Source organism: Vanessa cardui, chromosome 14, assembly GCF_905220365.1.
Source record: "Vanessa cardui chromosome 14, ilVanCard2.1, whole genome shotgun sequence".
In the NCBI taxonomy this organism is placed as follows: Eukaryota; Metazoa; Arthropoda; class Insecta; order Lepidoptera; family Nymphalidae; genus Vanessa; species Vanessa cardui.
Genome location: NC_061136.1, coordinates 7,155,549 through 7,299,727, shown reverse-complemented (window position 1 = coordinate 7,299,727; position 144,179 = coordinate 7,155,549). Strand labels below are relative to the sequence as shown.

General features: G+C 31.8%; 3 protein-coding genes across 8 annotated transcripts; 2 read left to right on the top strand and 1 right to left on the bottom strand.

The window, feature by feature from the left end:
* Positions 1 to 38,543: 38,543 nt before the first annotated feature.
* On the top strand, positions 38,544 to 43,507 carry LOC124535339. The gene is made up of 5 exons (XM_047111530.1): positions 38,544 to 38,811; positions 39,486 to 39,778; positions 40,274 to 40,432; positions 42,222 to 42,355; positions 43,101 to 43,507. The coding sequence occupies exons 1-5, from the start codon at positions 38,709 to 38,711 to the stop codon at positions 43,258 to 43,260; spliced, it is 849 nt and encodes a 282-aa protein (XP_046967486.1). The 5' UTR covers positions 38,544 to 38,708; the 3' UTR covers positions 43,261 to 43,507.
* Positions 43,508 to 43,747: 240 nt separating this feature from the next.
* LOC124535441 lies at positions 43,748 to 67,161 on the bottom strand. Its single transcript, XM_047111655.1, has 32 exons — positions 66,735 to 67,161; positions 65,455 to 66,514; positions 65,113 to 65,353; positions 64,883 to 65,000; positions 64,550 to 64,804; positions 63,868 to 64,454; positions 63,644 to 63,798; positions 63,329 to 63,514; positions 63,134 to 63,257; positions 62,816 to 62,969; positions 61,551 to 61,774; positions 61,214 to 61,427; positions 60,379 to 60,575; positions 59,635 to 59,799; positions 58,753 to 58,959; positions 57,347 to 57,551; positions 57,042 to 57,228; positions 56,669 to 56,846; positions 56,358 to 56,579; positions 56,107 to 56,274; positions 55,943 to 56,041; positions 55,795 to 55,866; positions 55,356 to 55,459; positions 54,718 to 54,767; positions 54,451 to 54,649; positions 53,456 to 53,668; positions 53,161 to 53,302; positions 52,655 to 52,799; positions 51,886 to 52,064; positions 51,577 to 51,798; positions 44,201 to 44,284; positions 43,748 to 43,939 (listed from the first exon to the last, which is right to left on the bottom strand). Exons 1-32 carry the CDS (start codon positions 66,742 to 66,744, stop codon positions 43,778 to 43,780), a joined length of 6,528 nt encoding a protein of 2,175 aa, XP_046967611.1. The 5' UTR covers positions 66,745 to 67,161; the 3' UTR covers positions 43,748 to 43,777.
* A 7,334-nt stretch (positions 67,162 to 74,495) lies between these two features.
* On the top strand, positions 74,496 to 137,422 carry LOC124535155 (protein held out wings). Of its 6 annotated transcripts, none has more exons than XM_047111249.1 (8): positions 74,500 to 74,856; positions 109,044 to 109,177; positions 127,030 to 127,146; positions 127,582 to 127,722; positions 128,204 to 128,324; positions 129,143 to 129,475; positions 132,121 to 132,238; positions 134,446 to 137,422. In XM_047111249.1, the coding sequence occupies exons 1-7, from the start codon at positions 74,730 to 74,732 to the stop codon at positions 132,195 to 132,197; spliced, it is 1,050 nt and encodes a 349-aa protein (XP_046967205.1). In that variant the 5' UTR covers positions 74,500 to 74,729; the 3' UTR covers positions 132,198 to 132,238; positions 134,446 to 137,422. The 6 variants fall into 6 exon arrangements, 5 of the variants coding, with proteins under 5 accessions (XP_046967206.1, XP_046967207.1, XP_046967205.1 ...); XR_006966784.1 differs by having other exon boundaries at positions 74,502 to 74,856; positions 130,072 to 132,238; XM_047111250.1 differs by lacking the exon at positions 134,446 to 137,422 and having other exon boundaries at positions 74,496 to 74,856; positions 128,204 to 128,309; positions 129,131 to 129,475; positions 132,121 to 133,442.
* The last annotated feature ends 6,757 nt before the right edge of the window (positions 137,423 to 144,179 follow it).

Below are 144,179 nucleotides of genomic sequence, written 5' to 3'. Positions count from 1 at the left end.
TTTTTTTAAAGTATTATTTAAATGAATTATTTATTTTATTTTGGTACGCGGGAGACGATCTAATGAATTCTATCAACAGCAACAGCAGCCTGTAAATTCCCACTGCTGGGATAAATGCCTCCTGAAGGTTTGGAACATATTCCACCACGCTGTTCCAATGAGGGTTGGTGGAATACGCATGTGGCAGAATTTCTATGAAATTTGTCACATGCAGGTTTCCTCACGATGTTTTCCTTCACTGCTGAGCACGAGATGAATTATAAAGACAAATTAAGCAAATGAATAAGCGGTGCTTGAACTTGAACCAGCGGTCTCAACTCTAGAACACGTTTTCCCCAACGGTTATCGGTATATCATCATCATTATTGTCTATATATGCCAAGAATTTATGGTTATAATAGTTGGAGAAGTCAAAGTAACAAAATGTATTAGAAATACTACGAATATAAAAGAAAAAATCTACAAATTTCAAGAGTAATCACGACTAACTAAATACGAATGGCTTTTACAATAAAAAGAAACATATGTTGCGAAATAAACTTGCCTTTGATTTTCACCATTTTCCTTTCAAAGTCAGCGTAAATTACCACGCAGTTTCACAGTCACCGTAGGAAATAAACTTCAGTAAACACAAATTTTGTTCATTTACACATTCGCAGTAAATAAAACTACTCCGATGTTTATTTGAAATTCCTATATTGTATTTCAATGTTAATTAATCATGAAAAATATACATGAAATTATCTTACATATATTACAGTAATATAAGTTTTAAGTCGTGAATAAATGAAGGGATAATGTTAATATTTCTTTTTAATTCGACGATGAATCAACATTGTAATAACTTTAATCGATGAATCCAAAATGTTGTTAAAATTATTATTTTATATTACTGGAAGCATTGCTATATATCCATAGTTTGCCATAAATAATTTTCTTATAGATTTTAAGCTTTAATTAGTAGAGCTATTTTGTTGGTTAACTATTATAGGGCCAGTTTTAATAACTATCGATTCGAATCATGACATGAAATTAAAATAAAACTTTATATAACATAAAAATAAGTTAGTAAGTAATGATATAAACAAGATAAATAATAACACAATTTATTTCGAATAACGAAAGCAAGGTCAATGCACTTTTCATTGCAATCTATTGTTGAAACTATTACCTACCTGCAATAAACCGTTTTATGGAGCTCTGTCATCCTCAATTACATTTGATAAGTAGTAAATAGACCGCAATAAAGTAATTTAAAAGTAGACACGTCTTTTGTCTGCAATTTTTTTCATTGAGCCAATTTTGCTAAAACTGATTCTGACGAATGAAGAATGAAGATGAATGAATGAACTTCGATAACTTTAAGAACGAATTTTGATGTTAAATATCATCAACGTTCTCTAAGAACAACATACTTTACAGATTGACAATTATTCATCTAAAAATTGTTATTATAATGACAAGTACGGATCAAACGCTGGACTGTATAACATTCGAATTATGTGGTGGTAGAGCCAGTAAGTACCAACCACCCATCATAAATACAATAGATTTGGTGATTAAAATTCAATAGAATTAGTGATAGCTATTTTTTCCGTTTTAATTAGAAGGGTCAATGACCCAGTGTACCTACAGACACAAGAAGCAAATGTAGGCGATATAAAGATTTGTTTTACGGTGCCAATGTCTATATGCGTTGGTAATAATCAGGGCCGATTTCTTCATCCGTCTACCTACACAATAAAAAATATTTAAAAATTATAGAAAAATAACCTAAAATGTGTTTTGTATATCAGCATCTATTTCTACAAACAAATTTACTGAAAGTGGAGCTTGAGACTTCTCTAGCTCGCTTGAACTGAGTTACATTACAAAGTTAATTGAGTCGTTTAAAGTAAACTATTTGAAAGCTAATTTTGTTAAGTATGCGTATTATTTAATATTGTATTTGTAGTTATGATAGATTTTAAATGAAATAGTATAATAATAGATATGAACATATGAGTTTGAAATTGTTAATAACACCTATATACATATATAATATATAAAGTATAGACCAGAAAATCTACCTTTACAACTATCTGACTATTTTTTTAAACGTTGAACGATAGATAGCCAATATATAAAACCTATATATTGATCATCATCGTTGTCAGTGCCCAAGAAAAAAATATTTTAGTATCATTAAAGCTCTCAAAAGGATTTTTTAATTTTCATTCTACAGAATTGAATTTAACCTATTATTATATAGCATATTCAAGATTACCAACGGTACGAATTGTGTATTTTATTAAAAATAATGAGAAAAAGTTTCAATAGTTACTCTTTTTTAAAAATAATGTAAAATAGTGTAGTACGTAATACGTTCTACATTATACATTTTCTCAGAGTGATTCAGGTCGTGTACAGCAAAACTTTGAGATTGATTAAACTATTAATCAACACAGCGAAACGTTGGGCAGTCTCTTAACACATGTTGTCTTCACGACGGTTGATAAAGTAATCTATTGCTGTACACGCAATCTTCCTTTTTATCGACTTGCACGAACATCTGCTTAGACAGACAAAACACGCATACTTGCGAAACGCAACTCTAGATAGTACGACATCCCGTATTAATGATTATAATCTGAATGTTTCGTTCTTGCCTTACTTAGACACGCATACGCAAAAACTTCGGAAATATTATTCAGCGCAAAATAAATACTCATTTAAAGAGAAAATGAAGTCGAGTTTGCTCAAAGAAAATTGTATAGATTATTAGATAATTTTATTGTTATTATTTTATTTTAATGGGTAGCAAACGAACCTGAGGCTCATCTGTTGAAAATAACTACTAGTCGCCCGTAGACATCTACAACGCCAGAGTTTCCAAATGAGTTGGTAGTCTTTAAGAAATGTGTAAATTCTTTTCATGGAGGTTCCCAAGTCATATCGATACGAAAAAATCTCTAACGAAAGCTGGTTCCACAGAGTAGAAATAAGACCAAAATGCATTAAAAATCAAACTAAAGTAGATTTTCGAACATCAAGATGTTGCGGACGAAACTTCGAATTCGGACGCGATTTAAAAAAGGTGAAATTTAGTAGACAGAATTAATGGAGACAATTCCTTGAAAATCGCAGCTCTTACTGTAGAGTGATCCAATATTTCTGCGCAAAGTCAAAGGATCAAGCTGCTGGGAATAGGCTTTGGCTTCAATAATTCGTCTGCTTCATATACGGTCAAATAGAAGAATGTAGCACTGGGGAGCTCTCGCCAACAGATAGGGTAAAACAGTACCCCATGTGAGGCTGAAATTGTCGAATCTGACTCGGCCCCACACCGACTCCAGTTCGATTCTTTAACAAATACACGATTACAGGCACAAGTTGGTTCCGTTATCGTGAACGTTCTACTACGAATCTTGGCACTAATTGCTGATCTCCAAAATGTCATTAACATTTCACTTGGTGGTCGGGCTTTATGCAAGCCCGCCTGGGTAGATACCACCCACTCATCAGATATTCTACCGCTAAACAACAGTACGCAGTATTGTTGTGTTCCGGTTTGTAGGGTGAGTGAGCCAGTGTAACTACAGGCACAAGGGGCATAGCATCTTAGTTCCCAAGGTTGGTAGCGCATTGACGATGTAAGGAATAGTTAATATTTCTTAAAGCGTCATTGTCTATGGGTGATGGTGACCACTTACCGTCAGTTGGCCCATATGCCCGTCCGCCAACCTATTCCATAAAAAAAAACATGCAGAAGTAAGTGGTGTTTCACAAGGCTGTGTAATATGCGAATTTTAAAAGTTCCATTCCATAGGAGAAATACGTGATTTGTGTTATACGCGATCGAAGACCTTCGCAACAAACAGACAATAATACTCCAATTAACTGTACAGATACCAGTTAATGCTACACTGATTTAGTCATTTGGTTTTAGTTTTTATTAAATTTGATTTGGCATCAGTTCAAATACTACGTTAGTGGAATTAAATTATGGTTTCAGCAATTACAGCCGTTTTTAAACCGCGCAATGGACGATCGCCAATACATGTGCTTATAAACACCATTTTACCATTATAGGCATATTATTATTATAACAATATATGTATACTATAACGATAGGCGTTCTGATATAATTTGTGAGTAATCCTATTGCGGTAAATTATTAAAATAGTGTTTTCTGTTCATTTACTGATTTCATTAGTATTAAATTATTCAAATACAATTTTTGGTTTTGTAATCGATGGTGTTGTATATAGTTCTGTATGTCGTAGTTTATATTTGCAATTTGTGCAAACATTACTTTCAGTGGGTCATTGACCCTTTAAATCATCAGTTATTCTACCGCCAAATAACAGTACTCAGTATTGTTGTGTTCCGGTTTGAAGGGTGAGTGAGCCAGTGTAACTACAGGCACAAGGGACATAACATATTAGTTCCCAAGGTTGGTAGCATATTGACGATGTAAGGAATAGTTAATAATTCTTAAAGCGTCATTGTCTATGGGTGATGGCGACCACTTACCACCAGGTCGCCCATATGCTCGTCCGCCATACCATAAAAAAACAAAAAAAAACCGATAAGGCCATAAAACTTGTACGCTATATTGATCATGGATGCAATTACATTATATAATTAAATTATATTTTATTCTAAATATTCGTAAAATCAATATACCACATTTGCTTATAGGTGTTAATGATTCTGATTATGTACAAAATAATAAAAGCCTTAAGTTATATTACGCAGAATCAATAATATTCTTTCTCCATAAAGAATAAACTTGATTTTAAAAATATATCTTGACTTCTTTAAAAGCAGTTTATTTTCCTTCTAAACCACATTTTCTCGAACATCAGCCGATCTAATGCTACGCCCAATTACTCGATCGGTTTTAATTGCACTGCTGCCTGTGACGGCGCCCATTCTTTTAAAACACGATTTATTTTTTGTTTCTAAACAAATACATGTCTTGAACACAGTTTTTTTTGTCAATACTGAACAAAGCTACATTTAAATTGCGTTTTCGATTTTTAAATCCGTAAGTTTTAGTTTTTTTTTTTTATAATTGGGTTCTTTAATATTCAAATTTAATCTGTTTATTTTTTTAAGCGTTTTTGACGCAAACTATTCGCTAAAAAGACACATTGGCGGGAAAGCGAAGATATTTTTTTACAACTTTCCGAAACCGTTCTTTTCATGAACGCCTCAGATTTCTATTATACACGTAATTGCTTTCCTTAATTACAGTTGCCTAATTGTCGGTATTCTGTCTGGTTCATTAATAATATTAAAATTATTCTTTCATCAAAGTGAAATTGTGATATTAATGAATAATATGTATGTATTTTAATTATTTAATTAGGAATAAGGTACGTGTGTATGTTGGGTGTATTACTAAAATAATAATGAGAGTTCTCTGTAACATTAACTACAACAATCTTATTTTAAATACATCGTCATTAAGTACGTCACAAATAATCCAAGTCTAATTATTTTCGATTTATTTCTAAACGATTTAAATACTATGTGATTTAATATGTTCAAAAATAGAATATTAAAATATATTAGCTACAAAATTTATACTGAAACGCTGTAATAATTTTAAATACAACAACAGCCTGTAAATTCCCACTGCTGGGCTAAAGGCCTCCTCTCCCTTTGAGGAGAAGGTTTACACACCACCACGTACGTACCACATTTGCTTATAGGTGTTAATGATTCTGATTATGTACAAAATAATAAAAGCCTTAAGTTATATTACGCAGAATCAATAATATTCTTTCTCCATAAAGAATAAACTTGATTTTAAAAATATATCTTGACTTCTTTAAAAGCAGTTTATTTTCCTTCTAAACCACATTTTCTCGAACATCAGCCGATCTAATGCTACGCCCAATTACTCGATCGGTTTTAATTGCACTGCTGCCTGTGACGGCGCCCATTCTTTTAAAACACGATTTATTTTTTGTTTCTAAACAAATACATGTCTTGAACACAGTTTTTTTTGTCAATACTGAACAAAGCTACATTTAAATTGCGTTTTCGATTTTTAAATCCGTAAGTTTTAGTTTTTTTTTTTTTATAATTGGGTTCTTTAATATTCAAATTTAATCTGTTTATTTTTTTAAGCGTTTTTGACGCAAACTATTCGCTAAAAAGACACATTGGCGGGAAAGCGAAGATATTTTTTTACAACTTTCCGAAACCGTTCTTTTCATGAACGCCTCAGATTTCTATTATACACGTAATTGCTTTCCTTAATTACAGTTGCCTAATAGTCGGTATTCTGTCTGGTTCATTAATAATATTAAAATTATTCTTTCATCAAAGTGAAATTGTGATATTAATGAATAATATGTATGTATTTTAATTATTTAATTAGGAATAAGGTACGTGTGTATGTTGGGTGTATTACTAAAATAATAATGAGAGTTCTCTGTAACATTAACTACAACAATCTTATTTTAAATACATCGTCACTAAGTACGTCACAAATAATCCAAGTCTAATTATTTTCGATTTATTTCTAAACGATTTAAATACTATGTGATTTAATATGTTCAAAAATAGAATATTAAAATATATTAGCTACAAAATTTATACTGAAACGCTGTAATAATTTTAAATACAACAACAGCCTGTAAATTCCCACTGCTGGGCTAAAGGCCTCCTCTCCCTTTGAGGAGAAGGTTTGGAACATATTCCACCACGCTGTTCCAATGCGGGTTGGTGGAATGCACATATGGCAGAATTTCTATGAAATTTGTCACATGCAGGTTTCCTCACGATGTTTTCCTTCACCGCTGAGCACGAAATGAATTATAAAGACAAATTAAGCACATGAATCAGCGGTGCTTGCCTGGGTTTGAACCCGCAATCATCGGTTAAGATGCACGCTTTCTTACCACTGGGCCATCTCGACTCAAAAATAGAATATTAAAATATATTAGCTACAAAATTTATACTGAAACGCCGTAATAATTTTAAATACGAAGCTATCATATTTATTATACTATAAAACGAACATAGTATGAATTCCTCTCGGGGAGTGATCACGTTAATAATAATTTATAGTTCATACCAGTAGTTTAAAGATAACTTACATAGTCGAAATTCATTCAAGATGCCGTCCCAGCATTGTGGTGTATAGAGAAACCGCTTCAGGCAACGTTGGTAAGTATTTGCTTGGTGGCAATTGTTCACAGCGAACTATGTGGATAAGGGATAACCGTACATGTTTATCGATCGACGAATATTATGAATTGTAATATAAATCTTTTCAAAAATTTTACTTAGTCACATTTATATTGTGGCTTTAATTTATATTATACTAGCTTTTACCCGCGGCTTTTCTCGTAGAATATGAATATAGTTACATATTAACTTAAAATAAAATATTTAACCCCTATTTCACAGCTTTAGGGGTAAACTCTCTAGTAACACTCCAAACTAGTGGGTGTCATGATATGATATTTTATAAGTGTAGATCAACAGCCTAAAATATAAGTTGTGTTGTTCTAGTTCTAAAATGACAATAATTTCATTGTAACATTTCATCCCCCTTTCCAACCTTTTGAGAGTCGAGATAGCCATGGTTAGAACGCGTGCATCTTAACCGATGATTGCGGGTTCAAAACCAGGCAAGCACCGCTGTTTCGGTGGAATATGTTCCAAACCTTCTCCTCAAAGAGAGAGGAGGCCTTTAGACCAGCAGTGGGAATTTACAGGCTGTTGTTGTTGTTGTTGTTCCAACCTTCTACAACACTTTTTTCCAATTAAAAGGTAGGCTATGTCCTTTCTCAGGCTCTAGACTATTTGTGTACCATTGCATTTAAATCGGTCCAGTAGATTGGGTGTGAAAGCGAGACAAACAGACAAGTTACTTTCGCATTTATGATATTATTATGGAAGCATGAATTTTTAAATGAGTCAAATAGTGTTTCTTATTAAGGTTTTTTGTAGCGATTTCAAGAAGTGTGAAAGGTGAATTAGGGCTATTAAAACTATTTTTTAATACTGCTGTAAGTATTCTAGTCATAAATGACGTTTCATAGTACCTTTCAATTTTACAGTGTACACTGTTAAATTAGTAAAAAAGTCACATCAAATAGTTACATGAAGTTTCGTTATCAGGACTGGCATCAGGAATGCTATGAATGAGTTTATTTTATTGTGAAGCGTGGTAGAATTCATATTTTTTAATAATGTAACAACGTCTATGAACATGTGACATTTAAAGATTGACGTCAACTAACATAATTTTATTTTTATCAATACGTAAAGCTGAAGTGTTTGTTTTTGCGCTTACTTTCAGAAAGTCAGTCTAATAGAATATCTCCTTAAGAAAACGCGGAACATCTCGTGATATATAAACTTTTTACAAGAGTAACGATGAAATTTACTACTGAGAGTTGTAGAATGTTATTAAAGAAAGTTATTGAGATAGTAGATTTTGGCATCGTCGCAAACACGATTCTTGTTGAATTAAACCATAAGAAGGCCGTTTTCCACAGGTTTAAACGACAAATGGGCAATGGGCCAACGATTCTTTGATTTCTATTCGCTAGGAGTACAACGAGTTTAATTGTACCAACTCATTTTTAAATTGTGATTTCAATCGTTTCAATACGAATACTCTTCGTTTTAATGGGTTTATAAAAATGATTCACTTTTATAATACTTCACTTGCATGTATACTGATGTGAGAAAATCGATAAGAATTTTTTTATTACAATTTACTAATAACATAACTAAAGTAAATTAAGTCCTGTAAATGTCGCTTTTTTTGGAGCTTCTTTTTCCATGCGACTCCAATTCGGGGATCTACATTTTCAATGATCTGAGACTGCCAAACCCTCTTAGCCCATCTTAAAAATTACAAACAAACTACTAAATGAGAGATGATAACAATGAGAAGATACGTATGATGAATTCTGTAATAATTTTCGAATACCAATAAGACCGAGATGGCCCAGTGGTTAGAACACGTGCATCTTAACCGATGATTTCGGGTTTAAGCCCAGGCAAGCACCACTATATATATATATATGTATTTAATTTGTTTTTATAATTCAAAGTCAAAGTCTCGTGCTCGGCGGCGAAAGAAAACATCGCGAGGAAACCTGCATGTGTCTAATTTCTTTGAAATTCTGCCACATGTGCATTCCACTAACCCGCATTGGAACAGCGTGGTGGAATATGTTCCAAGCCCTTTACTTAATGGAAGAGGAGGCCATTAACCCAGCAGTGGGAAATTTGCAGGCTGTTACTTTACCTTCGCAAAAAACTCTCGGGACACGGTATCAAGAACAGACTTTAAGAGTAAATAGGTTTTAGTTAGATGAAGTATTAATTTTTTTTTTGTTTGTGAACATATATTACTTACAAGAGTATTAGCGTTAAAACGAGTGAGGGAAAATAAACACGTTCTTAAAACATATATAAGAGGAAAATAACCGACTTGGCAAACAGCTCGGTTCATTCTACACTGAGCCATTTATTAGCTGTCATAAATTGCTTCAGTGGGTTTACTCAGTTTCAATTAACGGACAGACTACTGAGGCGACGTGGACGCGTTTGCAATTTCTTTAAGTATATCGATGTATCGGTATTATTACATTTTTAATTCGATATAATTAAAATTATGTACGATGTAGCTAATGTTGTTAATCCGTTAATACAATTAAATTAGAACGATAAAATTATTACTTAGTTAACGTTAAAACTGTTTCATATAATGTTAGGGCAAGCGCAAAGCTTTTTACTATTAGTATTTTTTTTATTTTCAAAACAGAACAGTTAAATGGTTCTTTCAACTTTTCATTGACTATGAAGATTTATACTTAACTATAAATATATACCTATGTATATGTTTCAATAATAAATAAATTACCATCATCGTTCGCAACGCTAACTTGTCAGGGTCTTTGATTGACAAATGATCCTAACACATTATAAGCAAAAACATAAACATACTAAAATTACATATATCTTTTAATAATATGACAATATGCGCTGAACAGTATATTGTGACTTATAGTACAGAAGCTAGCGTTTCAATTTTGATGATGATTTACTTTCTTTTTTGTGCAATTTATTATTTAATTCTTTAATATCAAGCATACAAAACTTAGGCAGTAAGAAAATGTGTTGGATTATCTTTTACAATTTGTAAGCTACAGCTAAGCAGACCCACCACTCGTAGAACGAGAAACACTTTCATATTGAACTTATAACTAAGGAATTGCTTCACAGAAAAATATTTTACTCCTTACAAATAAACTTTGGACAAATTTCTAAATACAAACAATAGGTTGGAATATTATATATTTTTCTGCCTCGCACAACCACTTTGTGGTACTTGCTCGTAATTTTGCCTATGTGCTTGTAATTTTAGTAAAAAGTTTTTTGTATCTTTTTTTATAATATATATTAAGTTGATGGTAGGATACTCATCATTTATTCTGATGCAAAATAGCAATACCGTAGTATTGTTGTGTTCCGGATTAAAAAGTAAGTGAGCCAGTATAACTAAAGGATGTTGGATGTAACACCTCAGTTTCCAAGGTTAGTGGCAAGTTAATCATGTAAGGCACGGTTAATATTTCACACAAATTCGCTTACCATGAAGTAGCCGTTTTGCAATTTTACACAACTATTTCACATACAATTAAAAAACTGTTATAAACCTAATATTATAAAAGCGTTTTCTGTTTGGCTGTTATTATACCAGAAACTAGTTTTCCAATACATCACTTCTTGATATTTCACGGTAATGCTCTGCGATTATTTTTAACATCTTAAAATCGTTTGGTACTAAAATCAAGAACGGTTTACGTTATAGTTTTATTAACTGACTTCAAAAAAAGAAGGTTCACAATTCGACTATATTATTAAGTTAGTAAGTACTTAATGACTAGCGCTATTCGCACCTTCTCCTCCCGCTGCAATCGCCGCCGGGAGGAAAGGGGTTCTCTGAACCCCGGAACTCCTCTAGCTTGAAAGCCCAAGGTGGGTCAACCGTCGGGGCGTCATGTTAGAATGCGCCATGTCGGAATACCCACTAAAAACCGCTGGTTGTTAGTGGGTACTTCGGTGCCTTCAGCGCCGGCGAGCCCCAAATACTCCCCACATTATACACATACATAGCGAAAAAAAAAGATGTACTTAATAACTAGATTTTAATGTATGTAATGATGATGAAAATAATGTATATGTAATGATCTAAATGAGTAGTAGTAATAATAAAGTTATTAAACAAAAAAAATCGTTAATACATCTAAACATTCTTATATACATTTTAAGTCTGCAAAATATTTTCCTTGAATCGTTTTATTTAAAGAAATAACATTTTACTCGGGAAGGAAATTGCAACACCAAGTTTAAATACCTGCGAGACAAGCGTGCGATTGTTTTGGGATTACTTTTATGAAATAGCAAATCGTAATCGGCACAGTTGTATTATTAGATCTCGTCTCATAAGATGAATCTCTTATTTGCTAAACAATAAAAGAAAGGATATAGGATTTAGAAAACTGTGATATACGGTGTATGTCTTATATACTTTGAGCTAACTATTATAGAGCTATTGAGTTATTAATACTTTAAATGTGATATCTCTGTCTATCTGTCTATTTGTCGCTCTTTAATGACCAAACCTGAACCAAATTTGATGAAATTTGTTAGGAAGCAAACTTGAACTCCAAAAAAGGACATAGACTTTCTTTGCCTAACACATGACAATCGACACCCTAAAACGCGGGCAAAGCCGCGGGCGTATACTAGTTATGATCTTATGATATAAGTGGTGTTTATTATAAGACTATCTGGTTAGGTAACACCCTCTCATCAATGATTCTTCAACGGTCTGGTTTAAAAGTAAGTGAGCCAGTTTAATCACAGTGTTAACGCCCGAAGTGTTATCGGGGGATCAATTAATGAAGTGCTTTCCACCGTTCATGTGACTTTTACAAATTTGATCGACTTCGTAAATCTTTTCTGCACTATACAAATAATCTAGCCCGCGCGATTCAGAAACGTGGATAATTTAATTAGCGCCATCTATCGGATAAGGGGTTGTAACAATCTAAATACACACACACAATAATATAGCGTTTTAGAAGTGATAACGGTGCATTTAGTTTTAAGATGTGGCAACACAGAATTAAATTACATTAAATGTGAGAAAAGATTTTCATCTATTTATAAATAACTGCGTATAGTAACAAAGCTTAAATATAATTTTATAGGAATTAGGTAGAGCATCAAAATAGAATTACATAATCCCGATTAAAACCTCAATAATGTTGTTGGTAATCCAATCTGAAATATATAAAATAAAACAAAAGATATTTTTATGAAATGGAGTGATAAGAGCTTATGGTTTTTTAAATATAAAATAATAATTAATCTTATTGTGTGTATGCACAGTATGCTATTAAATGATTGCCTTTATTTTATGAAATATTAATCTCATAAATATTTTACATATAAAAACGAATAAAATAAAATTACTCTTGTTGCTAAATTAATATACTATGAATACAAACTTGCTTCAAAACACAATTAATATAATTATACTCTATAAAACGATAAATTATTAGAACTAAGAGTATAACATAACATACCAATGAAATGAAATAACCTATTACTTAGTAAAATGTATACAACCAGAGGTTGGGCAAACTAAATCAATTTGCGAGCGACCGGCGCTACCGTGCACTAATTGATTTACTTTGCAACAAGATAGGTAGCTCAATTAAAAACCGTTACCGTTAATTGACAATAACGAAGGCTAATACTAAACCATTTTGATCACACGTTTCGGAAAATCGATTTTCGTTTAGCTTGATTATTATTATTAGTTTAAGTTAAAACGACCTTATTCGAATTTGTTCTCATTTAAATCCACTGTTAGAACATTTATTCATTAAATGCATTACACTTGTCTATTGAGAATCGGAGAGTATTACGTCAATTGAGAAGAACTAGAGAAAAAGATTAAGTGGAATTTAATTAGTATTTTACAAGTGTATTATTAAATAAATGAAACAATACAGGAAGTAAAATGTCTTGTTGTATGTTAATTATTTCAAAATATCCTTTCTTCGGAAAGGATTTTAAATGTAGTTGCCAAAGTCAACTTTGATCGAAAATTTTGGAACAAAGCGATCACACCGAGCACAAACTTTCGAAGAGTTTCTGGCAAAACTAATCACCTGGTGTATGACGAGTTTCTCAGAGGCCCGGCTTGTCTTCGCGGCGGAAATGAGAAACGAATTGTGGCGAAATCGAGCCGAGTTGAAGTGTATTGAAATAAAGAAACGTCTTACAATATTATCTTTGGTAACTATCGTTTTATTATTAAACTATTTTTAAATCAAACTTACTTTGATCTCATAATTCATACTTTAAGTTTTATTTTATACTGAATTTTCATAAGAAGTATTTAAATTAATTATGAACGGTACAGCAGTGCAAAGGCTATGTGGCGAAAGAGTTAAAAACTTAGCAAACTTCACGTCAATATTTGATGCGAAACCACGAAGTTTCTCTATGGCAAGAAAGGGCCTTTGAGAATAAACCTTACAGAGTTTTGTTATGGCTAGTTTCAGCAAGCAGCTAAGGGGCTATTTAAATGTTTACTAAATTATGTTTATTTAGTGACACTTGTTTCCAAGGAAAATTATACATAATTAGAGCTAGCTCACATCTGATCAAGCGTATGCTTGCGCAGGTTTTGCACGCGGCGTACACTTGATGAAACTTTGAGAACATGATCGAGCAAACGCACCTCTACACGACAAAGCGCGTAAATACATGTTAATAATTATAATTTATCCGTGAGTTGTTGAATTGCTCAAAATTGTTCTCTACATAATATTGATCTGCTATGAATATTTTGATCATAGATCTCTCATTAAGCTATTGATATCAAACAAATCATAAAATCAGTATTGATAAAAACTAGTGTAAGTTATGTCGTACTATATTACATTATAAACAAATAAATACCATACCTACCAGACTATAACTACAAATAAAACAAAATTTTATTTCTCACTGAAAATTCCACGAGTTCTCATAGGATTTTTTTTTAAATATATTATCTTACTACTTCAGGGACATGAAAACAGTTATACTCTGTTATTTATACAGCGGTGGACTACGGGAGATGTAGATAAAACATTATGGACCGAGGTCGTCGGAAAATTGATGACCTATGATTCAGTCGAGAGCTGGCTCGAATTTTTATTGAATTCGAGCTTTCTGGCATGAGCTCAAACACTACGTTAGTAATATTAAATTATGGTTGCGCCAATTACAGCCGTTTTTGTACCACACAATGGCCAATAGCCAATTCATTTACTCATAAATGCAATATAAGTTATAATAATCGTTCCGTAACGACGTGCGTGCATAAAGTATGATTACTATCATTAAACTGTTTGTTGTTCGGTATTTTGTTGCTTATTGGAAATAGTCATTGAATTAAATTACGGTGCTGATTACAATGTCGCTGCTCGTGTTACGATTAATTACGCAACACACGTGTACGTGTACGCTTTCATTCGCCATAGAAATGTACCATCGATCATATACGTTTGTTTAACCGTTAAATTGAAGGACCGTTAGTTTGTGATAAATATATACATATGATACGAAAACGGAGCATTCAAGTTACAACAAATCGCATACCATTTCAAAAGCTAATGCTATATTAATTTATATTATTTTCCATGAAATATAATTTATTGTTAAATTTAATTTTTTATATACATGTAATTAACTAGTCGTCGGAGAGTGCAACAGCAGACAGAGATATTTTCGCATATATAATATTAGTTTAGATATATCTTTTCACAAAAGTATTCTTAAGTTTAATTATATATATAACAGTTGAATTTGAATAAATATATTTGGAACATATCACAAGCTCAAAGCAACTAGTTAAACTTAGAACAACTCCTTCATATTGAAATAAGTAAACGAACTGCTTAAAACATATAGGAAAATTTGTTCAAAGAAAGAAAAGCCTAAGTCACTACGAATATCATAATATCAAACTTCAAAATATTTTATGTATTACAATATTACATAAGTTACTACTAGTGCCACGCGGCTTAAACAAATTCCAAAAAAATTCACTTATATATCGTAGTTTGATTTTATAAAGGTTACTCAATAAATGGGTTCAATGACATTTTTAGATCACCTATTGAAATTCGGCGACCATACTACAAATTTCATAGAAATTCTGCCACATGTGTATTCCACCAACCTGCATTGGAACAGCGTGGTGGAATATGTTCCAAACCTTCTCTTCAAAGGGAGAGGAGGCCTTTAGCCCAGCAGTGGGAATTTACTGGCTGTTGTTGTTGTTGTTATACTATATACGATTCAACTTTATGTAAACGCATTAAGAAATACAACGTGTATTTATATTTAAGCAATGTGAAGCCAGTGAATCAACAGTTTTTTTTTTATGTAACACCGTCTTAAGAATAATTTCCGTCAGATATTTTTTCACGGAACCAATAGAGTTGATAAGACAAGAACAATTTATCAGGAGACTACTTGGATGGTGGGCTTTACTTGTTTATCTTGTTGAATTGCCTTTTGTTTGCCGTGAAGTGAAACTCAATTGATTTTGAATCGAGTGATTTCCTGATTTTCTATAATAAGAGTACGTTCCACGAAATTAACAATTACATTGAAGCTTCCAGTATCAACAAAATCGTTGCAACCCAACGTAACTGCAATAATGATTTCAAAGTCAAAGCTTTACAAAAATAAATAAATATACCATTCAGCAACAATAATCTATAGTTAAATAAATAAATATTAATTTAATTTTGACTAAAGCAAAGTATAAAAAACCTTATAATATTTGTAAAGATTGATGCTTGACAATGTTTAGATTATATTGAAACACGCTTACAAACTATTCCTTAATTGAATCTGATATAAAACGACAGCTTAACTAACTAACACCTTAAAGTACTTAGTACAGAAAAAATCTAAACATCTGATATTAGTTAATCGCCTCTGAATCTTATTGTATTAATATACAATTATATATTGTGACGCTTGTTTATCAATATCATTATATTAATTTTAAACAAGACTGTTTATTATATATACGCAGAGAATTATGGTAAGCCTCCTCTCACATAGTTCGTAGTGAACAATCTCCTACAAGCAAATACATAGCCGCGTTGCCTGAAGCGGTTTCTCTCTGTACTGCAACCACTGGAATGACAACACTCGCCGAATTTCGAATATGTCAGCTAAGCACAAACTATGAACATAATGCGGCTGAACAAAATAACGTTAAGATGCCTGCATGTCTATGTTTATATTGTATTTACTACCGTCGTAGGAGGCGTACGAGTCGTATCGAATAATTGCTTATATAATTTGCAGGGGCATGGCAGCGCATGCCATACATTAGCTAGTTAATGATATTATTAGTTTGACGTCTACGTTTTCATAGAGTATATATTAATATACTTGTAAATGATTGTGAAATAATAATATTATACTAATATAAGAAAAACAAACCAGTTTTTTTTATTGCATAGCATGTTTAAAATAATATATAGCATATTATTAATGCTGGGGAAAGTCCTTCTCTTCTATTGCTTAAAGGCTTAAAGCGTATTCCACCACGCAGCCAATTTAATCCACTTCACATTCTCACGAGGCATGAGGTGATAAAACACATAAACAATTCAATATTTCTTACCGCCTGGCCACGGGAAATTCGCGGACGCGAATATTCGCGCGGTACGAACGGCGAAGCGTCTTGCGAATGAAATAAACGTATAGCAATGTACATGCTTCGCACCGCGCGAAATTTCGCGTCGGCAATTTTCCCGTGGCCAGGCGGTTAGTTGCATTGTAACTCACATTACACGATTTGGATTCACATTTTCTTATCACTAGATCATCTTCAAAAAATTAATTAAAATGATTTCACCCACACGAAATCTTCACATATTCAAAGTTCAACTAGCAAATAAATCCATCAGTATAATATCAAGGTAAATCGGAGATTATGAGCTCGTCTTATAAATCAATAAAGTATACGGTTTTAAAGTTGCCATAGACTTTGGAGTTTGTATTACTTGTTCATTAAAACATTTAGAATAATTAAAACGATATATTTTTTCGTTTAAATCGCATCCTCGCACTAATATAAACAAATATGTTTACTAACTACAACTTTGCTGTAAAATACTTCAATAACAATGCTGATTTACACACGATTCATAACATAATACCAAACCTATATTACATTAAATTATTATTATGTTATTTACATGTAATTTCAATTTCAAAACCTGGGTGTATAGCTTTGTGCACTCGCATATCATGTATCCTACCACTACGCAGCAGTATTTAGTATTATTAAAATCGAACTAGTATAACTACAAGCACAAGGCATACAAAAACTAAGTTACAGATACTTGATTAGATTTAATAGTATACAGAAGAAAGATGATAAAGATACATCACGATCTTTAGCAAGTCTGTTCATTTAAATAAAGACGATTACCATTATCGCTTATGTAATTCATTAGTTTTCATATTAACTCCAAAAAATGTATATCAGGCAAAATTTTACAGTAGAGCTCGCTGTGAATCACATTGGAATTGCTTTAGCTCAACACCCACCGAGTTTGTAAAGTACTGATTGTATACGCTAGACTAAACAAACTTAGTCTATTCTTCCAACACTCATATACTGGGAGGAGGTTCTATTCTGCTATATTAGAAACCACATAGCAAATCCCAATAGCTTTTCTAAGACCTGCTTAACTCAAAAACCTTTAAGTAACTTATGTACAATCATATTTTTTATATGTCATATTAATAAAAAAGATTATCTTTAAAAATAAATTAATAACTGTCATTAATATTTCAGAGAGGTTCTAACGAAACCCTATACATCTATATCTGTTCGATGATTTAAAAGTTGTGGTAGACTAGTTATCAATCACGGCTTCGCTCTCCTTTTGGGGGTTTATTTGTAATAAAACTCCTTGGAGTTCCTTTCTTGGAATTCAAATATATTTCATACCAAATTTCTTCAAATTCGATTCAGCAGTTCGGTAGTGAAAAAGTGACAGACAGACAGGCAGAGGCACTTTTACATTTATAATGTTAGTAGGGATGATGGAATAAATAAACGAATGTAAAGATAAAGATACATAAGCCCTAATGACAAAAACATTATGTTCCTTTTCTGGGCAGTCGTGCAAAAATCTTTTGTGACTTGAAATATTAATCAACGATCATTTGCACTGTTTAGAAACAATCTAGTTGATAAAATTTACATAAAACCATCGAAAAATTTTGAAGATTTTTTTCACAGACTTCTCCTTCAAAACTTTTGTTATGAGAGTAATTAATTCAGAAGAATGCAAATTTTTCTTTTAATCGCTTTTTATCGCCGCAACTTTTATCTACTTTGTTTGAATTACTTTGGCTTGAACAGTTCGCGGCACTTTACACGAAGATTCTTATAACAAATTATATTTTATATAAAGTGTTCTTAAACATAAATTTGAGTAAATCAAATTAATTATTTTTATCTTATACGCAGAATGTTCGATATTTGAAAAATCAATATAGTTTAGCATTGTCATTATGTTTACTAACGAAGTGTTACATTATTTAATATGTCAACTAATGTGTGTTTATGATGTGATATGACGTACAAAGCGGCTGAAATCTAGCTTCCTCTGAAGCGGCTGATTCCAATACACCTTCAAATTGATCCATTAAAAGTTTCCGAACTGCCTTTAGCGCAAATTGTTAACGGTTCTTGACTATCGTATATTGAACGGTAGAATTAAGTATTATACTAAATCGTATCCTAAGATTTAAGAACAATATCATCACGAAAATTCTCCACTACTGGGCACGGCCTTCTATATCCATTTCGACGGAAGGTTTGGAGCTTATTCCACCATTCCTTTCAACCGAAAGTTGGTGCTTTTGCATTCGGAAGAATGCCATTAAATTTTCACCACTGCCGGATTTGAGCCCGTTATATTGGGTTAAAATAAATTATACCAAATTACTGAATTGAGTAAAGCATACGCTATAATGCATTCAATAAAGAGTTTACATTATGAGAATTAACTAATTGTGAATTAAAATCATATAACGAATTTTAATAATTAGGTATGGGAATGATTATAATTGAAGCTGACACTATTAATAATTTCTTAACATGTACAATTAATCTAAAACTAGCCAAACTTGATTGGTAATGGGCTAGGGCACGTAGCTGGTCGGACTGAAGACCGTTGAGGCAGAACATTTCTCGAGTGGTGACTACCAAACGGAAAACGCTGCGTTGGCAACCTTCCCTACAAGGTGGACGACCTTTATAGGGTTGCGGAAAGCCTATGAATCTGAGTATCACAAGACCGGCTTTGGCGGAAGTCTTTGGGAGAAACTTTTGTCTAACAGTAGACGTCTTGAGATGATGATGATGATATATAAGTACTTTGCTAATCATAATTGTATGTAATCGTTTGTGCCGGACTGTGAAAGACTACAGTTTAATACATATGCAAGCAAAATAAAAGGAATACAAAAAGTATGGAACACGGACAACAAATGATTGTACAATTTTATTTTAACATTAGACTTAATGAACCACTCTGTTCTATTTCCATCTTAAAAAAGGAAAGGATTTAAAGTGGTAATGAACGTTTGTTACAAAAAATAATCCTTTTCAACTGTTTCTTTAAAAATGTTACAGCAAGTCTTAACATATTTGTAAGATTATTTGTCATTGTTCTTATTAAAAAACATCTGAAACATTTTATGAACTGTATAATATTTATTGTTGGAATATGAACTTCATATAAACTTCTAAGAGAATCTTTTTGAAGTGCGTTTTTTGATATATTAGGCAAAAAATAATTAATTTGATGCCTATTATAAAATTTCCATTATATTTTATTTTTCAAGTTCATAATGTAGTACGATTCAGTAAGGAACTTGGGTCTTGTTATTGACTGCAATATGTCCTGGGTGGCCCAAGTCAATGATGTTAGCAAGCGGATACACTACACTTACCACTCTCTTAAACGTGTCCAATACTTTCTCCCTTTCAGTACAAAAATTATGCTAGCGCAATCTCTTCTTCTACCAATCCTCGACTGCGCTGATGTGTGCTTTTTGGATGTGACTGAGGAGCTACTTAATAAATTAGAGCGTCTTCAAAACCATATATCTGCATTTCGTACTCAACTTAAATGACTCCCTATCCGCCTTCGCCGTGATATGCACATCCTTTCAGTCCTTTTTAATATTCTTAATGATCTAAATTCTCCTGCTTACCTTCGCTCCCGTTTCAACCTTCTTCCTCTTCCAACACGTTCCAGACGTTCCTGTATTACTTCAGAGTTAGAAGTGCCTAGATATAATACAAAGCTTCTACTTAACTCCTTCACGGTACGTGCAGCAAATCTCTGGAACAGTCTTCCAAAATCCATATAAAAGAGTCCAAACATCAACCTTTTTAAAAAAAGAGTAAAAGAGCACTTTCTCTCACAACTTTCATAAATTTGACAAATTTACTATTATTTTTTTTTATTTTTACTGTAGATATATTTATAATATTTGTGTGATGTAGTATAAGTATAATAATTTAGTATATATGTATTTATTATATTATATATATTTATGTAAGCGTTATATATATTATATTGAAATTGTTTCTGTTATATAATATTTCTAAGAGTATCTAATGTTGCACTATTTATACCTGCTCTATAACACTATCTCTTACAGCTGTGGGTTGGCTGGAAGAAATTTCTTTTAGAAATAAGCTCGCCATTGTGAACAAAAATTTCATGTATAAAAATACGATGTAAAATTTCTCAGTGCAATAAAGAGTATTATACAAAACTGTCTGTAGTCCGTGTTAAGACCAAAACATACGTTTTTTATTTATTGCAGCTACGCTAAGTTCATTAATTTGTTTACTAGGAGTATTAATTAACACATCTTTACATAAGGTCTATTTTTAATATTATACCTAAGTGTGAAGTTGTTTTTAAAGCTACGTTATATCATATCATTTAGTGAAAACCTAACCTTACTTGTTAGGAGTTAATCAATACAGCTGAAATGTGAACTGACTCGGTGCAATATTGATGCAAGTTGGATACAAAACTTTGTAACTAGGACGGAAATGTTTATTGAAACACGAGTTTTTTAACTTCGCTGTATCGACATAACAATAACACACTCGGCTAAATTTAAAGATTACAACATCAACTAATCTAGGTCCTTAACTTTGTGTTATACCAAAAGGGTTGCCATCTTCACTATTATTAAATACTTATAAATTTAGATTTACGATAATATCATAAAGATAAATGGATACAGCCGCAACATAATTTCCTTTTCATCAAATATTTTGAGAAACAATTATTATGTCTGTACATTCATAACGAAATAAGATATATTTATCTTTAGTATGTGGAATATGTTATCAATACAATATTTAAATATTTTCACTTAACATAACATCAAGCCCTGGAGTTCTCTTGGAGATACTCGACGATGTTTTATCAAGCAAATCTCGTAATTTATGAGCAATAAATGTATTTTTTACGTCAAGGAACTGCGCATATATGCTTGCAGAAAACACTAACACGAAGTAAACCATTGTCTTATAACACATTCCACCATCAAATAGTTATATTAGATAGTGTTTTATTCCGGCTTGAAGGGTGAGTGAGCCTGGGTCTCTACGGGTAAGGCTGTATCCTCTAATACAGCCTTTTACTTCGAGTAAAATGTATATATCTCATTTGTCAGTAAAACATGAAATACATTTATTTTTAACACTAGTAATGCGCCATATTAATTAAACAGTGACTAATTTTTTTATTTACCCCTCCTTTTGAGCTTATCATTTAGCTTATGCTACGTCTGGGTACGATAATAGTCCAAGTTGTCAGGATCGCTGCTGAGAGTTTTATATCACTATAAAGCATTAATATGTTCTTGTTAAAAAACAACTGCAAAACAATAAAAGAAAATAAACATACCATTTAGTCATGAGAACAAAAAAACTCTCAAATCACCAGCAGGACAGAAGCAAAGTTAATAAATTTTTCTACTCTGTTGTCATCATGAACCAACAAATAAAGTAGTCGTGAAATTATTCTGTTCTCGTTCCTGAAGCTATTTCAAAAGCCAAACGCGGAAAGAAATTAAATCGGATGGAAACTGGAATGAGAGCTGGCGAATAAATTCCAATTCTAACTGTAGGTTTATGCTTTAAATATCTGGTTTAATGAAGTACCGCCTCTTCTCGTGCTACGTAATTTTAGAGTTTTAACAAATATATAAATGTTAAAATGAGTGTAATTTTTCAACGATAAATAATTTGAAATGTTTGAATCTTCCATAAAATTTACATTATAAAACTGATAAGCATCAGGCTTCCTGATGGTACGCGGTCATCTTCATGGACAGTATCCTGTTTTAGAAGGTCTTAACGAGTTTTGGGCATAAAACTTCAAATATTGGATGGTACTTGTATATGATAAATTGTAGTCTTCAAGATAGTTCAGCACTTCTTCTATCTGCACCACACCAGCCTTTGATCTTTACGTTTTTACATCTTAACTACTTAAATGATTATTAAAAAATCTAAGATGTTTTTAGGTTTACAGGACGTAGGGTTTCTAACACCAGAATGTATGAATATCAGACAAAGCCGTTGTCGGAAGCAAGTTAAAATATATTGAGAAATTCAATATTCAATGCAATATGTTTATATATTTCAGTTTGTGAAATTTCTAGTTACCTGCCGTCACATACAGTGTGTCAGGCTTAGAATACAGAGCAAAATTGACTCCATTAAAACTTTTAAAAGCCCTCGTAGCTTAGATAATTTAGCTACGGAACGTGTTGTGTACTCTGTTGAATTTACGAAAATGTATGAAATAATGAATTCAGACTTGAGAGATTTTAATGAAAATTAATATTACTGTTTTTGTTGATCAACTTAAAATCAAATCAATGCAAAGATTAAATAATTACTATGGTAAAAATGTCTAGCTATAAAAACTTGAAAAAAAAGGAAATTTAAAGTTGTAGTAAGACGTATTATGCAATCATTTCCGCTTTTTTAATCTACTACAACCACAGGAGGAATTCTATGTAAACAACTATGACATTGAACTGACGCTATCATTGGTCGAGATAATGAAATTCTTAATGGATACGCGAGAAATGCATACCGTTTAGAATCTTAGCGAAGTATTTATTGGAACTGAGTGAATTAGTGTTGATTTATATATAAAGAAACACAAATCATGAAGTCGTTCAAGTGCATAACATAGTAGAGCTATAAGTAATTTTTTTGGAGTATGTAAACCAGAAGATTATTTATATTTACTCCCCCACAACAACATGCACGGCCTGTAAGTTTCCCACTGCTGGGCTAAAGCCATCTATTCCTTTTTGAGGATAAGGTGTGATGGATTCAAATGTGGCAGAATTTCATTGCAATTAGATACATATAGGTTTCCTCTCAACGTATTTCCTACCACTTAGCACGAGACACAAATTAGGCACATGAAAATTCAGTGGAGAATAACTGGGTTTGGACCCACAGGCCACAAGCAACAGTTAAGATGTACACATTCTGGGCCATCTCGGTTCTTATTAATTATTTACTCCTAGTTCGATTGCAATAGGATCATGTAATAATAAATCAAGAATATCTATGCTTACGAGCAAATGAGCAGTCTGCTGAGGAAATATACGTTAAATGCTGATCAGGCATTTAATTTAACGTTGCACAATTCAATGCAGAGCTAAATAGACTCCATTACAATACTTATGATTTGTATATTAATAAAAAAGTACTAAAACAAAAAGGGAAATGCTAGAAACTCAATTGAATTTGCTGCATGAATTTATTAATATAAAAGAGGAAGTACGTAAATGTAATCATATGTAGTAAATATGTATTTATATTCAAAACATCCACGAAAAATACATGATAATATATTTCTTATATGCGACTAGACAATAGTTTTTCTGATCAGCTTGTATGCTTTTGATGGAATTCCTCATCGTTCAATATCGTGAGGAAACCTGCATGTGTCTATTTTCATCAAAATTCTGCCACATGTGCATTCCACCAACCCGCATTGGAACAGCGTGGTGGAATATCTTCCAAACCCTCTTCTTAATAGAAGAGGAGGCCTTAGCCCAGCCGTGGGAAATTTACGGGCTGTTACATTACTTTACTTTATATAATTTTTGCCACACATGCATGTGCAAAAACTTTCTTTGCCATTTAAAAATTTCAATTAAAAAAAAATACTAAGAACAAAATATTCCATACACGTTGTGTTAAAAATTAAGTCCCTTATTTCATCTAAAGCCACTACTGCTATTGATCAAAGAAAATTATATAGAACAGCAAGCTTTATATTATTTTAAAGTGAACACCAATGATGTAATAAATATTTTGAAGTCATTAAATATTAATGACCATGCTGTAAAGTAAAAATAAAGTAAAGCAACAAATAAATGTAAAGTTATAGCCTTGAGATTTTACGTAACGTATTTCGGGAAGCATGACGCAACCGATTTTGCGCTGATAGGGCTGTTAATGTGAACTGGTATAGATACAATAATTAAGGTTTTGAATCCTTAATTAGTTTTTATTTTTTATAAACTGTATTGCAATCAAGCGTGTAATTATTTGCTATTTGATTTATTGATCATGGTCGCAATGGTCAGTACAAGTCATCTCCTCATAAACGTATTATGTGTGATTCGGTCGAGGATTTGTTGTGCGCACATAATAACATTAAGCCAAATAATTTACCATATACCACATCAATTATCGTGCATATTACTTTTCACAGTTGGTTCCATTTAATTCCGATTTATCCAGTTGCAATCGCGCGTACAAAAATCTATGCTAACTTCGATAGAAATTGACACAGATAAGTCCTGACAAAGTTCGTTCGGTAAGTCCTGGTAAGGTTAATGCCGCCTAGAATTGCATGATCAATCGAGTTAAGAAAATCAATGCATTCGATTTTTTGATACCATGTCCCTAAATGTAATGACGATGAACCCACTGATCTCGACGAGGTTAGTCAAACAGCATATAACAGTAAAGAGACATCCATGTTTTATATCAAAGAACGTTTTGATAAAAACGAAGGCCAACTTTACTAGATTTTAAGTCGGAAAATTCGTTTTTATTGAAAATAACGAACGCAATCAATTAAATATTGACGTTAATTTTAGTTGGACGTTTTAAATTCTTAAATAATTAATTAATGATCGCTTTGTTTTAGGTAATTAATAAACAATCTACAAAAAAATACTACAAAAATTATGTTCATAATCGTAATAGAAATGTACCTGAGATTCAATCAGCAATTGACCATGACAAAATTGGTAAAGACTGTGAGTCTGATTAACTTACCGAGTAGTGCAGAACAATAGAATATTGGGAAGACACAGCATTTTAAGTGGAAGTGCATGCAAAGTATAAACATATTTGCTGGATTTTGTTGAGAGTGAACGCAAAGATATGTAACTAAGAATCAAAGATAATTGACCAAAAATAGTATGTCATATTTTATTTCAAAGAATATGAAATAATACATAATTTTTCAATTGAACGTATGAAACACAAATTAAAAGTACTTTTTATAATCACATAATGTGAGGCAAATTCGTAGCGTGGATTAATTCTGTAGCTTCCGAGAGGCGGCTGTTTCCAATACACTTTCAAATTGCTCCATTAAAAGTTTCAAAACTGCCTTTAATGCAAATTGTTAATGCCTTGGTGACTATCCAATACCGTACAATAATAAGAATGCAGTCAATATCGCTGTACTGAAAACAAAAATTAATAACAGGGAATACTCATATACTTTTATATAAGTACCTAATATATATTTTAATCATACTTAGAGATGTCTTTTTACAATATATCAAGTCACATCATAAATAACTAATTTAACTGTCATTAAAATTACTGTTGTTGGGGATTTCGTAAAAAAATAAAAACAACATTTCGAGTATTTGTATCAAAGTTTTTTTTTTATAATAAAGTTATAGAATAAAATGTAAACAACACGGGCAAATATTTAACTTAAAAATGAAATGAATCCAAAACAACAGTAAGTAATAAATACTGCGTAACCTGTATCATAATCTGGAAGCAATCAATCAATCTAACCGAAAAAAATTGTTTTGTTTAAATTCTGATGTCTGCTAATTAAAAAGAGAGCTTTCTTTGTATGCTTATACGTCTCGTTTTCTGTTCTCTATTTTCAAAAAAACTAAAGTACCATGATAAGAGAGAGACAAAAGAAAATATTCGTGTTCTCTTCCTCTTATAACCTGGAATCATTCAAAGGAGGCGTGAATAGGCATCTTACAGGCAAGCATGGCGATTTATTCTTCCTGACTGTACTGACCGTCTTCTCTTTTGAACTCCACTACCAATTACGGTCAAGTGAAGTGAAGTCATAGAAAACGTATCTTCTTCATCTCTTTCTGCGTCATGTATACAAAAAAAATCTGTAAAAAAATCTTTTAAAAAAATACACAATTTAGTTTTTATAGTATTTATTTTAAATTATCACTTTTAAGTTATTTATCTGATCTCGCAACCACACTATATACTGATTATTGTTACAGAGCATACCTTAGCGAACTCCAATGTAGCTAGCATATTGTAAAATATTATATACATCTTATCAAAGACTATCTAATTGAGATTTAGATAGTCATTTTCAATACTTTTCAATAAAATAATGTATTCCTAAGCATACTATAAAAATATTTGCGATTTCTGAAAATATGGATTGCAAGTTCCCTCAAATTTATCATCAAAACGTATTTTTAAATGTATTTTAAAAATCAATTAGCTATACCGATACACGTTTTGTTATGTTGGTAGAATCAATGGATCCGTTAGATATACATACTAGTACTTATAATTATATCTCTTTACCTGTAAGAGTTTCGAAAAATAATAATAACTCTTTTTTTCTCCGTAACTTTACAATTTTTCCCCTTTGAATCCCCGATGCAATCACGCTTGAAACGGAATTGCTAATGTAAGCGATCGTGCCATGGCTGCTACTCAATGCAGTTTAAATACTAACTGGATTCGAGCAGGTATCGGTGGTAAAGGTAAGCCGAAAAAACCTTTGTAGCTATACTACGGATATTTCGTTGCGACCCGGAAAAATAACTCTGTTTGTGTTTATTGGAGAATATTTAAACAGTCAGCAATATTGAAATAGGCGACATTCGATTGTTGATCGATGATTCTTAAAGATTGTTTTCCACTAATTGAATTTAATATGTTACTTAAATACATTTATTCTCTATGAAAATCAACGTATACACCAAGCTTCTTTGTCATCTAATTATTGATTATTGTGCTAGAGTTTTTTGTCAGAGATTTGAATAAATTAAATAGCCTAATAACAATAAATTTTTGTCTGTATCTTAAATGAGCGTCACATGTTTAACTTCATTCGTAATTGGTCAGAAAAAAAGTTGTCTATCAAATGGACAATTTTTAATATTGTTAATTTTAATCGTTCAGGTAAATATTTAATTGTCAACCGTCCTTTAATTCTGGGATTTCTAGAAAAAATCGTTTCCAATGCAACTCTAAATTGCTCTATCAAAAGTTCTTTAACTCGTTTCGCCCCAAACTGTTGGTGTTCGTCGACATCCGAATGCTGAATACTGACAAACCAATTGACATCTAATAACATCGTAAAGCAATCGAAAAAAATCATTAAACAGCATTAATTTATTTTGTCCAGCTCAAAATTGGGCATATACCAAACAATTACTTTAAAAATAGAATAGGTAACAGTCTGCAATTATTAAGTAGGTCATAGTTGTGTTTTATTTAAATTTTTATTAAAACGTGAGGTCCAGTCGGCTGTTCATGTATGCATTGCACTAGAAAGTTTTTTTCGGAAAGGTATGCTGCAAATATTTTTCAGGTATCGGTACCTATCCACAGATGAAAATAGTATAACCAATATGAAAGAGAAACTCATAGTTGAATATTCCTCCAATACGTTGCAATGATTTTTTATTAATTATTTTATCTAATTTCGACGAAATCAATCTACGAATACTACTTATTTTTGACATCTGTCCTTGATTGAACGTAAATATAAAAATAAATATATAATCTAGTTATGGAAACGAATATCAGGTCTTATGGTATATGTATACAAGCTGCGAAATCGGAAACTAGCTATTATAACTATAACTGTACTTCTTATGTTTATACAATGCGTAAAGAGCCGACGGTCACTCAGACACGCGAGCTTAGTTTGAGCAACATTGCCTATATCTTAATTGAACATTGTTTTTTTTCTAATTGAATGCAATGAAACACAAAAAAAATAGTAGTTCTATTTTTTGTAAATTTATATATTTATACATACATATCCTAAACTCTCCGCCGAAATCAAACTTCTTTATTCAAAAATACTGGATTCCAATTTGATCATAATATCCTTATCACTTACCTCTTGTTCTCATATTTCTGGTAGCATTTGGATGTCATATTGCAAGAACTCTTGCGCTTTTGAGTTTACGAATCGACACAATTTGTCATATCTTCGTATAATGTTGCTCGGGTAAACCTTTCTGATTAAGTGCTTCTAAATAGGTTTTGACCGGCGCCACAACACGCGGCCGAACATTACCATCTAGTAGAAAAATGTTGCATCTAAAGTAGTACCTCAGTAGCTCAATCTTAGTAATTATGTACGTTAGAAAGTTCCAGTAATTATTTCATTCGGTTTGAGCAAAACATAAAATACATCAACAAGCTACGCCCACAAATTGTATAGCATGATTTTTTTCACGAATATTTGGTTTTGCCTTCGATGCAGAAGCATGCCGAGATGATACCCATACATAAGGAAAACATAACTTCTTTGTGCCAGCCAAGCAACATTTCAATCGTGCAAATCGTACACTTTCATCTTTCAAATTTCTGAAACCACTCATGACAACTTATCTCATCTAACGTAGACTCACCACCAAATCGATGCGCCTACTAGCTTAGGGCGATTTCTTCAAATTAAAGAAGTATGTATAATGCGTGTTCAGCGTAAAACTTGCATTTCAACTTTGCATAGAGTCACTAATAATTTATGATTTTATTCTGACTAGATAATCAAACTTACGATATAATTTTCTTTATCTGAAAATTATATCATAACGTTTTGGTGGGGATATCTTTGTCAAACAGCGGATTGTAACCTTACGTATATTGAGTTCTGCTCAAGTACAACACACACAATTACAAAATTCCAATTGGTACAACAACCTATGTTTATATGTGGAATATTTTACAGTAAATACAGGAACACCCTTTAAGTACATTATTATGGATTTTTGTAACTTTTTGGAATTTCCTAAACATACCATAATCGTCAGGCAAGTTTGTTTGTTAAAGATTTTTTTCGGCACTTGATTGCAGAAAAGAACAATTTTAGAAAAAAAATGATGTCTAACCTGTATTACTGTAAAATTTCATCCTAATTTATTTTGTAGTTTTTTTTCGTGAAAGAATAACAAACACACATACATCCTCACAATTATTTTTTTTTATGGTATACGTTGGCGGACGAGCATGTGGGCTACCTGATGGTAAGTGGTCACCATCGCCCATAGACATTAACGCTGTAAGAATTATTAACTATTCCTTACATCGTCAATGTGCCACCAACCTTGGGAACTAAGATGTTATGTCCCTTGTGCCTGTAGTTACACTGGCTCACTCACCCTTCAGACCGGAACACAACAATACTGAGTACTGTTGTTTGGCGGAAGAATAACTGATGAGTGGGTGGTACCTACCCAGACGGGCTTGCACAAAGCCCTACCACCAAGTAAATTTTTCGCATTTATAATGTTAGAACGATAAACATTATAAAACATATTTTGTAACTTTAAAATCAAAGCTTGATTTCATCATTTGAGTTTCGACGTTGAAATGAACAGTTGAACTTTGTCAGAGTTTACCTGAACTAGCCAAACCAAGTAAAGAAGGATCTTCGGTCTTTGACTATTAGTTTATAACTCATTATTCACAATAAGCAAAATCTATGATCGAAATGGATTTATTTTAGTTTTACATAGTCACGCTATTCTCATGTTTGCACAAGAGTAGGTCTTTTTACAAAAAGGTGTGGCAAATATCCTCAAGGGGAAATCTACTGTTAGAATAGAGGCAAATATCGCAAATAGTCTTGGGGCAAAATTCTTGATAAAACAGCTAGAGAATATTTACAGCTCACCCTTCAAACCGGAACACAACAATGCTGAGTACTGCTATTTGGCGGAAGACTAACTGATGAGTGGATGGTAAGGCGGGCTTGCACAAAGCCCTACCACACAGTAACAGTAATATTTTTTGAATTAGTCTAGATCTACCAATCTTAGAGTTCGGTACCTAAAGGGACAGAACCCTATTACTAAGATTCCGCTGTCTGTCAGTTTGTCTGTCCGTCTGTCATTAGGCGAGTTTGACAGTTGAAATTTCTACAGATAATGTATTTCTGCTGCTTCAACAACACACACTAAAAAACAGAATAAACAAAAAATATTTTCGTGCTGCGCGCCAGTTTGACTCAGACTTGGTTGTTTTTTATGTAAGTAAATACTTAGATATAATTTAAAGTCGAACTTAATCTGTTAACTGAAAGCAATATACAACATTTCTAAAAAAATCTCATTGTCTCCACTAGTTGCAAGAGGTAGTTGCCTAGGTAATCTTTCGCCCAGATATCGAAATATTGTAATGTGTTAAGTTCCTTCTACATTAAAATTTCCTATTACATTGAAATTAATTAATTATGCACATAAAATAATATTTCAAGTTCAGTTTAGTATACTTTATTACGAAAGCAAATAATACGAAAATTCGTTTGAATTGAAAGTGTACCAAATCGAATAATTATAAACTCGTTTAGGATTCAAAATCTCAATATTATAATGGCCTTATTGTTATTAAGCGGCTGTGTTATAAATTAGCTGTGCTATTTATAGGTCGTTACGTTATTTTTCAAATAACTATATTATTGCTTTAAAATATAAGAGTACCCTCAGAAATATTTTAATCAATCATAGTAATCCTGCATCTTACGCTGCCTCCATCTGTACCCAGCTCCTTATTCCAGTGGGATTATATCGTACCATATATTCCATGTAATTCTTCTTATGTGTTCTATTCTATTTAATGCACACATTCAATATGAAAACCATATTAACTTAATTATAATACATGAATTATCTAATTTTTGCAGTAGTTTTTTTAGTACATGCCAAGTTACCCAAGTTATTGCGTCTGGTATTTGTCGTGTTAAAGTTTAAAAAATAAATAAACTTAGGAGTAAATGAATATGGACAACAGATATAACACGGTTCGGGTACAATGTTTAGAAGTGTATTTTTTAAATTCGGAGCACAGAGATAATTCACCATAGAGGTTTCATCACTCATTGGTGGCTAAATTTACTCTTGTAAAATATTTGGTGGAATTAAATTCAAATGTTTGAAATGCATGAACATATTACTCATTGCGTTGTAGTAGAGTTTTATGATTAAGAAAATATTAATATTTTGTTGACTAACCGATTTCAGATACTAGTTCACAGCCATTCTCGACGGAGCCTTACCAATTGAGCAGAACTTATTATGGCGCACAACATTGTACGCGAACAAAGACCGGATAGATAAAAATGATCTAAACGACTTTTGAAGTTATAAAAATAATACAATTATCGTCTACGAGGAGCCAGAGGTTTCCTTATATATCATATAAGGAAACCGTTTTGTATTTTAACAGAACTGTAACTGATTGAATTGAATTGAATTATGCAAATCATTGAAAATTATAAAGATTAATTAAAAAATATAAAAGTCATCAACTCTTATGTTCTATTTCTTAAATAATAACATACCTTGGGAACGAGTTGCCTCCAGTCCGTTGTAAACAAATATGTGAATAATTTTAAATATAAGATATACCAAATATAAAATAGAAAAGTTCCGTTGAGTTACGTTTTTTTTTTTTTCCGACGGTTCTTCTCAGGTCTGAAGTGTTTCTTTCTAATGGTAGATTTTTTTCGTGACGATTAATAAGTGAGTGTAAAGTTTCTTTATATAATTAAGACTTTTGATTATATGTATAACTTGCGCATAATATCTATTAGATCTAAATGTGCTTATAAATAAACACAATCCCACATACTATCTCGTAAGTAATTTTCTGATTCGAGTAAGTATACACTTAAATTATAAATTCATGCAATGTGTAGTGTGAATATGTTTGCGAGTTTATATCCTCCTTATTATTGCCACACATAAATCGTTAACTAAGACCAGACTTCGTGCACTGAGTTATGAGTGTTGCTTAAACTTTTACTGCATTCAGTTAGCTTAATACTTAACGACCTGTGCAAGACGTTATCTAGACACACTGCCTTAAAAATTAAAGGATTATATATTAATTTAATAACTTTAATAAATTAAGATAAATGTAAAATTTTAAACACTTTTTTAACGTTCTATTTGGAATGATTATTCTACAATCACTCAGTTTGTTTTGGGCTTTATAAAGAAACACCTATTTGTGTGTGTGAGAACTTTCGGGCGTGCGTGTGTGTGTTTGTATGTATGATATTGGCTAGAAAAATTTAGAAAAAACAAACAAAGACAAATCTAATAATTGGCGACCTCCGTGGTCGAGTGGTGTTTACGCCGGTTTTCATGGGTACGTCATTTCGAGGTCCCGGGTTCGATTCCCGGCCGAGTCGATGTAGATTATCATTAGTTTTCTATGTTGTCTTGGGTCTGGGTGTTTGTGGTACGTTACTTCTGATTTTCCATAACACAAGTGCTACTTACATTGGGATCAGAGATAATGTATGTGATGTTGTCTCATATTTATAAAAAAAAACCTTAAATTTATTAAATATGATATGTAAACAACAGGCGTAACCAAAGAACCTTCTAGTTTTTATTCATTGGGTCGCCTCGGCTTGGAACATAATCACCTGAAACTTTAGGATAGTCAGAGATTACATTTCTTAGATAGAGTTGCATAGTCAATAGCCTTTGACTATAGTTCGCAAAGATTGATTACTATTAGCAGACTGTGTTCAGTTCGTAATAGGTAGAGTTAACTCCGCTGAACTACTTGGGAGCGATGTCAAATTATTTCATTTATTCACGAATGTTGTCCAACTATACAGTTGGGCCTTGTTGACATATTTAACTTTATGTCGGCAATGTCTAAAGTAATAATACTAATGTCAAACAAGAGGGCTATGATCTGTCGGATAAAGTTTGTTGCATGTTAATATTAAAATACTTCAAAGTTAATGTTTGTTGATTGTCATAATCAATTTAATATAATATTTGTCTCTCCTGTACTTCATCGAGAAACTATTAATATTGGTAAACCCCATTAGCAATGTTAAGTTTCCAAACCTCCGTGATCGTACTCTATACGGTATGGCTATATAGAGACCGGCTAGCGAGCGGTATGATCATATTTGCGATACTGTATCCCGCATTCTCGATTTCTGGAATTTTTAGCGGAAAGTCGATTCGATATTCGGTAATTCGAATTAAATCTACACTAGCGCCACTTTGTGATAGGTAATACGACCAAATTTTCAGTTAGTACTGTATGATTTGAAATTCTGTTAGTCGAAATCGAAAGTAAAAAATGTCATTTACCTCGATTTCATACGTCAAATTAAAGATTATTTATATGCGACGGAAGACTAGTGAAAAGTGAAAATCAATGTTAATCTATTCAAAACTTGTCAAGGGACCAAATAAAGTTACGTTAGCAAAAGTTTTTTTTAAACATTATTATGCTTAAGGAAATAAATTTTATTTTTAAGCATAAAACAAATGAAATCATGTTTATCTCGCAACGACGAATCATTAATAATGTATTGTAATGATGAAGATCTGACAATATCTAGAAAATGTACGAAATCCTTTATTAATAGCTTCAAAGTAAAGAACTTGATATAGGGTTTACAAGTTACACCTTTTTCACGTTTAATAAACAATTTCTGATTTTTATATTAAAGGAATTCGCTAGGGCAAATCAACATAATATTAATTTATTATAACTCTACTTCAGATGCATTGCTTACAGTTATACTAAAATTCAGCCACCAAACAATACCCATTACAGCCCACAATGTCTCGCTAAAATATATACAGGAATATATATATATTTGCGTAAAAAGATATCGTTTACTACAACTAGATTTCATAACAAACTTTACAGACAAATAAAATAATGTGTATATAATACATAACATATATATTATACATAATCTATAATCATGGTATAGATTTTGGAGCAAAAATGGTTTCAATTGATCCATAAAATAAGGCGAGTTCAGAGAATTCACAAAAAATCACAAAAGTTGAGTGAATTAGATTAAAAATACAGTTCAAAGTTTGACCATCACACATATAAGCTGAAGTTAAACAAAAACACATAAGTGTCGTAAACCTACAAGATGTATCCTAAAAATGATTATTTGCCAAAAGCCAAAAGTTTTTTCGAAAGTACATTAGAATCTTCTCATAAATTCTTTTAAATATACTTCATTCAAGTAGGCTTTTGCTCTTACATTTAAATCGTGTTACGAGAGTAACCTTAGCCTTCAATACGGTGTTATGACATTTGATTCTTCATCATTTATATCACATTATTATTTCATATTATGAATATATCGAAGGCTATACAGAGGCTATTGAATTAATTTTATTATATACAAATATTATTGTAATTAATTGATCAATAATTTGTAAAACTGTAATTAATATTATTTTATATGGCATAGCATTTAATACTGGCATGTAACACTATTTCTTATTTTAAATATGATTGAGCTGTCATTATAAAACAATTGGAGGATAGCAGGGATTCTAACAAAAGATAGAGAGATTGAAGTATCATTGTAAAACGATAATATTATTTTGGCCATCCCGAACTACTGAAATTACAATCGCTTTAATATCGTCTTAACGATACATCTTACACATATTAATAATAACTTATGTACATGACATTTTCCAAGAAATCTATTGATTAAGAATCGAGTCGGGGTTGTTCTTCGAGCTACATCTTTTCAAATGTCACTGGCGATCGACTGTAACGCTCAATTACACGAGCGGTTTTAATTGCAGCGCTGTTTGTGATAGCATCCTTCTTTTAAAACGCTACTTATTTATCTTTTCCTACTGAATAAACTCAATGCTCTCTTTTAATGAGACTCCTGTTTTCCTAAGTAATTTCGCATTAACGTTATTGATTTAAAAATAAAATGTGTTTAGTCTTGATACGATTTCAAGCGAACGTTAAGTGTTGATTTATTTTATTTCCAACTAATACCTTTGATTTTGCGTGCGTAGGGTTTTAGTCTATCACAGATTCCTTATTTCATAATGGATCTGGACTTTTTTTTTCATACTGTTGAAAAATATTATCAAAATCCATTGTGTAAATTTAAAGATCTAAGCATACATGCATAAGCGATGCAAAAAATCTATTTTCATATTAAAATCAAAACTTAGTGTTGGATACTACACAAGTTTATTTTTATACGCGCCAAAACATAACAAAAGGAAAGTTTTACTCGCATATTATACTCAAACTTATATTTTTTTCGTATTCAAGGAACTACTCCTTGAATACGAAAAAAATATAAGTTAAAACTTGAAGTGAACGCTTATTACCAAAATCTTCAAAGTTTTAATATTCATTCGTGCTCAGTACCATGCATGCTATTATACAAGGCATAACTCGTTCTGTAAATTTTCTAAGCTACGAGCGCTTTCAAAACTTTTAATGGAGTCAATTTGGCTTCCAATTGGAAATACCCAATGAACCGTATGTTATGAAAGACAGGAAGCTTCGATTCATGCAAACATAAGTATGTACTTCTAAACCGAATCTTTCAAAATTCCACACTGAATGAATTTTTAATAAAAGTAAATCCTTTTAGAACCGCTGCATAATATTATACAAAATATGTAGGCAGGTAGTAGGTTTATATAGAAATATTATAATCATAATTATATCTTCCTAAGCGAATCTACACCGGTGACTCAGTAGGAAGACTAATGTAATTTCAGTACCTTATTCGGGAGGGGCAAAATAATATTATCGTTTTACAATGATGCTTCAATCTCTCTATCTTTTGTTAGAATGCCACGCTATCGTCCAATTGTTTTCTAATGACAATTGACAGCTCAATCATATTTAAAATAAGAAATAGTGTTACATGCGAGTATTGCTATGCCATATAAAATAATATTAATTACAGTTTTACAAATTATTGATCAATTAATTACAATAATAATTGTATTTAATAAAGTAAATTCATTAGCCCCTGTTATATTCATAATAGGCAATAATAATGTGATATAAATTATGATATAGAATCAAATGTCATAACACCGTATTGAAGACTAAGGTTACTCTCGTAACACTAGACATCTACGCAGGACGCTATTAGGTAAAGTGCGCAAGTGCGTGCGCAAAAACATGTACGTTCTATATTGTCTCACTAACATAATCCGATCGAAAGGCGACCTGACATGCAAGAGTAAAGACCAACGACTTTAAGTGCTTTCCAAGCCATGGAACCAAAACCAAAGAACTCTGGATCTACGGGCTATTTAGACACTGGAAAAATGAGGCAGACGAGTGATGAAATGATCAGGTGGTTAATGACCTACAAAATGACTAAATCAATCCTTTTTTTTATTAAGTATTTAATTAAACTGTTTTTTTTTCGACAGTTTCCACCAAAATGGAGATGCATTTTAATGGAAATTATTTGATACCTCTTATAGAACCAGAAGCCCTGATACTGTACATAATTATGGAAAATAAGTTTCGGGAAATAGAATTCGCTGAACTCTTTAAAAGCCTTTATATTTAATGTAATTTAAAAAATCCTCATAAAATTTTATCCAAATTCCAAAAAGTTAGAATCAATTGGGAGACGGGGTTTTACTGCCATGAAACGAATATTTTTGGCAGTCCTAAAAATTTTCGGTAATGACAGACACTCATACCCGAAACTTTTTAATGGAATTAGAACAATGATTACATAATATAGGTCATTGTTCCTCATAGATTTTTTTTTTGTTCATTAAATTGCAATAGTATAGCCCGGTCAGGGCCGTAGCCAGGATTTCATTTCGGGGGGGGGGGGGGGGGGGCGTGCTCCAGGGAAAAAAAGGTACAGGTTTATTTTAAAATAAGCATAAATATATTAAAATTATACATAATTTATACACATTTATTTAAAAGACAACCGATGACTTCTTTTATGTTACAGGGGGCAAACGAGCACAAGGCTCACTTGATGGAAAGTGATTACCACAGCCCATGGACCGCTGTGCTTTAATTAGTGCAACATATATTTTTTGATAATACGATAGCGGTTAGCGAAAAAAATTCGAGGCAGGTTTGAACCCCCAAATTCCCCGCCTGCCTACGGCCATGTGCCCGGTTGTACATGAACTTAGGCAAAATATTCTGTTAAACATTATGCAACATAATATGTTGGTTAACTATACATGTTGTATAAATTCAACAGTCCGTATCTTTGGTAAAATAAAAAGTTTAAGATTAATTAATTGATAATATGGTTTTATTTTGTTATTACCATGACGTAACTTTGACATACAATACCATGTTGTTTAACACTGCCAGGTTGAGGTTTCTTTCTAGGGTTTATTTACAATTTGAATGTTTTTGGTTCTTCGGTGGTAGTTAATGTGTTTTATTAATTTCAAAGATAATTAATTTACACTTACTTCTCCAACTACTCCATTAATGCCCCTTGAAATATTAGAAATCAGTCTTATAACTCAAACATGTAGTGGCAACTTGCACTAATATGAGTACCGTCAGCACTTTACTTGTGCCAAAAAATAAAATACAAGATCACAACACCCGTCCTTAGTGTTCTTTTCGCCAGATGTTTTTACAGATATAGTAGAGCAGACTAACGTACCTATATATAAAACCAATATCAACCGTTCTCTTAGATTTACACAAGACGAATTGTGTGATTTAACATGCCATCGTAGGTCGAGTACTAACTCCATTTATTATATATTTTCACAGATTTTCTACGAATATATCCACATGTGGCAACATTTTATCGACAAAGTTACTCAAAAGCTGTTCAACTAATTTAGTTATTAGTTTTATATGAATGAAATGCCAAGTTTATGTTTCGTTACTGGCAATGGTGAAATTGCCGACTAGACTATCATATAAGATATATTTTACTGTGATAATATTACCCCCAACTTTTTCCATATTATTCCTGCCAATTTAATGTTTCATACGTCCGTATCGAAATCTGTGATAGTTAACCTGTCGAATGTAAATATTTAATCTGTGATTTTTATTCAGCCGTCTATGTTGGTCTATAACCATAGTCCATTAGTCTCTTGTTAGTTGTCACAAATGTCAAATCATAAAATTTAAATAACAATAATATAAAGCCGAGTCGTTATTAGGATAGTAATAATACTTGTTACTGTTTTACTTTCAAAACGCTTAATCTCACAAAATGCCTTACAGTAATATACATAGATTTCTATTACGTTCAGTTGCAAGTCGTGGAGTGTTATCCTTTCACGATACTGAAGAAATATTATCTAAATCTTTTCCTGGTAAGTTGCGAGTTTGTTGAACAGTGTACTTAAATTTTATTTTAATGATAAATACATTTCTCTTGCTAATTTATATTATATATCCGGCTTTTTGGCCAACATATCTATTGCTATGCATATATAGCAGATAAATAGAAAATACGTTTTAGTTTTTACAATATGTGCAAATACGTTAAAGCTCTTGATAATTTTTGACCTGATAATCTTTTTATTAAATATTTTATCAAACGAAATCAACACGATTTGTACTAACTTAACATTTTTTTCCGTAACACTTTTTGTTTAGCAGATACTTTTCTGAAAAAACCGTGTCCTTGAGGCAAGTAAAGATTTATTTATACGCTTTTATTTAATTTTATTTTTAGTGTACTTGATTAGTTATTGAATTACGATTAAATTTTGAAAAATGCTCACATTCATTATGCTAAATTTTTTCTGAAAAACAATCTTATTTAAATCAATCTTATTAAACATTGTTGTTAATTTACACAGATACTAGTGTTCCGACATCATTGCCTATGTTCTATTAAAAAATAATATTATATAATTAGATTTTGTACCCTAAAGCCTCAGGAATAATCTAACTTTTTACCAGTGAGATTATTTTTCAATTTGAATGAGATTTTCTTAAGATTCTACATACAAACATAATAAACATCATTTTATTGTTCTAGATGTGACTGAATTTTCAGTTCATGATTTAGTTAAGAGTATCAATGAGAAATTGAAACCACTCAAACAAATGATAAAGATTGTGGATGATGAAACAACAATGCAAAAGAACTTAGTTTTTATTTCTTTGGGATATGACATAGCCACCAAGACCCAAAATATGTTCTCGTCAGAGCAGCTGGATTATTTCAGGATTCTATTAGAGCAAATAATGACAACTGAAAGTCGACAAGTAACAGCAATTCAAGCTATCAACTTAGCTGGAAAAGGAACTGTAGCCATAACAGACGCTGAGGTAACGCTTAAAATGAATACAGATCTTACAATTTTCATAAACAATTGTAAAACTCCAGGTTTTCCATTGTTAAACTAAAATTTCAAATCAATTGATAATGTCATGTAAAGTTATATAAAATAATTATTATATGATGGATTTGTTATATGAACTCAGTATATGTGAAAAAATGATTTTGATGATGATAAAGTTAATTTATATAAACTGCATTTGCTTACCACATGTATGATGATGTAGATTAAGATATACTTGAGTAATATAGATAAATCATGTTTACCAAGATTTAAACTTTTAACTTTTCAATATATATGTTTAATTAATAGATTTGGGTCTTTCTCTTATTATATGAAATTGTATGAAATGAGCTGAGAATTTTATTTTATATTTTATGTGTTAACTAATACTTTAATCTATTGGTGCAGTTGTAAAGATAAAAATGTGTTCATTCCTGTATAAGTAAAGCCTTGCATATAATATTATCAAATGTTTTTTCAGTCTTTGCTTCTTACGTGGTGCAGAATGTACTACTTAGAAAAGATCGGCACCAATTATGCAATAGGACTTCGAGCTATTCATGAGTTTGAAAGGTACTTTCAAGAGAACATGCCGGATACAGTTCAGAATTGCTGCCTTTGCAACCAAAATGTATTTAGAGTAAGTTAAAATTAAAATATATAAATCTTAATATTAAATTATATTTTCTGTTGATACAACGGTTTGAAATTATTATGAAGTCAAAATAACAATTAAACAAAAGCTGCTTACAACACTATAGTTAATGCTTATGACAATACATTGATAAAGTACTTAGACCTTGAATTGTTAATAATAAGTGGTTGAAATACATATTATAATCAGTGGTTTTAATTATGGATTCCTGAAAAACAAGCATAAAATAATAGTAAATGTTGGTTTAATTGTTATCAGAACTTTGATAACAATTTCCCCAAGTAGTATATCAATAATATTAGTTAGTTGAAATAGTATTTATAATAAGGAACTATTTATCAAAAACTGTTTGAAGCTAACATAGTGGAGCTATGAGGAAATTGATATGTAAATCTAATCTTTTAATACATACATACATACATGTATGTATTTAAAATAGCTAGTCCCGACTGACTGATTCAATATAGCTGGGCATTAACTATTAAAGTTAGTACCTTGAAATTTAGTTAGTAGGATTTTTTTATTGAGAAGACACCCACTTGAAAATTCTACCACTAAGGGAGTGAAAAAGTAGTTGAAAGATTATATAGAAGTCATCTTTTAAGGCAGAAAGAAAGTATTTTTGGTATACAGAGTAAAAAAGTGTAGGTATATATTTAAGCATTTCTGGATGCTCTAACCCAAAGGCTAGAATACACCAATGTGGTATAGAAAGAGGTCTTAGATTAATGTAATATTTTAAGTTAATCTGTAATTATATTCATCTTCCACACAAGCAAAGCCGCGGTCAACTGCTAGCTTACAAAAAATTGTAAGAACAGGAACCAGTCACCAGTTTGTTTTGACAACTCAGAATATGCCATTTTTCCTTTTATAATCTACAACAAATTTAATAGGACTAACTGAGCGCGCTTTGATTTTAAAAAAGAAAGATATTTTTATTGTGTAAGTTAGTTCTTATTACATCAGCTATCTACCTGATAAAATCGGTCCAGCCATTCCAGGGATTAGCTGGAACAAATAGACAGACGGAAAAAAATGTACCATATACATTTGCAATTAGTAATAAGCGATTATTTTAATACTCAAATTTAGCCACTCAAATTTTATTATATGTATAAATAAATTAAGCAGTATTTGTCACAATCAATTTACTACAATTATGCTCAAATAATACTTTTGATATCTCTTATACCAAAAGTATTATAAGAGCATAATAATTATAAAATATGCTAATCAATTTCATTTTTAAACCACCACAGTCAAGGAAGCTTCAAACCTTCTCAATAATAAGGAGAGGTCATTGCCCCAAAGTGGGACATTAAGATGCTGTTACTTTTTACTTTGATTATTTCTAGGCAGTTTTTATAAGAACAACATTTGAGTAGTCATTACGATAAAATTATACATTAATCTAACATGCCATTATCTGGCAGTGTAATAACAGAACTGTTTTTCATTATATTTGTTCAGACAGATTTTCTTATTATTTTTGTTTGACTATGTGTGGCACATTTTGACGCAGTAGACAAAAATCAAAAATATTACCACACATTTTTGCTGGATATTTTTTTGTAAAAAGTAAATATGTAGCTAATGAATAAAATATCTAATAACTAGCCAAATATATTTACAATAATGTCAAAAATTATGTTTCAATTACCAGTAACACATTTAATATACCTAATCTATATCACCTTTAAAAAATTTGATAATGCAAAAAATTTGATGAATGATGAATGCTTTTTTTTAAATATAAGTTTAATATTTTTAGGGCTACAATTGTCCTGGATGTGATGAGGCAATACACACCAACTGCTTGAGGAACTACTCAGACAAACATCACAAATGGCCGTGCTGCAAAGCTGACTTTCATGAAGCCCATCTTGAGCGACTTAACTGTCAAGGGTAAGTCTCTTTAGTATGGATATTCGTATTCTGATATTAATTGAAGGTAGAGATAGAGAATCCATCAATAACAAGAACAACAGCAAGAAAAGCTTGTAAATATCTCACTGCTGGCCCTCCTCTCCCTTTGAGGAGAAGGTTTACAACACATGGCACGCGTTCTAACCACTGGGCCATATCGGCTCTTAAAAGAATACATTAAATATTTTAAATTAAGTGCCTAAAAAGGTAAACATGCATTATTAATTTAATCAATTATTTGTTGTTTCTTCTATTTAACCGTCGAACTTTTAACATAATGTGTAATACGTCTTTACGATAGTTGGTCACTGTTCAAGGCATGTCTCTCCACAGCCTCTACATATATGCATTAGAAAAAGTGAAATAGGCATTTTACAAAAAGTCTTAGTGTATGTGAGTCAAAAGTATAGACAGTAAAAAAATACGAACTAAATTATATATGTTAAGTTTATTTTATTAAAAATAATTATTTTAGCGTGTTAGGGTGCGTCTTTGTGAGTAAATAGAACAAATAAGTAGGTAAGTAAATATATCATTAAAGCATTTTGTTAGCAATTAATTATTTGTTAAGTACATCATAAGATTTTTGCAAAATATTTTTCAATAATATGACGACGTAGTTTTATTTCTGATGATTTCTTATAGGCTACAGGAGGATTAAATTGGGCTTTTTATTTTCTTATTTTTGTAAAAAGTAATAACATTCCTCTCGTTTCATTTTCAGAATGTCCCAAACATTAAATTCAACACGTCGACAAACTCAGAATGAACCAAGAAACATTAGTGACCAAACAGTAGAGATAGATGACAGCGATCAAGAGAATGAGCTCACAATTGTAGGAATATCACAGTCTAAGAAGAGAAAGAAAAGAACAATTAAGTGACGGGAATAATTTTTAGTAAGAAGAGAAACGTCGAATTTCATTTAGGATTATATTTATCGATTTTAATACCAGTGTTGCCATTGAATAAGCTTATTAAGGTGTTTTATATAGCATCTCTATTATTGTGAATACTGATTTCGGCAATGATATTCTAATAAACAGATATGTTATATCCATACTAAACAACAGAAAAAAGTGTGCAGCGCCGGGGATTTTAGTTTATTTTTACATTTCGTTAAAAGTAAAAAGGATAGCTTGATAAAAACAATAAGTAAAAGGGATAACTAGATGTTTTAATTACGCAAAACGTATTACTACGTAATTATGATGTATTATAACGTATTACTACGTAAAACGACTAAAGGCAAACGTCCCAAATAGGACGTTTTCTAGTCTTCACTATTTGCGCGTTAATAACATATCTGTTTACTACAACATCATTGGATTTCGTTAAAATAAATATACTATTTTATATGAATTAAATTCAAAAGAATGAAATTTCAAGTTTTATTAAACATTAAATGGCTAAATAAACATTTTCAACTTTCCTTCGAATTAGTTTCGCAGATTTCGGATAGAAATCGAGTAAAAATTTCCATTCGTCCAATTTTAAGTACACAATGTCGACAACGGTTCGGGCTCGAAACGAGAAATGATGCGTTACACCAACGAAGAGTCCCTGTAACAATTTAATTCGAATTTCAAAATTATTATTATTTTTAGGACTCTGAAGCCTATAAAGATACCACCATTAAGGTACCATCTACTAATCGACTATCTTACTGCCAAACCTCAATACTTAATATTGGTGTGTTCCGAGTGAGCGTACTGGTTGGTGGCACATTATTATTATTTTTTTAAATTAAAAAGGTTTTATATTTTATTCATGTCTAGCAAAGAGGTCAGTAAGAGCCGTTCAAAGATAAGTTGGAAGGTTTACTTGTGCCACTCCGAAACTGTCTTCTGGTCCCAATATATCGTAAATAGATTCTGTCAAATTCTGATGAACCGTCAGAACTTCGACCTGCAACAGATAATGTAAATTATTTACTGCGAAAAAGATTAAAACGTATTGTAACGTACATCGAAAAATAGTAATATACACTATATTTTTCTATTTATTGTATAATGAACAGGGCGAATTTTGAGGACGTAAAACTATACTAATTTATTTAAATAAAAGATACATAGATAAGTAATGTTATTAATGTACCGTATTATTTGTAAAACATCAATGCAAGAGAAAAGCAAAGAAAACTACAAAGATAAAACGCAAACATTTTTGTTTTAGGATTATTTAAAAAGCATAATAGTATTTTCGTTTGCACCCCTGCATCAAATATTGTACCGCCAAGCTGATTGTAAATTTCCCACTGCTGAGATAAGGCCTCCTCTTCCATCGAGGAGAGATTTTGGAGCATGTTCCAATGCCGGTTGGTGGAATGCACATGTGGCAGAATTTCGATGAAACTAGACACATGCAGATTTCCTCACGATGTTTTCCTTCACCTCCGAGCACGAGATGAATTATAAACACAAATTAAGCACTTATATATATATATATATATATATATATATATATATATATATATATATATATATATATATATATATATATATATATTTATCCCGCAAACAATTGGCCGTCCACTGAAGGCGAAAATGCATTTAAACTGGCGTCCACCTGCTTTTGGCGTCCGTATACCGGACGCCACTTTTTTAGCCGGTGGCACTGAGGTCCTATTCATCCTAGCTAGCCGTAGTACAAAAATCGACGGAAGGTAAAAATCGCTTAAAATAGTTGAAATAAAATATTGGAAAGTTCCCGAAGAAATCACCGCGCAGGTGAGGCGCTGCCGCAGCGCGTATATCGCACACAGTATATCGAGGGGAATTCCTGACTACGGATTCGCTTATTTGGCGTCCAAAATTGCGACGTTGCCATCTCGCTCATTTCACTTACGATTACCTATTCGGTGCTTGATTATTGTTTGTTTTACATCAGTGTGTAGAAATAAACTGTTATTGGAACTTATTTAATGTTTATTAAATATATTAATAATGAATATATGAATTCCCGAGGACTTCGTGGAAGAAAAATTTTAAATATTTTATAATAATTAATATTTATATTCATTATTCATAATAATAACATAAAGTATGTCTGTCTGTCTGTTATGTTTTCACGCTTAAACTGCTGAACCGATTTAGATAAAATTTAGTATGGAGACATTGTAGAGAAGAACATAGGATAATTTTGTCTCCAAAATCATACCCTAATGAGATAAAAAAGGAAAGTAGAAAGAAAGGATAGTTTCCACGCCCAATAGCTGTAAACAGACGTCTAATAGCTGTATACGGAGGCAAAATAGCTGTATACGGACGCAAAATAGCTGTATACGGACGCCCAATACCTGTATACGGACGCCAAATAGCTGTATATGGACACCCAATAGCTGTATACGGACGCCCAATAGCTGTATACGGACGCCCAATAGTTGTATACGGACGCCCAATAGCTATATACGGACGTCTAATAGCTGCATACGGACGCCCAATTAAAAAAACATAATCAAAATAAACTTTATTTAAGTACGCTTTAACAAACACTTTTGAATCGTCATTTTACAATTAAGTGAAGCTACCACCAGTTAGGAAAGTAGATTCTACCGAGAAGAACCGGCAAGAAATTCAGTAGTTACTCTTTTTCAACATTTAAAAGATAATAATACAAAGTCGTTTTAGTTAATACAATTATATAAATTAATATATCCTGCTAGGAAGTCAACAGGTATTACTTCCACGCTTTTTTATCATCTATAAAATCTTGTTTCGAATAATATCCTTTTTTTACCAATGTATTTTTTACAAACGATTTGAATTTACGAAACGGCAAAGTTAAAAATGTCTGCGGAATTTTATTATAGAATCGGATACCTTGCCCCAAGAAGGATTTATTGACTTTGCGGAGTCGGAAACTTGGCTTTATAAGTTTATCCTTAGTTCTAGTGCACGTACAATGATGATCACTGATTTTATCAAAGTGATCAATGTTGCTGTGAATATACATAATATTGTTGTAAATATACTGTGACGGAACAGTGAGTATTCCTACTTTGTTAAAAACATCCCGAAGAGAGTCCCTAGCTCCATGATTGTAAATAAACCGGATTGCTCTCTTTTGTAAAATAAAGAAAGATCCAATATCTGCAGCGTTATCCCAAAGTAATATGCCATATGACATAATACTGTGAAAATAACCAAATTATACTAGATGAGCGGTATCAACCTCAGTTAGTTGTCTAACTTTTCTAAAAGCGTTTGTTGCAGAGCTGAGTCTTCCTGTTAGGGATGATAAATGAGGACTCCACTGAAGTTTGGAATCCAATTCTATTCCTGAGAACACCGTAGTATCGGCTACATCAAGACGATCACCGTTTCAAGATATCTTATAATTATGCTTTCTAACATTGGGTAGGGTAAAAACTACACATTTTGTTTTTTGAGCATTCAAAACTAAATTATTTACTGTAAACCAATTGTGTATCTGTGATAACGCACCGTTCATGTCGTCATAGTCAGTTTTTTTTTGTCAACCTTTAAAATCTGTGAAGTATCATCAGCAAACAACACTATATCACAAATACCTTTAACATAGAAAGGAAGATCATTTATATATACCAGAAATAGAAAGGGACTCAAAATTGAACCTTGTACCGATAGCCGAGCGACAGTGATCTTGAGGCCATACAGTATTATTTGAGGTGGAACTATGTGGCTGCAAGCTACCAACTATAAAATGAAAGCACTGTTCCCAGTAAATTCATTTTATTATAAGTAGTATAATTTTATTATTGTAAATATAAAATTTGGTAGGTAGACTTTTATGACATACAGAAAAATAAAACACAGGAGATAGCAAATACAACAACAAAATAATATGATAGAGAGGACATAATTATTCCGATGAAGTTTTATGGGCAGAGCCACTTGTGCTAAGAGCGAAAATGAGAGACACGATCATATTTACGCAAACGAAATATTAATTTAATTTAGAAATTTTGAAATCGCCCAAGTTTTTCGCTGATCCTCCGTGAGATGTGTATAACAGTCGTCGGCGTAATCCAGGATAGGAAGCAAAAGATTCGTATTTACATATTATAACATATTAGGCATCCGTATATGTATAAGCCTTACGAATATTGGAACAAAATAAACGTTGAACTGTTTGTACAGAACAGCGATAGGAAAAGAAAGAGACAACAAACCTAAAGCTGGCAACGTCGCACTTCCAAATACAGTCCATCCTGTGAGGACGCTAAGTAATCGATGCCATAGGTAAATTATGATCAATATATCTAGGAAGCCTTAAATGTATCATCATGGTTAGGGGTTCAAAAATGTTTGGGCATGACTGAAAGACGAATATCGCGGATTTTCTTTTTATCGGAAAACAACGTATCTCAAGGACCTGGAAATCAAAAACCTAAGCAGTATTCATTATGACATGTTAAGTAAAGTAAGGGGAACTTGGGGACGTCGTAATGATGCACCACGTGCATGACGCCAAAAAGGTTGTAGGATGTATATATATATATATATATATATATATATATATATACATATATATATATATATATATATACATCCTACAACCTTTTTGGCGTCATGTACGTGGTGCATCATTATGACGTCCCCAAGTTCCCCTTACTTTACTTAACATGTCTTAATTAATACTGCTTAGTTTTTTGATTTCCAGGTCCTTGGGATACGTTGTTTTCCGATAAAAAGTAAATCCGTGATATTCGTCTTTCAGTCATGCCCAAACATTTTTGAACCCCTAACCATGATGATACATTTAAGGCATCCTAGATATATTGATCATAATTTACCTATGGCATCGATTATTTAGCGTCCTCACAGGATGGACTGTATTTGGAAGTGCGACGTTGCCAGCTTTAGGTTTGTTGTCTCTTTCTTTTCCTATCGCTGTTCTGTACAAACAATTCAACGTTTATTTTGTTCCAATATTCGTAAGGCTTATACATATACGGATGCCCAATATGTTATAATATGTAAATACGAATCTTTTGCTTCCTATCCTGGATTACGCCGACGACTGTTATACACATCTCACGGAGGATCAGCGAAAAACATGAGCGATTTCAAATTTTCTAAATTAGATTCATATTTGGTTTGCGTAAATTGATCGTGTCTCTCATTTTCGCTCTTAGCACAAGTGGCTCTGCCCATAAAACTTCACCGGAATAATTATGTCCTCTCTATCATAGTATTTTGTTGTTGTATTTGTTATCTCCTGTGTTTTATTTTTCCTGTATGTCATAAAAGTCTACTTACCAAATTTTATATTTACAATAATAAAATGATAGTACTTATAATAAAATGAATTTACTGGGAACAGTGCTTTCATTTTATAGTTGGTAGCTTGCAGCCACATAGTACTACCTCAAATAATACTGTATGCCTCAAGATCACTATCGCTCGGCTATCATACAAGGTTCAATTTTGGGTCCCTTTCTATTTCTGGTATATATAAATGATCTTCCTTTCTATGTTAAAGGTATTTGTGATATAGTGTTGTTTGCTGACGATACTTCACAGATTTTAAAGGTTGGCAAAAAAAAACTGACTATGACGACATGAACGGTGCGTTATCACAGATACACAATTGGTTTACAGTAAATAATTTAGTTTTGAATGCTCAAAAAACAAAATGTGTAGTTTTTACCCTACCCAATGTTAGAAAGCATAATTATAAGATATCTTGAAACGGTCACCGTGACCGTCTCGATATAGCCGATACTACGGTGTTCTCAGGAATAGAATTGGATTCCAAACTTCAGTGGAGTCCTCATTTATCATCCCTAACAGGAAGACTCAGCTCCGCAACCGATACCGCTCGTCTAGTATATTTTGGTTATTTTCACTGTCTTATGGCATATTACTTTGGGGTAACGCTGCAGATATTGGATCTGTCTTTATTTTACAAAAGAGAGCAATCCGGTTTATTTATAATCATGGAGCTAGGGACTCTCTTCGGGATGTTTTTAACAAAGTAGGAATACTCACTGTTCCGTCACAGTATATTTACAACAATATTATGTATATTCACAGCTACATTGATCACTTTGATAAAATCAGTGATCATCATTGTACGTGCGCTGGAACTAAGGATAAACTTATAAATATATATCAATAAATCCTTCTTGGGGCAAGGTATCCGATTCTATAATAAAATTCCGCAGACATTTTTAACTTTGCCGTTTCGTAAATTCAAATCGTTTGTAAAAAATACATTGGTAAAAAAAGCATTTTATTCGAAACAAGATTTTACAGATGATAAAAAAGCGTGGAGGTAACACCTGTTGACTTCCTAGCAGGATATATTAATTTATATAATTGTATTAACTAACACGACTTTGTATTTTTTAAATGTTGAAAAAGAGTAACTACTTCTTGCCGGTTCTTCTCGGTAGAATCTACTTTCCGAACCGGTGGTAGCTTCACTTAATTGTAAAATGACGATTCAAAAGTGTTTGTTAAAGCGTACTTAAATAAAGTTTATTTTGATTATGTTTTTTTATTAGACGTCCGTATACAGCTATTGGGCGTCCGTATACAGCTATTGCGTGTTCGTATACAGCTATTGGGCGTCCGTATACAACTATTAGGCGTCCGTATACAGCTATTTTGCGTCCGTATACAAGTATTTTGCGTCCGTATACAGCTATTAGACGTCTGTATACAGCTATTGGGCGTCCGTATATGGCTATTTGGCGCCTGTACAAAGTACTAAGCTTTACGCCGGTTTGTTTACACCGAATAATAAAAACTACCAATCACAGATAACAGAATATTTAACAGTACAGATCACGATTGATATAAATGTTGTACAAGCTTTCACCCCCTTTTAGTCCCTTAGAGGATGATTTCGTGGATGGAAACGTTCCTTTCTTTCTACTTTCCTTTTTTATCTCATTAGGGTATGATTTTGGAGACAACAAAATATTGTATGTTCTTCTCTACAATGTCTCCATACTAAATTTTATCTAAATCGGTTCAGCAGTTTAAGCGTGAAAAGATAACAGACAGAAAGACATACTTTATGTTATTAATATGAATAATGAATATAAATATTAATTATTATAAAATATTTAAAATTTTTCTTCCACGAAGTCCTCGGGAATTCATATATTCATTATTAATATATTTAATTAACATTAAATAAGTTCCAATAACAGTTTATTTCTACACACTGATGTAAAACAAACAATAATCAAGCACCGAATAGGTATTATGCAAGTCGTAAGTGAAATGAGCGAGACGGCAACGTCGCAATTTTGGACGCCAAATAAGCGAATCCGTAGTCAGGAGTTCCCCTCGATATACTGTGTGCGATATACGCGCTGCGGCAGCGCCTCACCTGCGCGGTGATTTCTTCGGGAACTTTTCAATATTTTATTTCAACTATTTTAAGCGAATTTTAGCTTCCGTCGATTTTTGTACTACGGCTAGCTAGGATGAATAGGACCTCAGTGCCACCGGCTAAAAAAGTGGCGTCCGGTATACGGACGCCAAAAGCAGGTGGACGCCAGTTTAAATGCATTTTCGCCTTCAGTGGACGGCCAATTGTTTGCGGGATAAATATATATATATATATATATATATATATATATATATATATATATATAGTGGTGCTTGTCTGGGTTTGAACCTGCAATCAACGGTTAAGATGCACGCGTTCTAATAACGCGGCTATCTCAGCTCATGAAAGTAGAATCTTTAGTTTTGCAATACAGTTTGTTTACACTAATGCTATCTAGTTTGTCATAAATAAAGTGATATTCTATTCCATTCTTTGCTACTGCGTAAATTTATATATTTATAGCAATAAATTTTATATATCTCAATAAAGTTTGTTGCTTATGATGTTATTTAAAAATAAATCTGGGAAGTTATTGATGCTTTAACAATGATATTCTAATAAACATATAAGTTATATCCATCCTAAAGTACAGAAAAAAGTGTGCCGCGCCGGGGACCGTTTATTTTAGTTTATTTTTACATTTCGGAGACATTTTAGGGATAACTAGATGTTTTAATTACGCAAAACGTATTACTACGTACCTAATTATGATGTATTATAACGTATTACTACGTAAAACGACTAAAGGCAAACGTCCCAATTAGGACGTTTTCTAGTCTTCACTTTTTGCGCGTTAATAACATATCTGTTTACTAAAACATCATTGTGTTTTAAAATAACTTTTATCAGTAAGGATAAGTATTGAGTACCTCTCCTCTGTGTATAAAATATATGCACTGATCCGCATCGCCTCGCTGAACGATATAGTTTCCAGGGAAAAATACGCAGTGCTTCAACCACATACACAGCATTCTTTTAAAATCGTCGTCAGTGTTCCTGAATATTAACGATTCTCTAATATGACTTCCATATACAGCTTGCATAACTTGACAGCGAAGTCGAAACGGCAGCTTGTAAACCAATTTCGGCATCTAAATACGAGAAAAAGTCATGTTCACAGCTGTTTTCTACATTTGAAAATCTTGGAATACATGTTTTCCTTTTTGTTTCATGTATACCTGTTTCCCTTGTTGCCTGTTCCATAGTTCCCGTACGTAATCCCACATTTTATTCATCTGATGGTCGCTGAGATCCGTATCTCGTAAGCCGTCCCGAAGTTCGTTTATTCCATAGTCGTAAGCAATGCGAGATGATGAATGTGCAGTTATCATTGCTGACATCTCCGATATCAAAAGACCTAGAAATGTTTAAATTTTATATGTTACAAGCGTTTTGGAATATATGTATATTTGTCTAACTAAACATTCAAACTCAAACTCAATTAACTTTATTCAATATAGAAGCATTATATGTACTTTCTTATTGATGGTCAATTGAAACACTACCACCCGTGCAGAAAAGAATATACCCTGACCTGAGAAGAACCGGCGAAAGAAACTCAGCGGGTTTTTTTTTATTGAGAAAACAGTTTGTCTAAAATGGAATCAGTTTGATGTTTTACGTAGATACATATTTGGAATAACATATTCCAAGATAAAACATAGCTCGAATTTTAAGTACGTAATAAATGTTATAAAAAATGTTTTTGTCTTTGCCCTCTAAATGGGTCGAAATGACCTCATTGAATCATTTCTGTCTGAACATGTTCTTACGCCTCGTATCATTTTTTAGGAGGCAAATAAAATTTATTTTAAACTAAATTTGGACTAATAACTATTAGTGTAAAGCACTGTGTTTGCATATACATATATAAATTTATTGAAGACGATAAAGAAGAGCTTTTATTAATGAATAATAATAATTAATCAAGTCAATGATATAACATACCAGTACAGAATTTTATAATAATCGTTATGAATACAGTTTCGATAACTTCAAAGTCATTTTGGGATGAGACGTCTCCAGTTCCAGTTATTGTCAATAAGTTGATCATGTACCACAGTGAGGCCACGTATAGCGGAAAAAAGTTTTTCTAGAAATAAATATTTATGAGTGTATTTTACCATAAAAACATTTTGGAAGTGCTATTTTCTTATGGTGGGGTAAACCGTTTGTTACGTAGCGCGTTACGGCGCCAGTCTGACTTCCCTAACTCTGAAGCAGACAGCAGCGGTAGATAAGCTCTCTCTCTCTCTTACTTTAACCCACAGAGCTAGCCGTATTTCGGACATACTTTTTTTTAATTAAGTTATCCAATCTGTTGGGCATCCCCAGACGCGCACGTATTTTTATTGTGCAAATGACACGACGATGGAATAATTAACACACCTATACTCTTCCAAAAAAAACACTAACATAACAATTAATAGGAGTTTTAAATATATCTTTTTTACCTGGGCATAATTGGCGCGTAAATTTAATTCCTTTTTTGAAATCCAATTAGCCGACTGACATTGCACTGGTGTGAGGCAAGACATTTTAAAAAATAGACACGCATTTACATGGGACAACAGAGAAGCCCATATTGCAATAGTTCTGTAACATTAGACCTATTGAAAATACTCTTAAAACATCGAGTAAGTCTACAAATATCGTGTATTTTCAGAATCTTCAACAACAGTATTAACAATATTAATAATATTTTCTCGTTGCTTAGAAGAAGGTATTTTTATCAAAGAGGTCACTTACGTTAATTTAAGGAATAAGTTTGCGGATCCAATATTTATTTTTCTGTGTTGTCGATATGTGAATAAATAGGAAATTCTAAGAAGCTGAGAAGTCCTAAGGTAGCAGAACAGTGCATGTTGCACTGGATGACTTAGATTTAAAGCAAAAGCAAGATATGATATAGGTAAGTTAGCTAAGAAGTCGCGTCTGCGCAGATAAGTTTTAGAGAAGTACCTAAAATAAGACAGAAGATATAAAATGTATGATTTTGAAATGTTTTCGCGTTTTTAGGATAGCTATAACCTCATTAGTTCCATTTGATTTTCATATTAGCGAATAACATCGGATACATAAAAATTGACCTAATTTTACTTTGCAGATTTATGAAGTTTATTTATTTGGTTGATAATTTAGTGCTAAAGCTCCATCCATACGAGTAAAAAATACTAGAATTCGTAAAATAGTCGAATGCAATATTAGAAATAAGTAGGTCGCCTAAATAACATACAATCATAATATCTTTTGAAAGTTCGCATTTGGTGTACCTTATCTATTAAAACATTTTTTTTATTTTGTCTTTGGACGATATAACAAATGACCTAATTTCCCCTACGGACAATAAAAATTTTAGTCCACGAGTATGTTGGCAAATGGGTACCGGTTCACTGACTTGACGCATGTTTTGAGAGCGGAATTTGAAAACCGCGAACTTCTCAATTTATGGAATCTACAGAAAAATTCTAGATTCGCTCGACCCTGGGTTTAAATGGGGACATAGTTGTTGCTTCAGATTCAAGGAAAGTTACAAGGAAAACTTTGAATTAATCGATCATCTAGCCAGTTGCCAGACCAAGTGAATGCGAATGCATAGCTAATTGCTATATCAACTGCCCTGAGAAAATAATAAAAAATGGTACTGTCTTTTCTAAAAGCACCAGTTTGAAAGTCATAGTAAATAATGATTTAAAAATAATAAATTATATTGCGATTTAAATTAATATCTGAATGTTACGTACATTTGACGCACTTTCTTCGGATTTAAAACATAGTCTCCGTATCTGTTCATATACCCGCTGTGCACGTCCAAGAAGGTTTTATATAAAAATATAACATCGAAAACAATGCATATATAAAAGAAGTAATCGTTCGATAAAAATGCCATTTGATAAACAAGAATCATAAAGTCCACGTACGATAGAAACATTATTAAGTAATCTGAAAGGTAATTGAAGTTCAGTACAGGCAACAAGTACAAATTAACATAAACAGAACTATTTACGTACCAATAAATGTGACCCATTTGCAGTCAGGCACAACGCTGCTACGAAACCACCTATTTTAACATGCATATTAATATTTATTCTCAATAGTTTTAATAAATATGTTATAAATATTCTATTCAATCTGATGGGTTATTATCGCCAGGCACGTATTAACGTCCTAGCATAAATTTAAATTTGGAATCAATGTCTTCATCATCTTTTGATAGAGTTCGTTCGTTGGTAAACATGGGCTCAACCAAATAACGCAACTTTGATGTGAACATGTTGATCTTAGAGGTCTTATTCGGAATAACTCTATAACTATTTTTTATCAGATTTTTACGTAAGTAAGAAGAACATTTCTTCCTATTTATATAATACCATACATAATATACCTGTTTTTAAAACATTCTAATGAACGGCAGATACTTGTTCTACATTTTACAAAACGTTTGGCTATTGGTGTTTAAATGTTGGGATATTGACTAAAAATTGGGATTCAACTAGGATTTCGTGTATAAATTTTAACCTACACGTCTTACAGTTCTATTATCTACACATTTCCATTTCATTTCGAGAATTTTGTGCGTCGAGTTTAATTTTTTTCTTAAAGAATCGATCTCCTAAAACTATATCCGAAGTAGGAAGATAAATTTTACCGGTGTGGTTTAAATATTAGCCAGGCCGCTGCAGCGTAATCTACATTTCCAGCTGATGTTATCGATCTAGAACCATGAGATTCAGCAATGCTTCTGTCGGGACTCTAAATGAAATTTGTGAAATGGGTTAAATTGAACAGCATTGTACCTAATTTCCAAATTAAATAAGTACCAAAGACACTTTCAATAAAATCGTATTGATAACTTTATGGCATTGACTAGCCTACTGCCTAACAACCTAGTCGATGAAAAATCCTACTTCTTTAATATATTTAGCGCTTGTGGGTAGTAGTGTAGTGATATTGAAAAATAAATAAAAGTTATATAATTATAGTTATAACAGTTTATGAGATATTGTCTACATGAGCCGTATCGTTGTAGTTTTATTATCGTTTCAATAGGTAATATTTATATCATTAATTTTTATTGAATGACTTACATCAAGAAAAACATATGGGTCTATTTCATCCTCTTCGTCCCCTTCTGCCTCATATGTTAAAGGATACACTGTCTGAAAAAAACGAAGTAATGAAATATATCCTCTTTTATTCTTTACGACCATTGCTTCCTAATATCTTTACACTTACTTCCATGCTATTTTTCTCAGACATAACTATGGGTAAAACATAATCTTTTGTCGTTGTATTAACTGAATATTTAACCTTTCTCAGCACAGATGGATAACTCTGAAAAAAAAACAGCATAGAAAGTTTGATTAGCATAATTAAATCTTGAGTTATTTCGATCATACTTTTAAAAGTGTGTAAAATTCGGCGCCTCCTATATACAGCAAGTCAATATTTCTTGACGCCAGAATATTCGACATCGTTAAATATTTTGTTGCTCCACGAATATTTCCGAAAATACCTCCTGGTCCCATACACGCTTCAACTTCATTAATGTTCGTAATAATGTCCACCTTAAAACGAGATTTAAAAAATGAAACTACTTACTTATTTAAAATATCATGACCTCAAATATCAAATGTTGTTATTTCCATACCTTACCGCGGTAAATTATGTACATGTTGCTTATGACCTCATTAGATCTCATCACCATATAGCCTTTTTGAAAATATCGTTCTTTAAGCTTTTTTGCGAATGCTCTAAAAAATGAATATTCCACATCTTCAAATAACGGTATTTCACGCAAAGTTTTTTCGTACATGTATAAAACGGCGTCTTCATTTAAGTTTGCGTGCAGTTTTCCCAAAATTTTTTGATGCTTTTTTTTATAAAAAAAACAGGATTTATTATTTTGTCTTACTTAATTGAGTTCTTTACGTCATTGAATATTATAAAATACATACTTACCGACCACCCACCAGTTCTTTTCCATTGATATTTCCAATAATCAATAACTGATTTTTTTAACAGATATGGTGCTTTCTCTCGGTTTAAAAACAGCACTATGTGCTTTAAATTTTCTTGAAAAGTTGTAACTACTTGATCGGCCATAGCTTTCAGTGATGCTATGCGAGCGTACACGTACCTAATAGAATATTTGATTACAAAACATCTATGTACTTATTTTTGTGCATTTTTTAACTATGTCAGACGTTATCGATGCACATTACCGAATCCTCATAACCTTATATTACTATCAGCTGTAGCTTTGTTTTTATAGATATTCTCTTGAATGCTTATTTGAGAGGGCAAAGGCATTATGACGAATAAAACCACCCACCCAAAAAACAAAACTCCATGTATGTTGATGCAAATCGAAAGTATCATGTGGGCGGTGTCTTGGGCAGTGATATCACCAAAACCAGCGCCGGTGAAACTTGTCGCTGCCCAATAATAAGCCAGCAAATACACCTTACTTGGACTTAGGTAGGAGTCTTTAAAAATCTTGCTGCCGTCTATCCACGAGCCTGGAAGGAAATTAGAACATGGCATAAAATTAAAATTATGTGTAATATTCCACAAGGTTTGCTATAACCAAGGTTTATCATTTTGGTAAAAATATCACTGGTTCTGTGTTCAACGTACCAAGTTTACAGATCATGTTTCCATCTGGATTGTAAGTTGTTTTCATAAAAGGTCCACGTAACGATAGTTTATCAAGTTTCCTTAAAAAATCGTCTTTGTCATAGGCAATTACGTATCTACACGTCAACGTTATTAGTATTGAAGTATAAAGGTTTAGGAAGAACAGTGTTAACAGAAGAAACTGCACCACGCTCATGAGATATGCCTAAAATTTATTACAATTTTTAAAGAGGATTTATGGATTTTATAAGTTGTATTCTTGTGCTGGCTTAAGTCTCCTTTCTTTACTCAAAGGTTTGCTGCTTTTGAACACTGCTTTTGATGACGAATAGACAAAAATAAAGATTTTTTGGTACCGGTCATTCGTAAAAAGATTAAAGTTATATTCATATAGCTAACAGTCAATTGAATGTTCTTAAATTTTAAAGATTTGTTATTCTGATCGACAAGTTCAAGGGATCAATTCCACTAAACTATATCGGTAATGATACATTCAATTCACCGCCAAATACGACCATTGCTCGCAAAAACAAACTTCAGCTTAAACTTAAGAGTTAATTCTATTTATTTTTATCGGTGATATTACCAACTTTAACCGAACCGCAACGGCATAATTGTGTTATAAGAATAGGAAAACAACTGAAAAGCACGAGTACGGTTTGTTTCGAACGCGATAAATTGACAATTTATTAGTAGAATAGTGCCCAGCTTATTTAAGAATAGTTTCGTCATATCTGTATTTAAAAGACTATTTTTATTTACAACTGATATCATGCGTGAATTCTTAAACCAATTGTTTCGAGTCAGTAGCTAACTAAAGAACAGGATATTTTTAATGATCTATTGTTAAATGATTTTCCCGTAATGGTTGTATTGTTCTGTAAGATTGTATTTGATTTAAATGTTAAGCAATAATTTTTCAGTACTTAATGTACTTTGACTAGGTACTATATTTACTCATGCGACATTATTTATAAGATAATTTATGTTTATTTATTTTTTGCCATTTCAAGTTAATAGATAACTAAACGTGACCGCTGTACCCATCTACTTAATTAAGTATATGTACATATGTATATCGGATTATACAAGGATAATAATACTAATCTCTGGTCACATTACAGTTAATAAAGTACATATTTAAATTTAAATATTAAAGAGTGTTGTATATACTAATTATTAATTGAGATTATCAAAATATCTTTTTTTTTGTGTATAATTATACCAATTTTTACACACTATTATTTTCCTAACAAGTATTAGGTACTTTTGGAAATTATACAACTCTCTAAAAGTTTGCTATTACAGATCAGGTCGACGTCACTCGATACTGGAGTAGGTTCAATCAGGAATTTGCCACTTATACCCACGAGTATGTCAAGAGCCTTGTCGAGGCCTATACTTACTCTTTTTAAAGCACCAATAGATTCCGCCCAAAATGCCGAATACAGTTTATAAATTTGTAGAACATTAGCCATCCTGATAATACAATGATAGGCATGATAATTAATCATGTGATCTTCCTCGGTGTGATTTTCGTCATGTTTTGGTACAAAAAGCATCCAGATCGCGTACCAAGGAAAACATGTGAGCAGATCTACTCCAAAAGTTCTCTGTAAGAATTTAAATAGACGATTTATGAATATTTGCGCAATTACTGCTGACATTTTGTATGTCCATAAATAATAATTACAAAAGCAAATATTTTTTAATATATTTTGAGCTGTAATACTCAAAAAGTCTATCTTAAAAACAACTCGTGCGGAAATTGGGAAGTAGTGAGGATATGTATGAACTCATTTTCCCATTTTCAAGCTAATGGGAATGGGATATCATAACTGGATTGACCGGTAAGACAACTGCTGTACTATTCTGTATGAACTCACTTAGTATCTTATTTGTGAAATGATTAAAATTGACTTGCGGTGCGTATACGTTATCCAAATGCTGGTATATAAAGTTAAAACGTGTTATAGCCAATTTCGCACAAAACTGCGCACAAATTTAACGACTATGTGCAAAACACTGTTGCACTTTGTTCAAATCAAAATCAAAATAAACTTTATTCAAGTAGGCTTTTACAAGCACTTTTGAATCGTCGTTTTAGAATCGAGTGAAGCTACCACCGTTTCGGAAAGTAGATTCTACCGAAAAGAACCGCCAAGAAATTCAGTAGTTACTCTTTTTTAACATTTATAACATTTAAAAAAGAGTAACTACTTAGAAAATATAAGTTCTTAGAAAATAGTTTCAATGCCCTGATTTTATATTTGAAAACCGTAACATACTGTTAGATAATTTTTCGCAGTTAAATACGGATGGTATATTAGTTGATTTTTAGGTCCATAGAAGGCGACATGTAGCATGAGATATAAATCCAAGTAGCAAATCGATTCCAACACAATGATTACTATATTAAACTGTTTGCAGGTCGGAGCCATTGATATCACAATCTGAAAAGGTGAAGTAGGAAGTAAATATAAATTATAACGAGTATTGGCATTTCTTGCTTTTATACAAATCTACATAGATACATAGGTACATATCTATATATGTATGTGTTAAATATAACTTTAATAGAAATACTCAGTCTATATAAGGGTTGTGTAATAAATTGTAAGCTATCTCTAGTTTGTTTGTTCAAGTCCAAATGCGCTTGAAGCGACATAAAGTAAATGAAATTTACTAACATACTTAGAACAAGCTATAGTTTTATGAAGCCTTAGCATATGTGCTCGTAGATGAAACTCTAAATCGTTCTCAATTCCCTCGCTATTTTTACTAGTAAGTATAAAAACATCTATAAGGAATCTTTCTTTGAAATTGAAACATTATTATATCAACTTAATATGGGTGGCAGTATTGTAATAAACTGCTATTAAAAGTACCCATATTAAGAATTTTGAAAGACAAGAATTAATGATAATGATGTCATAAGCTATCCATCGAATTGGTAACATGTATGTTTTTAGGTATAGTAAAAAGCAACTAAATCTTTAAGAATAAATTCAATATAAATAGTGAAAACTTACTGGTATCAATAAACTCAGTATGTATGCGGTACAAACTCTAAGTAGGGCCCAACATTTTAAAAACATTCCATCGGGCTTGATTACGATTGGCAACAACAAATACGGAGAAACATTATTGAACACGTCAAATTTTTTGAACGATTGCAAATAACTCTCTTTTTTCTTTCGATAATCATCCAGTACGTTAATAAAAGAGTCTAAGAAAAATAAGAATTACGTCTTGAGTTAGTACTGAATTAAATATGGTTTATAAGGTTCGTTTGAATTCTTATATAAAACAACAACAACAACAACAGCCTGTAAAAATCCCACTACTGGGCTAAAGGCCTCCTCTCCCTTGGAGGAGAAGGTTTGGAACATATTCCACCATGCTGTTCCAATGCTGGTTGGTGGAATACACATGTGGCAGAATTTCTATGAAGTTTGTCACATGCACATCACATGGCTTCCTCACAATGTTTTCCTTCACCGCCGAGTACGAGATGAATTATAAAGACAAATTAAGCACATGAATCAGCGGTGCTTGCCTGGGTTTGAACCCGCAATCATCGGTTAAGATGCACGCATTCTAACCCCTGGGCCTCATGAGTAAAAAGTAGAAAATTGCCTACGGGTAAAACTGATGGTCTTGATTAGAATTAATAACAGTAGGTTAATAGGGTGAGTAGGGTCTCTGGCCGATTGTAGTTATAAAACATATACGATCGAAGATAGAAAACATTTGACCCACAGACTTACTTACTTTGACTCTACAGATTATATATTATAGTTTATACTGTAAAAATATTATACATTATATTAAATTATATAAATATTACTTTATAAATAAATTTACCATTAAAGCAATCTTGAACAATATTCGTTATACGTTTTCTCTGTTTCTGAGCTGTTAGTCGATTATAATGCTTTAAATATGCGTCAGAGTTTTTAAATTTAGTTTTTTCTTCGATTTTTTTTATCTCTTCATCAGTAAGTAAACCTTCATGCTCACGCATATCGGGAAACAAATTCAATGCTGATGTGTACGCAAAGTGATTTATACTGATCAGCTGAAATTAAACTTTCTCGTCGTAAATTCAAATTGCTTGGGAACTCTCTCGAATAGAATTCCTAGTGCGACGAACTTGTAACAGATGTTATTGTTAATATGCACTGAATAAACGATCACTTACTTTGCAGTGTGTCAGAGTAATTACAGTACTGACAGCCGGCACGCCGTACAACAATACTAATAATCCCAGATGGTTCCCGGGGCCAATGACACGTTCGGTCTTCGTTTCTCTCATCTCGGTAGATGTCACCAAGCAGTAACCACTCTCAATGATGTATAGCTCTCTTGTAACGGTACCCCCGTAATAAACGATTTCTCCTGGCGGTAGGATTATATCGCTGGCTGCTACAATATATAATAAGTTCTATCAATACATTTCCAATTTTTATTTTGATAAGCACGAGCAAGTTAATCAAGGTTTTTAGTATTTAGTTACAAATAAATACGTTTAATTTTTAAATGTCTGAATATAACTTGAAAATTACCTCATTATTAAATCTACACTAATATTATAAAGAGGAAAACTTTGTTTGTTTGGTTGTAATGAATAGGCTCAAAAACTACTGGACCGATTTTAAAAATTCTTTCACCATTCGAAAGCTAAATTAATCCCGCATAACATAGGCTAAATTTTATTTTGAAAAAAATAGGGTTCCGTAAGATATTTTGGGTTTTTCGGACAAAAAAGGAAAAAATCTACCAAAAAAGTTGATTTTTTGCGTATGATGCCTAAACTATAAAAGATAGAACTATAAAATGTTCTAACTCCGGTCCTTAGAGGGCATAATGGCCTCCGACCCTAAGAACCTCATCAGATTCGTGGCTGATGTTGGTCTGGCTGAGGTGTTGTGATCACGAATTTGAGGTTTATCACAATAGATCCAAGCGCCGGTTGCAGTAATTCTTCAAATGTGACCGTGCCTCAGCAGTAGGGATATTAGAAGTCTGATTATGAACCGTTATCTACGCGGGCGAAGCCGCGGGCGACCGCTAGTTAAAGTTTATAAATAAAATATACTCGTTTCTAATTGTATTAAAAATATAGAATATACGTATTGAAGTAATTTTTAAAATCATATTTTATCTTGTATCATAGTTTTGTATCCAGAAATCCACATAACTTCTTGATATAAACATAATAAAGCATAAATATTATCTCTTAAATAAAAATAGGTATAGCTAAAATTTTACTATTCAATAAAAATCACGTTAGTAAAATTTCAAAGGCGTTCGAAAAATAGTTACCATCTGATCCAATTCGGAAGCAGCAGTAATTAGCTTGGCAGATGCATGCATTATTGACAAAACTAGGTCGAACGTGTAAAACATTTTACACCCTAATAATTACATTACACAAGACCAAGTTATATATTTATATATACATACTTTCAGTTAGCGTATGAATGAAAGCTTTATTTTTAACTTGAAAGAATCTTATTGAAGTCAGCGTCTTGAATCTCGCTTGATGGAGTACTTTCTTTCGCAATTCATATGGCACAACTGTTTTCTCCAGCCAATTTTCACCGGTCAGTTCAACGCCCTTAAAAATATCCATAAAATTTTAGCTTTACTCGTGTAAGCTGTCGAACGAAAGTAAAAATGTAAATTCCTTATTGACTCTTGGAGATTGATTCGAATTTAAGTCCAATTCAAATTTAGCTTCATATAACTCAATATGTTTGCGAAACTACATAAAATTCTTACCGAGTTATATTGCCATTGTAATTCGTAAAACGCCATTATCCTGGATTTGATTGCTGGATGCATATTGTTTTCCTTCATAAACTTATCTATGGTCATTATAACTTCCAAAAAAGCCGTTTTTGTCCTAAATATAATGGTGTTTATTATTAGCAATGTTTCAACAGAAGATAAACTTTCCTAGAATTTAAAAGTTACCTTGACCAGTGAGTTACGACAGCCGAAAATTCAGAGACACAGTAACCGGATAGCAAAACACCGTACAAGCTAAGAAATGCAACGAATGCCATATCATACTGATCGCCAGGAACGAAATCTCCGTATCCAACAGAGAGCAAAGTTGTAGTAGCAAAATATATAGCAGTTAATATGTGATACTTAGATCTAAAATATAATACATGACGTTTAATATTATTGCGAGTATTTTAATAAAAATCGTGTGAGTTTGTCGAACTCCAGCCTATAAATAATTTTAGGCATCACAAGCTCTTTTTATAACAAGTGATTACATACTTGTTCGATGTCATACCGCTTCTTTGATCTTCCCAGGTCAAAGCTCTAGCGAACCACGAATTTTGAGAACATCTATTCACGAAACATGATTCCATATACAAAATAACACCAGACCAATAACATATGAATCCAATGTATACGCAGTACTTGAGAATCTGAAAGCGGACTTTGGCATGTAGTGACTTTTTAATGTATAACAAATTATTTGTGAGATTTTTGTTGACCTTGACGATTATTGAATTTGACAATAGCCTCCGCTCCAGATGCTCAAAGAAATTTGATAATCTCCAGACGAGGCATAGTTTTGTTCCTTTGCATAAATAGAATAGATGGTTCCTGTAATTGTCTAGATAAGAAGCGTTAGTATGTATCGTTACGATGTATTCAAATGGAATTATTGCAACAACGTCCATATAGAACTCTAAAGTATTCATTCGATAATTTAATATTTCAATAAAGCTTTTCAGATACTTCTTTTTAGTTTTCACAGCAGTTACGATTGTTATGATTACATTCAGTATTAAAGAAATTGCAATTACAATTTCTGCATAGAAAAATGGTCCCGCTGGAAATCTTCTTTCAAAGCCAATAAAATATGGATACACGAGACAAATGTAAAAAACAACAAAAAGCATATATCGTTCCCAGTATTTGACGAGATTGCAATCAAATTCCAATATCCAGGGAAATTTGGAATTTGCGCAAGTAAAGTTACTCGTCCGCTTTTTGATATGTTCCGATAATATGTAAAGATTCAAACAGTTTTCATCGAGTTCGTCATCTTTTAAAACGGTTTCGTCGTCTGTAATACCTGTAAGTTAATTATACCAAACCATACTATTTTATGTTTCAGAAGATATATTTACTGTTAAGTAATTAATATACCTTGACAAACATTAAAAATACCTTGAATATATCGTAATTTTTCCTTTAAACATTTTATGCTGCTCTTTTTCCTTTCTTTCGAGGCATAAATATTTAATGATAACTTTTTGTTACTACTCTGCTTATGCTTTTTGCGATGACTCCTATCAATTCGTTCTTGGATTTCTTTTCGTATTTTAACAACTAAATCTGGATAAGTTATCATCAACGTTATAAAGTCGGTCTTATTAAGAACTTGACATTCAACGTATGTTGCAGCCTTAACTGTACATCGTGCTGTAAATGGACTTAGTGATAATAGCCGGCGCATAAGATTTTAATAAAAAAAGTTTTTTCCTTAAACGTCTTTCTTACCTGGAATATTATAAACCAGAGATATCTCACCAAAACATGTTCCTTTGCCAAAAGATATCATCGGACTTTCATCATCTTCATCAGATAGTAATTCTAAAACGCCGCTCGTGATACAAATCTTAATTGAATGAAAACAAATGATATGTTTATTATGGAATCATTGTGCTATGAATAAATAACATTTAAGAGGCAAAGTGTAAATATTTAACAATGCAGAAATACAATATTACCATAATAGTCTTGCTTTGATTATGATTATAAACAATGTCACCGGGTAAATAAAACTGGTGAGTCATGGTCACTGATAGTCTTCTAAGGAATGCTTCCGGAAGTTTTCTGAATAGTAAAGAACTGTACAGAGGCACTGCATTCAGATCGTATGCAATTTCCATTTGTAATGGAGCCGGAAGAAGTTTTATAAGCTTTGGTTTGAAAACTCCTGATTTTTGATACCATAGATCCTCGTAGTACCTACAAATCACTTCGCCTTCATAAGATAATATATTATGATAATTATAATAAATTTTCATGAACATCAATACAATAAAGGAAAAAATTAGAGTAAAACTTACCTTATAATACGTTTCGTTGTGTCGGCATCCATTTTAATTAACGACAAATGATTTTTAATTTTCTTTAATTGCCTTACGTACTTTGCACGTCTTGTAGTAATTGTTATAAATAAAGAGGTAAGAGAACCTACGAATACTACAGTTGTTAATAAAAAGCCGAGTAATACAGCAATAGCTGCCGTGATTCTCTCATTGGTTGTCACAGGATAAATATCTCCAAAAGCATTTGTTGTAAAAATCATTACTGACCAGTACGCGCCGACAAAATACCAGTCAAAGGTCGTTTCTGTTGGCAAATTAACGACCGCAGCGGACCACGAGGACTGTATTTGGCAAATATCAAATTGTCTGTACGAGAATAAGTACCATATACAAGTCCAAGTGTGTACCGACAATAGAAATAGCATTAAATATTGAGCCAAGAAGGTCGTCCATTGATTCGTGCCAGCTTGTGAGGACTTAATGTAGGAATATTCAATTATTCTGTACACTCGTGCAGTTGCCATCATCGGAGCAATAGCGTATATATTAAACGAGCTATGTTCTGTGGTACTTATTAAATATAAAAATGAGCATGGCATTGCCAAAATAACATCAATGACTACTCGAAATGTTTCTGGTTCGACTAAATTTAATGTCTTTCGCCATTTTTCAAAGAATTTTAATCCAAAAACAATTATAACATCAACAGTAAATACTAAATTCAAGGATATTATTATTATTATCATCCAAATGGATCTGTCCTGCGGCGCTGTGAAAGTGTAGAGACATGTTTCCAAAAAGTAAGCGATAAATATTGATGAAAGGTTGAAGAGATTCCAAATAGGATTAGTGTAAATCGATAGAATATAACGTAACTTGTTATTGTTGAAATCTGATCTAGATTCCTGGAGTATAGCGTAAGTTTTCTGCTGTTTTTCCTCATCAACTTCCACTAATATATTGTGAGAATGTTCACCCGAAAAGCGAGCAATCGATGGAGGATTTATGAAAACATTAGGCTTATCTTTTCTTCGTCTATACTTATATATACTCAAGCTTGAATCTTCATTTCCTTCATCTGTTGATCAAAATGATAAAATTAGGTAAAATTTCATTAAAATGAAAAACTGTACTAAGAACTACAAGGATTTGAATAGTCTAATGTATTTTCAAATATAATGTGATAATAACGAATTGTTGGGTTTGATTTTATTCCTTCAGGTATCTACTTTAAAAAACTAAAACCGTCTAATCAACTAGGATTATGTTTTAATATAAGATACGAAGAATATACTTACACATTGTCATATGTTATCCGTTAATTGAATTAAAACGCACTAAAATTATGGCATTACGTGCTAATCTAGTAGGCGAATTAATTATTATTATTTTGTTGTATAAACTAGTAGGTTTCGTCAGACACAGTTATACTCCTCCTACGCATGTGGTCACAGCAATAAATGTTTAAGTTTTAATATCAAATGATATTTGCAAAAGATCACTTTCGCATGATCAAGTTTTGATGCCATTACCAAAGATGTAAAGTTTTACACAAAGTCACCACGATGACGTAATGTTTTCCACGCTTGAGTCGTAGGCCGAAAGCCGGACATGTAAGACTAAGACGCAGAATGTGCACACGGCACTCCAACCTACATAAATGAGCATAAAAATGCTTTCAGAGTAATACTTTTTTAATCAAATCATCTATGCTTAAACATACAGCAGCAAAGTGTTATTTTGGTAACGATTAACTATTTTATGAATAACTATTTAGACACTAATTTGAAGACAACATTAATCAATAAAATTGTTTTATAAATCGTTATATGTGATAATTGTTTGAAAATAGTTAATTTAAAACAAGCGTAACACTTTTTGATTTATTGAATTATTTATCTGTATCTTTCTTTAAGTATATTTGTTTGTGAAAGTGTAATTTGCGCAGCAACTGGATACGAAGTCGTTTTTCTGATCAGGACTATTAGCGGCGCCATTTTATTACCATCTTCGTATAATCAAGTTCTAAAACGTTTGGATAATTAAGCTCGGAGCGGGTTGCCATAGGTGGTTCGGGGCCGCGTAATGCCAGTACATTTATGGAAGGCCAGCGCGTGTATTGGTGAAAATGTTGTCATAAAACGATTTAAAACGCCTTTGGTATTTATCAGTTCTTTGAATTACTGCGAAATCAATAGCCGTCAATGTACTTAGTAGAGTCCTACTAAATTATTCTAGATAGGTATAAATTATGATCATTGATGATAAATAACAGAATTATCTCAATATTTTAGCATTTGTTCGCTTTTTGAAATAAAAGTTCATCTACGTTCTATATCACGAAAATGACTGTTCGAAATTTAAAATTTGGAACTTATTTATGTTGTGTGACGTATGTTCTCTGTATACTTAGTTAAATAAGTAATTATCAAATCTACTATTAGTTTTATGAAAACATTTGCAAATAAACTTAATAAATTACTTATAGGACCGACGACCATTTTTAATATATCTATTACAATATTGTTAAATATTTAAATACATATAATAACATTTTAATATACTTCATGTTTTGACAGTGATTTTTAAATGTTTTACTGTGATTGACGAATTCGTTATTTTATATATTATAATATACATAAGAATTATTAGCAATGAGGCCTTAACTATATATATTAAAATAGTTACTACACGAAACATGGCTGCGTGGAATAAAACTATTCTATACTAGCAAAACCTAATAGCGGCTTCACTCGCGCACTTCATTAAAAATTTATAAAAAATTAGCTCCAGGGGGTGAATTAAATAACCTAGCACCTAGCCTAGACAAATTTTGTCTACATTGTTGGAGCGGTTTAAGCGCGAAGACACAATTAATTTCTTAATTATAATATTAGTATAGATTGGCCTTTTTTTAATTTTCAAGCTCATAAATAATGGGCTAAGTTACCCCACTACCGTACCTAATATCTTCCATCAAGGATGCCAACAAATTGCCGTATTAATTATATAATTTTATCTGTCATCTTGGTATAAGAAGTCCTCAAATGTGGATCAATGTCTCTCACGATACGTTGCAAACTATTTTATAATGAAACAAGAATAATTTAATGGAAAAATCTTTATCATACTACATACTAAGCAAGTACAAATCTGAGAAGATGAAATAAAATTTCAGGTGCTTCTCCACATAACAATTTTAAATTAAGTCTACAGCTTTAATAGCGCAATAACAATCAATGCCTCGTAGAGTATAATTTGCTTAGCCCTTGAATACTTTATTATGTTTCCCTATACTTGTTGCCAAGAGGACAAAATTACCTGTAACAGTAGCTAAGACGGCATAGACACTATAAAAACTCAACGTTATTCATTTAGATTATAATGAAACAATTTGTATTTATATGATATTTAAGGTATTCATAATTAACTTGTATGTTATGTTGCACATATTCATATTTATACTTGTAAATGATATAATTATGATAAAGTCGTTTTGTTCATTAAGCTTCCTTTTATTTGTACTAATATGCAATATACTTATAATCTAAACACTTCCTACTTCTACTTAAATGGTACGTATATTGACTTTATATTCTATAATCGTAATTTTTTATACATCACTATTATTGAAGTATCTTGATGTTCTTGATTGTGGACCGCGCTGTGAACTCCAAGACTATATTATAAAGTAAGCGATTGTATTAAGTTAGTGGATTTTTTTTGAAAATATTGCGCGTGGTCTTGGGAGTTGTTTTCAATAGATTCTCTAGATTTTATTTATGTTACTTAAATACACTTATTATTTATTTTTCTCGATTTGGATTTAATTGCCAACTTTACATCGCTTGTTTGTGTTGTTGTCTTCCAAAACTTTTATTATCATTTGTACATTTAGGAGAAATAATTTTTTGATATTTATTATGAGCGGTGTATCCGATTAAATTGATTTACCGTATTTGAAGGAACATGCCAAAAACCACCGAATTTTCTTAAGTATTACAATTCTTGACAGCATGGTCAATACCCGTAACCTCATTTTCCCTCGGTCAGAGCAAATAGTTTGTGTACGAACTACGATAGCTCATACAAACTTTCATCCCATATATAACACTCTTCGGTTATGACTACTTGTTTATTAAGTTCAATTATCTAAAACGTTAAGTACCGATTTCAATATTTTAACATCAACAAGAAACAAGTTTTGTAATATTTTTTTTAATAAAAATAATAATTTTGCAATTAAAGTCTCTTGGATAAATAATTGAAAAGAAAACTTTACCAACTTTTATCGCTCATTAATATAAACTTTACTAAAATTACCTTTTTAAAAACATTTTTCATATTTCTACCGTCATGAAAGACAATCCGGGAAATCCCTTCAATTATTATTCCTTATTTATTAACCTCCATGAAAGATGAATATTGAAAAACCCAACCTTGTGCTAGTCTACGTTTTAGCAGGAATTTCTATGTATAGAATAGACTAACAGGTTTAGGCCGTGGCAATCATTTCAATCAAGAAGATTTAACCTCCAATATTGACGAAGGCAAACATATGAAGGACCTGAAAAATACTAGAGAGCAAGACTCAAACAATCGATATTATGATAGAAAATTCATCATCATTTCTATTTTGTTATACTGCAAAAATAGGTTTGTATATAATTTTATGTTTCATACATTCTTAAGCACGTAATTTAAATTGCGTAAAATCGTAAAAGATTTTGTAAGCACCAATCTTAACCAAAATACATATTTCAGAATTGTGTAATTTATTATCAACTCAATATATACTTATATTCTTCATATAAAAGTGTGTTTATAATCTAAGATTTAAATGTACCGACTCATGGAATACCCATAAAACGCTCGTTAAGACAATAGTTATTTTGGAAATAGAGCGTGGAACACAGTTTAATCCGTTTAATTCGATAGATCCCAGGCCATCGGATAGGGGTCAATTGTCCATTTATCCTTTTAACGAAATTGATAAAACGAAACCAACTCGGGTGATTTTAATTGATCGAATATAGTGAGTTAAAAACGAATTTCGTCGGATCGGTGTACGTATCGCTTTAAGTGAATCAATTACAGCTATAACTTAAATAGTTCCTTCTATATAATCTAATCACTTGATAAATGTAAAAATTCAATTTAAAAAATGTGTTATAGGCAACTACCAACAAAGGAAAAGTATGATATTAAAAAGGATATGTAAATAAAAGAAGGAGACGATTTACAGACTACTCCAATTGACGAATAAATCTAAGCAAACTTGTGAGTAATATACCACGCAGTTTTCTAATATCTCAACTATATTGTGGATTACTAACAATTCTTCCCTAACATATCTTTATTTGTAATACAACACCATTCCAATAGACTATAGACTATTCAAATCAAAGAAGAATAAAGACAAACCAATATTAGATTTACGTCACATATGTCATGCGCAGTGGAGGATTTACCAATAGACTAAGTAAGCTGGAGCCTAGGGCGGCAGATTTAGAGGGTCGGCAAATTTAGACCAATTTTTATTTATCCTACAGAAATAAACATCATTATATGTACATTACGTCCAACGTTACAGGTCCTCGTTATAGAACAAGAAAACACAAATCATGAAGTTGCAATTTCAGAATAAATGTAATTAATACAATTGTAAACTAAACTAAGGTATTGAATGCCAGAAGGCACTTGGGGCGACAAAAATTGAATAGCCTACTAACGGCAAATTGTAAATCCGCCACTGGTCATGCGACTTGCTAATAAACTCAGCTATATCGTGCACTACTAAGAGCTTATGATTAATATATCCCTATTTATGATACAATACTATTACATTTAACTATTTATATCGACTTTAGTTTTACTTCCAAAATTCCGATTGCACTTTCAACGACGTCCAAAACGCCATTTTTTCGCAAATCCATAATGAACGTCATCAAGCCTTTGACCAATGATATCGCGTGATTTCGATGTCTAATGTTGTCGGTTTGTCTCTAATCTTGTCCTCTTGTGGTTTGAACAGATTGTATCTCTCGTCATCAATTTGAAACATGGTGATACCTAATTGAAATATGTAATTGGGATGTCAATAATACTATCGGACTGAGCTGACGAAACGTGGAGGTACATAATAGATTTTTAGTACGATAGTTTGAGGTTTGAGTTTATTTTTAATGGTTACTTTTTTATTTATTTTTTTAAATGACTGAGTATTGATAGAATTTATTTTTGAACGAATTGTCTTTACCCGACATACTTTGGATTATAGCGCGACAAGTGTAAGTTGGCGTGTGGCAAAAACATGTACTATTTTTTTTTATTCATTTATATCTTATTTGTTTTATTTACCCTTATTAAGAAAACTTACCCAAAATCTATTAAAAATGAGACGTAGAGAATTATTTTACAGGGAGATATTGGTAAAATAAACAAAAAAGTGGCAAGACAAAGGGTGTAGCAGGTGCTGCCACAGCAATGCTAACTTATACTCGACAGTCTGTATCTGTTGGGATACATTACTGTATACATTTCATATATTAACCATTCCGTAGTATGTGGGATTATTAAATACATAGAGTTGTAAAACAAAGAAACGTAACGCAATTGCGTAATCAACCGAAGCTCCGCCTTACGTAAATTGTCAGACCATAACACTATGGTAACCAATTCAACATTCGCCCACTATTTCCTCTTGTATGGAGACAAAAAATAAATTATTTTCTTCCTAAACATTATAGAACACGTTGGCGTATATGAAACGTATTGAGTAAGTATTATCAATTAATTTTGTTTTGGATTAACTATAGTAATATATATTCAAAAGTAACTCGGGTTGTCTGTCTGATCTGTTGCTCTTTCATGTCCTAACCACTGATCTGAAGTTGATAAATTTTAAAATGAAGCAAGATTGAGCCTTAATTAATTTTTATGCCCAGCATCTGACGACATCACAAAAAGGCGAACGAAACCACAGACAACAAATAGTGAGCATATATTATCAAATCAAAACTTTAGATGCTTATTACTCAAACACACTTGAAAAATACACTTGATTAAAATAAAGTTGATTATGTCATATTTATATTATGCCGCTAGAATACGTTTGGGTTTAAGCTATTTCAAACTGTATGTATTCACAAATAGATAGTGCAGGTTCTATGTTCAAATTCCAAGTCGGGTGCATAAACAGTTATTTTGGTTGTCTGTCAATAAATAGTCAGTAGGCTGATGTGGTTTTTGAAACTGCCGTATCTAGAAAAACATTTTAAGTCTTTGTTCGTGCACCTGAGACTTACAATCGTGGTGGATCTTTCTTAATATCGCATTAAGGCACCTAATTTTATTGCATTATCTATTTGCCATTGAGATTGTACTTTGAAGATTGATACCGTAGCTCATAGCTGGAATAGGGAGGAAGAAATTATACTTTCTTAATAATTCTAGAAGACAAAATCCTACCATCACACCATCAACCCTCATATCTGTATCTACATCATCTGAAATATAGATACTTTATACGTACTGGACCTAAAGAAATATATACATAGTTAGTGTTTACTCGTATAAATAAGTAAGTATTTGCGATAATTTTTAACTCCCATATGGGAGCATAATGAATCAATTTCGAGTTATCACGGTTATGTTATGAGTTTTTCAATTTTTTCCCTCTAGATAAAACAATTTAACACTTGTATATATATCAATATTAAAATAACAATTATCCGCCCAAATTTAAAAATGCGGTTTGGAAACGACTACTTAAATATTTTTCAGAAACTTCTTCCACAAAATTACTTTAAAACACATAAAAAGAAAACGTTTTGAAACTTGTCTTGCAGATTATTTTAAAAGCGGTATTTTTTTTCTTAGCTCACCATAAATATATAACAACTACTTATACCAAAGCAATTGAAAAAAAAAACACAAAGGAAGCTGGTAGACTCTTATTCGAAATTTAAATTCGCTGTTCGAAAATCTCACAAATAGGTTTTATGCTTTCTGTGTGATCCGCGGAAGAAGTCAAAAAAAGAATTAGAAACCCATCAAAACGATGTGGAATAATTTGACTAGTTCGGTAGCTGTCACGATATTTTAATGCGTCTTTGCGTACGCAATAGGGGAAGTCACTTCGAGCAAGAACTTTAATTAGACTAAATTACAAAATGTTTTAATAATTGTTATTTAGCTACTGAACTGTTACTGTTTCTAAATTTTATGTTTAATTTGTATTTTTGTTTTGTCTACATTAGGTATTGTATTTCATTCATTTTGTGGAAATATTAAAGAGCAACTTTAAATCCGAATTCGTTCGTGTTCGAATACTAATTTCTGCGTGATATTTTTTTTCAATTGGTTTGATATAAATTCCTTGTTGTTAGGTATACAATTTTGAAGGATGAATATGCAATGAAAAAATAAATATAATATTTATTTGATTATTTTTACCTGTTATTTTTAATATAACTAGGTACGTGTAACATTACAATTATCTGTACATGAAATTTATTATTTTTTAATATAACAAGCAACGAGTATGCATAATCTGATTTATATTACTTATTTTGCTGCTATTTGGTCTCACGCACACAATGACATCTCGTAAATACAGTACAAATAGAGGGGCGCGCCTTCGTCCCTAAATTATAAATCTATAAGAAGGATGTAAATAGCTAATTACAAAAGTGTTAAGATACTCAAGAACCTGCTTACTCAATCTGTTTAAATCTTATGTTGTGAACTGAGACACTTCTGAAAACATCTTTATATGGAAATGATGGCCGCAAACCCTAAAAGACAACTCTTTAATGTAAAATTATGATAATTCTATTTACATAATACAGCGGTTTAAGATTCGTATTGTACGTCATCGGTATAATAAGCGGTTGTTGTGGTAGTTGTAAGTAGGTTAACTAGATGGCGCCTCCTTCGCCACTGTCCTCTTTTACTAGAAAGAGATAGTCAGGCCGCTATGTCGAGTGCGAGCGGGAGCACTATAGGTTATTATTACGCCTACACTGTGGACGGAAGGCGCACGCGCTCACAAAAAACCATTCGACGATAGCGCAAGCGCAGCGCTATATTCGCCCACAACTTCAGTTCGGTCAACTTCGTCTTCGTCATTTAGTGGTGACCGAAACTTCGATGTGTGTGGTAGTGAAGTTAACTTTTCTAACATAGTATTCTCACAAAATAATAATAACCAATTACTAAAGTACAATTTCGTATTGAACGTGTTTATATAAACATTTAACGTGTCCTTAGTTGAATAAATAGTAATCAAAATGTGTGATAATACCAATCCTTCGACACAAAGTATAGCGGACTACTTAGCTCAGTTGCTCAAAGACAGGAAGCAACTGGCTGCGTTCCCGAATGTTTTCATGCACATGGAGCGACTTCTGGATGAAGGTAGGTGAAATTCGCATGTGGTTATCGTAAAAACATTACAAACTAAATATATAACTGTTTCTTGTCACCGGCTCGGCTGTAAATTGAATGCGTCGTCAAACGCACACGATATTAAGTTTATTTTTGTCTTCGCCCCGCCGAGTTATGGTCCAGTGGTGTTTGTAACGCGATCCTGCATTTCGGAAAGTGAAGTAAAGCAGAACGTCTCTGCGGTGGCAATTTGCGGTCAGCATCTGTTAGATTGTCTTGGAGAGGAATCGCTTAAATAATTACACTTGCCGAACATGACATCTAGATACAAATTGAGGTTGTTAATTCAGCTGTTGATCAAACCATTTGTGTAATTGCAATTAATAGTGGGGCCATAAAATAAGGGCGTGTTAAGAGAAGGATCGCGGGTCCTGTGCTTAACCTGTTTGTAGGGCCGTGTTACATTCCGCGCGAGTAGTGGAATGTCGCCACTTCGTGTAGGTACCGTAGTCGTCCGCCGTTTTCAGTCATACGAGATTTGTACGCAACGCAACGCAGGCGCACGGCTTTGACTTGCCATAGGCCCGTTTAGCGCACCTAGATAGTATGTATGTGTGGTATGTATGTACCTAAGTCTTATCTTGGACTACTGAATATTAAACACAGCTAACTGCACGATTCATTTGCAAAGAGGTTTCTTTAGTGACACAGATAAGTAAGTATAGTGTAAAGTATTAGGAATTAAATTGTTTTGTAATGTTATGACATTATTTACACTTCAAATGTAAAATACAATATATGTATATATACACCTTTTAATAATTCGAAACTGTTTTTTAATGATTTGCGTATAAAATTAAGCAATATAAATGATTACTAGACACACTGAAAACAAAAAAAGTATTTTATAATTAAAGTATCGTAACTTAATGAAAATTTTAAGTATAACGAAACACTTAACGGTAAGATGATTTACCTTTTAATTAATTTATAACACTTGACTTGTTCTTAGGAAATAGGTCCGGTTCTAAAATACAGAAAACTTTATTAGTAATCTTGGCACACTTGATTAACATTCTGAATAATAATATTCTAGCAGTTTATGTACAACGCAATCAATTTTGAATTGCATTGACGAATAAATTAGAAATGAAAAAAACTATTTGCAAGTATTTCAAATTATAATAGTATTTTATTAAAAGAATATTTTTATATACAACTGTCTTAAGGATCACACTTGTGAAGGTACCTTTAAAACCATCAAAATGTATGACTAAAAAAATTTAATCTAGTCACGTCCGACGCCGAAGCAAGGTCTGTTAGCTTGACACCGAAATACAGCATGTCATACTTCATGCCTCTGTCATGCCATAACTATTTACGGCCAACGTCGTCGAAATAAGAAATTTAGAGATTTATTTACGAAAATTAGACTATCAATACTTTCTATTACTAGAATATGTTATTCATTGCAATATTTAAGATAAAATTGAACCTACAAATATAATTTAAATAGTTGCATTTTAAGTAACTTATAAGACAGATTATAAAATGACAGATTAATGATGCTTATTTGTCCATAGAATGAGAAGCTTAATTTTGAAATTAAATACAAAAGACTTGGCTGTACGGTGTAATACCTTTGCCTTTTCCCTCTAAGGAAAGAAAAACGCGAAAAAAAAAATAGAAATAAAAAAAAATATTAGTCGATCAAACTTAGTATGGATGCTTGAGCGTAAAATTAGGAGCGTGATATTAGATTATTTTATGGTGTATTTAAACTGTCGTCTGTTCGGCTAGTTTAAGCATCGTAAATATCTATGGCAGTCTGTCATCTGAGAGGCGGAGCGTATCACGTTACACAGAATTAAAGGCCTCCCAAAGGGCTAAAAAAAGTGTCAAAAAATATCTATAAGAACGAACTAAGATGAAAAAATATCCATTAAATGATGATAACATTCGATAGACGACAAAATATGTAATTTAAAATGAAAACAATGATTAATATAATTATATATGTATACGATACGTTGATTATCATATTTGTGTGATGTTTATTTTTTTAAAAAAACAAACAGTTATAAAACTGGTATGTGTATAGTATCAATATAAACAAATAACTGTCAATCATATCAAAACATTAATTTTTATCATCAATCTTATGTGACACAAATTGGACAATTGAAAGATAATATCGGTAACTACATCATTTTTATATGATACGAATAATAGGGATATAGTTAAATTAACCAGATTTCCAGATAAAGGTTTTATCTAAGAAGCTACACACTTTACCGCGATAAGATATAAAGTCGAGTTTAATAGCCTTTAGACATGTGATTAATAAGTATACACATGAGATTAGTAAATCAGATATGAATATGAAAAATATGACTTTTAGTGTTTTTTTATGGTATAATTTGGCGGACGAGCATCTGGGCCACCTGATGGTAAGTGGTCACCATCACCCATAGACAATGACGCTGTAAGAAATATTAACTATTCTTTACATCGTCAATGTGCCACCAACCTTGGTAACTAAGATGTTATGTCCCTTGTGCCTGTAGTTACACTGGCTCACACACCCTTCAAACCGGAACAAAAAAGTACTGAGTACTGTTATTTGGCGGAAGAATAACTGATGAGTGGTTGGTACCTACCCAGACGGTCTAGCACAAAGCCCTACCACCAAGTTTAGTAAAACTATTTCGTTGTTTCTCGTAAGTCATATTTCTTAGATAATTTGAATAAATAATGAAATTCTTGGTCGAACTAATCTGTGGTTATCGCATTCGTATCCACTTGACTTGACATAAAATCAAATTTACCGACAATGCTAAATACGATCTGAATAATAATATTGCAATCATTGCGTTATGATGCGTAGGTGTTGCTTAACTTTGATATGAACGGTTCCGCAACCCTGTAACTAAAGTGACTCTTAGCGGGGTCATTATAAGGTTGCTTAGTTTGTGATTAGGTGTTTTCGCCCACATGAATGACCAAATGAGGGTAGTCGTGGGCAGCATGGAGGTGTAGAAGCCAAGGCTGTTCCAGTCGCTCAAACACGTTGTAACATGTTGTGGGTTGCTTAATTAATACATCTCATTGAAAACAGTCATCGGTTTTACAAATATAATGGTCAATTGATATACGATGACTAAATAAGGTCTGAAGAAAAAACAAAGCCGATTGTAGGCAGAGATTTTTTTCTTCAAATCATAAAGCAAAGTTCCCTTTTAAGCTCGCTTTGAGTATGCGTCAAGGAACAAATATTGACTTGCGATTCATTATCGCAGTGGCCTCTATAAGGCTGCACTACATCTCTCGGAAAACTGGCTCAAGCAAGCCATCTATTCTTCAACGTTCCCACGGCACTGCTTATGTATCTACTCTTGATCTTAAGCGACGTGATCGTTCAACTAATGAGAAATTTCTACCTACTTGAAAAACTGTTGTAACCGCAGCTATGATTAGTATATCTATATATATTTAATAAGTAACATGTCACTGCGGGATTAATGCCTGCGCTTACGCTGCTCCTCTACGCGCTGATACTAATGTGATGGTACAATCAGAACTGATCCATGCAGGTTTCCTTGTAATGTTTTCCCTAAACGCCGAGTTGAATATGCACAAAATTAAGCGCGTGAAAAACAATATTCTGTTAGGATTCACGTGTTCTTACCACGGGTGTTCAAGATATTTGATGTTTATTCAGAAAATCGCTGATCTTATTGAACAAACTATACAACTATACTACATTTATCAAGTTCTACTGCTATTCAAATGTTATCAAAATGGTGTTTTGCAAGGAATTACCATAGTAGAAGATATGTCTCCACTACATACTAATGAAAGTAAGTGACCGTCACTTGTACTTGTTTTGAACGCTTAAGAATGTGTACGAGAAGGGCGCGTGGGTATGTGTATTGTAATTTGTAATGAAAATCGATCTCTTCAGACCGCCGAGTGAACCTGTCCTGTGGGTGTAACTGAGGCCTACGCTTGCCGAGCTCACTTACAAATACGTGTCTAAACTTTTTGAAATTTTATAGTCTCCTACGCAATCTCTATGATTTATAGAAGATAAGTCATTGTTTAGACAGTTTTAAGATTTTAATGTTTGAAAAGTTCGATCGGTGTATTCAATAGAGAAAGTAGATAATAAAATTCTGCTATATTCTAAGACGTGTTAATGGAAATGCGTGACATACTGCTTCCTATGAATTTAAATTGATGACGGACTCAGTTAAACATTTGGTATATTGCTCGAAGTAAAATATTGTATACAAATATTTAGGTAGGCTTTTAAATGTCTGTTTGAGTCGTAAATGTAATGCTATCAACTGACAAGATACTATACTTTTTGATTTATTAAGCAACATATTTCTATTTATTATTTAATTTATACATCATGCCTGTGAACGAAAACACCTTATCACTAGCATTACTGAAAATTATATTAAAATTTACTAATTGACACAGTTCAAAATTACACATGCTTTGCTTAATTGGTGATATGTAAATGGAAAAGAATAAATAAATCTTTGCAAATACTGATCAATTATCTCGTTATTAAGTTATATATTTTATAATTATACTTCAATTAGCATTTTTACATATTTAGCATATTATATATCATGATTAAGTTATTGAGTATCTATGTAAAAGGTCGAAGTCAAAGCGTGGGAGCCAGTTGCCCACGGCCAGACGTGATATACTGCTGACTAGATAAATGGGAACTCAGATCTTGCATTTATATTTTAATTTTACTGTATATATTATCTGTGAAAATGCCGCATATATATAGAACGTGCTGTAAGTTATTTCAAATGAAAATCGTATAATAAACCCATTAATATAATATTTAGCTTCCTTTAAGTTAGAACATATTAAACAATCATAAGCATAATGTTTAATTCACTTCAATAAAAAGTATATTTATAATATAATGTAGAAAGTCACAGAAACTATGGACAAGCTAAAATAGGTATTAGTTACCGGCCGCTGCCTAGGTCGTGTTTTGGAGGTAGGTCAATTTAATTCATATATAACCTTCGTGCCCCCTTGGAATGCAGGCTCGTACCAAATTTCATTAATTTAAGCTTTGTCGTAAAAGAGCAAAAGATAGACAGACCTTCCATCAATAAGTATACATTTTGTTATCATCGGTTCGAAATGTCAAAAATAAACACAAATAAACGCATAGTCGAATAGAGAATACCAATTTTATACATTTCATGGATTTAGACTTACATATTTCTTGAATATTTAACGGATGTCTTTATCTCGTCAAAATAATCATGGGTGTGCTGTGAAGCGGACGTTTGAACTTCTCGAGGCTGTAAGTGCAAAGGATGCGTCGAAAGGAAGAACACGATAACCATAATGAGCATTTTGTCTTATTTTCTCACAAGAAATCGTAATTCGTTCTAGTTTCATAGCTTATTGGTTTTTTGATATCGCTCGATGCTATACTTACAAAAGGCAAGTTGAAGATTACGACCTTCCATGAGAATGAGGATGCCCTGCCTACACAGGCATGTGTAGGGTGCCTGCCTGACATGTTTCTAAATTTATTGACGAAGAGTCAAAATTAAAATATACTACAAGCACTTTCGATCGTCATTTTATAAAACTTAAGAGAAGCTACCACTGGTTCGGAATGTAGATTCTACCGAGAAAAACCTGCATAAAACTAGTTACACTTTTCGAAAATGTAAAATACAAAGTTATGTTAGTTAAACACAATGATATATGTATATAATAAATCCTGCCAGAAAGTCGAGAAATATGTAACCTTTGCGGACTTACGACTTGTCAAACCATATGAGTTATCCATCGCATTAACAAAGATAAGTTAAATATTGAAACAAATTGTTTGTTCAGGCGCAAAATAGTAATTAGGAATTTTAAACGTAGTAGTCTTTAGTTAACGTTTTATTATTAATCATTTTTAATTATATATTGTTCAAAACATTCAAAGGTAACGTGTAAAACAGCAGTCAACATAATTGTTTTGCGTATTTACATTAACCGTTTGGCCACTGTGGGAGACAAATTGAATGTGAGTCTGAATCTTTACGAACGTAACGAAACTAACGATGTAAAACTGTTGACCCACATTGAACAAAAGGTATATAAATCTGTCTTGAGACGAAAAAGGTTTTATTTTATTGATGACCAATGATATTGGACACTGGTTTCTACTTGATAGATTTACGTCTCCAACCTTGATCTGACATAGACTTAAGTTACACTTTTATTGTGTAACGCTTCAATGTGACTTAGGAGTAGGTATTTATTTTGCTTTTGATTTAATTTTCGAATCTCATCAAGCGGAACTTACTGATTTGTATGAATTGTATCATCACTTGATTATCTCTTAAACATACTGAACTATATAAAGTCACGAAATTTGAAACAGGCATCTTAATCAATCAAGTTTGTTTGGAAGACAAATTTATAGTTCTTAATTTAAAATATTTAGCAAATAGTCTTGATCGTATTAATAAGAACAGTCCTATTGAACTAGATATTTTAGGATAAAGTCTTAACATACAAGACACATTAATACATCGAAATAGTTAAATAAAAATTAACTATTCCTGTCCTGTCGTAATTTTCATGGTTTCGCTTCGAGGTCTTACCTGGTATCATGATTTGTTTGTCGATAAACCAAATGAACTATTGCTTGCTTGCAGCATTGCATTTATCGTAAATAATTATCATGTATATTATATTATCAAATATTTGTTTTTTGTGTATATTGTCGCTCTGCATTGAAAACCATGTGATTCCATAAATGTCATTTTATAGTACTGTTTAGTAGAAAAGTGTCAACGAAGCGACAGTCAATTATTTTTATGCTTATAAACTATGAACATTCATTTAATGATATAAGTATTAGCGTATACATAATGTATAATGGCTAGAATGTAACGTAGCCTCCATTACGTTATACTCTGTTAAGTGATACAAATACACTAGTAAATATCAGAAATACATAAATTGCTTTTAAAATTTATAAATTCTCAACTAATTCGTAACGATATTCTATCTCTCAGTAACCATAAAGGATGTGGTTCCGGATGCGAAAGTTAATAATATTTGTTCCGTGTAATGTTATTTTTTTTTTTCATAAATATTATCCGTCAAAGACGAGATGATTCAGTAAATACTCGCTCTTGAATAGATTCGAGTTTAAACTGACCTTGCTTTCAACTGTTTACTTAAAATTTACAATAGTAATGGCTGTTTTAAGCCACAAGAACAATTTTTTTTTAGAATTATAACGTAAACTATCCTTCAAATAAATCATGTTAATTTGGTGTTGTAAAAATAAGACTAAAAAATACTTGTGAACTTATTAACAAATGGAAACATTAGGAGAAAAGTGATTTTTGGTTTGGAATATATCTTAAAATACATACTAGTTTTCGCTTTCGGCTTCGCTCACATTAGTTTAGGTTAGAGAATGCATCTGATGTTGTTCCTAGAAATTTAGTGTTGCTGTTAAAAAAATATCTAATTTCAGATTCATTTATTTTTAGCCATTACTAAAACCGTTTATCTCAATTTTATGTGCACAACTTCATTTTATTTGATATTAAATTACTAAACACAAAAATTAACTCATTCCGTGTTAATAGTATGTTTACTGCAAATTAACTTCAAATATACCTACTTATTGCATGCAGTATGGTGCATTTTATCGTCCAGTATATTATTAAATAATAATTTAATTTAGTGTCCTATTAGTGATGTTTATTTGAAATTAATTTATTTGTAATGTTTACCTTTTGTGCCTGTGATATCGCATTGGCCTTCACGCTTTAAAATAATCGCGATCCACGCATGCGCGGACGCAGTCTGACCTGCTAGTTTTGTTATTATAATTTACAGCGTACATTAAACAATGGGATTATATAAAGAAAAATATTGATTGTCGCTTTCAATAATATTTGTCATTTAATAATGTTAAGTTGGAACCTTTTAAAAGCTTCGAATTTCGAAAGATATCACGCTGAAATCTACGTATCTTTATTAAAACATAGTAGGATAGTATGTAGAGATAGAAAATATATATAAAGATTAAAGATAACACCAGTTATGCAGTCAGTGGGTCGTGTTGTTAAATTAATTTATTCCAGTATAACATAAATGGTTACATGGTTTTAAAGTTGATATGACCGTTAATTTACGTTTAATTGTAATACAGCGATAATAAAAAATCTATCTATCTAATCTAAAACAAAATACATGCAAATATATCTTATTGCATATAAATTGGTCATCGACCCCGTGATCACGTAAGCTTTCTGTATTGCTTCCGCTGAGTGAAAATCAAAACAGACTGATTTCGAACGATGTCGTTATCGCCCAATCGGGGCCAGTCTAGTTCTTCAACTTTCTACAACTGCATGTAGGTGGCGACATCTTAACTTTTGCTGATCACAGACTGTTATTATGTCAATACTAAAGTACTCGATGATTAGTGTCAGATTCCACTAGTAACGAGTGTATTGCTAAATAAGTAAATATTATTCATGTGATATCACTAATGGTATATGGATATTTTTAAACAGATCTTAAGATTCGCTTTCAATAATCGATAGGCCGAGTGTTACTAACGAGTAGCACAAACAGTGAATGTTGAAAGTGCCTCTGTTGCGCCACACGTGTGGGATGCGTCGGCGCCGGCCCGCCGTCGGCTCCACTGTATTCGTATGGACTTAAGGGTCCCATTCATTTCGCGTTAAGCAATTTGGTGAACGCACAATGTTTACCGATTCATTCATGCGATTGTGAAACCTCGAGCTCGATTTAACTAAGCGTCATAAATTTGTCAATTGTAAGTTAATATTTATTTATTTCTCAAATAGCAATTTGTAATGATCGTTTTAAGTGAATACCGATGTTTACATTGCCTTTTTGAAATAGACGATTTTTTAAACAAATAATAAATTATAAGGAAATTGAATATGTTATAATGCTAGTCAAATTATTCAATACACATCTTTTTTAGACCGTGACTAAAAAATGCCATGCGTGATTCAGTGACTCATCGAAGAGAAGTTAGCAGTTTGTGTCTCCTCTGCATAACTGATAAACTGTTATCATCTCACTCCTACTTGTTCATCGTAGATGCTGCTATCACCTTCTAACACAAATCGTACATAAACGTTTGCCTGCTCGCCCACGTCGCGACGACATGTGTTAATTTAATTATTTCTACCTACTTTGCATCACTGGTAAACACTCAACTGTACTTTTAAGATGGAAGGAGATGAGTATCGAAGACATTTATTATTTCTTATTTAACGAAATCTTACTAAAAGTTCAAGGAAGATGACATTCTCGCCCACAGAACTAACTCTTTAATAAGTCAAGTTTGTAGTTTTACACACTCTCCCGCATAGAGTAATAAATTATATCTACAAAAAATAGGGTCGACGTTTTTTTAAAAAAAAAGTTCAAAATATATTATTATACCAGCGTTATACAAGTTTATTTTGTGCTAGTAGTCGCCCCCGACTTAGCTCGAGGTTTAAGGTGTTGGTTGACATGTATTAGGCAAAAAAGTAGCCTATGTCATTTATTCGAATTCAAGTTTGTTTCACACCAAATTTCATCAAAATCGGTTCTGCGGTTTGGTCGTGAAAGAGCGATAGACAAACAGACAGTGTACAATACTTTCACATTTATACTATTAATATGGATTTCTGTTTAAGCGTCTTTAAGTATATGACAAAAACCAGGTTTAAAAATAATTTATCAGTTCTTTCCTTTACAGGTTTAGTTTTGTATTTAATAAAATGTAAAGTACTAACAACTAATACGTGTTATTATCGCAATTAAGATGTTTACTTTATTGTTTTAGTCGTTATAAGGTCATGCTAATTATGTATCTTAACGAGATAATTATTTAAATTAGTGATAATCAATGCTAGGCATTCCTATTATCCGGCTAAATTAAAGACGACATTTTTATCAATTGTATATAATCCTAAAAAATAACGGGAACATTATGTGACAGAAACCATGAAACATTTTTCGTGGTAGGGCTTTGTGCAAGCCCGCCTGGGTAGGTACCACTCATCAGATAATCTACCGCTAAACAACAGTACGCAGTATTGTTGTGTTCCAGTTTGAAGGGTGAGTGAGCCAGTATAACTACAGGCATAAGGGACATAGCATCTTAGTTCCCAGGGTTGGTGGCGCATTGACGATGTAAGGAATAGTTAATATTTCTTACAGCGTCATTGTCTATGGGTGATGATGACCACTTACTATCATATGGTCCATATGCTCGTCCGCCAATCTATTCCATAAAAAAAAAACAATTTCATAACTGTAAATACTAAAACTAAGACTGATTTGAAACGTATTGATAGAAAAAAAACCGTACGATTTAAATAGACGGAAAGTTAGACGATTGTTATTAAGATTGTTGCCTCTGGATCAGCGCCAGAACGATGTTATTTAGAAATTTAAATTACGAATTCTTAAATATCGTCAACGCTTTTCATTGTTAGAAATGTCCGAGATAAGAATCAGCAATGATATGATTGGTTGTTTTAAATTATTTTAAATAATCGTTTTAATAGCCCGCATTGCTGTATCGATCCCTCCTGCATATCGTATTGAATAGTATGTTCCATTGAGCACTGTGAGAAAGATAGCTTACCCCTGTTCACAATTACATACGTTACACTTTATAAGTATTTGTTTATTATTTTATACGTCAATTCGTAACTGAGATTCTAGAAAATAATGTACACAAAAATTTTCATTAAAATGAAATCCGATGTTATCAATATTCTTTTCTATTAACAGTAACAAAATCAACGCCGAAATTCTCTAACTAATTAAATAGAAGGCAGTTTCATTTCCCTGAACGATAAACGAATTCCGATTGATAAAGGAAAACGAATTCTAACACATCGAATTAGGCATCACTTTCGTTTGAAACCAATACGTAGGGTTATATTTGAATTAATCTAACATTTTTCATAAGTGATAGATAATTTTAAAACATCTGGAGGAGAGCGCTTCTCGAATGATACACAAATAGATACTTTAAACATTTACATTTAAGATTTTACCAGAATGTATTATACGATTGTAGATAAATCAATATAATTAATACATTTTTTTTATTTCAGGTACGTTCAGAGTATAAGAGAATAGACAACCAGTGTCGTGAGTAATTACATATAATTGATAAACGTTATTATTTTTACAAAATGTGATTATTATAAATGTACTAGTAGCGAAATAACCATTGCGTAATTACAAAGAATATTTATGTTCGTATTACTAGAGATTGATGTTTCCTCTGGCAAGAATATGAGTTAACATCATTAGTCCACAACAATGCTAGGTGGGGTTGTCGTAACAAAAATTACAAGATGTTCAGGATGGGAGTGCCTAATGGCACGTGGCGCTTGTCCCAGATCAGTGAACCGAAATCGTTCGTGGACAATAGATTCTACTTTCGATTTACTGTATTTTACATAATACATCTGTCTTACCAGAAAAAACCAGTTACAACCAGATTCTATTACGTAATTATATGTAGGCATATAAAGCATATTCTACTTTTTGAGAAACTTTTAAATTTAGTTTACTTGAAACATGTTTGTATCAATGCTTCAAAACAACATCTTGACCTATTTTAGTATTGAGAACCTTGCCAATATATTTAGACATTATATAAACGTCTTTCCATTTATATTAACGTCATATTTGTAAAATAATCTGGCTTCATTCTATATGAAATTTGTTTGCTTAGTATTTTGGGCGTTAGTGACTAAATTCATCTCGATTTTTATCTCGAAATAACGACGAACGTGGCACCTGAGTATGAATGAAGTATTGTATTGGTGGCAACTTTTTTTAACTAACATTAGGGTTGCATCATTTAAAAACTACATATTTGCTTATATTCATTATTGAAAAATTTAATTTGAATATCGAATAAACTATATTATAAAATTATTTTCAATTAATTATTTCATCATTTCTCGGTAGAAACTGCTCAAAATAAAAACGTCTAAAATTAAAACATATGTATTATAATAGGTCATTATTATACTTTTTAAAATTTTGTTGGCATCCCTGTTCATATTTGAGCCAATGATGCGAAGTTCCGGCACTTCCGCCGCACCCGGTACCATCACGCGTAAACAATTCAGATTCGTATCCAATACACTGTGACATATTTACATATACACATTTACTAGAGGAAATATAGTTAATAACAATGATATTCTAATAAACAGATATGTTATACCCATACTAAACAACAAAAATGTGTGCCGCGCCGGGGACCGTTTATTTTACATTTCGTTACAAGTGAAAAGGATAGCTTGATAAAAACAATAAGTAAAAGGGATAACTAGATGTTTTAATTACGCAAAACGTATTACTACATAATTATGATGTATTATAACGTATTACTGGGATAATTATAATGAAAACGACTAAAGGCAAACGTCCCAATTAGGACGTTTTCTAGCCTTCACTATTTGCGCGTTAATGACATATCTGTTTACTAGAACATCATTGGTTAATAATTATTACGTGTATTGTCGTGTTTTGATAACGTCTGTGTTGCACCTAAATTGTGGTGACACTTGATTTCCTCATTTTGTACTTTGGTATTCGATTATTTTGTTGTAAATAGACTTTATTTAAGTTATAATAATTCGTATACAATTATTATTCCTGTTTCAAATACAGATAATAATATTGCAAATTGGGACTAAGTAGGTTGTATAGTTAGCAATACTTATTAGGTAAACTAAATAATGAAGGTTTTATTTAAAGTCTTTATGTAAAATAATATATTTTGTGTATTAAATATTTTGTTATTTATGATATTATAGGTTATTTATGAGTAATATATTTGAAGTGAAATGATTTTTAAATCTTTGATTTATTAAGTTCACGTTCCTACGCAGATTTCATCACCGCGGAAAACGCGCTGGCCCATTAAATAGTTTTATTATGGACTCGACGCCATCTTGTATATTTTTGGCTGGAGTTAGCTGTTTATCTGCTGGGACTCCGTCCAAAGAGTAATTAGTAAGCTTATATTTATTCTCGTCTAACGAATGAATGCTTCGTGAAAAAAAAAACCAGTAAAACTTGCTTGCTATGTGTAAAACAAAAGAATATCTGTTAATAATACTCATCTTTCATTCGACATATTGCCAGCGAAACGAATGACTTACAAATATTAGTAGGACATTAAGACAACGTGTTGAAACAGCTATTTTGATACAAATCTACGTTGAAATTATTTAAAATATTCTTACGAAGGTAAGATATTAAGAATTAAAGATTATTTATTTCAGTCTTAATATAAGGTCAATGACCGTGGCACGTTTTTCATGCAAGTATTGTCGGCAGAAGAATGCGCTGCCGTCGACCTGTCGTTTATATCACCTGATTTATTTAACAGTAGTAAGCGACACAAGCAAAGGTTATTTTTGTTCGGAAACCAATATTATGAATGACGCCGCCTTCGTCTGTTATGTTTACTTTATTTCGATTGGCAATATTCTATTTGAACGAACGTTTTGGGCGCAGTTTCTCTCGTGAATTTGTTTAACATGATCGATCGGTAATGTGTGTGTCTGTCGCTATCAAATATAATTATAACCTTTAAGATATGTAAATATGAGACTTACGAATAAGTAATAACACTAGTATGGACTGGCCTTTATGATAATATAAAGGTAAAATCTTTGATTTTAATATTGTTTATTTCAAAATTCAGAATATATATTGGCTTACTAAAAATGTACACAACAAAAAGAAGATTATAGGCACTTTAATGTTTATTCTTGTCCGGGTTTGAACCTACAACGTATAGTTATGAGTTAGAAAATCTAGCCACTAAGCTATCATACAGGTTTCAAATTAATTGTAAATGTCTAAATATCGATAAATATATCAACGCACTACGACATTTATATCTCCGTGTAGGCTTGCTTAACGTTTACAAGCTGATTTAACCTACTTTTTGGCCAAGGGTCGTAAAACGCCAAGACATCTCCGTAATAAGCAACGCACGAAATATCAATTTACTGACAAGAACATTTACTTGAAAGTCAGTTTCGCGCCAATTGTAAGTTGACGTTTATTTTTTATTTTTTACCAATTGTCACGCGTCCGTTTTGCTTGAATTAAATTTTATTAATGTTATTATTCTTCATGAAAAATAAATAATGCCAGTTATATGTCTTATTTAATGGCATTAATAGACTTACAGTTTTATTCGAGTTCGCCTGAAATCGGATTTGATTTGATTTCTGAAATCTTTAATTAAATAATATACAGACAATCACACAAACATTCGCTCTTAAAATTTCTTTAATAAGGTCAGACACTCAAAGTTAAATGGTTAAAATCTTATATATAAAATTAATGAAGTATTGGAATTAATAGGTATTGTACTTGAGTTAATTTAGTTTTATAGATGAAAATTTTACATCTCGGTATGCAAATTAATAATATTATAAAGCCTCTGCTGTTGCTAAGTAATTTAAAAAAAAAACGTCAAGCTCTACTTTATGATCTTCTTTTGTTTTATGAAATAAATTGCTTGATCATTTTGTCTCTAAGGGCAAAGTAATTAATTTCGTCCTTCATCAATTGAGTTATAACTCATGGTGATTGTAACAAATTCAATGAAATAAAAATATATCTTGGAAATAGCTTGGAAGCCTATAACAATAGTAAGGGTTTTATTAAGATTGAACCTGAAAACACGTTGATTGAATTTAAATTGATTGTATTGTTTCTTTCTTTCTTTATTGTAAAGCTGAAGAGTTTGTTTAATTTCGACACAGGTTTTACCACTCTGATTTGAAAAATTATATGCCTTATAAACCTCTACGATTGAAAAAGGTATACCTACCTACAGGGATTATAAATAAAAACTATGCAAACCTAGGCGTGATATAAGGAGCCTCCAGATCAGTAACCATAAACGCAAATGGATCTCGTAAATTATTGACGTAATGTTTGAAAATTTTGAAATATAAGCATATTTTTAATAACATATATTGATAAATATATATGTATAGTAATCCTAACACGATGAAACTTTAGGGTTCATATATTTATAAAGATATAAAAATAATAATCATGATCATGTTCACCTTGGTTTGGATAAATTTGACACTAACGTCTGAATCAAAGAACTTTAATGTTATTTCATTTAATTATTTACAGGAAATGCGATATTTATTAGTACCCGTTATTAAGAAGATTAATGAAGATTTTAAAATCCGGTTCGAAATTTTATCACGCGATTAATGTTGTTAAATTTATATCAACGTTGAATTTAGATGTCCTGGTTATATTATTAATGAATTCAATAATTTACTGTGAAATAACTAAATATCAAGTCATATCGTGTCATTAAAGCATAGATTAGCAAAATTAATAAACGGATCGGTTTCGTTCCGCTGGCTCGGCGTGGGATATGCGCACGAGCAACGACCCCGTATGCAGCTATAAATATACTTAATCTACGCATCGGGAACTCCCTGATCCGTTCGTATCTTTCAGGCCTAAATTCGGTCTCGCTTTCAATTACATTTTCATTATCATTTCTGTGTTAATTCCTTACAAGAGACAATTCTATCTGTTAGCCTGGGTGGACTATTGTATTTTGTAAGCGTATTAAATTGATAGGGTATGAATCTATAACGATACAGATAAAATTGTAACTGATGACAACAACAACAACAGCAGCCTGTATATTTCCTACTGCTGGGCTTAAGGCCTCCTCTTCCTTTGAGGGGCAGGTTTTTGGAACATATTTCAACACGCTGCTCCAATGCGGGTAACTGATGAGATATTTTTTGTACATTTCGAAAGAGTGTTTGACTCACGTTCGATTGAATCCAGTAGCATAATGATATGAAACTTATAAGCTCCTTTCGATTTTGATTTTATTACCTACTTAATATTAATAAATGTTAAGAGCAGTTTTAAAACCACGTCCATCATTGATAGCACTATTTACAACGATTAATTTTAACAAAAATTCACGTACAGAAGTGGTCCCGTTATTTTTATCACACCAACGTAGGTATCGATTTATGTTAATATACTCTGCATACTATTGAAGATCGAGTCGTTTACATTTATTTTTGACGCTTGTTAACGAACGGTAATAATTATTCTCCTTATCAATTCTCTCTTTATCTTCCTCACCACGCTTTTTCATGTAACGTCTGAATATTCATCGTAACAGTCACAATTCGTTTCGGTAAAGGTCAATGCCATCGCCATCTTTTAATTGGTGATAGCAATTGAATCAGTTCCACTTGCAACAAATTAATGTTCATTAACAGGCAATGATATGACACGTTCGGACGTCTTACGAAATATCAAACTAGTATTATAAATTATTGTCGTACAAGACTCAATCTCGAGCTAAATATTGGTGATATTTTATTTAAAAAAAGAGTATCAAGTATTTAAAACACTTACATAAAAATCAAAATAAATAATTTGATAACGAGTGACTCGCTAAAAATCTATAGTAGATATAAAAAACAGGTTGAACAGTATAAATGATCCCGACATTCCAGGAGTAAAACGCTTATTAAGATGTCCTGTTCTATTTAGCGGAGTGACATCAGATTTGATTTCTTGGTGATTTTATCGCCACCTGATGACCCGTTACGTTAAGTGATTGCTCGGAATCAGGTCTTATTAAGGTATATCATATAATAGTGATCACAGTTGGACGCTGCAGTGAGCCTTAAAGCGGAACACGGTCGTCCCTGATAACTTTCCCGGCACTAGGTCAGTTCTGCGCGTCTCACTTAACGGTACAATCAGGTTGTTGGCGTCCGCAGCCACGTAACAATTTGTGATTGCAGTTTTGGAACGTTTATTGTAGCGATACAGAATTCACGGTACGATTGAAATTCAACTTTATTGTCTTTGGTGTTAGATTCAAAAGAGAATAAACAGATTAGTTGTCTTCTCAGATTTTGCCTTGAACTTGCGATTGTGACATGTTAGCGTGTTTGTATCATGTTATAATGTCCGAAAATCTTAACAACCATTGCCTTTTTTTATTATGAATCAGTTCCAGAGTATTATACGTTTTCGTAACTGTATTCGGTTGTGGTACCTTCACGCAATCAGAAAGAGTACCCTCGATTTAATGAATTATTTTTACAAGCAGAATTTCACCAAAAACATTTTGTGGGACGATTGAAATAAATTACCTTTTCAGTATAAATAGGGACCGTATGTTTGTAATTCCTAAAGAATTTCTAAAATCTCTGCTAAATAAAAATAGCCTCAAATTAACATAATATTAAGAAATCAACTTTTTATTGACTGTGATATGATGACATCGTACATTACTAATTTTAGTAACAAATGAATCTTGTTAACAAAACTTTAATATTGATGCTATATTTTATATTTGAATACAGGCTTGCTAACTTGAATCTCATAAGTGGTCGTCACCGCCCAAACAAAAAAGTGTAAACCGTACACCAATGCGCTACCAACCATGAAAGATATTGTGTCCCGTGTGCCTGTAATTCTGTACACCGGTAATGCGTTACCAACCATGAAATATACTTTTCCCTAATGACTGTAATTACACTTGTTCACTCACCCTTCAATCCGTAACACCAATAGTATTGATGTTTAGCGGTATAACGATTTGTTGCTTCCAATTTGTAATCCTACCCATAAATAACCTACCCAAAAGTACTTGCACACAACCTCACTTAATCGGTCGTATATGAAATGATACATTTGATTGATTAGATTTATATTTTTATACAAATTTTATACTTATCTTTATTTAACTCGTGAATTTTATCAGCTCTTCAATTTGTTTCAACAAAAGCTATGTTCAAAAATAAGCTTTTAAAGATTTACTCTTTTAGTTTTTCTATAAAATTAAGACTACATGGTAGATGTCCACTTAACGTCAAATTAAAATTAAAATAAACAGACAAACTTCATACCGGACTTCAAGCACTATTGATATTTATAAATGTATATGTAATAACTAAAATTAGACAAATGATACGTCTTGTACGAGGATTACGAGTCTGAAATATGTAATGTATATTTTTACTTATTAATTATTCCGTTTTTAAATTTTTAAATTTCGATCGAATTATTTGCTATTCAATCGTGAGTCATGAAATAGTATTATTAATTTCTAATAGTGTCGCAAGGATATGATCACGATTCCATGATTTGAACGATTATTGATTGCTCTTAGCTTAAATCGTATCATTAGGTATCATTATTACAGAGTAGTTTAAACAGTATACCTATAGCTTTGAATGGACTAAAGATATTTTGATAAGATTACCTTTGCCACAGAATACCGACTATGAGGTGTTTTCGGAAGCTGTGTTGAATTGTCTTATAGTATAAGGCTTGAGAACTGCAGTTCAATGTATAACGCAGCGAAAAATGTTCTGAGGTCATTCACCACACTTACTATGTCGATCTTGTAACGGTCTACTTGGGTCAGGAATCGTAGTAGCATTATCCTAGAAAATATTTAGTCTTACAAGAAGCTTTAGCGGGTTGTGATTGGCCGATTTCCTGTCAAAGTAATAAAACACTAAATTTGTATTCTTGCGAAATTCAATGAGGTCACCGGTTTAACTTCTATACCAACTAAAGGATAAACTAAAATTTTATAGCGTCACTGTAGAATAAACCGTGCTACCGATAGGGAACGTTCCCGGAATCTGTTTGAAATTCGATGTCACATTACCGGGAATATAACCGTAAATCAAGTGACCTAAAATAAAAGCCTGCATGGAAACTGCAACATGAAATTGTAGAACGATTTTAAAAAAACGCTACCGATTTATTTACGATCTTGTTGATTGCTGAGGATTCCGATAATAAATTTAAATTTTATCACTAGAATTGCGGTTTTTTTTTAATAATACTTTTACCGTTGCTGTAAGCGAATTGCTACATCCATCAACTGCGTTTATTGCATTAAAAGTGATTACAACGCGACCAAAATTTTTATCGATAGATTTTTCATCATTCCGCATTTAATACATTTCATGTTAAATGTATGTTGCCAATCAATATATATTTTTACCAATAACTATCTATTTGGTTATTTGAAGTAGGAATTTAAATGTCTATATGATTAAAGGTATATTTAAATAGCATACAAATTCATATAAAGGTTTTTTATGACGTCAGAAATCTCTTGAAAATTGTCAGTTTTAGCATAAAATCAAATTCGTTCTAGCATTTGGTGCGTAATGTGCATTTATGTTTTATAAAATCAATTTAATGTTTTTAATAGTTTATTGTGTGATTCATTCTCTGTATCTATGTATTAGTATGTAGTCATTGTCATCATAAAGGAAATATACTTCATTAACAATTATTGCAAAATGTTAACGTAAATGATCGTATCTGAGGTAAGCGTTCGGTTGCCCCAACACTGAATTTAATTGCATTGATGTTAAAATCTATTTTCGGTATTCGAATGTTTATATATTGCGGGGTGCGTTTGTATTTAGATTTGTTACAGACATATCGAATTACATACGTTTGTTATATTATCAAGGTGAAGTTTGTTCATCTATAATTTAACAATCAAAAAAAGTACTTCGCTTAATAATGAAATATTAAATAATTCAATTATTATAACTTGTCATGCGATTTACGCCTTTATCAACCAAATGACTTGGATGTTTATGATTCATTTATTTTTTAATAATGTTAATATATTTTTAATATTATTATCTTTATACTGATTACCAAAGAAAATTGAATTCTCCTGAACTTCAAATAGAATTATCGCTTTGATATAAATATACCTGTAAATATGTTATAAAAATAAACAATATAAGCAAATATTTAAAAAATAGTACAATACTGATTTTAATTAGTAATTTTCATTGAAACGAATGTCCAAATCAAAGTAAAAACGTGAACTAAAACTGTAATTCCTTTGTCACGGTTGACAAAGTCTGGCCTCGTGTTTACACTGATGCCTTTATCTACAGTGATACGACTGACATAATCTGTAAGGTATTTTGCTCTGAAAACAATGAGAAGCTTATTATAATAGAGGGTTTGGAGGCAAACGGGGCTCTTAAGACAAAGATCAAAGCAAAGTAAGACAGTGGTTTATATTTAGATGCTATTATATATGCATTTGAAATATTAATAACTGTTAACTTATAATGCGATACAAATACGTTATGAGTAATAAATTGTTTAATGGTAGGGCTTTGTGATCGTCTAGGGTGGTAGTGTTGGTACGATATCTTGTAATGTATTACTTTTTTTGTTTCTCTTTATAGATGTTAGTATTCACCGTTAGTTGATGCTTTATCTGTCTGTTCTCCTATAAATAGTAAAAAAAATCTCGTTACAAACAGCATTCTAATTCATATGCCTCTTATAGATTGAGAGGAAGATTAAAGGGAACGAACAAATTGCGTTCCGTAAACTCGATTTAATGTATTGTAATGAAGGTTTGTGTATTCAGCTGACATAATTTGTCAGAGTGTAACACACAATAGGTTATACGTTGTATGAAATATAACCTCTTGCGGCTTCAAACCGTTACTCAGGTCAACATATCACGTCTTGCAATATTGTTTTCATTGTATTATAGATAATCCTATTTCCGTTCAGTTTAATGGATCAATATTTACAACTACAATTTTATAGTCAGGATTTTGATTAAGAGCTCAGATGGCCCAGTGGTTAGAACGCGTGCATCTAAACCGATGATTGCGGGTTCAAACCCAGGCAAGCAATATATATATATATGTGTGTGCTTAATTGTGTTTATAATTCATCTCGTGCTCGGTGGTGAAGGAAAACATCGTGAGGAAACCTGCATGTGTCTAATTCCATCGAATTTATACCACATGTACATTCCACCAACCCGCATTGGTCTCCCCTTAATGGGAGAGGAGGCCTTAGCCCAGCAGTGGGAAATTTACAGGCTGTTACTTTACTTTTTTTATTTTGATTAAAATCTCATAGCAAGGTCAGTAAGTTTCCCCGTGTTGCGCTTTAAAAATAGTACTTAGCTTAAAAGCCCTTGAGTACAAACAGCTCTTATACAAACTAAGAGCACTTGTCTTTATAATTACCGATAGTGTTGTTCTACGACCCACCATTTAGCTTCCTCTTATGCTCCTACGATATCTTTTGTCGATATAAATATTAACGTTTTATTCTTATCTTTATCTAAACATGTGTTCTCTTTAAGAACAAAGCGCTTAAGTGTGTCTGTCCTTATAAAGGTATGGGCCGTCTGTGCCTCCTACACTGACAATGTTTAAAACTCCATATTAGTTATTTATGGGCGTTGCGACTACAATGCGACGAATCGGCAAGCTTTGTTTGAAATAGGTATTAATGACTCTTTTGCTGAAACGTAGGCGATCGATTCAACTTCGATATTAAAATTGCACGTAGGTGGTAACTTAAGTACTCAGTAGTCTTGAGCAGACTTGAGGAAGAAATAATGCTTATACGCATATTTCGTAATTACACTAATATTACAGTGTGGGAAGCAGAGTATACGTTCTTGAACATTACCTTGGTATATGAAAAGTTAAAATATAAATATCATGTTTTGTACATAATACAGCTGACATGTCCTCATGTCTAGAATAATCTTAAACTCACAACCGATAGAAAATACGAATTCGAACAAAAATCTATGTTTATATAAGTCGATACATAGATGTCATCAGCTAAACACATTTTTAAATAAATAGATTTTACGTGTAATAATAAAACTTTAATGTATTCAATGCAAACTAAATATGACTAATAGTTTAATTTATTACTTAATCAAAATAATATATTCTCATGACCGATGACGAATGTTACAAAAAAAATATGTTTGAAGTGCCACTCAGGTCAGCCTTTGACCTTTCTTGTCTTGTGGACAACAGAGAATAATCAATTATTGTATTCTAGGACCGTGGGAGGTCTCGTTTTTACTATAACTAATGAAAATGCCCTTTTATTTAATGGTTCTGAACACTCTGTGCGTACCTTACATGTTACTAGATTTTCTTATAACTAGATTTTATTGTTTTGCTTTTTTTTTTGCCTTCACTTAAAAACGTATATGCTAGCTGAAATATAAAAATAAGTGTTGACAGTGGTCACCATAGTAGACATTGGTGGCTTAAACATTTTTACCAGTCCTTACATTGCCAATGCCCTACCAGCCTCGGGTATCTATAGATACACTGACTCACTCAAACTGGAACATAACATTACTAAGTCCTGCTTGGCGGTAGAATACACAATGATTGATTCGTTCTTATCGTGAATGGATCACACAAAGCTCAAAAACCCTTATACATATTATATGTGATCATATATATCTCATAATTCATTCATCATAATCACAAATAGGAGAGATATGATCATTTAAAAAACAAAAGTAAAGAATATTTCTAAATAAACGTTCGAAAAAATGACATGATTCTAAATACAAAAATCCAAAGCTAAACGCAGGACATTTTCTAGTAAATTAATGTTTATGAAACGTAAATTTTTTAACATGCCTAATAAGTTAAACTATAGTAACTTAAGTATTGGATATTAGGTAGATTAATTCTTGCTTATATAATCCGTGTATAGTCGGGTGTAACTCTTGTATCTTATGAAAACATTAAGATATACGTCATCTTGTCAATGATGATCTCCGCAAATGATGTAATGATTTCAATGAATTTAATCTTAATGTGACCATCGATTTAGTATATACGTGTACTGTGAATACAAAGGACTTTATGTATGACAAATCTCTATTTTTATGAATAATGATCTATCCAAACTATTATGTTGCACCGGTACTGAAGGGAAAATCAAAGGTTATTAGCGACCATGGTAATTAATATACGTGAGTTACAGATATATAACTATTAAGCTCTGTTGTATGTCAATTATTTAGAACAATAATGTTATTTTATTAGACGGTATATATAGATTATAAATACATTTTTAGACACATCCGTACAATAAGGGGCGTTATCGCTTTGCTTAATAGCGATTTATTTCAGTCAACCTTAAGGTTAGCGTTATGCTATGCAAGATTTTTGATCGACCTCTTTGTCATCAGCAGGTGTTGAAATTAACATTGCTTAATCTATTTATAAAAGGATAGGTATACCATATGCAAAAATAAATAGTTAAACATTATATGTATAAAATTATTTAATTTTAATATTAATTAAATAATACAAGTAAAAGTGCAAGCGAAATAATTGAAAAGTAAGTTCTGCGATGGAAAATGTGCCGAGTTTAATTTTTAGTTCATTCTCAATTCACTATTTGCACGCCATTATATAATTAATAGCTATTGGGTCTTAATTAATAACAGTTTGACAATTTTTATTTTTGTTAATAACAAATTAAATCGAAATCTTCCATATTTTACCGAGTGGCAAAATAATATCCATCTGTATGATTCCGTGAAACATTCATAAAAAATATACTATCATTAGTAAATCTACAAAGTCATGTTGATGTATATAATTATAATTATTGTACTGCTTTTGCACCAGTTCAATAATCCCTGTCATAATGCGAAACTCTGAGAAAATAAAGTATCGCACATTTTTCATCTAAAAAACAACATAGCAATTCTACTGAGTCTCATTGCTTAAATTAACAATAATTAAAAAACTAAAGTAACTAACCACAGATTAAATCGTACTGACATACAGCCTCAGCCATGTTTTATAAAAAAAAAAAATGTTCCATAAATCTATTTAAGCGACAGAAAATATTTCTGCCAAGGATAAAGTTTATATTAACATAATTTACATTCGTAAGTAAACGCTTAGTAAATGAATTCAGCTAGCATTTAATGAACACGACAAAATGGGTTCCAAGACGTGTCTGTTTGAATTATAATAACGACCGGGATGTTGGCCAGCGTCACACATGTAATATACACTGGTGTTAATGCCAATATAAATACACAAATATTTTAAGTGCTGAATATATTTTCACTACTTTCATTATGAAAAGTATCAAGTTTAACAATAGAATCTAGCAGTCGGTTGAAGATACAGGCCAAATTGCATGATAATAACTATATAGCCTGGATAATCGGTAACAGAAGTCGCCTATCAGCTCGCTTGCTATTTCGTACTGTTCTATTAAATGATAGGAATTATTTTTAATTAATCTCGATCGATTAAATATGTAATAATGACCAGCGTAACAAATGTGAAGTAATAATTCTAATTTTAAGGTACATAAAGAGAAAACAAAATGCTTTAGATTTCAAATTAATTAATTAATTTTTATATCGAAAGAAACCTTTGTATTTAGCTTTTGTTACCAATATATGTAATTCATTATCGGAATTGTCTATAAAAGTTTCTAAAATTTCTCTCTCTTTCTTTCATTATTGATTTGACATTCGAAAGAAGAAGACATCATTGTTTATCTGATCACCCGATAAACTTCAATAGGTAATATTTTGATGTAAATATTTACGCAATCAGTTAAATCAAAATCGTTTCGATAAAAAATCATTTGTCAGTACACATACCGAGTGATTATTTTAAACATTTTACCGCGTAATTTTATTATGTCTATGCGCTATCTAAACCATGAAATCATATCAACACTAAACCAAATCTAACGCGTGATTACAACATGGAATTGAATTGACCGAGTGCGCACATCTCAAAGCTTTTCTTAGCAGTGATTCATGTTTGAAATATCTTCAACTAAAGGTTTCGGATATCAACGATTTTTGACACATAAAATACAATACATAACTAAAATTTATCATACACAAAAAATTAATAACTAAATATGTTTTATGTAATATTTCATCGCTCCACTTCTAGTCAATGTGAGTGCAATATTCTGCCTTTATTTGTTCCGTGAGTAGTATCAACATATTGTTTTTCAATCAGTATTTACTTTATTTAATAATTAAAACATAATATTGCAAAGCTTAAATATAAAAAAAAATCTGACTTATGGTTTGTGCATTTCAAATAATTAAAAAAAAAAAACAATAATTTTCAATTTAAATTAAAGAACATATTTTATGATACAGATTAAACACATTTTTAAGAATTCGATTTATGAATTATATCTGAATAATTTATGCATAGCATTTAAATTATAAACGGTTTTATAGTTTACGGTCAGATTAGACTTTTAATATTTATATTGACGCTAATTTAAGAAATATATAATTGACAAAATGTAAAATTTTCGACCGATACCTAGAAAGGACTCATCAAATGATGATTGCATTGTCGATGAATGATTAATAAAAAAAAATTGAAACCGTTAAAAATAAACTTAATACAATTAAAATGTCAAAATACGATTCCATAATATTGATGTCGTAATTAATTATGAAAAAATGTATTCAGCTCTAGTTTAACATGCATTTTAATAATCTGTAATAATGAGGAGTATGTTTGTTTAATCGTGGTAATCCCAGGATGCACAGAGCTGCTTTAATTAATTATTTTGCATAAAATAGAACATTTATGTAGAAAGGTTATCTATTATTTAATGTCTAGCGCGAGTGACACTGCGGAGACTAGTTACCTAGAATTTATTGTGCATAAATGTCGGAGACGGATGTCTGATGTGTAGTAAAGAATAATAATCTTAGTATTTTTTAACCTTAGAGACTGCTTATCTGACTGGCTGCTTGGTTTACATACTGTATTCGTTTTATAATTTTATTAAAATACATACGAAGTCGAGCGTGTTAGGTAACAATTATCTAAGGAATCGTGATGAATCATTGAGCCGGCAGTAAAAAGCCATATATTGTGACCCATTAAACTGATTGACAGACCAAGTACTTAGATGCATTGTCACAACATCTGCGTAGGTGGATGCTATGAGATAAACATCTGGACTACCTTTGCATATATTAAGTGAGACAACTCATTATTATGGATTCATCAAAAGCGAAACTGACGTGTCTAAGATAGGCGTTGCTTCTCCTGAGGAGTTGTTATTAATGATTAACTCGACAGGCATTTGATCGTTTGGATGTGCCAAATGCTCACGAACTGTGTTATTGTTTCAGCTTCTTACTTGTGAAACATTGTTAACTATACGAGGTTCATTAATTTTGTACACTTGTATCTACAAATTGCCTTTATTAATTAGCCATACTTCAAGACAGATTTTTTTTCACTATAGTAGATAGTAGTAGTGATGTCTCTTTCATTGCATTAGCAACACATCATTTTTAGAACAGATGTTAATCATATAAATATGTTTTTAAAAAGAAACGAGAATAATGTTGTACTAAAATCACAAAGAACATGTAATAAAATGTGTACTGACGATCGTTCGCAACTAGCTAGCTATGTACCTACACCGGATAGGCCCCGTAAACGCCCTATTTACGCAGTAGTTTTACAAGTATACCATGAAAAATAAATATTAGCCGATAAATCAGCGAAAATCGTCGGTTTACACCGCTGATTTTATAGCTATAATAAAAGAACCGTCAACGGACAGTGCTCGGAGAATAAATAGTACAGAACGCGACCTGCATACTGAAAACAACACAAGTAACGTTCGTGTATTATATTGCCTTCAAATTCGACACATTTTGTCACTTCAAAGATTTATGCTTTAATGTTTTGGTATAATATGCGTGAATATTAACGAATGGCTCATAAACCCCTTCATGAATAAAAATCTCCGTGACATAGTCGCCTAGCCTTTTAGCCGAGTAAATCTTTTAAGGCTAACTTTATGCGTCTTTATAACGGTATCAAATATGTTTAAACGGCGATATTTTTAAAATAAGAGACTTCTGAAAAATTTTGCTAACTGATATTTTATAGAATATAATAGTTTATAGAATAGACATTAAAGAACGACCGCTTCCGGTTGATTCATTATATCGAAAATCGTAAATGATTATAATATGACTTTCAATGTTTCTTCATAGATTGTTTTTCATAGTTTTTTCTATGCTTATTCACTAGTATAATTCAATGATATTTAAACGTATAAAATTTCATAATAATTTTTATTTGTTAATGATTCGTCTCGTTTACATTAGAATTTAAGATATCAAAGCAATGATTCGAATAACGATAACAAATACTGATAAATAATGACATATGCATTTTTATTGTAGTCCTACTTCTAGTAACCATTCATAAATATTAAATTTGTACTTTTTACACGTTTTAATTACTGTACAATTACGTGGAATGCATATTCTTAGAAAAAATATGCGCATGTAACATTATATCATGTTAATTAAATTCCAATATAAAATAATAAGAAGTTTAAAATAATACTTGATTGACTATAATTCTCTGTTAATAATAAATCAACAGTGTGAGTTTTATATTACAAGTGTTAATAAAAAAAATCAACAAGCCGTGATAGGCCGCCTATTTTGGAGATACGTGAGTCATTATTACGTCACTGGCGCTGGTGTATAATTTATTTAAAAAAAAAAAACATTTGTTTAATAATAACATAATCATACTAATATTATAAACGCGAAAGTTTATGACGATGGGTGTATGTATGTTTGTTTCTCTTTCAAGAAAAAACTACTGAACGGATTTGGATGAAATTGTAAACTAATATAGGTTGTACACTAAAATAATATATAGGCTACAATTTATAATGATTTGATGTTATGTGGTCATAATATAACGATACATATCAAGTAGGTACTCGTGCGAAGCCGGTCGCTAGTTTTCGATAAAACTTCGCACGGTTTAAACAAACAACTAGTTAGAACAGCTCATCACTAGCAATAGAAATTCGAAAGACTTTCGCTTTGGTGACGGTTTGAAATTTACTCTCCCACGCTGTCCCAGTGGTACTCGTCATATATTTCATTTGATACAAATATATTACTTTAGTATATTCTCCATTGGGTGAGATTATATTCTAAAGAAAATAAATTCGTCTAAAGTGCTTGTCAAAATTTAATACTCTGATCTCAAGATCCACGGGTCCATAAAGATTCATTTTTAAAACTGAACTTAAATATCTTCATGACGTGAGAACAGTTACATGATTTAAGCGCTGAAGCAAATCCGCTGACATTTTAAACAAGATTCCTTTTGAGGATGTTTTGCAATATGTTCTTTATGTTACAAATCGCTTTATAAATATGATTCATTCAAAATAATTTACTATTTCGTCAATATTCTAAGAATATATCGTCGACGTTATAATATTCCATTTAAATCTACTGAGTAACCATTTATTTTCTGTACGATGTTTAGTAAAACACGAATTATGATACTTTTATTGTATTCACGTACTAAAACGAATCAAATATATAATACTGTCTTCATAAAATTTAGTATGTAATTGCATTGTTTTATATCGTATAAACCGATTTGTAAAAGGAGTGGGATGAACGTGTACCCTGAGACACGGTTGTTTTAAAATTATAAACATTTCATTTAATTTCATAACAAAAGTGTTGGCAAAATTTCAGCTCAATCGCTTGCAAGATTTGACCTGCGCTTATGAATACATGAAATATAATTTTAAAAGTCGCTTTGACGCTGTCTTTCAAAGTCATTCGTTCGTTTTTTCTTCTCTAATACCTTCCTAGTCATTGTCAGCTGCAACCATTTAAATCTTATGCATAATTCATACATAACAACACATCAGTTCTTGACATCGGAGGCAGGAAGTCTCCACTTGTATTGACTGAAAGTGACCGTTCTGTTGAAATAACATGTTCAAATAATCTTATAATAACATTCGTTTAAAAGGGTTTAGCAAAATTTAGTCATGACTAGTAGATTTTTGCTTCAAATTTACTCGATGACTTTATAATTATTCAATCTGTAACTTAAAGAGTTAAGTACGTCGCATCTAAAATCTTTTATAATGATATATTTTACAAATTTCATTTCGTTTTAGTCTCCGTTTAATGTGTCAAATGCGTTATTAAAATTTAACATTCTGCGGTAGCTAATTATTAGTATAACGGTATGAATAACATCATTTAAATGTTAGTTTTAGATATTAGGATACGTGTAAATATGCCCTCAATAACTTCTAAAATTACTGTTCACGTAGATACATCTCATTTACAGCTGTGTCATGAATATTAAGCTTTCTTTTCGCTTGTAATCACCGATTAATATTTCTGTGAGTTTCTTAAAAGCGCGGTATTTGAGGTTCACTTTATACATGTAAACAACATTATAATCTAGAATATATTGACGTTCGCGTGATACAAGTCACGCTGGTTGGAAGTCGACACGCAAACTGACCGTAGCGGTACGTTAACGCGTCGCTGCTCGACGTGAGAAAATTCCCTCTGTATCCTCATTGTTCTTATGTAAACCCCTTTTTTATTGTTAGGACCCAAATTCAAGTTTTGTGTTACTCCAAAGTTAACGTCTATTAAACAACATACATATATTTCTTAACAACCCGAATCACATAAACATTCTTCCACATTAAAGTTCAATTTAGGTTGATCTTCATTTACATAACCTTTAGAATCATTAATCACTTCCCTGACGTAAATGCATTTTACATTTTCTGGTATGTGAACTAATATATTTTGCTCATTTCTGCTCCAATTGTCGCCGTCTTGTTTAATTAACGTACCATCATATAATTTCACTGTCTAGACAACACCTCCGCTTGTTGCAAAGCTACCATTACGTCCTGTAAACGGCGCTAATGAATAACAAAACAAGAATTAATGCAATTTAATTTTCCGCATAGGGGAGTTAAAACTAAAAGTGAATCTGAAACTGAGTTTGAGTTTCATAGATACAATATCGTTGGACTCAATTTTTATGTTAATATTCGAGCTTGTTGATCTATTATAAATGTGTTAATGTATTTAATTGTTATTAATACCTTAGTGCATGTCATGGAATTATAATAAAAACTAGTAAATCCAATGTTTAATCAATGTATATTGCGTTTATAAGCATCGTCGACTCGATAATTATAATTATTATCATAGGTTTGTGTCGACTTAACCAAAGGAATAAAGGTATTTATTTACTCCAAACTTGAATTAATTGAATTAATCTCAATAGCATTTGTTATTTATAGAAAATACTACGGAAAAAATGTACGTAAAACACATTTTCATTAAATAAATCTATATTTTTATATTAATATTATAAATGTCGAAGTAACTCTATCTGTCTGTCTGTGGTTCACGACCAGACCGCTCAACCGAATTTGATAAAATTTGGTATGAAGCAAACTTGAATTCAAGTACTCCAAAAGTAGCCTATGTCCTATAGGCTATTTTTTTGCCAAGTACACGACAACCAACACCCTAAAACGCGACGCATCTACATCTAATTCAATTCTGTAACATGACGATTCAAAAGTGTTACGAGTCTACTTGAATAAAGATTATTTTGATCTATATAGTGTGCATATATGAATATATTACTTTACAATAAATCTGATACTCTTAATTCTATTCCGAACATGTTCTATCATATATCTGTATAACAACGGTAATACACCAATAGATTCGAAATAATGTCACCATCGATATACAAGGTTAGAATTACTAAGCAGTGAACGCCGCTGCGGTTATTGTAATACAAGTAATCAGAAAATTAAACTATGCTGATTGTGGTTTTAAACTCGTTTGTGGATAAAGAAACAATATAATTCTAAACCGCTATCTGTTTTGAAGCATTCGTTATGATCGCATTGAAAGTGCGATCCATTCTTGTTATTTAATCGCGAATTATAATTCTGTATTTATAAATAACCTCATATGTATGAACTCGTGTACAAATTATAATGACTCTTACTGTTAATTCTACCGCTAGATTGTAAATCAGGTACCGGTGAACTTAATTGATTTTCTCAGGGTCTCATGAAGATCGTTGATTCAGCAATAGAAGACAGGCTTTATAAATAATAATAATATATTGTAAACTAAAATGACGTAAGTCAACAATCTTTATCTAGTTCACTTGCTTAATACATTAATCATAGTATATACACGTGAAATGACGGACAGACAGGCTCAAGATCACCTGCGTCAATAAAGCCTCTATTATACCTTTTGTTTTTGTTTTGAAGTTCCATTTGTTAAACAAAAGCGGTTGTATTGTTTAGTCTTGTACAAGTGTTTCGACACCAGTCAACGTCGCGTCCGCTATGACAAGTTTTCACGGTTTTTTTTTAAAACGACACGCTCTTTACGACCTTGTGGATTCAGACTTGTAATTATAAGGATTGCTCAATCCAAAATGTAACAAATTCAAATATTTCGTCCATTAATAAAGATATTTAGCGTAAAACAGACATGTTAATTTATAGCTGTGCATTCTGAGTTTTCGAATACAATATGGTCTGAGTATATTTATAGGTTTTATTGTATTATTTATTTAAATATATTCGATATAGTTTTAGCATCTACTTTAAAAAACTAATTTATATTTCGCTTTGAAGTTCTTCAAACTATAAATGAGTTGCATATTTTAAGTAACGAAAATAAACACGAGAGGAAATGAAGTATAAATACTATTATTGCATAATAACAAGATTGAGTAAATTTATGAGACGGTCAGGCAAATGTGCTGTTTGATGGTAAGTGGTCACCATCACTATAATACGTCCCTTGTGTCCATAGTTAGGACTCTCTACCTTTCAAATCAGTACACAACAGTACTATCGAGTATTGGTGTTTGTGGTATCTAAGTTGGTGGTACATAGCCAAATAGGCGTGCATGAAGCCTTACCACCACGTAAAAGTATATCAGATGTTGCAATTAAATAACTATTATAATCCATCGTTGATCACGGAGTCCTGCAGTGGTTTAATGGCTTGTTTATTCACTCACCGACCTTATATGGCGTGAAAGCTCCGCTACATTGTCGCCAGTCCACGCTGGCCTTAATATGGACGTACGGACGCGTCCTATGGCCTTTGATCGTCTATGATGTTATAAAAAACACGATTAACATCTAAAACCGTTAGATACATGTTGTGACATACGTTTCGAATTCATCAGGATCGTTTTTAAATATATTTAATAAAATCATTCCTATTCTTTCGTATTAGATAGATAGTATATTCGTATGAGATACTTTAAATTATTTTTATTCTATGACTGTCTTGAGAGATTACAGTTACCTAAAAGATGTTAATTTTCTTGGTGGTAGGGCTTTGTGCAAGCCCATCTGGGTAGGTACCACTCATCAGTTATTCCACCGCCAAATAACAGTACTCAGTATTGTTGTGTTCCGGTGTGAAGGGCCAGTGTAGCTACAGGCACAAGGGACATGACATCTTAGTTCCCAAGGCTGGTGGTGCATTGATGATGTATTATGTAATAGTTAATATATCTTACAGCGTCACTGTCTATGGGTGTTGGTGACCACTTACCATCAGGTGGCCCATATGCTCGTCATCCAACCTATACTATAAAAAAATTATCCTATTTTCATTGCATATTGCGTGATAATGACGTAAAATTACCTCTATTTTAATATATCGAACGATGTATATTAAGGATGACTATGCTTTTGTTTACTAATTTTTATAGTTATGTTTTTTATTTATATAACGATTTGGTCACAATACAGATATTTACAATAACAAAAACAAAAGTCTTGTAGGCATTTTTTGTTATATACATAATGTAGGTACTATGTCCAATGAACAACTAATCAGTCTCTCTGACATAAACGTAATTAGGATTCCATATGAGTTTTTAGTTTATGTATACATTAACTAACTATACATTTAAGTCCTCAATCGTGAATATACATAAGGACCCGACATACTTTTTATGCGTGCGATGTAGCAAAAACATATGGTCGTACAATTGTACTCCGGATATCACTCCATGAATCACCACATCTATCTGGATTAGGACGATATTATTAAACTATTCTATTCTTAAACGATAATGGGAAATCTTAACGATTAAATATTAATTTCACAATGCACAATTATACAACTATAATTTGGATATACGATTGTATGTCATAATGTTGCTATAAATGTCAAGAAACGCATTCGGAAATCAGCGAGTAGTTACAATGTATTTATTGACTTATTAATTAAATTTAATTCACGAATTCATACATGAATACCCCCTTATACAAACGTGTATTTCTTTTATGTATACAACAACAACAACAACAGCCTGTAAATTCCCACAGCTGGGCTTAAGGCCTTCTCTCCCTTTGAGGAGAAGGTTTGGAACATATTCCACCACGCTGTTCCAATGCGGGTTGGAGGAATACACATGTGGCAGAATTTCTATGAAATTTGTCACATGTAGTTTTCCCCACGATGTTTTCCTTCACCGCTGAGCACGAGATGAATTATAAAGACAAATTGACACATGAATCAGGGGTGCTTGCCTGGGTTTGAACCCGCAATCATCGGTTAAGATGCACGCGTTCTAACCACTGGGCCATATCGACTTTATTATACGTATATAATAAAAGATTATTTATACATAGTATAATATGAACAAACAATTAGCTCAAGAAGTTGTGCTGATTTTATATACGAATGTAGTTGTAAATAAAATGAGTTAAAGTAGATAAATAGACATTTAATATTTACTTATGTTAGTTTTTATTTACAATAAACATGAACTTATGACGTCAAAGTCGAAGGTGGCGGCTTCGCTTTGTAATTATCGAGGCAATGTTAGACCCATCAATAATGATACATCAATTGTATGATGTCATAGTCATTTATTATGACTCTGAGGACATAAAATTGAATATCCATTTAAAAAGTAATTAGCTATCAATTGTAACGTCAAACTATCTCGTGCTTGATGTACTTCTGACCATTTAGCCATTCTTAGAGAGACTATCTGCGTTGGAAGATTAGGATTTAAAAGTATATTACCTTAACTATAGCATCTTTCAACTTTCCGAATCCATGACCCCGGGGTTGTAAGTCCAGTAAATCGAAACCCGCGGACTCTCAAACCAGCCAATAGACGAACGGAACTGTATTATTGACTGCAAGGAATTTTGGTTATTTTCCAAATCCGTGATAATGTTCTCGTATTTGTAAATTTACGACGGCACATTAACTTTTATCATTCTTAGTAAACGTTTGGGCGTGCTTCCTATATTTTCATGAATATGACATTCAAATTTATAGCAGCTAGTGTTTTATACTCACGATATGTTAATTTTCTTTACAGAAATAGCAAAAGTACGAGCAAGCTTATTCCAAATAAATGGAGTCAAGAAGGAACCACTTGTTCTACCAGAGCCAGAGGGCATGGTCACCACACTGACAGAAAAAGTATATGTACCAGTAAAAGAACATCCAGATGTAAGTACTTTCTAATTACTTTTACCCTCGTTAAAGTTTAGATAATGAAATTAATATAAATGCATATTACATAATGAAAACTAAACGTCGAGAAGAAATAATAATTTTTAATCTTATGAAAGAAACATTTGTACCGTTAAAATGAATAAGCAAATTAGTTGTTAACATAAATAGAACAACGCGGAAGGTTTTAAATATAATATAACACGTAATGGAGTTTAATGAATGAAACGCAACCAAGCCTAGACACAATAATAAAACAGTTTCAACATAAGTGATGTATGCTGTAGATTTAATTTACGACAAAAACGAATAAAACTCTTGTCGACTCTATCATGTCACACCCAGTCCATTTAAAGCTTTCTGACAATTGTCAGATACATATTCCAGCTGTTATTCCATAAGGGTTTGGTTCATTACGACACAGATTGAAATAAGTATCGCAGGTTGTAAGTTTTATTGCATCGGGGGACAAAATGAACGAGTGTTAGTCATATAAATAGAAAGACAAGGTTGGCAGCTTGCTACATTTGGTGACTTATGTCAGGGCGATCTCGTGTTTCGACGGGCCTGCGTACTCGGGGCCCGCAAACTGAATGAAACTATCCATTCATTGGAACAAACGGTTACAGCTTCATTTACAAATGATTCGTCTTATATAATTCATATATAGATCGTAAAGTTCAATGAACTGAATGATTCATGTGTATTCAACTGTATAAAAAAAGTTGGCTGATATTGAGTAGTTTTTCTAGATATAAATACGCCTGTTGATGATATTTTCTCATTCTTGGATTCATTGTACGAATCCTGTTGTAATGGAACCAATCAGGTTATATTCGCATTACTAAGGAATACCGCAACCTGTTTTTCAAACGTATTTTCTGCTTTTAAACGTAGCATGACCTGTTATACTTAATAATTGACACTAATAATAAGCAATTACAATTTTTTCTATGGATAACGAGCTTGTAGGCATATTCTATATTACTAATGCTAAGATTATTTATATATTGATAAATTATTCGAGCATTTGGTCAAGATAGTTACTCAGATATAAACGATCTTGTTAGCGATCGATTGTTGGCGCCATCCGACTCCTAGTCTGTTTCCTAATAAGGCCATGTAGGTTTGAGGCTTTGTGATTTAATATTTCTAAGAGCTAATGAAGATTTGCTGTCATACAGAATTGAAAGGCACGCTTAATATTCCACGGTAAATTAGTTATTAGTCAAAATAAATGCATGTTAATAATTTGGTAGCAGAAATATCATTTGGGTTCCGTCGCTGAAATTTAATTTTATAAATGTCAAGTCATTATTCGATATATTTAATGTTTCCCTTACAATATCATTTATTATCAATTATTATGGCCATCAATAGGTAGGATAATTGTGTGGGCGATGTTTTCATAAATCTTAAGATAAATTGTTTGCTGTAAAATATCGATTGACGATTAAAATGTATATACGTTTAGGTATATGTCTTGTTATTTATGGTGAACCTAACGATGTTGTCATTATTTTATCTTTCATACAACTAGAATCTAAAGGTCGATAAGTATATGATCTAATGTATAAATGTTTATTCTGACCCTTGCTAACTGGATAGAACATGATCTGAATCAAGGTGAAGCATTCATTCACTATTTAAATTTCATCATATGCTTTAATATTTTGTATTTGTAATTAATTTGTCTCATGCTGGTAAAGGAAGTGAAGAGATTGCGTTCTCACGGATCTGGACTTTTAAAAGTCCAGCATGGTGTAATATTGACGACCTCCGTGGTCGAGTGGTGTGTACACCGGTTTTCATGGATATGCCACTCCGAGGCCTCGGGTTCGATTCTCGGCCGAGTCAATGCAGATTACCATTAGTTTTCTATGTTGTCTTGGGTCTGGGTGTTTGTGGTACCGTCGTTACTTCTGATTTTCCATAACACAAGTGCTTTAGCTACTTACATTGGGAGCAGAATAATGTATGTGGTGTTGTCTCATATTATTTATTATTTATAGTATAGCTCTGTTAGATCTTATATATTAATAACGTAGCTCGATTTTTGTCTCAGTGATTCTGGGATGATGGCTGCATATAAAATATAGGTTATAGTCTCATTTTGCAGTAGAGCTTCAGCCGTAGATGTGTGATGTGTGTAATAAATAATTAATGTTAGAGAGCGGAAAAAGTCACTGGTCGGTTAGAGAGCTGCTGTATAAAAAAAATTAAAAACATAAACAAAATAAATGTAAACTACAATTCTAATTGAACAAAGTTATTTGATATTAAAAAAATCAATTAAAAGAGGTTTCATCATTTTCGCGCCATATTTAATGAAAAGAAATCAAAATAAAAGCTGTCATAGGTTTCGAAATTCGTAAAAAATCCTTTGACTAAACGTGAAGTTTCGCAGGAAATCCACTAGTATTTATGTTTATACTATTCACACTTATCTTTACTCTGTCATAAATAGCTTCAATTTTGACGTCTCGTTATTGACCATGACTAATGCACTAAAATAAGTTTCTGTGACATTAGCATAATTTTAAAACTATATTTACGTTTTTACAAACCTACTGATTCTTATTTTAATTCTTATTTTCAACTAGCGACCCGACCTGGCTTCGCTCAGGTGCTATTTTGATACTAAATATATGAAAGAATTTTTCTTCTTTTTTTACTATATTGTCCATTTATTATATACATAAACCTTCATCTCGAATCCCTCCCTATCTATTTAAAAAAAACCGCAACAAAGGGACGTAAGCGACTTTATGTTATGATACAATACAGAGTGTTTCTTTAAAAGTTTGATTTAATCATCAGCTTTGGTTCTGTATAATTGTAACGAACGCTATAAACGATAAACTCGTTTATAGCGTTCGTTCACATGTAGGCCACCCTAAATTTGTCTTAATGACTTGTTTGTGCTCGTGGCATCACCCGCCTGAATGTTCTATTCGCTCTTCCGCTCAATACATCTTATATTTATGGCGGCATAGTGTTGAAATTGTACCAAAAACAAATTTAGCGCAACCATTAGCTTTGCATCTAGCTCTGAAATGTTTTATCTTATTCCTAATCCATTTTCATTCGATTAGAAAGCGTGGATTGCTAGTTTAATATTGTTTATTTATAATTATCATTAATTAAAACAGAACTCGTAAATCAATTAAAGAATTTGCAATATTTGCAGCTAATTCTATTTTCTTACGGAAATGTTTTGTTATAAAAAAATTGGAAAGAAAGAGTTTTTATATGTAATGCCAGTTTTATTTGACTGGTTCACGATAAATTTATTTTTATTTACCAACCAATGAGCTACTGTTCCACTTTCAAATAAAACAAGCGCGTGCGTCGTTCATTCAATATTAAAGAATAAATAACGCATAATTTCAATACAGAAGCAATCCATCATCATGACGGTAAAATGGCGCTATTTGGACAGACTGCGATGTATACATGTTCCTTAATAGAAATAAGCAACAACGCCAGTTGTGGAACACAATTCCGCATCGTAGTGAATTACATTACACTAGGTATAAATTTCATGCGCATAGGAAACAGGCTCAATCATATCAACTTGATTAGACATTGCAGCTACTGAACTCGTCTCACAGGTTTCGCTTGTTAGTGCTCGCTTCGATGGGACTCGGATAACTGATGTAGTCACATATTCTTAGTTCTCTTATATATTTGTCTTTACGGGAACCGTAAAGATTTTTTATGTTTTGTTTTTGTACTTTTTAAAGAAAAACGCCTGGAGTTATCTCGGGTACCATCACAGAACACTAATTATTTTAAAGAACAGCACTTTATATTTGTTTAATTGAAAAGAGCAACTATGCGAGTTTCTTCTCGCTAGAGGCTGCTTTCCGAAACGGTGGTAGTATTTAATTATCTATGATTCAAAAACGCTACATTGTGAAGATTACTTGAATTTAATTGATTTGCTGTTTGTATTAGAATAGGTTCTTCAATCAGAACATAGACGAGCCCATAGTATTATTAGCCCATTCATATTATTTTATAAATTTCCGAGCGCTGTAAATGAATTAACTTTTATTATTTTTCCACGTTGGTTGTTATGACCTAAATTAATTAAATGAAGCGATGTATGGTAATGTTAATATAACCAGCCTTCATTTGATATTCAGATACAAATAGTATTATGAAATCGTGATCGAAAGTTTACAAACGCTAGATATAATAAAATGGTACCCAACTGTATGACATCGGCGTCGATCAATGTACCGTTCGTGTCCTTATAGGGCGGCATTATTAAATCCCACCATACTGGTAAGGTCCGTTACGAACTTTTTGTTCGGTATCTTAAGTTTCTCATTGATGTATCTCACAGTTAGTTACAAAAAAGTAATGTTTTTGATTCGAGTTTATATCGATATATAATTTACTTTGATGTGAAAATGTTCTTGTTTATATTAAAACAATTTTGACGCGTTAAAGCCGAATCCAGCTATTATTAATAAGCCAACAATAATAATAACCTCTTGGCATACAATAAAAAAAAACTTAAAAATATGAGTTTCCTATAATTGTTCGAAAATTAAAAGATGAAAGTTATTTAAGACGTAAGAAAATAATATTAATTAAAAGATATATGAATTATAAAAAAAATGCGGAAGAAGTAATATATAACAGTGAAAAAGTTTTTTTTCCATACAGTGTGAGGCAAAGACGTAGACATGTAAAACCAGTTTCGGAAACCAGATAATTATACATATTAAATAAGGATATTGAGACAATGTGTAACGGGAGCTTTCATCTTGATTACGATATCATTAACGTTATAAAACGACCATACGATTGATGCAATGCGATTGACTTGTGACTTAAATTTGATCATCGATGGAGATTAATATTTGTAGCCAGTATGAACAGGTTTTAACTTTGCATGGAGGTTATATGTGAAGTTTGAAATACATAAACTGTCAGTTGGTGAAACTTATTCACGTTATTTTAAGACAAACCTCTTTTTAGCAAAAGTAAATGTTTTGAAGAATATTTGAATAAATAATATACGAGTTGAAATATTTAAACGAAAGATTTTTTTCACAAATCATAACAGCTTTTGTTGATAATCCAAGCAAATGTGGACTATTTTACGAAAGAAATAAAATCTTTGCCGAATAGCACGCTAACAGTTTGAGTATTCAGCTTTGCACAATTATTTTTTCTTTAAGAGTTGGGGTGTCTACATTGTATGGTGTAATAACATTATAATATACATTTGGTACAGAATCTTTGTTTTGAATGAATTGTGAGCCTAAATTGTTGTGGCTTTTAACCGACTTAAAAAGAGGGAAATTGTGAGTTTATTTTTTTCCAGGTTCAGTCATGACTCGATCTTATTCAGGCGGATCTACAACAATCATTTTTATAAAACTTTAAATTGAAAATATTAACAACAATTTCTGCTATATATATAATAATTAACGATATTTTTTTGTATTTATTTATTACTTTGTAGACGGTCTTGTCCCATTCAATACGGAACGGATGGTCACTGTGTACTACAACGTGTGCTTTATCATTCAAATCGTTTCGAAGATAAAACAGTTTAGGCTGGGAAGGAAACCTAGAAACAAGCAATAATAATTTACGGTTAACATGTGTAAATAAACATTTCAAATAGCCTAGCCAGTTCCTCTTTGCAATCCGGTAAGCATTAAATGAGACTGATCTGTTTTTAAAAACGTGAATACTTTTATGTTTGTGAGCGTCTTTTCATGTCTCCGAATTTTTTAGATAATTTTTTGACATGTGTACATATATATGTTTAATAATATTCGTGTTACATTTATGTAAGCACACAAAAGTAACAAATAAATGTACAAGATACAGTACCAAAATACTTCAAGACATAAGACGTTTGTTCGTGTCTGAACTCTTCCGGTCGTGGTGGATCGTTTCATCGAATTATGAGATTGAGAGAATAGATAATTCTCACGTGTGCACAATATTATGCCAGGAAGACAAGATTTCGTTCGGATACTTTTACTCATTAAATTATTGTTAAGAAATAATTTATTTTATTGCTATTATCCGCTTTTTATTACGTATATTTAAAATCCGAATCGAATTTTACATGATTAGGTTTTCATATGTATTAACTCCAGATAAAATTAGTTCGGACATTTGCTCTAGGATATTGTCTTGAATGAAACTTTAACAGCGTATTTAATAATTTAGAAACAAATATTTTCACGTCATAGTATTTTTCATGCATGAAAAAATTTAAAGATGATGAATATTTCGTGTCCGAAGAAATCTGACATATGTAACAAATCGTTGAAATGTTTTAATATTTTTAATGAATATTCCGAAACTTTCGTAGGTGTCTCCTGTTTTCAATGTTTGCCTTTCCTTTAAAAACACGTAAGGAACTTTCTCTCGGTATTATCTCAGTGTATTAATCCATTAAATGGTGCAATAAACCCACGTGCGTAGGAGACGCTAATTTCCGTTTCATTTATCATAAGTTTCATGATCTGCTAGACGAAATGGTAAATGTTGAATATGACTCATGGGCTATTTTCATAAAATTTGACCAGATTCCCAGATCTATTTACGCGTTTTATTACATATTTCGGTTACTAAAACATTTTAAATTGTTCATATGTCACTGAATTAAATATGTTTATTATATTTGTCGCGTGTCATTTTTTTTTATAACACTCGTTCAGCTGTTACCCTTCTATATCTGTTCTGAAAAAATAATTCGAAACTCACCGCAGAACACAATCGTGAAACTATAATAAATTTAAAATACGCACCAAAACTTTTAATATTTCACTTTATATATAATCCGTTGCTTATAATACTATAATATTATAAATTGTGCTGTTTACTTTTAATAAATATAACTTAGAATTACAACGATCATCACGTTTCTTTATAAGCTAATATAAAATTTTATCTGATGGCAACACACTGAGACAGATTAAAAAAGTTTAAGGGACATTAACTCTTGGATGTTTATAATTGTAAAAGAAATCAAGGAAGCTTTGGCAGGAAAGACTTATAAATAACTAGTCGGGAACCGTCGCTGTGGATAGCTGTGTTTTGAAGTATATTTTCCTTACACATTATAAATTAACGGCTTCTATGACTCGTGATAGAGTCATTTTGAAAAAGTATGAATAGTATAAACTCGCGTTTGTTTTTTATTGGGCTAGTTGCCTTTTTGCTTCACAGGGTGTTCATTAAAGTATATAGAATTAGTTTAATTGTCTCATAATTCGCCTATCTATTTTTTTATAAAATTATGGTCACTGCAGGCATTATGTATAAGATTAAATTGACAAAAACTCAAGAACACATAAATATTTAGATGTACAGAACCAAATATATCTGACGCCTGGCAACCCTTACAATATGTAAGTTAAGTTAATTTCATTCGCATATGTGTAAATATGATGTTGAGAAAGGATTAACAAACATTAAAACAAACAAACAAAGCACAAATAAATTTATTACCGCAACATAAATATAACATTTGATATGTATTATACATAACAGTAAAAATATACATTTCATTTGAGAATATTTGTAAATGTGGATATCTCGTAACTGTAAGCATATATTTGTTTAGGGTTTAATAAATAATTGTCCGCTTAGTCGTCGATAAGCCAGTTGTTACTTATTTGAGTTGGATACATACTTTGTTTATCACCTGTACTGTCCGGTGACAAATACACACAACCCTGCGATTAGATTGCACTAGATGTCATGTACCATAACATAGAAGTTAACACATTAATTACCAACGAACAAGATAAAATTATAATACGACGAAGTAATATAGTTCAATTTTTAATATGATGCTCAAATTATTTAAAGCATTCCATATTCAACCGGCTAATAACAAGCTAATAAATAATTTGCTTATTAAAAAAATGATTAAATTGTTATTTTTATTTTTGATGTACTCAGGTCCATTAGAAATTGTCGGAGTTGTCAAATATTTGAACCAAACATTATGTTAGAAGTCAAGTCCTTTGTGAAATATGAGTTCATAGTTCATACGAAATCAAAAACGATCGGGAAAGGAGTCTTCCCACACTCGTAAATAATATCAAAGCGAGCCTATATTTTGTCAACAAAATATGTTCACAGATTTGCGTTCAGTTAAATGTCAGCTCGCTATAATTTCGTTTAATATTCATATTACTATTTAGGTTATTACTCTGTGTATTTCGAAGTACATTAAGCTGTCGTTCTTTATTATAGTTATTACGTCTAATAAGAGTTTTTGTCAGGATTGCAACTTCATTATACATTATGAGCAATAATCGGATTGTAAACGGTATTCGTTTTTATAATATTCCAATCATTGTTATTTTTTTTAATTAAAAAAAAAACGTCATGTCATTTTAATAGGCAATCAAAATTAAATTGACGTATGTGATACAAGTTATGTTACAAGCCTTTATGTATACTCATGACAATGAGTAAAGTCTGCCAATACCATAATACCACGGTTTGGTTCCTCACAATATTTAACTCCGCCACAAGGCACGAAATTAATCAAGAACACAAACAGGTACATGAAAATTTGGTGGCAGTGTTCCCCTGGTTTCAGCTTTGGTTTGACGTTAACTCATATCCTACATGATTTCCGCTCCTTATGAGAGTTAAGCTAGATACATAAGAATTATTTTCAATAAAACCTTAATTGTATATAAAAAAATATAAAAAAAAAGTAAAAATAGGTACTGTACAAATCCGCGTGGAATGTTAGCAAGAATGCTAGCTACCAGCATTTCCTCATTGAATCGCTATTTCGATCCTTTGAAGAAAAAAATGAAGCAGCCCTCTTATCACCAGCTATAAGACGAAATGCATATTTATTTATATTTTTTTTTGTTAAATATAATCAATCGAATTGGCAAAAGATATGAGTAGTTGGTGAATTTAAACAAAACTTCCGCAAAGTGTAAATAAAGAAAAAATTTCAATAAGTTTTAAAATAATGTAAGTATATTTAAATACTATGAAGTTTTCATTACTGATATTAAATGTTTTCTTTCTTTGTCTTTAAGTATTTTACTTTAAACGATTTTCGATTACGTATTAGGTACAGGTTATCAAAGAATAGTCACTAAATAAAAAGTAAATCATATTCAAACGAAACTCTGGACATGACGAACTCGATGTTAATTTAAGTATTTTATGTTCGAAATTCAAATTCGAAACACAACAACATGACGGATCCGTTAAGCATATTAGATTTCGTAATGACGTCATGTAAAACTGAGTTAAACAGTTCTAATTACAACAAAAAAAACCACGAAATGAAATATCGGTTTTCTTTTCAACTTGTGCTTAGGATACATGACTTATTTTTCATATTTATTCGAAATATTTATGTAGTTTAAATGTCTAGGAAATAGATAAATAGGTACATCATATTATCTAGATTCTGTACCGTTCTTGCACGGGTCAACGGTGAGAGGTCAAACGTATGCCCGTGTGCACCCGACCGATGCATCTTAGCCGTGTATCGCTTTACGCTTTTATGTCGCTCCTATTTTATTCATTTATATAGCAATTGGTTATTTATAATCTGTTACATTATAAAATTAAGAGTGTTGCCTTTAAAAAAAAAAAACAGATACAAAAAAGACTTGGAAACAGAGGCTTAATAATAATTGATATTCTGTTTTTTGTCAATTATCTGAACTCATTCGAAAGAAAAGGTTAAATTTAATTTAGTATAAAAGAAAATATGGAGTTCTACCGACAAACAGTAAGACTTTGTTTATATGAGTACGTTCCTTTTGGAATCGTGAGTTAGTTAGTCAGAAGATGTCAGCTTAAATGTTTTATGTGTTAGATTAGTTTAAGGTTCCGTACATCTCATTGCCCTCTTCAAAAGTTGACTATGAAAGACAAACACAATTTTCTCGCGTGTCTGCCAATAGTAACAGCGGTACTATAATATTTTGATTGACGTACTGGTTTGTCACCAAATAAAAAGGTATTTTTTGTACTCATCTCCGTTTTGATTATTAATCTATAATAGCTTATAACATGTGATCGTTTAAAACAATTGTTAACGCATCTAATTAATTATTTCGTTTCATTATTTCAGTTGATCGTATAATGATATATTATTAAATATCTTACACAGACATAGTTAACTGACTTTACTGTGCTTGTGTTAAGCCAAATCAATCTCCGTTTAACGACTTTGACACTTAAATGACATTATGTACGCATGCGTAATAAACATATTAGCTCATACCATCTGGTAATAATCTTTAGATAAGTCCATATGTCGTAAGAAGGCAATAAAAACGCAGTTTCGAGAAATTAAATGTCTATTTATTTCAATACCTACGGCATTTTAACCTCCATAAATAAGTCGAATGATTGAAGATATAAATTTGTATTTTTAATCTTAATTTGCCGCCAATTATCAGTACGTTGATGTCTTTATTGTTCAGCTTAAGTCGGTTTTAAATGTTACTTTTTTGCGTCATGGCTAGGGAATACAAATTGTATAGTCGTAGCTATTTTACCTCTACTCATAGAACTTAAATTGAGTTCTCATGATTGATTTCGGCCAATCAAAAAGAGACAGCTACCTACACAAGGATATAATGCACCAATACGCACGCTGACGTACTTGCAATGTTCCCTTACTCTGGTAATTTCTTAGGACGTCAAATCCGATACCGGACAGAGATCAGGCACAGCACCGGCTGTTGTATAGGTCACAGAAGAGTAAATAAAATAAATTTGACCTAATAATCGTGACGTCATAACTTACACGCATTTACAAATGTATACACATCAGTTATATCTAGTAAATTTGCAGTGATGATATGAATACTACACTTAATTATTTTGATTTTAAATAGATATAATAAAATCTCTTATCGCTGTGCAAACTATCTATGTAAAATTTACTTCAAGCGTTGCAGTGTTCCTATTTAAAAAAAAAAATATCCGACTGTATTCCTGAAACTAAAACGGTACCTACAAAAATTGTCTCATTTAAAAAAACAACAATTTTGTATCTGTTTTTAAATAAATAATCCACCTTTTTTCACAGAAGATTTTTTTTTAAATTCATATTCTGTTTTTACTATATACTTAATTTGACGTGTTATTTTTCGTTTAATCCTGTGTAAAAACGGCCAGTAATTAGGTTAACATATTCAGACGCCGGACATCCCACGTTCCGTTTAGTTCCAACGCCAAATGTTTGTTCGTGTGAATGAACAGTATTGGTGCCAAAGAAACAATCAAAGACGCAAGTCCGTCGGTAATTTTTTTTACAACAACTTCAATGTAGTTTATTTTCAGCCAGTTTGTTTATTTAACTATAGCGTTTCGAAATAAATGACAACAAGCGATTGACGTAGTTCATGACTGGAGGCTTAGTCTGTCAACAGTTTAAAAAATAAAATCGTAAAATGATTATGGTAAACATTATTTAAAAACATTGATTGAATAATGATAACAAAATTGTGTTGGTTATTAAAGTGTTGTAAACTTTTCGTATCTTTTTTTTATAAATAGAAAAAGAATAAATGAGATGTTATTTATGCGTCAATTATTAATTTGAAACAAATTAGTAGATAACCTCTATGGAATATTTTTTGAATGAAACAGATATATTTACCTAATTAAGGTATTATCACTTCTCCGGCACAGATTAACATTGCAATTAATGACTTTATTCAATTAAATAAATATTTTTGACGAATTAAATATCATACGGTAATCAAATGTTATCCATTATACCCCACGTGATGGAAAGTGGGGGGGGACTCCCCGGTTTCCTTGAAGCCGAGTGCGCCCAGGTCCACCGGGGTTACCCACTAAAAACCAGCGGTACCCTCTCCGTCTTTCGGCGGGCGCCACGGGATCGCTTATGCATGCTACCGTGACTCCCTGACGGTCTGCCCGCCTATGCGGGCCTCCAACACCTAGGGGGATTCTCGGGATATTATGTCACTACTAAGCGAAGGTTCATGTTTTGACACTAAAATTGTCATTCGATTTACGATTAAATAATTCTATCAATAAAATTGTCAATGGAAGGTATATAAATACTACCCATGTGTTTGTGAATCTGCAGATGTGTGTGTGATAACAAGTTATTAATTCGAAAAGGTTATATAATTAGTTGCAAGCTGAAGTAGTCAAACCGCAATGTCTCTATATATTATGTACCAGTCCACTAGTAGCAGTAACCACAACCTCTCAAACTTCCAAAGAAACATAATTTTAAAACCATTAATTATTTGTGACCGATTCCGGGACGTTGTTCATCCATTATTTAAAAATAATTTATCTGAATAAACATTTCAACCAACGTGATTGCAATTGAACGATAAAAATTATATTATCTTGTGCTAATATACAACGTAATATATGTGCATATTACGAATAAATAAATAAATTAAAAGAAACATTTGCGGACACACCTAGCTTGAACAATTACGCATATTATCAATAACATTATTTACGCATAAATATAAATGTCGTAAAGTGATAATTGCTGCAGACTATTCTATACTTAAGATCAGGTAATGATAGAAGCCATAAAGGTGAAACTATTGACGATTAAATACTACTTTTCTAGTATAACATACTTGAAAAAGATCGATATTAAGTTTGTTATAAACTATCGATTTATTGTGACGATAATAATTTGTGTTTATAACTTATACGATTTGAACGGGGGTGAAAGGTGAAGGAGGGTGAAACTTTGCGAGGAAAGCTGATGAAATTCTGCTACATATATCAACTTGCAGGGTTTGAACCGCGTATTGCAAAATTTTCCGTAACTTCTTTCTTACTTCTAAAGTAAGTTTGGGAAAACTAGCGTCAGTGTGTCCTTAGGATATATTTTCAGAATTGTGCTTCTGCAATTAGTATAATACATCTTCCGCTGTTAAATGTTCCACGACAAGCGATAAAGAACAACAAAAGACATTGTTTCCATTCTATCATTATCTCAAAATGTTATCCGACTCGCATAATTTACGTAGATTCACAGATGACAGCAGTCTTTAATAAATTATAGCTTATGATCTCTTGGTGCATGTATTCATAGCTTAAAATTAAACACTACTATCGCCTGAGGCAACTCTCGGTAACGCACGTCGTGACCAATCCATACATTCCTCAACAGTAAAATAATAGAAAATATGTATTACGCCAAAATGTGCTTTAAAACCGAATCAATAAATGTCCAAATCGAACGTCGTTTACAGTAATCGTCGTGACAGATAGTAGGACAATTTACGTAGGAATTAACCCATCAATCAAAAGCAATATTGATTCGTAATACACCTGCATTCATCCGGTACTCGTAATGGTTGGCAATCAGTAGCGGTCAATAGTTCACATACGCTTCGTCAAACAAAAGATGTTTGATTTAGACAAGAACACGGTCAACTCGCGTTGAAACGCTATTTACAAAAGAAAACATTAAGTGGTTTAATAACACGCCACGAGGAATATCAATACGAACTAACCAGTTGGAAACAATTTGTTTAAATGATTTAATAATATGTCAGAATGGGTACAATAGTTATGAGTTTTTAATTATTTTTATTTTTTATAAATAGAATATCCGTTATTTTATTCGCGTATTTTATGAATAGAACGTAAGCTGAGCTATGTTCAGCGAATACGTTCTGAACGCAAACTATTGCAGTTTGTGTTTGTACGGAGAACGTAACTCGTTAGCGCTTTGTGATTTTAACATAGATTGTATATCTATGTTGTGTCATAAAATAAATCAAAACATATGGAAAAGAAAAAATGTTTTAGATTGATCGGTCGATTTTAAAAAGACTCGTAAATCATATTCATTTCTTACAGTATCGTTGTCTTTGGGCGGTAGTGAACAATAACAAGAAGTGAGATGGCCCAGTGGTTTTAACGCGTGCATCGTAACCGATGATTGCGGGTTCACATCCAGGCAAGCACCACTATATATATGTGCTTGATTTGTTTTTATAACTCATCTCATGCTCGGCGGTGAAGGAAAACATTGTGAGGAAACATGCATGTATGTAATTTCATCGAAATTCTGCCACATGTGCATTCCACCAACCCGCATTGGAACAGCGTGGTGGAATATGTTTCAAACCCTCTCCTTAGTGGGAGAGGAGGCTTTAGCCCAGCTGTGGGAAATTTACAGGCTGTTATTGTTACTGAACAACCGTCAGGTGTCCAATTTTAGCAAAACTATATCTTTAAAGAAATATTTATTTAACATCCAGAACAATATATTTTACATTTAAAATCAAAAACACTAAAACATATGCGGTACATTATTTTAAAGCGTCCAGTCGAACTGCGGTAGGTTGTATTATAACACATACTAAATCATATCATAAATCTTAAGATGTTTTCTTTTCAAAACGTTTTCGTATATCCATGATTATAACTTTGCAGAAGATTCAATCTCAGAAATCAAAACAATCTGAGTGAGTGCATCGCATATGTTTTATGAAGTTAAGAATAGCTGAAAAAACAAGAACGCTTTGAGTCGTTTCTTCAAATAACATTGTTGTTGATACAATGAACCATATAAAATTATTATAGGTTCCATGTAGTAAGACCTCGGCATTAAAATGTTGGAAATTAAAAAGATATATCATCAAAGGCGATCTTAAATACTTTTGATTTTAGATTATGATGATTTTATGGCAATGGTCATACGTTTTTACTTATTATTTGCACATGGTAGTATTTGCTCAAGGCACAAATGAATTGACAAATCCATTGCAAAATTCTGTTATAAAATAAAAGTGAGGAAAGTAAGGTGAGAGAGAGAGTGCACTTAAGATTTGTATAAGGTTTTGAACACTTGAATATTGTTAGGCCCTATGACCAAAATCGTTCAGAAGCACATCATCATTAGATGATATATCTAACTCTGTATAAAAATGACGACATTTTTAATCAACCTTCGGTCTGTTTTACAACTTGCTTGCATAGAGATTTAATCTATAATCAGTGTAAAAAAAACTGTTGCTACAGAATTGCACATTTCTATTGAATACTATTATGCTGGTGTAACACTGTTGTGTCAATTTACCTAATATATCCGGTACCTAATAACATAATACTATACCGTTGGTGACGTTAATTTGCGGCAAAAAAACTATTCTGATTTGAATTCATGTTTTATTTTAACTTTTATGTACTAACCATTGAATTATAATCAGATTTTGTGTTTTTTTTTATTGTGATATTAAAGTCTAATAGCACTGAAAATGTAAATGAAATAGTTTATCGTTTCTGAACTGAAATTGTATTCATTACGTAATCGAAATACATTTTAAGATATTATCAACATTTTTATCATAATCATTATAGTATAAAACAAAGTTGCTTACCGCTCTCTGGCCCTATGGATAAAAGGATTTTGATGCGTTTTTTTTATTAGATAGATTGATTTGAGAGGTAGATTTTTGTATATATTACATGGTAATATATAAAGAAACACTGATCATTTAAGATGTTTCTTATGTATTGCACCCGCGCCACGATAGTTTTTAATATTTTAATCGAATTTTACTTCCAAACAGTTTCACTGTATACGATCTACAGTACTGTTTTTAAACACTCAGTACTTATTTGGAAATGTTTAGTAAGACCAAAATGTGTGGTTAAAGTGCAATACAGCATATGGTACGTTGGATGGAATGCAATTGATGTTTATCGATTAGATGCGCCGACGGCGAGGGCGTTCCCAGTGTTGCTATTATTAATGTTCGTGTAACTTATACAAGTACAAATCAAATTATTTCATTTTTTAAAACGAATGTTATATTGATTGCTATTGAATTATCCATATCATGTTACATATTGATTGTTTCTTCTAGAGCCTTTCGATTTCAATAATACAATCAACGATAATATATTGAAATATTGAACCATAACATATTGTGTATTTATAAAATAATGAATACTGTACTGACGCAAAATGATGTAATATTGAAAAATATCTCATCATTATTGGTTGTTTGGGTAAAACATATAATTTTATCTATTTTGCATCCGACATCATTAAAATACTTAAAACTTTATTTCGAGTCAAAAGACTTCCGTTGGCCGAATAAACACGATCAGATCCGAGGCACGCTTTTACCGACACCATCTGAAAATATATCGTCGGCTTATAAATTTTTGGGAAGTGTTTCCGCGACGCGCTAACGCATCTAAACACGTTTCAGAAACAGGAATATCTCGCAACGATATTCAACCAACTGCATCACTGTAATTCAGATTGAGTTATGATCAACTAGGAAGCATTTAGAATGCCTAACCTACATTCTGTTGCGACCAGTGTGTTAATTGGGACCGAACACTCCGCTTTGACCGTGACGACCCCTTTCTGGGCCTGAATTTATAAACTCGATATAACTATCATCTCGTAAAGACTTGTTCACTTATTTGAATAAGTCAACACTGTTATTAAATGGATTGAACGGATAAAAATACAATTCAGTTGGAAGAATATATGCAAATTCATACGATACGGTTCGAACGGATTAGTCATGGTGTTTGTACGAACATGTATAAGGCAAAGCTAATGTAACGTGAAACTATATATGTTGTACCTTTTCGAAAATACAGTAATCACTTTTGTCATGAAAATATTAACGGCTGGTGAGAAAACGAATGTGGGCGCGCGGCCAACTAGTGCGACGCTATTTCAACATGGCTTCGCGTCCGGCTGAGCTTTGTTCGCACTTGGGGAAAAATAAGTCACTATTATTATTGATGACTGACCGATGTTTCAAAGTTAAAAGAAAACTTTTTTTTATCTGAAAATATTTGACGTTGGTACAATTTTAAAAATCTTAATTACACAATGGTTTTCGTAAACAAGAATAAATTCAAAACTGTTGCAATAAAACCAGGTATAAAATTGTGGGTAGACTATAAACTTTTTTAAGAAAATGGAGTTTTACCGTTCGTTTTTTGAAAAAATAACACGTAGAAAACCATTGTCTATTAGTCTTAGTTGTATAAATTACTATAAAAAACCTTTGTTCATTTAAAACAATCATTTCTAATTTTGATCATACTGTGCTCTCATAATCAAAATCGCTGGACCGTCAATAATCACGACCGTTTTCTCAGACCTATTGTTTTCCCACTTCCGCATCTCATATTTCTTTCTATTACACCAAAGAATCAGAAATTATTTCAATTGTAAGCTCACATTCACAATTAAGTGAAATCATACACTGCCGTTGACATCGAATTAGTTGTTTTCAATATTGCTATTTAAAATATTTAAACCACTTTGAAGTAACAATTAATAATCTGTCTTAGAAAACAATTTAAGATGACAGACGCGACAAATGTTGAGTCTTCATTTTATCCACCATTTAATACTAAATATTTTAGCTGCGTCCGAAATATTTGATTTTTGTAATAAGTGTACGTATAAATTATCTATGATATTGTGACTTGTTTGGCGATGTGCCAATTGATCCATTTCTTACATTGTATATGAGGCAGAGATACTCGTTCACGATTCATATACATTGAACTGACCAAAGCTTTTTGATGCCTAGGAAATGAGTTTGATTCAAATGTTCTATGCTTCTGCACGAATAAGTAATATGCGCTCGCGGCAAACACAATTTATGTATAATAGTAGTAATTAACCCAGTAGTTGCGCATTAAACACGAACGAGATTAGCACGTGGAAGCATTTTGCAATAAAGATTTTGTTTTTGTTCGCCGAATATTATTTATTATCTTCACATTTTTTTATGATTATTATTATTTGTTACAAAAAAAAAAACTGTATAATGTATAGTATTTACTTCTATTTACAGTTCAACTTTGTGGGAAGGATTCTTGGACCAAGAGGTATGACTGCAAAACAGTTAGAACAGGAAACTGGATGTAAAATTATGGTCAGGGGCAAAGGCTCAATGCGGGATAAGAAGAAGGTAAATCATTTGTTTTACTAAAAATAAACATTTATTAATATGTTCACAAAAGATTAAGACCTATTTTATTTGTGTTTCATGCAGCGCTGCTTGGAATATGCTACAGGTTTATATTATACAATATTTTATCTAAGACGATTCGTCAGAATCATGCGTCAACCGTTTCTATGAAAAGCTGTACAGAAAACCTTAAAAGGATTCATTCTATTACTATTTCCATGAAATATTCCTTTGAATTAATTAATGATTTATTTAAATCATCTTTATCTTCTCCTAAACTTAGCATAATTCACATTTACGAACGTTTTCTAGTCACTAGACATTCTTGGCACTGATGTACCTTTTTCTGGCCCAACAATTTCGTTCATATAAATTTGGATAAACCGTCTTTTGAGTATTACGTATCCAATGATTTATCGTTTGGGCATATTCCAGGAGGACGCGAACAGGGGTAAGCCGAATTGGGAGCATCTTGCTGACGATTTGCACGTACTGCTCACAGTCGAAGACACAGAGAACAGAGCGAAGATAAAGTTGGCCAGAGCTGTTGATGAGGTCAAACGCCTGTTGGTTCCTGTAAGTAACACTTTTGTTCGAATAATGAATGGCTGTTGTAATACAAACAATATTTTTGATATTAAAGTTTAAATTTTATAGGTCTGTCTAAGTCAATGAAATATTCTTAAAGCAACAATAATTGCAGCAATCCCTCATTCACTCATAGTTAAATACTTTATGGATAAAAATCACTACAGACGCGAATACTACAATTATAATTCTTTAAATTCAAAATTTCAATCGCAATATATGTCGGCTATAGCCAATATTTGTCAAGTTTCATACATTTCTAATGCTTGGCTAACCGTGTAACCTGAGACGTTACGTATGTTGTGTTTAAAATTACGCTGAACTAGATACCCTTTCAAATCTCATTTGAAGCTAATAATAATACGTATATTATTTGACCATTAAAATATATTTTAAACTAACTGTTTCTTTCTCGGAAAACAGTGTTATAAATGTTGGATGTTTTTTAATGAACGGGTTTATTTTACAGCAAGCGGACGGTGAAGACGAACTGAAAAAACGTCAGTTAATGGAATTGGCCATTATAAATGGCACATACCGTGACTCAAGCACGAAAGCCGTCGTGCCCGTCAACGGTCAGTGCTTAATAAGTATGGCCGCCTTTATGTTTTGTCACTAATATATAGTATTAAGATCTAACATTTAGTTATAAGATTTACTATTATTACTTCTTGTGTTTGATTTTTATGGGATTGGCATCACATGGGTGGATAAATGTTTCCATTTTGTTTTTAATTTAATTTGTGTGGTTTTCGATCTAATTATAATCTCCGTTTTCAACGCCGAGCAATTACTTGAGCTGAAACCCCAAAAGGACTTAAGTAACCTTATTTTCCTAAAAGCTGTGATGAATCATAAACAAGGATATTTGTCTTGCTCGTATTTGTCTACAAGGAAATCAAACTCACGTATTCTGGGACAGAAGTGACTATGCTTGACCCACTTCACTGACTGATGGTCGATCTGACCTGAAATTCTACGTGGTCAACATTATCTTGCAATCGATTTATAAAATACTAACAAATGGGATAGTGGAATTATTACTCCTCATACTTTTGGTATATTTTTGCTATGAATATAACTGTAATTGAATATTATTTCTGGTTTGTCGACCGATATGAGTCATCCACCATCATTAAGATGACTAACTTAATTGATTTGTGGCATGTCACGGTTGTTAACTCTTAACATGGGTGATTTCATTGCGACCAGTACGATAATACTTTGACAAATTCATTTACAAAGTGCAAAAATGAACATAATCACTATAACTAAATATGAATATCAATGATTGTTGTTATTAAACTAAACTTTCACGGTCCAAATATAAAAAAGATTCATAGAATAAATTGTTAAATAAGACTTAATATTTACTGAAAATTATTGATAACAAAAGGTGAATCCACAGCCGATGAAGAATGGCGACGTGTAGCCGCCGAAACCCAGCGGTTACTGGCGCCAACTGGCGGAGTGGGTGGTGTGGGCAGTGTTGCTCTTCGCACATCAGCGCCTTTGGGAGCTCCACTGATACTGTCTCCGCGCATACCGACAGCACCCGGCGGGCAAGCTGGGTTGCTCAATGGTACAGGCGCTGGTGCTGCCGCTGGGCTCCTGTCTCCTGGAGAACCGTCTCACCAGTTGATCTACGCGTCACCATATGCAGACTACGCTAACTACGCAGCCCTGACAGCGGCTGCCAACCCGCTGCTGACAGCAGAGTACGCCGCCGCCGACCATACGGGTGGGTTATTCGCCCGTTGATTTATTTACATACCATTTGATAACATCTTCAACATTTCGATGATTTATCTCGAACAGAATGAATCATGTTGTGAGTACGTGATTTAAAAAAAAAAACGGATTAATTATTTAAATGTTAGTGTTATCAAATGTCGATTAAACAAACTAACGCTAAAGGTACCGGGTATCAGACTACATACGTCTAGTAGTCAATATCGATTTAGGTAGGTGAATACGATAGAGTTAACTTGAGATTTAAAGCTTTTCGCATTACGTATTAACAGCACGTTTTTAATACACGAACGGATATATTATTACAATCACAATTCAAATATTTAAAAGCATGCTTCTATCAGTGTTCGTTTTATAGCTTAGCTTGACTTGCCTGTTTAAACCCTACTTACATTGTTACCCCATTAATGATAGGTAAAAATTATATAGTCAATTCGAAAAAAATTTAGTAGTACGACAAAAATAACATTAGTAGCTGCTTCGTAATTGGATACCAATAGACAGTACTTATCTAACAGACTAATACAATAATGTAGATAACAAAATTCTTGAACTGTGATTTTAAATGTTTTAATGGGGTTGCAGCGTCGAGATATCTACTTGCTGGCTTTTGACATTGGCCACAATTGCAGACCGCAATAAGATACGACAGGCTTCCAACTTCATCGTTACGGTCATCGCAACATTTTTAGGACCTGGCAAATTGCAATCAAATATCTTACCATAGACTATAAAAACGACTTTAGTTCTACTGCCTGTTAAAATTACCATAGATAAGTCTGTGTGTGGTATTTTGATATGCGTGTCCGCAAGACCTAACCGTCCTTGACAAATTGTTTTTTTAAACGCCTCTTCTAAAGTCATAAGAGCCATTAACAAGTTAGATTTAAGTTTTACTTTAAGAAGGATTTAATTTAGTGACTCGATCATATTGTACCTACGTTATGTTTTTAATTTAAAAACCAATTTTGTTTTTTTTTTCTTTAGCCGTTTTGTACAGTCATACAAAGTATATTTTATATCTCAACAAACAAAGAATATTATTTATTTATTATATAGCATTATAAATTATTTACACAAAGTAATATATAATAAATGATATATTTATTATAACGTTTTCATAGCAGTGTTTGAGGGCAGTTGATATTGTAGTTGAATAATTCTGTAACTGCCAATAGAACTCTTATAAGTTACCGATTTTCGATATACAAAGATATAGAAGTTTATATACGTTATATTATTATACCCTATATATAGTTGCATTGATTGAAAACACACATAATTATCTAAAGTTTTTGTGATAACCCTCGCTTGTAATACAACTAATCAAATAACATTTTGTTAATTTTTATTCGCACACATTACCGGCTTTGCGACGTCCCACAATAATGCAACAACTTCTTGTGAGACATTCTAAGATTACTTTATAAACGAACACAAAATATAACACCTAGTTTATAAAGATATAAAATACTAGAATTGGCAACAAAAAGACTTGCAAAAGCCGGCTCTTTTCATAATATATCTTTAGATACCTATTAATAACACTGGTGACATATCTTGCATGTCATACATTTGATCCTTGTTAGATTTCCCGAATGTGATTAACATGATTTTTTTCTTTTTTTATTATTAACTGTAAAAATCTCTGAATGGCGAAATAATTATTAATAATTCAGTGATTACAAGCAAAGGGACCAAATACAAATTGAATATTTATTACAAGCAAAACAATCGTAATATATTTAACTATTAACCACACTGATTACTAAAAAACCCATAAACATTCAATTTTAGACAATGACGAACAACATTCTAGACAATTATAAATTTTCAAAATTACAATGATAACACAACATTTTATATTTAGAATTATAATGTTATGTTGTTGTTGTAACAATGTCATAATTTATTAATTTATTAGCCATATTATTATATTTATAAACATACCATAGGTTTAAGTATTATTTTTTATCTTTTAAAGATTTTTTAGTTAGTTTAGAAAAGAGTGAGCTTTATGAAAAAAATCAATCAGCCGCTACCTATAGTAATATTATATAGGTTCATTATTCTCTATTCTTGTTGCCGAGTCAGATTATTATTTAAAATGTTCTTATATTAATAATTTCTGTACGATACGATCAAATGAGATTTAAAGTTTTATTTTTTATTTCCAAAGCAATAATTATAGATAAAATTTAGGCGTATATAAGCATAATACTTTTAGTTAGTGATACTGCCAAGTTTCAATAATATCTATGTAAAACATTTCAAACGCTACGAAAATGTTGGCAGTTGATATTATTTACAGATTGCAAATTAAGAATTGTATGAAAGGAATGCCGTTAAATTAATGAGATTAATTTCTTTTCAGCATTTATATATTTAGTTACAGGCAACCTAGGCACTTAAAAAAGCAATTTAAATATCAGAAATCATATTTTCATTCCATGGTAACGATAAACATAAAAATGTAATATTTTTCATTATATTTGTCTTGTATGAACATCAAAATTTAAAAAAAATATATTTTTTGTAAAATTAACGTAAAGCCTGGGTGCCGCTCAACGGTTATTGGTTGAAACTTCATAATGCTCTGTTCAGACACAGATAATAAATATCCTATGCCGCTAGGTATCGTGCGGAGGGCGGGACGGCTGACGCAGGTGAGGGAGCACCCTTACCAGCGCACTGCCTTACCGGCGCCTTAATTCCCGCCAAAACGCTCTCACGCCGCCATTTTGTTAACAAGGTGAGAAGCGCGCGTGCACGCATGCCTTACGATGAATACGCTTGCATACACGATCGGTGTTCATAAAACGTTCAATTGACGTATCGGTAAATTTGAATCTCAAAAATAATATCGATAATAATATCGATACGACATTTGATCGTTTCAGAGCTTAGTTATAGCCAGTGTGTGATGCAATATAGCTAGCGATCATATTCGTTCGTAAGAATGCGTGAGTGCCTCTGCTTTATGGTCTCTCTGTGTCCTTTTCTATATTATTGTGTACTTATTAGTTATGTCCTCGGTTAGTTTGTACGAGGAATATTATGCCCATCACTACTTCAAACCGGATCTGAAGTGACACTGCATAATTTGTAACTGTGATTTTTATATTTCTTTTTTTTTTATAGATTTTTAAACCTGTTACATGTTGTGATGCGAGGCGTTATAACAGTGTTGTTTACGAAATATTTTTTTATGTTTCCAAGTTGAACATCAGCGTTACCAAATTTCTCATTTTGTTCTATTAATGCTTCTGTTGTAATATTTATATCACAACATGTGCCTTCTAAGAGTCACGTAGGCATTATCTATGCGAACAATGATATTTCGGGTAATGTTTAGAAATATATTATCAAGGGAAGGAGGATTGGAATTCCAGTGAATAGCTGACTAATTGAATTTCTTTAAATATATCCAGATATGTCATATCTTTAAGCAAATAAATTCCATGCCGGTGCTACATTCGGGTTGTGAAATCCTTCTTTCCTAAATTTCGCCCAGTATTAGTCAAAGAGAAGAGCATTTTCGGAATATGTGCCATCGCTCCAGTATTAATCAAAATGCCCCATTCTTTGACTTGACATTTTTATATTCATCACAAGTTTTCTTAGTCAATATAAGATTTTTATATATGAAATTTTTAAGCTAGTTGATTTTATTGCCTTAGGTATTATTTTATTCACTTTCTTATTTGAAAGTTTTTTTTATTATTAAGATTTTTGCACTTGTGTCCTTGTGGATTTTGAAATGGCATATGCCGATTACGTATTTTCACGCTTTATATGCAATACTTTTTAAAACTGAACGCTATCGATATTATTATGAAGAGAATTATATAAGATGATATGATATGTTTGTATAAAATATTATTTCAATTGTTGATTGTAAATATTAAATGCATTTTCAGAAGAATATACTTTACAATAAATTGTCTGAAATTTTCCATTGGAGTTTTTTTATTTTTAGCTGGAACAGGATCGCGTATTTGGTTTTAATATACAATACAATAGTGAAAACAATGAGTCAATAAAGTTGATGACGTGCAGTCATTATGGTCAGATGTAGCCTCACACAACTAACATGTAACTCCACAAGGCCAAGTTCCCGATTATTGACATAATAATTACGAAGTGCACTGTCATAACTGCTACTGTCACTGCAGATTTATTTGTAACTATTTATTTATATTATATGAGTCACTAACATGCAAATATGTAATGACATTATCGATCACAAACTTATTAACAATTATAAAGTGAATGCTATCATATACAATTATTATTGAACTATTTCAGATGTGTTGAATAACTTACATACTTGCATCGGGGTGATATGGTTATACATAAGTGATAAGTTTATTACCTATGCTTGTTTGTTTTGGGAAGAGTTTGAAACACCGACGCGTACTGATGCTACTTCACGTGTTACAAACTCTACTCAATGGGAACTATTGGGCATTTAATCCTATTCTGTAGATTATCATTATCATACTAAATTATTTTAACATTTTCAACCATTAACTAAGTAAACTAATTTAAGTATACGTTGTATAATTTATTAACAGGACCATAGCAAACGAATCTAATGTCGCGGCACGAATGCCTGATAGCCTCCCGATATTATTTTTTTTTATCAAAATCTTATTTTTAAATCCGTACACCTTAGACATCGATCCGAGATCCAGTTTGATCGCTTTTATCAGCTGCATGATATGCCGGTCCCCATTCATGGTATCATACGATATTTTTGTGTCCACGTGAATTGCCCAAAAATGTGACTTCCGAGAACGCAATTATGTCTAACCCTTTTGTACAAAACGGCGTGACGCGGGCAGCGTAAAAGCGTTGAAGCTTTCGACCTCGCGATTGAGGCTTCGTGTAGTCGGACCATGACATTTTGATCGATACTAACATTCTGTTTTTCTCTCTTCTCGTTAACCCGGCTAGGTGAGTGCTAATGGCGCCGAGGCATTAACAGAAGAAACGGTCGCCCGCCCGCACAGGACCCTATGTCGCCGCGTAACATATTCATCGGACCATCGACCACCATGTAGCTATAGCTGTTGGGCCTTTCACGTTAACATGTAATATGTATTTTAATAGTCTAACTATTAACATTTATATGCCTGTTATGTTTATAACAAGATGAACTTTATTAACAATTTATATTATATTTCTTTTTGAAGTGGCACACGCCATCGACTATATTTACTGTATTGTAACATTGTACTTCTGTTGTCGCTTGACCGTATTGTTGTTGGAGCACGAGTGTTGTTAGGTTACCCTATCTACCGCGGCGCTAAATTTGTTTAATAAATCTTTAGTATTTAGTTATTTATTAGATCTAGTTATATATTATATTCTCGAAATATAGAAAGTATCGTTTTGTTGAGCAAAAAAATTTGGCGCCGTCGAAATATTATTATGATGGTTTAGAAATTATTTTTAAACTGTTTCAATTTAGATGATTTAAAGTTTTAGAAGTGTGGTTCAATGTAGTTGACGTAAAACTGAAATCACATTTAGTTAAACTGTCTGCTATTTGAATGCATGTTTATTTATACAGAAACATGAATAAGATTTTTTTATATTTTAACTTCTACAATTTTTTAAATGATTTATATGTTAAGTATAGTACAAATTACATAAATATTCGGATTCTGGAGATGAGAAGAAACATCGCCTCTCCAGATAACAAACAAGAGGCAGGATAGAGGTAACTGGATGTAAGTATAAGTGTATTAGGTATTAATCCGCAAAATTATAGATTAGCACGTTTTCATTGGACTGATAATCGAATAAAAGTCTGTGTATTTCATTTACTTATTGACTCTAAAGCCGCTTTGGGAATCCCTCATTAAACTTTAACCAAAGAATATTTAAAAAAATAATGTTCATTGAAATTTTTGATACTTTTTATATTTGAACAAAATTCAAGATGTCTTCCTTAATAAATGATATTGGTCGATGAGTAAATGAATTCGTATTCGTGATTAGTTCTTTTTTTTAAAATAATTATATTTTATAATCTGTAGTGCTTAATATTTATACATAACAAATCGTATATTGCACATCCCAAGTGCCTTAATAATTAATGTACAATGTTTTCATTTTTGTGGTTCTATAAAACTGTTATATTGATTATTTAATAATAAAGTAAAGTTAGAAGAGATTAAATTATTGTTAACTTTGCTTAATGTTAATGTTTATACTTTGTCTTGAATCAATTTAGGCAATTAGTTGTATTTTTGTAAATGTAGTTGTTTCTTAAGACTATTTGTCTTGTGAATCATATTATAAATCATTACATTAGAGCCTTCGTTGCAATCTCCTGTAAGAATCTCCTGATAATAATTATTATCTCTATCAGAATATCACAGATCAATCTTTTTAGCGTGTTTTTGGTGTCTTAATAATGTAGTAAATATAACTCGAAAGTTAAAAATGTTTAAGCAATCGCAACTGGGGCAATTATAATCATATAGTTAATTGTTATGTACATAGAGCTATGTATTGTTAAAAGCAATAATATTTCAATAATTTACTATATTAAAGCTAGTGCAATAGATGTTATTTCAAATTAATATTTTATAGAAAATTCTCATTATTTGAGCAATTATCAAAAGTAAGAGAGATCTGATGTTGAGATTAACAAAATACTATAGTAAAATTTAATCACATGTTACGATTGAGAACGAAAATTTATACCTTAAATTTTATTTAGAAATAAGAATAAATATAAAATATAACTTTTCACGGGAAAAAATTATAAAAAAAAAATATCTTTGTCTTTAAGTGCCTTATTTGAATCTTTAGAATATTGTCAATTTTCATTAAAATATAAAATAATTGTATCGAAATATCGACAAGAGTATGTTAATTTTTTTAGGAAAACATAAAAATTTTTATTAGCCATTTATTCGAATTGTATAATCCTTGAAGTCGTTAACACACTCCGTCCATGATTACTTCATTATTTAAGTACTTAATATGTTGGTCACTCACTCGTATAAATGACCATAAATATCTCTGTGTAATGTATACATTATGCAATGTCTGTGCAAAATCTGTGTTAACATCTGAACCTTATTAACGCCTTACGTAATGTCTTTTTTTTTAATTCAATCTGTAAATTCAAATATTATCTGTACCACGTACAATCGTCATTTTGCAATAGAAACTATATTATATCTAAGCTTTTAACACTTATCTGTTACGACAATTGCAGTGTTATTTTTTTGCGGTGCTATAAACTGCATGAACATAAATTTCTGGCAACATCTTAAATCTGAAAAGAATAAATCACTTAAATAGAATTATGTTTGAAACGACTTTTAACATTATATAAAATATTTTAACATTAAACCTTTAACACCCATTATTTTAAATCGAGTGTAAGTTAAACCATAATAATTTCTGTAGCATTTGGCTGTACCTTTAACTACGGTACAAAAATAGCATTTAAAAAAAAATAATCAGATGCCATACAGTTTTCTCATAAAAAATTGAACATCTATCTATAATATCAATATAATATCGTGATTAATAAAAGTAAACGTACAAAGTTTTTGAAAGTCTGTGTATAGTTATTTTACAATGTTTCACATGATGTATTGTTCCTTGAAACATTTTTTGTGCCATCATCAGACGGACTTTCGTGTTTTTTTTTTAATTATATTTGTACTTATACCTACAATGGCAAATCACAAATGTGCCTTAAAATGAACTTTGTAAATAAATATATACTATAATTTCAATGAAGTATTAAAGGAGAATAAATTCTTACAATTGTTTTCCAAAAACAAAATAGAGTATATCTACTTTTATAGCTTAGTTAAGTGAGATTGTGCATATTACTTATGTCTGTTTTGATGTGTGTTTAAGATTGATTTGGCATTAGTAAATATATTATTTGGAAAAAATCGATGCTGTCTTTAACTTACTACATATACATCCATAAGATTAAACCAATTTTATATAAATCAATAATTCATAAAATGTTCATAAATAATCATAGTTATTAAATGATCAGATGTAAATGATGAAACCCCAATTGGAGCAGAACAGTCTTTAGAAAAAGCTCCAAAACATTCTCAAAGGGAGAGAAAGCCTAAATGGGATATTTACAATTATGAAGGTTTTTTTTTAATTTTTGCATTATATATTTTTATTTAAAAAAAGCAACAAAAATCGATAGAATAATTTTACGCAAATGTGCTATGCATATTGTCAATAATAATAATTTTATGGAGTAGTATACAAGATAATCCCAGATGTTCTAAAAGAAGACAAAAAAGAAACCATTCTGGGTTTCTTTTGACAGATTTTTTCATGTTAGGGTACTTATTTTGAACCGGTGGTAGTGTTCCATTTGACAATTAACAAGTAATGTGTCTGTAGAAAATAAAGATTTTTTATTCTCTTTAAAGAATTATTGGTTTAATTCCCAACTTTGGTTATTTGAATAATTATAAAAAAAAATGTATTGCTCGAATAAAACTGAGCTCTATGAAAACCATTTATGTTTGGCGTGTTGATAAATGAATTTTTATTAATTTCACATTTGTCAAGCAATGGTGTTGATAATTATTAAATAAAAACTTACCATGTCATAAAATAATTTTAAATTAACGAATAGTATTAATAATTATATTTAATATACAAGGCTTAACCTATTTTATTCATACTCATAACGCCATCTATACGCTGGGTTATTAACCAATTCAAAGCTTTTTGCTCTGTTTGTCCCTGGAGTGCCATCTACATGTACTCCAGTAATCGTTACCATCCTAAGAATTGTACAGTATATGTGATAGATAGATGGTATATCATAGTAGTTATTGAATAATAATAATAATACGGCACCTCTAGATAGAGGTAATTTAATACTCGAAATAGACATATTAAAGTCGAGAAACAACTGAATTCATAAAGTTTGATAATAAATCAATTTAGACTAAATTACTAACAAATTGTTCGAGGGTATTTGCATGTCAATGCTTTTGCAAACATAATCTTAGGACAATCAGAAATTCGTCTTTCGTATTCGTCTAACGTAACAATTATTAAGCAGCTATTCTTATATTTCATAACTGATCGCTTATGTTATTGATAAACAACAAATGTTTTGCTACAAACATTATTTAAAAAAAATATCCTTCCATATTTTTTTCATTTATTGAAATAAAAATATCAGCGTTAGCCTTAATTAAGAATATATGATAGATATTTTTTTTCGCCTTAGGGAGAATGAACAATAGGTGATTTTAACTGCAATTTGAACATTTCGCAATGCTGGAAAATGGAATTTTAAATTCGCCATCGCTCGCCAGTTCTCGGAGTACGTGGGAATGAACAGCCGGCAGTTAGAACTCTGCATTTGTCCACGCTTTGCCGCCCAATAAAAATTGCCGCCATTTCAGAGCTACGTATTTAAACATTTAGTTTACTGGCCTATATAAATACATTAAGATTTAAACATATTTAGTAAAAGCACCAAACAATAAAAACAGTTTTATTGTTTCTTAACTATTTGTAATTTTATATATTTTTTAGTTACTTTTATTATTCATATATTAAACTTTAAGGGACAATCGACGTTTAAATAAGTACTCAACATTATTAATATTACATAGTTTAATACAAAGTAAATTGTCGCTGTCTGTCCCTATGTATGCTTAGATCTTTAACGTTACGCAACGGATTTTGATGCGTTTTTATTAACAGATAAGAGTTAATTTAAGAGGAAGATTTTTAGACAATATAGTAAAGAAAGACTGATGAACGAATTTTAAAGGTATATAATGTGATGTCGTGAAAAAATAAATTATGTAGTATATCTGGTACAAGTATTGCTCAGGGTCGCTAGAATCATATAATAAATGGAAGGATTTCGTTTCCTATGGAGTAACTGCCAGCTTAAAATTGCCTCTTAATTCTAGTCCACCTGCATAGACCGTTCCTGTCACTTGTCACGTCTTAGCCGGCCTCTTGCCCTGTTATTATCAGACACGTATTGCGCTAGATTATTGCTTTGATTTATATGCATGAGCTCCAATAAACGATCCATAATTGGGCCGATATTTTTTATCGTTTAGAAACCCTCCTATAATAAATCTTCGTCACGTGAACGATAAAATCCTTAATGATGAATGGGAAGTTTTATTTAGATCTGTTTGGTGTATTTCGAATGAAGATAACGTTTATAGGAATTCTATTTCGGATATATTTTAAATAAGTAAATCGTAAAAAATAAATTTCATGTGGGCGTACCTATAATTATTCTCTTTTCTCGTTTTCACCAGTTGTCCATCAAAAATTAAAAAACGTACATTTTCATTCAACTTTGCAAAATAATTGAATATCGCGAAGTGAAATAGTATTGTTTTATAATATCTAGAGATATAGTTATTAATCAAGATCTGTTGGGCTATAATAATATTGATGCTGCATCGATTAGAATAGTATACAGTAAATGAAAATTACTTTTATTTTTAACAAAAGTATTTCATCCTTTCATTACTCTGTACGTTTTTTTTACTTTTCTTTTAAATACATGATATATGACTGAAAATAAAAGTCAGGTATTTTCATATTTTATATTTTACATGACATTCTCGACTAAGAATCAAATATAATATTATGCTAGCATTGTTTTCTTCGAAGAACTGTGCGTGCGAGGGAGTCCTAGATGGCTAGGGGCAGTCGCTCGTAAAATTGCAGTCAACCTTTGGGGGACGTCTCAAGACGCCCGTGCATTCTTATTTAAGCAGTATTAGTTAAATTATTAGATGTAACTCGTTTAAAAGGAATACAATACGCAATTACGAGCCACAGCAAGAAGCATGGCTATTTAAAAAAATATAAGTATATAACAATAATTAAGTAACGGCATTAATGAGCTTTAAATTGTGTTTAATTTCTTCATCAAGGAAACAAAAATGTATATAGACCTATTCAAATTCAGTACGAATATCAACACTTTATTTTTAAAAGAAGTAATTACTAATATAAGATTTTAAATTAGCATGGTTATTTTTAACATTATGGTTATTTAAATCGGGATAGTTACCATGTCTTTATTATTTTTTTTTAATTGAGCTCAATATTTGACATTATCTACGAAGTTCTTGTGCACGTGACTAAATAATAACTAAATATCCCGTTTTCAATAATAGAACTAATTACTAATATTTAATTTATAATAAAAAATTATGAAAACAATATTACATTTTCCAAAAAGTATTTATGTATTATTAAAAATAGTTTAATCTGAGTTTTTACGCTGTTCTATGTTACCAAAGAATCAACCCGGACTTACCTAACAGCGTCGAGGGCGCGGGGTCATAAACTACTTCCCCTTAGACTTATTGCACGCCGACACTCACTTTCTTACGTTTACACACGTTTTCAAATTCAATGCGAGCACGGTGAAGCAAAATAAAAACTCTTTCGAGTCAGTGATTTTAAATGCGAAAAAGCGTTTTGTATTTTGTTTCTTTTTTTATTGTATGTCTACGTTGAAGCGTTTTTCCTTTTACGTAGTAAATTAAACCAAAGTAACAGCCTGTGATCGTCCCACATACTGGATTCCATGTCGAGCACGAAAATACTTAGTCTGGATGGTCACCAGTTTAAACAACGATATTCTTCCAGATTCATTTATTAACACAATTTTCACATTCATTTTTCCACTAACCCGTGTTTTACAATACATCCCGTATTTCCAAATTAAAATTAAATGTCACAAAACATTGCCGCCGCATTCGATTTCTTGACATTCTCTTTCTTTTCGGCCAGTATCAGACATTCGGCCAGTATTAATCGTAAACATTTTAAATATTACATTACAACATATTCTAAAAATAGTCAACCGACATATTCTTAACTAAATGATTAAAAATTAAAGTTATACAATAAGTTAAGTTATATAATTAAAGTTATACAATGTGTAAAAAGTAACTCAAATATTAGAATATAAGCACATAAAAATTTAGTAACGCTTGCCTGGTTACGCTCCTTAACGTATTATAGTCTCTAGGTCATCTCGGCAATTTTTGTCTTCATCTTCTTACCTCTTCTTACCTATACTATTAATAATATCTCCAATACTCAAAATAATATAAGTGAATTTTGTTAAAAGTGGTTGAAGTCATAACCATATAAAAATACTACAGTATTATATTACATAAGAATTTAATAAACGATTTTAGTCAAGACCACTATTTGAAAGTTACTTGCTCTGTCAGTAATAGTCCCATCGTCTATAACATTTTTTTTTTATTTGTGCCTACAACACGTACCTAGTACTGATATTGCAAAATAAAATAAAAGCCACAGCATAGGATGGTCGTTCGTCGTTTAAAATTAACTTGAATATACAGCCAATATAAGATACTTTGTACGCTCAGTTCTCCGTATAAAATTTATAATTTCTACAGAGGTAATATTCTGACGTGATTAATGCCTTCCCAGTTCGCCTACTTTAATTTCAATGAAAATTTGAAAAATTTCCCAAGCGGCTGCTGTCAGACGTTCCGGTGCAGGACAAAAGTTTTCACACCGGAAAAAAGATTTTTTTTTAAAATTTTCAAGTTTTTATGTAAAATTTCAAGTGAGAATTTTGAAATTTTTAAGTTTTTTTTTTTCCTAGCAGTACAATATATCTACTTTTATATTTTATACAGAAAGTGGCAGTGTTACGTACCTTGGAAAGCAAAGAATCTTTTAAGCATTTAAGCATTAGGGTGATTTAAAATTGATATGTACACCTCGTAACTTTTAGCCAACTGTTTGATAATCTAAATATTATTTATTCTAAAACGAAATAATAACTTTATAAAATAAAGATATCACTATACTTACTCATACATTAAAATAATACTCTTATACACGTGTATAGACAATTTTATTATTAATTCAGATTAATTAAATAATTACATTTACAAATTGGTATGAAGCAAACTTGGACTCCAAGAAAGGATACTTTATAGGCTACTTTTTTGTCTTACACATAACAACCAATACCCTAAAACACGAGTGAAGCCGCAGGCGTTTACTAGCTAAATATAAATACAATAAAAAAATATATACATATTACTCAGATACTTTTGAAATTTAACGATATTGGCACACATAATATATTTATTTTAAACACATTGTGAATATTAGGTACGAATCTCGCGTCCCAATACCTAAAGGCTTATCATTGTTTATGTCCCTTAATTGTGCTGTAATTAACAAGCAATAATTACATGGTACACAACGTCGTTACCGACTTTGAAATATAGCTTTACTTATTATCTCACTAATGAAACAAGTTTCTACTTCAACTACCTACACTCTCGTATGTAAGAGACTTAAATTGTCCACTTATACTAAGAGTATTCTTATCTCTGTCTATAATTAATTGGTAAAACGAGATAAAGTATGTAATTACATAAATTGATTGAAACGTGACCTATTAAAGTAAGTATCGGCTTGTGTTATGTGCAATTATTGATAAAAAAAAGTAAAACGAAATATTTATAAAAAAAACATTGAATCATGAATGTACGTTTTTAAGTTTGCCGACTATCAGTACACAATCCATTCGAAGAAATGTATTTATGTTGAGTGCGTAGAACTAATGAAGACAATAAAACATCCATAAATTAAGTAGCATTTGTCTGTAGTACATTTATAACGTAACGCGATACCTATTTAATTTTGAGTACCAATCTTAGTGTGAGTTTATAATTCATTTATAGAACAATTTTCTTTTGTTCTGCTTATATATGCTTGCTTAAACTTTAAATATATTATCAACAGTTTAGTTTAAATAATACGTCGCTGAGGTAATTAGCTAACATCTATTTTAGAGGCTTATTCAGAGTTTAATTAAGAACAGAGTCCGTGTTTCACAGCAGGTCGGGTTGCTTTTACGAGCTTTTAATTAATAATGTAATCAAGAATTATATTCAGTTTCGCATTAACTGTGAATCTCGGGTTTAATAAACCCTTTTCTAAAACATTTCCAGAATAAGAATGTCGGTGTGAAACTTTTCCACACACATTTACATAAATTACAACATTTGCAGTATCTATATTATAATTATTCAGATTTTATTTTTATAACATATGCCATTATTTCTGATAAAGATCTAATTCTCTGTGCGATTTTCTTACTTGTATTATTTTCCAAACCGAAAATAAATTTCATATCAATGCCATGTTCACTGAAACTACAAATTGTTCTTCAGCGTTATTAAAATATCATTTTATAAGAAACTAATTTAAGGGTTTTTTTTTATTTCATTATAGTAGAACTACTACTACTACTACTACTACTACTACTACTACTACTACTACTACTACTACTACTGGTCACTACTACATCGACGACTATATTGGGAAACATTTATATAAAAATAAAATAAAGCTGATTTTTAATACCTTTTTATAATGTTGGCTAAAAGATCATATAATTTTATGCGTTGGCATCTTGATATCACTTAATCATTTTCCCAGTTCTTCATCATTACTACGATCATTGAAGAATTCCAAATCGCTGAAAATACCTGCCTAGGTTTATTAATGATCAACTTTAAATTGTATAATATTAAATAATATGTCTAATATTACAAGATTTAACGACGCAGAAAAATGATGAAATTACACGTAGGTGTTTATTTATAGCTCGA

Coding starts and splice junctions, on each gene's coding strand:
- LOC124535339 (XM_047111530.1), top strand. CDS start 38,709: ATGCCTTACAGTAATATACATAGATTTCTATTACGTTCAGTTGCAAGT. Junction 39,779..40,273: donor TAGCCATAACAGACGCTGAG/GTAACGCTTAAA, acceptor ATGTTTTTTCAG/TCTTTGCTTCTTACGTGGTG. Junction 40,433..42,221: donor GCAACCAAAATGTATTTAGA/GTAAGTTAAAAT, acceptor TAATATTTTTAG/GGCTACAATTGTCCTGGATG.
- LOC124535441 (XM_047111655.1), bottom strand. Junction 64,805..64,882: donor TCTGGTTTATAATATTCCAG/GTAAGAAAGACG, acceptor GTCCATTTACAG/CACGATGTACAGTTAAGGCT. Junction 59,800..60,378: donor TACTGAGTTTATTGATACCA/GTAAGTTTTCAC, acceptor TCACCTTTTCAG/ATTGTGATATCAATGGCTCC.
- LOC124535155 (XM_047111249.1), top strand. CDS start 74,730: ATGTGTGATAATACCAATCCTTCGACACAAAGTATAGCGGACTACTTA. Junction 74,857..109,043: donor GGAGCGACTTCTGGATGAAG/GTAGGTGAAATT, acceptor TTTTCTTTACAG/AAATAGCAAAAGTACGAGCA. Junction 109,178..127,029: donor CAGTAAAAGAACATCCAGAT/GTAAGTACTTTC, acceptor TTCTATTTACAG/TTCAACTTTGTGGGAAGGAT.